The 102,773-nt window shown below is 45.9% G+C and overlaps 6 protein-coding genes and 1 long non-coding RNA gene across 7 annotated transcripts; 5 read left to right on the forward strand and 2 right to left on the reverse strand.

Annotated features, from left to right (window-relative positions):
• Window positions 1–8,399: 8,399 nt before the first annotated feature.
• On the forward strand, window positions 8,400–9,412 carry ZNF140 (zinc finger protein 140). The gene has a single exon (XM_036276495.1). It carries the CDS (start codon window positions 8,593–8,595, stop codon window positions 9,364–9,366), a length of 774 nt encoding a protein of 257 aa, XP_036132388.1. The 5' UTR covers window positions 8,400–8,592; the 3' UTR covers window positions 9,367–9,412.
• A 1,072-nt stretch (window positions 9,413–10,484) lies between these two features.
• On the forward strand, window positions 10,485–34,569 carry ZNF10 (zinc finger protein 10). Its single transcript, XM_036276496.1, has 10 exons — window positions 10,485–11,122; window positions 11,301–11,355; window positions 11,472–11,560; window positions 24,263–24,312; window positions 24,623–24,779; window positions 27,499–27,588; window positions 29,729–29,855; window positions 30,703–30,798; window positions 32,206–32,389; window positions 32,792–34,569. Exons 6-10 carry the CDS (start codon window positions 27,547–27,549, stop codon window positions 33,663–33,665), a joined length of 1,323 nt encoding a protein of 440 aa, XP_036132389.1. The 5' UTR covers window positions 10,485–11,122; window positions 11,301–11,355; window positions 11,472–11,560; window positions 24,263–24,312; window positions 24,623–24,779; window positions 27,499–27,546; the 3' UTR covers window positions 33,666–34,569.
• Window positions 13,658–14,266, reverse strand: ZNF891 (zinc finger protein 891). The gene has a single exon (XM_036277311.1). It carries the CDS (start codon window positions 14,264–14,266, stop codon window positions 13,658–13,660), a length of 609 nt encoding a protein of 202 aa, XP_036133204.1.
• On the reverse strand, window positions 23,017–26,146 carry DEFB116 (defensin beta 116). The gene is given in 4 exon segments (XM_036277313.1): window positions 23,017–23,071; window positions 23,073–23,168; window positions 23,170–23,209; window positions 26,101–26,146. Coding segments are annotated over 4 exon segments (237 nt in total).
• A 6,665-nt stretch (window positions 34,570–41,234) lies between the features above and the next one.
• Window positions 41,235–51,601, forward strand: LOC118639881 (zinc finger protein 268-like). Its single transcript, XM_036276485.1, has 4 exons — window positions 41,235–41,452; window positions 43,273–43,399; window positions 43,668–43,760; window positions 48,854–51,601. Exons 3-4 carry the CDS (start codon window positions 43,724–43,726, stop codon window positions 51,304–51,306), a joined length of 2,490 nt encoding a protein of 829 aa, XP_036132378.1. The 5' UTR covers window positions 41,235–41,452; window positions 43,273–43,399; window positions 43,668–43,723; the 3' UTR covers window positions 51,307–51,601.
• A 2,682-nt stretch (window positions 51,602–54,283) lies between these two features.
• Window positions 54,284–57,141, forward strand: LOC118640424. The gene is made up of 3 exons (XR_004961353.1): window positions 54,284–54,374; window positions 55,672–55,791; window positions 56,945–57,141. It is a non-coding gene; the product is annotated as an uncharacterized LOC118640424 (long non-coding RNA).
• A 6,938-nt stretch (window positions 57,142–64,079) lies between these two features.
• On the forward strand, window positions 64,080–81,208 carry ANHX (anomalous homeobox). The gene is made up of 9 exons (XM_036277237.1): window positions 64,080–64,343; window positions 67,240–67,367; window positions 69,262–69,385; window positions 70,425–70,608; window positions 71,020–71,137; window positions 75,288–75,584; window positions 78,861–78,989; window positions 80,811–80,895; window positions 81,122–81,208. The coding sequence occupies exons 1-9, from the start codon at window positions 64,095–64,097 to the stop codon at window positions 81,206–81,208; spliced, it is 1,401 nt and encodes a 466-aa protein (XP_036133130.1). The 5' UTR covers window positions 64,080–64,094.
• The last annotated feature ends 21,565 nt before the right edge of the window (window positions 81,209–102,773 follow it).

Here is a 102,773-nt window from a genome sequence, read left to right on the forward strand (position 1 = left end):
CATTTACTATCACAATTGGGCAAGGCAGTCCCAAGAAGCACCTGAGCCAACGCCTGACTCCAACCACACTCCCCCCGCCCTGCTGCCTGACCGCAGCCCAGCCCCCTCGCATGGCAAACACCCCTTCACAGACAGGGGCTCCTCTCTTGACCTGCTGGTCTCTGGACACTAGGAGCACAGTTCCCACCTCAGATCTGCACCTTATAGTTACGTAGCAAACTTGCTCTGTCCTCTGCCAGTGCCTCCCCCTTGGGGATCAAAAGCACAGAGTTGCTGGAGGGTCATTGCCAATGGCGGTAGGTCATCCCCGATTTCACACAGTGGCACGCGGAACCACGTATTCCACTTTGGGGGACAGAGCACCACAGCTCCGCTGAGGGGCGCCCGTCGCATCCGGTCATGGTGGCTTCGGCCGCCCTACAGGCCGCGAGGGTCTCTGGGAATCGCAGTCCTTCGCGGCGAGAAATTCTGGGTTATTACAGTTGTCGAAAGCGGAGGTTTTTGACGGAAGTGTCGGGGCCGCAGAGCGTTCTGGGAGTTGTAGTTGCTTGAGGACAATGGTCTTTGGGGTCGCCAGAAACTCCGCCGCGGGGCTTTCTGGGAGTTTTTGTTTGTGACGAGAAGCCTGTTTTCCACACGCGCGCTGAGGCAGCTGTGTGTCCCGGGAAATGTCGTCTGAGGCCCGAGGTCTCTGTCTCTGGTGCTGTGGGCGTGGGGGGCTCTGTTTTTTTGTGTGTGTGACTGGGAGCTTTTTTCCTCGGTCGCCTACTGAGGTCCCGGTGGATGGAAAGGCACAGTCGTCCGCGGACCGCCGTTCCTGTCTCTCTGGCAGTGGGGGTTCCGGGGGTGTGTGTGAGGGGGAGCCTTCCTCCCACCGCCCTCTGCGGCCGCGGTGGGTCCTGGAAGTGCAGTAGGCTGAGGCCCACCGTCTGGAACTCTGGCGCCCGGCGTGAGGACTCCTGGGAGTCGTAGTGTGTGAGGGGAGCCTTCCTCCCACGCGCGCCCGGCCGCGGTGGATCCTGGGAAGTGCAGTTGTCTGGGGCCGCGGCCTCACAGGGGTCCGGTCCCTGGAGCTCCGGAAGGCAGTCTTCGCGCCCGTACCCGAGCCGAGGGCCTGCGCTCCTTGGGCCGGAAGTAGGTAAAGGGGCCCACCCCACCCCCCGCGCCGGATGCCGCCGGCTGGCCCGCCGAGGACCGTCCGGAGCTCGGCGCCCTTCGTCCACCCTGTCAGAATAGCAGAGGAAGTGCGCAGTCCTGTGACCCCGTTAAAGGAGGAGGTCCTGGGGGTGCGGGTCAGGCTGGGCTCGTGGCATGAAGGGAGCTTCCGAGGCGCCCCCGGCCTGCTGTGCTGCCAGACCCCGTGTGGCGAGGGCGGGTGGACGGGGAGCCCCGGGAGCCCCGGAGGAGGGGCCGGCTTCGTGGGGCGGCCCGCCGGCCCGCGCGCTCAGGCTGCTCTCTCCCCGGCAGCTCCTGCAGCGCGCACCGCCCTCCTCGGCCCGCGGCGAGCCATGTCTCAGGTAAGCCGGCCTTCCCCCTCGCAGCGAGGACGCTGCGCCCTCCAGCCCTCGGGGACGTCCTGCCCGCGGCACCTCCGGACCCGGCCTCGCTCTGTCCTGCCCGCTCCCCGGGCACTGGACTTGGGAGGACGTGAGAGGTGTGACCGGAAGCCATTCGCGTGTGGGCGGGGTTTCTGACCGGCAGGTAGGGTTAGGGTTAGAAGGTGGCGAGCCGCTAGGGCTGTTGTCCCCTGTCCCCCGGCGATCGAGTGAGAAGTGCTTTGCGCTGGCTCTTGCTCCAGCTCCCTTCATTCATGTGTTCATCACAGCTATACTGACCATCTGTTCCCGGAACCTGGGTCTGGTCCCAAAGGGTGAGCTGTGGACCAGCGGTGTCAGCGTCCCCTGAGTACTCATTAGAAATGAATGTTCATGCCCTGGCCGGTGTGGCTCAGCGGTTAGAGCGTCGGCCTGCGGTCTGGAGAGACCCGGGTTCGGTTCCGCTAAGGGCACGTACTTCGGTTGCAGTTTGTCCCCGGCCCTGGTTGGTCGTGCGGGTGGCAGCCACTCGATGTGTCCCTTTCACGTCGATGTTTCTCTGTCTCTCTCCCTCCCACTCTATCTGTACAAAAAATGGAAAAATGCCCTCGGGTGAGGATAAAAAAAAAAAAAAAAGAAAGAAATGTATGTTCATGAGCCCCCGCTAGACCTCCTCATCCAGAAACTGGGTGTCTGGTTCAGCAGCCTGTTTTAACCACCCCTCCGAGCGATTCTAATGCTGACCCATTCCAGGTCTTGGGGATGCAGCTGTGAGCAAAACAAAATCCCTAACTCACAGAGCTGATTTTTCAAACGTGACATTAAGTCTATTTAGCAAGGAACGCTGATTATTTTTTATTGGGTTGTGGCTAAGTGCCTGGCTGCCAGTCGTGCTTCTGAGAGGTGGGTAGAAGGCCAGCCCTCCCAAATGAGTCCCTCTGATTTTGGTTCCCCTTCTCTATCCTACACTCTCACACTCGTCTCCAAATCCACAGCCCTCTGACTTTTGCTGGGGAATCCAAGTTACACCTGTGTTGCAAACCCCACTGTTTACTCTAGGAAACAACTTTTTTTCTCTATTACTCAATAATTGTGTGTTTTTTTTAACCCTCACCCAAGGATATTTCTCCATTTACCTTCAGATAGAGTGGGAGGGAGGGAGAGAGCAAGAAAGAGAAACATCGATTCGAGAGAGACATCGATTAGCTGCCTCCTAACTGCAACCGAGGCACATGCCCTTGACCAGAATCGAACCCGAGACTCTGATCTGCAGACCGACACTTACCACTGAGCCAAACCAGCCAGGGCAAATAATCTTTTTTTATTTAAATCCTCACCCGGGGACATTTTTGCATTTATCTTCAGATAGAGCGGGAGGGAGAGGGGTGAAGGGAGAGAGAAACATTGATGTGAGAGAGAGACATCAACTGGTTGCCACCCACATGACCCCAACCGGGGCCAGGGATAAACTGCAACCGAGGTAACATGCCCTTAGTGGGAACCGAACCCACAACTTTCTGGTCCGCAGGCTGATGCTGTAACCGCTGAGCCAAACCGGCCAGGGCCAGGGCAATAATCTTGATCACTTAAAACATTTTTTTAACTGTAAAGTGTAACATTGCCATATATGTAGGGCTGTGACTAGTTTGGGACCTTTTAAAATTCCTTTTGGTGCCTAACAGTTACGTGGATCACTCGTGCAAAGCTAGGGGCTTATTATTCCCTCTAACCCTGAGGGAAGAAGCGTTAAGTTCCATGGTGGGAGGTATTACATTTTCTCTTCAGGAGGTCCTTATACTTTAATGGTTTCTAAGTTGCACAGCTATTTCTTTATAAATGTGACGAGTGTGATAAACTTGATAGTGCATGCTTCATTTCAAGGGTGCTGCTGCTGTCTGTTACAACTAGTTGTTATCAAAAAGAACTTATTGCCAAAGCATGTTAAAATAGGCTGGTATTAAGGACAATATTCACTGCCTATTAAACATAAAAGAACTGACTTCACTATTCATGAAGTGCTGTAAGACTTTAAGAACTTGTAGAGCCAAAGCCAGAAATCCATGTTGTTCACATATATAATCCTTTACCTTTCACAAAATCGTAAATTATTGCAGGACAAATCACATATGTTTTTTCTCCATTCTACAGAAAAACAAAATGGCTCTACTCTTAGTTACGCTCTCAATAATCACTCAGAATTCTGAAAACTCCTATTGCCACTACTTATATACATTGCCCACGCTCCTCAGTGGGAGTCATGTCACTCCTCGGTCAGGGCTTTGGGGAGCATTGGTGCTCACTGTGCAGATCCCTGCGTGTCATTTCAGGGTTCAGTGACATTCAGAGATGTGGCCATAGACTTCTCCCAGGAGGAGTGGGAGTGGCTGCAGCCTGCTCAGAGAGACTTGTACAGACATGTCATGCTGGAGAACTACGACCACCTGGTCTCACTGGGTACGTGTTCCTCCTCCTCTCCCTTCAGTTAGAATTTGACCTTTGTGGCTCTTGTGAATATTGATTAGCTGTCTGAATATTCCCAAGGGAGGTAGTTTCTTTTTTTCTTTATGAGGGTATTTTTAAAAACTTTACTTTTATTGCTAACAGTATTATAAATGTCCCCAATTTACCACCCTCTGCTCACCTCTCCCCAACCCCCACTTCCCCTTCCCTCTGGTCATGAGAAACACTGTTGTCTGTGTCTGTGGGTTTTTATTTGTTTTTAAGATGGGGATTGTAAACTCCATCTAATTTTTAAACACCTTTCATACTTACATCTGGCATTTCTTTGAATGGTCCCTTTCTTCTGAGGATTGAAGGACTGATTTTGAATTTACTTCCTTTTCTGCAAGCAGGTCTTAACATTTCTAAGCCAGATGTGGTTTCCTTATTGGAGCAAGGGAAAGAGCCCTGGCTGGGGAAAGATGTCAGAACAGATTTCTTTTCAGGTGAGTGAGTGATTGTCCCCTCTGCTGTGCACTTCCTGCTGTGTCTGTCTGTGCAGCCAAGCAGCAAAGAGATAGAGAAGAAAAAACTGGGTATTACTTTTTTTTTTTTTTAAATCCTCACCTGAGGATATTTTTGCATTTATCTTCAGATAAAGATGGGGGAAGAGAGAGAGAAACATCGATGTGAGAGAGACACATCCACTGGTTGCCTCCCGCATGACCCCACTCCCGGGGGCTGGGAACAAACTGCAACCAAGGTATGCGCCCTTAGCGGGAACCGAACCTGGGCCTCTCTGGTCCACGGGCCGACGCTCCAACCGCTGAGCCCAACTGGCCAGGGCAAAAAATGGGTATTACCTTTAAATGGGTATTACATTTAGGTCTGTGATCCATTTTAAGTTAAATTTTATGAAGAGTGTATAAGGTTTGTGTTTAGAATCATTTTTGTGCATGTGGATGTATAGTTGTTTCAGCATTATTGATCGAAGGAATTATCTTTGCTCTTTTGAGTTGTCTTTGCGCCTTTGTAAAAGAACAGCTGAATATAATTATGCAGGTCTATTTCTGAGTTTTCTTCTTTGTTCCATGGATCTATTTGTCTATTCTTTCATCAGTACTACACTGTGTTGATTGTTGTAGCTTTATAATAAGTCTTTTTTTTTTTAACTGCTGAGCCACACCAGCTGGGCTATATAATAAGTCTTGAAGTCAGGTAGTGTCAGTCCTCTGATTTTGTTCTTCTTCATCAATATAGTCATTTGCTTCTCCATATAAACTTAGAATCAGTTTGTGGAGATAAATAAAATAATTTTTATTTTGATTTCATTAAATGTATAGATCAAGTTGGGAAGAACTGACATCTGGCAATACTGAATCTTCCTATTTATAAACATAGACTGTCTCTCCATTTGGTTCTTCCTTGAGACCTTTCATCAGAGTTGTAGTTTTCTTATGTAAGTTTTTTTTTAAAATATGTTTTTATTGATATTTTAGAGAGAGAGGAAGGAAGAGATAGAGACATCAATGTGAGAAACATCAATTGGCTGCCTCCTGCACGCCCCCTACTGGCGATTGAGTGCACAACCCAGGCAAGTGCCCTGACGACGACGAATCGAACTGGGACCTCTCAGTCCATGGGATGACGATCCACTGAGCCACACCAGCCAGGCTCCTCATATAAATCTTGTACATGTGTTTGTAGGTTTACATCTAAGTATTTCATTTTGGGGAGGTGCTAATTATAAATGGTAATGTCTTTTTTATTTCAATTTCCATTTATTTGTTTTTTGCTACTATATAGAAAAGTACTGACTTTTGTACACTAACTTTGTATTGTGCAATCTTGCTATAATCACCAATTAGTGATTTTGGAGAGAGAGAGAAACATTGATAAGAGAGAAATCAATTGACCACCTCCTGCATGCCCCCCATTGTGGATTAGGCCCACAACCTGGGTATGTGCCCTGACCGGGAATGGAACTGGCTACCTCTTGGTGCGTGGGTTCTCTGAGCTTTCTGGATCTGTGGTTTGGTGTCTAACATTAATTTGGGGAGAGTCTCAGTCATTGTTCCAGATACTGCTTCTGTTTCTTTCTCTCCTCTCTTGATATTCCCATTTCATGTATGTTACACCCTTTGCAGTTATCCCACAGTTCTTGGTTTTCTGTTTTTTGTTTGTTTGTTTTCAATATAGTTTTAGAAGTTTTCATTGAAATATTATCTTCTAGCACAGAGATTCTTTTCTCAGCCAAATTCAGACTAATAGGTCCATCAAAGGCATTTTTAATTTCTCTTACAGTTTTTGTTCTCTAGCGTTTTTTTATTATTTTGTTTTTATTAAGACATTATTTTTTAGAGCAGTTTTAGGTTCACAGCAATTTTGAACCGTAGAGATTTCCTGTATACTGTCATCCCCACACGTGTAGATTTCCTGTATACTGTCATCCCCACACATGTAGATTTCCTGTATACTGTCATCCCCACACATGTAGATTTCCTGTATACTGTCATCCCCACACATGTAGATTTCCTGTATACTGTCATCCCCACACGTGTAGATTTCCTGTATACTGTCATCCCCACACGTGTAGATTTCCTGTATACTGTCATCCCCACACGTGTAGATTTCCTGTATACTGTCATCCCCACACGTGTAGATTTCCTGTATACTGTCATCCCCACACGTGTAGATTTCCTGTATACTGTCATCCCCACACGTGTAGATTTCCTGTATACTGTTATCCCCATTGTCGACATTTCCCCACCATAGAGTTACATTTGTTATATTTGATGAACTACATTGACATAGTTATCCAAAGTCTACAGTTCACATTAGCATTTCTTTTTCACTCTTATAATTTTTATCTCTCTGCTTGCTTTTGTCATCTATTTTTGCACATTGTCAACTTTTTCCACTAAAGCCCTTAGCATATTAAATATAGCTATTTAAAATTTTGATCTGATAATTCTAACATGCCTGGTATACTATATATAAGTCTGGTTCTGATGCTTGGTCAGTCTCTTTACTGTATTTTTTTTCCTTTAGTACGTCTTGTAAAATTTTTTTTTTTTTTTAGAAAGGTGGACAGGATGTACTGGGGAAAAGGAACTGTGGTATATAGGCCTTAAAAATGTAGTGGGCCCTGGCTGGTCTGGCTCACGGTTAGAGCGTTGGACCAGAGAGTCCCGGGTTCGGTTCCCGCTAAGGGCACATACCTTGGTTGCAGTTTGTTCCTGGCCCCAGTTGGGGTCATGTGGGTGGCAACCACTTGATGTGTCTCTCTAGCATCGATGTTTCTCTCTCTCTTCCCCCCTTTTTCCCTCTCGCTCTATCTGAAGATAAATGCAAAAATGTCCTCAGGTGAGAATTTTAAAAAAAAGAAAAATGTAGTGGTAAAGTACAGTGTGAGGGGACATTCCTGTAGTTCTGTGATTAGCTCTGTGTTTTGGTGAGCCCGTGCCCTGAACTGTGAACCTCACCAGTGTGTCTCAGTTTCCCCCCGACTTAGGTGGGACAGGATGGCTTGAGTGGGCTGGGGTTGAGGTATGTTAGCGTCTGGTAGAATAGTTTCTCGAGTTCAGGGCCTTTCAGTGAGAATAGAATACTCTGGCGTGTTTCTAAGGGTTTCTTTTCTCCTCTCCCTGCTGGAAGCATGAGACAGTATCTCTGATATTCACTACAAAGACTTGCTAGAACCACTAGATGTAAAAGTCAGGAAAGTGTGGGGGCCTCACTATGGCTGGTTCCCCCTGGGAGTTTTTGACTTAAGATTTATCAGTACTGAGCCTCCAGCTATTCATTTTGGTTTTCCTACCCCAGCACTCTGGGTCTCAAAGAGTTTCTGCTCCGGTGAATTGTGATTCTTTGTATCCTCCTGCTTCTCCAATTTTGGGACAGTGGTTTACCCTGTGACCACCCTTCTGTGAGGGGTCTAAGAAGAGCTGTTGATGTTTCAGTTCAGCTTTTCAGTTGTCAGCACAGTGTGGCAGCTTCTGAGCTCCTTGTGTGCAGTACCAGGAAACAGAAATATGCCTATGATGATTTAAAGGTCTTGCTTTTCAAAATCTTTTTTTCTTGTATTTATACTATAATGAGCACATACTGGTGATAGACAATATTTGTTTTTTTCCTCCCCATTTTAATTCTCTCAATAAAAAAGGAAGAATTGCTTATTTTTTACTTACTATAGAAAATAAGAAACATGGGTTTGTTTTTTTCAGTTTCAGAGTCAAATGGTGAGATCAGAGAGTTTTCTCCCCAAAATGTCATATATGAAGATGACTCATCCCAGTATTTGATAAAGGAAAGGAATCTGATCCAAGGCTCTGAACATGCTGATTTTAAAGGAGACTGGAATTGCAAGGACGTTACTTCGATGCTACAAAGAAATCAGGGATGTATCAGGCAAGTGACGGTTCCTCACCAAGAAGCCCTGTCTCAACATAGTGTCAGTACCGTGGAGAGGCCCTATGGGTGCCATGAATGTGGAAAAACTTTCAGTCGGCGCTTTTCCCTTGTGTTACATCAGAGGACTCACACAGGAGAGAAACCATATGTATGTAAGGAATGTGGCAAAACCTTTAGTCAGATCTCAAACCTTGTGAAACATCAGATGATACACACTGGAAAGAAACCCCATGAGTGTAAGGACTGTAGTAAAACATTCAGTTACCTTTCCTTCCTCATTGAACACCAGAGAACACATACCGGGGAGAAGCCCTACGCATGTCCTGAATGTGGAAAGGCCTTTAGCCGTGCCTCAAACCTCACTCGACATCAGAGAATTCACATAGGAAAGAAACAATACATATGTAGGAAATGTGGGAAAGCCTTTAGCAGTGGCTCCGAACTCATTCGTCATCAGATCACTCACACGGGAGAGAAGCCTTACGAATGCCCTGAGTGTGGGAAGGCTTTCCGCCGCTCCTCACACCTCACTCGGCATCAGAGCATCCACACGGCCAGAACCCCTTATGAGTGTAGCGAGTGTAGGAGAGTCTTCCGCTGCCACTCATTCCTTATTAAACACCAGAGAATTCATGCTGGAGAAAAGCTCTATGAATGTGAGGAATGTGGTAAAGTTTTCACATGGCACGCATCCCTCCTCCAACATATGAAAATCCATACTGGAGAAAAACCCTACGCCTGTGCTGAATGTGACAAAACCTTTAGTCGGAGCTTCTCCCTCATTCTACATCAGATAACTCATACTGGGGAGAAGCCCTATGTGTGTCAGGTATGCAATAAATCCTTCAGCTGGAGCTCAAACCTTGCTAAACATCAGAGGACACATACTCTAGAGAACCCCTATGACTACCACAATTCATTGAATTACCACTCATTCCTTACTGATCACCCGGGAATTCACACTGTTGAGAAAACCTAAGAATGTATGCATTTAAACATATATAGCAGCTAATGCCTTACTTTGACTTCAGAGCCTTGTGTGAGTGTGTTGAAATGTGGAGAGACGTGGTCCATACCTGGAGACAGCCCCAGGAATACGTGGGAAAGCCATTAAAGTTGCTCTTTTGTAATGTCCCTCAGTGTGGAGAGGACTCTATCCGGTAGGATTCCCTTCCTCTACCTTTATAAATTCCTACCAGGAAAGGGATAAAAACCCAATGCCAGTGAAAAAGCTTTTAATTAGAGATTAGCGCTCATCCTGCTGTCAGCTCAAGCATAGCAGAATGCTTAGGTCAGGGTGCACTTTTTCCTGGACATCAGAAAATTCAGAATGAAACAAAGTCATACATAAAAACAGTGACTCGGGAATACCTTCCTGTATCATGCAATCTTTTTTTTTCTTTTTTTTTATCCTCACCCAAGGACATTTTTTCCATTTTTTGTTCAGATAGAGTGGGAGGGAGAGCGAGGATGAGAGAGAGAGAGACATCGATGTGAAAGGGACACATCGAGTGGTTGCCACCTGCACCACCCAACCAGGGCCGGGGACAAACTGCAGCTGAGGTACAGTTTGTGGAAAAACCTTTAGTCAGATCTCAAACCTTGTGAAACATCAGATGATACACACTGGAAAGAAACCCCATGAGTGTAAGGACTGTAGCGGGAACCGAACCCGGGTCTCCCTGCACCGCAGGCCAATGCTCTAACCGCTGAGCCAAACTGGCCAGGGCTGTACCATACAATTGTTACCAAATTTTAAAATACCCTTTTAAGAAGAAAAAGCAACCCTAAATGAACTAAATATAGGTTGACTTTCTGCAGTATTTTAACCCTGTAGAATTACACTGGAGAAAAAGTACCACTGTAATGGCGGAAAGTCCTAAGAGCTCTCGTAAGTCACACTGGAGGGAATCCGTGTGGGAAACTTTTTTTTTTTTTTTTTTAAAGCAAATTCAGAAAAGAGCTATAAGTAAATCTTTTGATTTTTATTTAATCTGGTACTCGCTGAGTGTTTTTCCAACAGCATATGAGATTCTGAAAATGCAACTATCACAACATTGACAGCAAGAGTAGTGTGCTTTTGTGAAAACATTATACAAATATAATTATAGAAACATTTTTAGTTGTCTTATGGTTTTAACTGAGATAGTAGTTGGATTTAAGCTTACGCTAATTCATGTTTATCCTTGAATCTGACTATACATGTCTTAGTCAAAAATAAATGTAAATAAGGTATATTACAAGAAAATGCCAAGGTAGTTTTCCTCTTCTGTTGCATTTACAGTGAGAACATTTATTTTGTAAGCTCATACTTGTCAAAATAAATCATATTATGTTCACTTTCCATGTACACCTTGCCCATTTTTTAATGTCCCAGGTAAAGTTTTCTCTTATCTTTGAAGCAACTGACTGCCTCTTCTGACAACTCTCCTCAATGCAGTGTGTGCCGTATGGAGTTTACTACTTGAAGAAGTGCCTCATTTATTTTTTTCATCTGTATGTAAATCTTTCACAAAATGAGAGCCTAGCGGTTTCTTTCCCATTCAGAGTGATAGCAGACCACAGAGCTGCTGCCAGGCCGTTACTTTTCTAGAACATTAGCCAACGCCTCAAACTCCCCCAGAACAATTCCGTTGTGCGGATCCTTTTCCCCACAGGGTGGCAAGGCTCGTTACTTCCCCAGGAGCACGTGTGTGGGTTCTCTGGTGGCCAAGAATCTATTTGTCATTTCAGAGGTTTGTAACATTCCGGGATATGGCTGCAGACTTTTTTTCAGGAGTGGGGCTGACTAGACCCCATCCAAAAGAATTTTATGGGAATGTAGTGTTGGAGAACCATGGGAACCTTGTCTGAGGAGGTTACGATTCCTCCAAATTCAGAGTCTGAATTTAGATATCTTTGCTATTTCTATAGGGAATATTAGGGTGTGGACTAAATTGCCAGACTGATGAGTAGGAGTGTGAAGTGGGTACGTTTTCCTCTTGCTCTTTTTCTTGTAATAGCTGTCCCTTTACTAAGAGATTGGGTCTGTAGCTGAGAAAAACTATAATATTTTGAAGTATCTATTTTCTCTCTTGTAAGCAGGAGTTTCTATTTCTAAACCAAATGTGACCTCCTTATTGGAGCAAGGGAAAGAGTGATGGAGAAAAAAATGACAAGAGGCCTATGATCAGGTAAGTGAAGGGCAATCAGGCAAGAAGTACCTTTACAAGTAGTTCAGCTCACAGATATATTATGTGAATCATTTTGTCAAAAAAAACACAACTTTTTCCTCCCTTCACACCACAGCATTCTCAACTCATTCAAAAAGTCCTCTAATTTGTGGCACGATATTTCAGAAAGTAAGAACTATTATTTTTACTTAAACTAAAATACAGATAATTCTTAGATTATACAGTAAAAGAGATGTCAAAACCACCTTGCCACTGAAAAAATAAAATGGATAGATTGTGGATGATTTTGCTTATACAGCACACTTTATTTGTCATTGCAAGAAGGTGCTGGCCAGGATCATAGTTGCTTTCTTTTATTCGATTGTAGTACATACATCATCTTTCCATCATTTAACACATCGTTTGTTATAAGCTGTGATGCTTTTCAGAGGCAGAAAACAATAAAATTTGCCTGTTTTTTCAAGATGAAATTGTGTAATAGCCAGAAACATTAAGATATAAAAACAAACAACAGGAAAAGGGTGTATGATCTTTCACTTTAAATTACTTGTATAATATTTCAGTTCGAATTTATATTGTACTGTTGGGACAGAGAAACAATGGTGCTCTATAGTGTGACCATGTCAATACATGTGAATGGGTAAACATCTAGTTTGAACATTTTGATCTATGTAGTGGAAGAAGTTTGTATTTCAGACATACAATTTTCTTAGGTTTGCATATTAAGATGTGTGAAATTTATGTGAAAAATAATCAGGAATACAACCATTATGGCTCTGATTTACAGTATTTTCTTACTGTGTTGTCATGGTTATTCAATTTTCCACACATTATAAAACTATCACACTCCTAATGAAAATGTCTATCCTTTTTTTTTTAATTCCTCACCCAAGGATATTTTTGTATTTATCTTCAGATAGAGTGGGAAGGAGGGAGGGAGGGAGGGAAAGAGAGAGGGAGAGACAGAGACATAGAGACATCGACATGAGAGGGACACATCGACTCGTTGCCTCCTGCACGACTGACCAGGGCCAGGGACAAACTATAACTGAGGTACATGCCCTTGACCGGAATGGAACCTGCGACTCTTTGGTCTGCGGGCTGACGCTCTAACTGTTGAGCCAAATCTGCCAGGGCGAAAATGTCTATCCTTTTTTAAAAAATACTTTCCCTCCTTTTTTGACGAGAGAGAGAGAGAGAGGAAGGGAGAGGGAGAAATAGAAACATTGAAGAGAGTCTGGCCGGTGTGGCTCAGTGGTTGAGCATTGACCCAGGTTGTGGGCCAGGTTGTAGGAGGTGGCCAATCGATATTCTCTCTCATTGATGTTTCTATCTCTCTCTCCCTTTCACTTCCTCTCTAAAATCAATAATGGAAAAAGAATTTTAAAAAACCACAACCAAGTACACCCTTGGCCAGAATTGAACTGATGACTCTGATCCAAAGGCTGATGCTCTAACTGCTGAGCCAAACTGGCCAGGGCTGGGGAACCAGGATCTTTATTCATCTGTAGGCCAAGGTTTTTATTCTCATAGTTACAAGATGTCTCCTTCAGGTCTAGGAATGGAAAATTCTAAGGGAAAAGAATGGGAAAGGCAGAAAGGTAAAGAATAAAAGGTCTGTTGGTAGTGAAATAGTCTATTATTGATTAATCAGGAATGAGGGATATGGCTGCACTTGGCTGCAAGGAGACAGGAAAATTTTGTAGCTGGATGTATTGGTATTATCAGCCAGAGGAGGGTCATCAGGAGGGTAGGATGAGCTTGTTTAATTGGCTACAGCAATATCTGCCACAGCAACTCTCAATAAAGTACTATAGTCCAGATACTCTAAACATAATGCAGTTCACTTAGAAATCAATTATAACAGAAAATGACCTCACGCATTACAGATACATAATTCTAAATAGCTGTGGGTCAAAAAGTCATGTACAGCATTTAGATGTAAAACAACAAACACAGACCACTATGTGTTACATAGCTAAAGGAGTGGTTAGAGGACTATATGTAGCCTTAAATGCTTATTTTAGAGAAGACTGATATAATGAACTTGCAGTCCACCTTAAGACAATGAAAAAGGCAACCTCACATTCAAAACACTTACAAGGATTCTCTCTCAGTATGGATTCTCTTGTGTATAACAAGTGAAGAACTCTGACTGAAGGCTTTTCCACATTGAATACATTCGTAGGGTTTCTCTCCAGTGTGAGTTCTCACATGTCTCCTAAGGGAAGAGGAAACACTGAAGGATTTCCTACATTCCTTACATTCATAGGGTTTCTCTCCAGTGTGAGTTCTCACATGCATTCTAAGGGACGAAAGACCACTAAAACCTTTCCCACAATCAGTGCATTCGTAAAGATTTTCTCCAGTGTGTATTTTCTTGTGAACTTTGAGGTGAGAGCTTGTGTTGAAGGCTTTCCCACAGTCGCTGCAGTCATAGAGTTTCTCCCCAGTGTGTATTCTCTTGTGCACTATAAGGTAAGAACTTGTTCCAAAAGACTTTCCACAATGATTACACTCATAAGGTTTCTCTCCAGTGTGAGTTCTCACGTGGGCCTTAAGAGATGTTTTCTGACTGAAAGCTTTCCCACATTCATGACATTCATAGGGTTTCTCACCTGTATGAGTTCTTACATGTCTCCTTAGGGTTGAGGAATCATTGAAGACTTTCCCGCATTCTTTACATTCATATTGCTTCTCGCCCATGTGACTTCTCTTGTGCAAAATAAGATTAGAAATCCTTCTGAAGGCTTTCCCACACTGATTACATTCATAATGTTTCTCTCCAGTAGGAGACTGCTCCTGTTGCTTAAGGGATGAATGATGACAAAAAGTTTTATTACATTCATAGGAATTTCCCACTAAATGGAAATCGTTAGGTAAAGGAAACATGCTATGTTTGAAATGTTTACCATGTTTGGAGCGTGTGTGCTCTTTTTGTGCTGTTTTAATTATTTCAAGATGCCACAGAGCTCTGTCACAGTGATGACTTTCACAGAGTCTCTCACTTACAGAGTTTTTCTCATAATTGCCTAGAATTGAATTATGCTTCAAACAACACTCAATATTTAAGTAACAGTTATGGCAATGTTTGGTTTTGGGAACTGTCTTTGACAAAATAAGTTCTGATTTAAGGTTAGAGTTTTCCTCCAATTCATGATAGTCACAGGAGCTCTCCTGATGTGCTGTTTTCTTTTGGGTAAATATCATTTGCTTCAAATTACCCTCTTGGATATTGTGCTGTTTTGTGATCTTCTGGAATTCCCAGTCTTCTCTTAATGTCGAAGACCAACCATTCATTGTGGGTCTTACCATTGTACCATTGGATATGTTTTCCCAAAAAAGATTCTGCTTAGGAGCTGCTTCTGTGTTTTTAATTTGAATCTTCCAATCTAGATAGGTGCCTTTAGGAATTCTCGTTTTCATTGTTCTTCTCTCTTCTGGACCCAATTGGCAGATCACTGAAGGCCTGCATAATTGACATGCCACTGAGGTGAGATTTATGTAGTTTTCCAGCATCACATCTCTGTACATACTTCTCTGAGCAGAGTCCAGCAGCATCCACTCCTCTTGTGTGAACTCCACAGCCACATCTTCCAAGGTCACTAGTCCCTGTAACCAGGTGGCTGGAAATCCAGCTACCATCCTTTCCTCCCCGGTATTTCTCACACAGACACAGGCAGAGTCCTGTGCAGTCAGAGCCCATATGGGGGACAGGTCAACAGCTGCCATCTTTAGAATCTGAAAGCAACACCTGCCTGCACAATAGGGTAGAGAGATCAGCGTATTTCTTTTCTTGTTTCTCTGATTCAATCAGAGCAGGCATGTATTTCACAGCATGTTCCCTGTTGGGGAAGAGGCAGGTTCAGTTAAAAGAAGGTGGAGCCCTGGCCGGTTTGGCTCAGCAGTTAGAGCATCGGCCTGCGGTCCAGAGAGACCCAGGTTCGGTTCCTGCTAAGGGCACGGACCTCGGTTGCAGTTTGTCCCCGGCCCTGGTTGGGTCGTGTGGGTGGCGACCACTCGATGTGTCCCTTTCACGTCGATGTTTCTCTCTCTCTCCCTCCCACTCTATCTGAACAAAATATCGAAAAATGTCCTTGGGTGAGGATAATAAAAAATAAAAGAAGGTGGAAACAGGGCCCCGTTGGAGGCAAGGTTAAAAAAAAAAAAGTGGACCCTTCTCCCTACTTCCCAGCAAGGTCTGACCAGCTTCAATCTTCACTGCAACATAGTCATCCTTGGCCACCTTCCAGAACTGTCATCTTGGTTCTTTATACTGGCGTCTCCTGCAGACTACTCCTCAGCCCTGGGTGGAAGGAGCATGCATTATTAAAAAGAAAGTAAAGCTAAAGAGAACCAGTCAAAAAAGGCTTCACTGTTTAATTAAATTTCATGCATATTTTGGTACTTTTTTTTTTCCCCAATGGCAACATAATTTTCCTGCTTAAAACAACTGTTTTAGGTAAATTTATTTATTCTACATATAACTTGGTATTTACCAAAGTAACCTCACACATGCTTAATAGGACTGACGATAGGGCTGCTACCTTACTTAGTAATTAATGGAGTTACTAAAGATAGATAATGTGACTTTGAAACAAACATTCATTTGATTACCTCCATTTACTCTCTCTCCACCCAAAGTCCATATTTCCTTATATTAGTCTATGTAAAGCTTGAGAGGGATCCACAAAGAAGCATGGACTATGTTCCAAGCTTTGGGAGTGAGGCCTTAACAGTATTAGATGGTATAGAACTTTCCTGAATAATTTTTATAATAGCTTTAATATTAAAAAAACAAACAACATAGTGTGAATACAAAAGATAGTTGGAGACTTTGAGGATCATAGTATTCATGTGATTATTATGCTAATATTTCTACAGATCTCGCTTTTTGAAGATTAGATGGTAACCTTCAAATGCAAGCTTTCTATCAGTGTTAGACTTAAACAGAGGTCAGTTTTAGATTACAGAACTGTCATTTTAATTTAGATAGGTAGGTTCTATGTCCCTAAACTAGAAACATACAGCTCTGTTACTTTTGGGTATATTATGTAGAAATAGATTTGTCTGAAAGTAACAGGATCATAATCCTGGAAAAAAGATGTTTCCAGAAAACAGGAGATCTAACAGAGAGATGAGATGATGGAGTGGTTGAGGGTAAAGGGAAGTCCCAGTAGGCCAGTAGGCTGCATGCCTAAAGAAGAACTAACCGACCAGCCCTGGCCTGTGTGGCTCAGTTGGTTGAGCATCTTCTCATGCACCAAAAGGTCTCCAATTTTATTCTCAGTCAAGGCACATGCAAGGGTTGCAGGTTCAGACTGTGGTCAGGTGCATATGGGTGGCAACGGATCAATGTTTTTCACATAGATGTTTCTCTCTAAAGTCAAGAAATACACACACACACACACACACGTATATCTAGAATAACTGATCAGCCTTGGCCCAGTGGCTCAGTTGATTGGAGGATCATCCCATACAACAAAAAGGTTGTGGGTTCAATTCCCAGTCAGGACACATACCTAGGTTATGGGTTTAATCCCTAGTCTGTGTTTCTCTCTCACAGCCATGTCTGTCTGTCTCTCCCTCTCTCTCCCCCTTTCCATTCCTCTCTCTCTAAAATCAAGAAAAACATATCCGCAGGTGAGGAATAAAAACAACTGATTAGTGAATTTCAACTAGTGTGCCACAAGAATTTTTTTTGTTTGTTTGTTTGTTTTTATCCTCACCCGAGGACATTTTTTCATTTTTTGTTCAGGCAGAGTGGGAGGGAGAGAGAGGAAGGGAGAGAGAGAGAGAAACATCGATGGGAAAGGAACACATCGAGTAGCTGCCACCCGCACAACCGACCAGGGCCAGGGACAAACTGCAACCGAGGTACGCGCCCTTAGCGGGAACCGAACCCGGGTCTCTCAGGACCGCAGGCCGACGCTCTAACCACTGAGCCAAACCGGCCAGGGCCCACAAGAATTTTTAAAACATGCAATACCTGACTATTAATCAGGGCACTGACCTTTTTTAGTTTAGACTGTCAATAAAAAACAAAAAAGCCAACACAATAGCCATCTGATATGAATGAATCAAATTTATACCTATCACTTTGTCAGATTGGTAACTGTTTTGTGTGTGCTGCAGAATTTTAGTAATTAGTTTGTGTGAGATGAAAAAGGTGGACCATCACTGGTCTAGATAGTAGGAAGAAGGAAGGTTTCTGGGGATGTGTGTTCAGAAAGAGAGAAAAATAATAAGATTGTATGACAGGTTTTTACCTTTAAAGGAATTTCAAAGGCATTTTAAATAAGCTGCTGCCACTTAGAAGAAACAGGCCCCCCCTGTTTTTATAATGAGCCTTTTAACATATGAGACTTAATGTAAATACAAATTTTCTCTAAAGCAAATTACTGAGAAAATAATTAAGCAATCAAGTCAAGAATTACAAAAATAGCAACAAAGTAAAATTTTAGAAATGACAGCAAAAATTAGAGAACAGAAAAAATACAAAGATGTAAGACAAACCAAAAGAGAAATCAAAAAAAAATAATCCAAATCTGCTTCTTTGAAAAGATGAATCAAGAAAAAATGACTCAAGTAAATATTAGACTAAAAATACAAAGCTACAATCACAGCAGTGGTTTTTATTTTTTTATTTTTAGGTTTTGTTTGTGTTAATCCTCATACAAGGATTTTTCTTCTATTGATTTTTTTTTGTTTTTTAGAGAGAGTGGGGGGGGGGGAATCTCCACGTGAGAGAGACACATTGATTGGTTGCACCCTGGTGGGGCAGGGATTGAATTTGCAACCTAGGTATGTGCCATACCTTGACCAGGAATCAAACTGAGACCTTTGAAGTGCCTGGGCCAACGCTGTAACTACTGAGAAACACTGTCCAGGGCACAGCAGTGATTTTAAAATATCATTAAAAAGCAGTGTTGTTAAAAGTCACTATAAAAATAACATGAACGTTATGCAAACTTAAAAATTCAGATCAGATGAATAATTTTTTGTAAAAACTTGTGTCCAAAAGTGGCTAAGAACAACAGAACCTAAATCAATCAACTACCATAAATTATTGTGTCATAAGTAAAGCATCTACCCCTAAAGATTTTCAGCCCAAACTTTTAAGGGAAAAACTATTTTAAAGAATAATTTTTAGCTCTGGTCGGTTTGGCTCAGTGGTTAGAGTGTCCGCCTGCGGTCCAGAGAGACCCGGGTTCGTTTCCCACTGAGGGCACGTACCTCAGTGGCAGTTTGTCCCTGGCCCTGGTTGGGTCCTGCGGGTGGCAACCACTTGATGTGTCCCTTTCACGTCGATGTTTCTCTCTCTCCCTCCCACTCTATCTGAACAAAATATGGAAAAATGTCCTCGGGTGAGGATTAAAAAAAATTTTTTTTAAAAAAAAGCTATGCTTCCCAAATTATTGAAACTTATAAAATATTTTCAGGCCAATACAAAGGCTAGAATGTGGAAAGATTAAAGTGGAGTCATAATTCTGAACACTGAAAAAGTCCTAAGTAAAATATTAATACATTAAATATGGCAGTGTGTTAAAGTAGTAATGCTGTATCACACTCAAGCAGGAATACAAGAATAGCTGAACAGAAAAACTGTAACTACAATGTAACAATATAATAAGCACTCATCACTCTATTTTGAAAAATCTGGAAATGACATATTTGTAATTATTTCAGAATTTATCTCTGAACAAAAACCTTTCAAAAATCATAACCAGGATATTATCGAACCTACTAAATTGGCAATAATTCTTTAATATCAAATATTGCGCACACAACTTTAAGTCCCTTTTAAGGTTTTCTTTGGATAAAGTGTATTACTGTGGTGCAACCCATAAATAGATAAAGGGATTAAGACCTTCGGGAAAGCCCCAGGAGAAACAAAGAAGCGTTGCCTGCTCCTTTCAGTTCGAATCAAGTCCGACCCTTAACCCGCCCCAGCCGCCCCTGCAGACGCAGCAGCTTCCCCGGCGGGACCGCCCCCGGCTCACCTGCGCCGCGCCCGGCCCCGCCCCCGGGAAGGTCTTCGCCTAAGAGGCGGTCCTGCACCGCGTCGCCCCCCGCCAGCCCCCGCGCTAAGCATCACGCCCTCTTCAGTCCCCGTGTCCCGGCTGCTTTCTGGGCAGGGCCTTTCCTGCTCACACCAGAACGTGGGTGACTGCTCCCCATCTCCCCTCCCACTCGCCGCGTTTCCTCAAGGTGTGCGAACTCCATCGCGCTCACCTGCTGTCTGGGTGCCTGCCTCTCTGCGTCGGAACTACCGGGCCCCCGCGAGAAGGGCGCCTCGAGGCCGCCCGGAGGACGGCGGGGCTCGCAGCGCTCTCGAGGGTCGGGACTACATTTCCCAGGAGCCCCCGCGCCGCCCTGCGGAGGGATTCTGGGCTTCGCGTCACGGCGCCGTGCTCGGCCTAGGGGTCGCTCCGCGGGACGCTGTGTGCGCCAGGGTCTCGGAGGTGCGCAGGCGGCCGTCGGCCCGGCGTGGGCGGGAGGGGTCCGGGCGCGCGCGCGCGGGAGACCGCCGGGTGGGCCTCAGGCCAGCTGTGCCGCGACGCCCCTGAGGCCGGAGCCGCGGCTGCCGCCGTCGTGACGGGACCGCTGCCCTCTGGTCTCCAGGGCTTCTCGCAGGTACGCGCGCCAGTGCCGGGGGCGTGTCTGCCGGAGTCGGACGCGTGTGGGCCTTGCAGTGAGAGCGCGGCTTCTGCGCCTCTTCGCGTGGCGGACGGCGGTCTCGTCCGCGGAGGGTTCTGCTCGCGGGTTTGCCCCGAGGGTGTGGCTGCCCCTGGACGGCGCTGCGTGCCTGCGGCCGCGGGAGCCGCGCGTCCCTGTGCCCCGGGCCGGGAGGTGCCGGGTGGGCACGGGGAGCCCTGGGTCCTCGCTGGCGCAGGTTTCTTCTCGCCCGCTTCCTCCCCACCCGCGACCGGGACCCGAGGGTGGACATTTCGCGTTCGGCGGTTCTAGAGTCTGCTGAAAGTGTCCTTCCGTCAGGGCCGGACCTGTCTTAGTGGTCACGCTGCGTCTCCCGGAGACACCCCGCGTCGTCGCGGTGGTCTGGAGACGCGTGCCGGGTTCCACTCGAGGACCTGTGGGGGTTGCGCGGACCGCTGATGGCGTGGGTCTGCGTGTAGCGCGTCTGGCGGCGGAGAGGGCTGGACCGACGTTTCTCGGTTCGGTCCAGCAGTATTCACAGCAACGTCGCTCGTCGGTGTTCAGTGCGCGAGGTCACCCGGGCTTGTGCCTTCGCAGCGACGCGTCTCCGGCTCCGCTTCCTGCTCTGCGTGTTCGCACCTGGAGCGGGTTCACCGGTGTGCGGGTTTCCCCCGCGGTTGCTCGCAGACAGCTCCTACGTCACCGCGACTTCATTTCCCCTCTGCGCTCAGTTACCAAGTAGAGATGATGTCGGAGGTCCGGTGGGCCGGAGGCCAGGGCTCGCCCAGAGTAGTGCTCACGCCCTGCACCTTCGCGGCCGCTCTGTTGAAAAGTCGGAAGTCGCCCGCAGTGCTGCCCACGGCCACTCGTTACCCCCTGGGAAGTCGGGGCTTCGTTCCAGGCCGCCCCAGCACTGCACGGACTTTTCTCTAGGGCCTAAGTGTGACCTAATCGACTCGTCTTCTGTTTTACTGAAAGTGTCCTTCTTGAAAAGCCTCCTGAAGGGTGAATTGCACTAATTTTTTTTGCCTTTTCTTGAAAGGTGTTCATTTGTTCTTTCGTTCCTTCTCTCAATACCTGTCGCTCCGGTTCTTGGCATGTGCCAGTCACAGGGCAAGGGTTGGAGATACATAGCCTACGTTAAATGAGAAAATGTATCGGTATTTTACATAAAAATTGTCCCAAAATTCTGATTAGGACAGTACAGTATTTGCAATGAATCAAAGACCAGCTGGAAGAAAGATTACAAAATTATCCTTGTTGAGGAATTACTGTATCCCCAACATGTACGAGAGAACCAGTTAACATCAAGGAATTTTTAGTAAAGTGACTAGAAGGAAATCTTTATGTTAACAGAATCCTTACTGTCCTCAATAACAAGTCCTCATACACCTTTGTAAAGGAAAGTCTATTCAAGATGAGAAGAAATTACCTAGTACTATTTTTGAGAGAAGTGTGGCTGAACTATGAAAAAACTTTAAAACCTTACTAGGAGATATAAAGTAAAAATAAAGGATGGATAGAAATGAGAACAGTTGTGTTTATAGATTAAATTCAGTTGTCAAGAAAATATAACTTGGATTTTTATAAAAGACTCTCATGCACTTTGTTCTTTCCTTTGTATCTTCATCTTCTTTTAAAAGTTTTGAGCCCTGGCTGGTTTGGCTAGGCGGTTAGAGCGTCAGCCCCAGGACTGAAGGGTTGTGGGTTTGATTCCCAGCCCTGGTCCTGTAGCATGGCAGTCAGACACAGAGGGAGGAAGCCCAAGGATTTGGCCCCCATATTTTTTTAAAAATTTTTTTTCATAATTTGTCTATTGATTTTCAATTTTCCTGGCAGTTCTCGGAGACCAACAGAATTTGAATCAAGGAATGAAACGTGTTTTGTAGAAATGACGCTAATGTAGACCCTTGAGTGGCAGAGACAGAAGGCAGAGAAGCCAGGTGGATGTCTAAGTCAAGAATTATAAGGGCACCCTGGCCGTTTTGGCTCAGCGTTTAGAGCATCGGCCTGCGGTCCAGAGAGTCCCGGGTTCGGTTCCCGCTAAGGGCATGTACCTTGATTGCAGTTTGTCCCCTGCCCTGGTTGGGTCGTGAGGATGGCAACCACTCGATGTGTCCCTTTCACGTCGATGTTTCTCTCTCTCCCTCCCTCCCACTCTATCTGAACAAAATATCAAAAAATGTCCTCGGGTGAGGATAAAGGGAAAAAAAAAAGAATTATGAGGGCTGTGGGGAGGGGGTGGGTGGAGGTGGAAGAGGGCATAGAGGAAACATAAAATTAACAAAAAAGGACCTGGCCGGTTTGGCTCAGTGGTTACAGCGTCGGCCTTCAGTCCAGAGAGACCCAGGTTTGGTTCCTGTTAAGGGCGCGTACTCGGTTGCAGTTTGTCCCTGGCCCTGGTTGGGTTGTGCAGGTGGCAGCCACTCGATGTGCACCTTTCACATCGATGTTTCTCTTTCTCTCCCTCCCTCTCGCTCTATCTGAACAAAAAAATGAAAAAATGTCCTCAGGTGAGGATTAAAAAAAAAACTAGAAAAAAAAAGTATGAGGGCTTGAACTAAGGCCACGACAGTAGGGATCTAGAGGAAGAGATATTTAGGAGAGGGAATTTACAGATTGTAATAACCAATTGGATGTTAAAAGGACAAAGTTTAGAGAGACACTAGCATTGCTGGGTCACCAGATGTCCATTTTTATGTTTTGTTTTGTTTTGTTTTAGAAGGAATGCATTTTATAGGGAGGGAGTTCCAGAATGAGGAAGGAATTTCTCCTGGAGTGGGTAAGGTTAGTGATGCTCAGAGTTCAGAGTGACTTGAAGTGTTTGTAACTGACAGGTTGGAATCAGTTGTTTTTCTCCTTCACATTGTCAGAACTGGTTATTTTCACAGAAAGTTTCAGGCAGCACTTTTGGTCATTTGGGCAGTTTAAGTATTGAATTTCCTGCTCTGCAGGCCTTCCTGCACATGCCACGGTAAAGCTGGCTCTTCGCTATAGTGGGATCTGAGCAGAACACCTTTCCTTTGACAGCTTATAGTTCTCAGCTTCATATTCTCTGCTTGGTTTCGCTAATTTCTTGTATGGCATCATTTATTAATTTAAGGGATTAGAATCCTTCAAAACTGTTGAAATAAGAAACAGCAAAATCATTGTTTCCTCCATTTATGTGGGAAATAATGAAATGCCAGTAATCTCTCTCTAGATCACTGGTTTATTGTACAAGGTATAACTCAGGAACAGCTAGATGGAAATGGTGCATAAGGCAAAGTGTGTGGGAGGAGGTGTGCACCCCTCTTCTCCACATGTTCGCCAACCGGAAGCTCCCAGTTGTCTTCTTAGTTAACGAAAAAATAATCCTTGTGTCTGGCAGTGTTCTGTGTGTTTTACAAATATTGACACATTTAATTATCATAATAATCTGTGAGGTAGGCACTGTTTTATCCCCACCGTACAGATGAAGAGACTGGGATGCTGAAAGATTAAGAAACTACCTAGTAAGTAATGGAGCAGGTTTTGGTTGTTTTTTGTTTTTTTAAATTTTCACCTCAGGATATTTTTTCCATTTATCTTTAGATAGAGTGGGCGGAGGGGGTTGGGGGTGGGGGGGTGGGACATCAACTGGCTGCCTCCATCACCACCCTGACCAGGCCTGAGGACAAACCGCATCTGAGGTACTTGCCCTTGATGGGAATGGGACCCACAACTCATTGGTCCGCAGGCCGCCGACTAACCGTTGAGCCAAACTGGCCAGGGCTGGAGCAAGTTTTTTAACCCAGGCAGTCTGGCCACAGAATCCATGCTGTTAGCCACAGTTGGAACTATATGCTTGGGGTTAGGGAACGAGGTTGGGATAGAAGACATAGTGGTCTATTCATTCTAGACAAAACACTTGTTCCTGTTGTGTGCTGAGCAATAGGATAGACACTGGGGACAAAGCAAGTAGATGTGCTGTGTCCAGAGAGTGCCCTGGGCTCATTGAAAGTAGACACCAGAAAAGACTGAGGATACAATGTTTAAGCTAATCATGATTTTTTAAATCATTAGGGAAGACTAAGAAGTACCAAAGAGCAAAACTAGGTGAGGAAGAAAGCAAAGTAAGTAGTTTCAAGAACAATTGAGAGATGCCCTCTGTAATAGGTGTCGTTGGAGACGCATTCAGTGGGGGTGGGGGGTGGGGGCAGGGGCAGAAGCCATTGTGCTTTCATTTATATAAATGTGCATAAAATGGAAGTAGAAATCATTAACATCTCCAGAAGACAAAGCGGGCAAATCATATTAAAGAAAACAAAACATAAAAAAACTATAAAAGTAGACATATCAAAAATATTCAAACATAGTAATCAAAATAAAGAAATTTAAAATGTAGTCTAAATTTAAAACAAGTTAAAAATGCAATGTTTATAGACTTCTGCTTCTGGCCAAGATGGAGTAGAGGGAGTGGATTTACCTTCTTCCACAAACAACCCAACAACAAAAAGACAGTACATGAAACAATTGTTTGAAGACGCTGGATGTCAGACAATGCAGGACAGTCATCCCTGTGAGATGGAAAACCAACGAGGTAAGCCCTCTTATCGCCCCAGTTTATTGCCTTGAGAGGGTTTGCAGGTTATAGCAGAGGAAGGGGAACCTGGAGTGGAGGCCAGCAGACTCCCTGAGTCCAGGCATGTAGCTGAGAATCTGGGGAGAGCAGAACAGGTGGGGATCACAGGACAGAACACCAGAGGAGAGATCTGCGTAGGATCTCCCTTGAGTTGTCAGAGCACAGGGCAGCAAACGTGTGAGGAAACTGCCTGAGGCCAGGGGAAGAACGCTCTGAAGGAGCAGGGTATAGTACCTGACATTCACATGGGGAGGATTGCCTGTTACTACTAGTCAGCCTGGAAAATTCTAATTCCCAGAGTACTGGGAGTGAACTGTCTGTATCTGTCACGCATTGAAAGGGAAGGAAACTGTCTAGTTCAGACTCTATAGTCCCCAAAAATATATTTCAACAACAAAGGTAAGAGATTGTATGGAATGGGAGAAAATGTTTAGAGATCATATATATCTGATAAGGGTTTCATATCCAGAATATAGAAAGAACTACAACTTAACAAAAATCAAACGATCCAGTTTTAAAATAGGCAAAGAACTTGAATGGACATTTCTCCAAAGAAGATCATACAAATAGTCAATAGGCCCCGGGTTCAGTTCCCACCAAGGGCACGTACCAAATGGTCAATAGCACATGAAAATAATGCAAATTAACAGCACAAGGAGTGAGCACTTAACTATTAGGATTGCTATAATATTTTTTTTATTTTTTATTTTTTTATCCTCACCCGAGGACATTTTTCCAGTTTTTGTTCAGTTAGAGCCGGAGGGAGAGAGAGGAGGAGAGAGAGAGAGAAACATCGATGTGAAGGGACACATCGAGTGGTTGCCACCCTCACGACCAACCAGGGCCAGGGACAAACTGCAACCGAGGTACGTGCCCTTAGCGGGAACTGAACCTGGGTCTCTCTGTACCGCAGGCCGACGCTCCAACCGCTGAGCCAAACCGGCCAGGGCTGCTATAATATTTTTTAAAAATAGTATGACATGTCAAGTCTGGGGGAAAATTGTTACCCTTGTATATTGCTGGTTAACCCTTCTATATTGCGGGTGTGAATGTTAAATCATGCAGCTGCAGTGGAGAAGTTTGATGGGTCCTCAAATAGCTAAATCAGAAAATTACTACATAACATAGCAATTCCACTCCTAGGTCTGTGCCCAGAGGAGCTGAAAGCAGAGACTCCAGCAGATCCTTGTATGCTATGTTCATTGCAGCAGCATTCCTAACTGCCAGTAGGTGGAAACAACCCAGATAAATGGATAAGTAGAGGGTGGGTGATCCATACACTGGATATTACTATTCAGCCAAGAAGGAATGAAGTTGTCATACATGCTACATCATGGATGAACCTTGAAAGCATGCTAAGTAAAATAAGCTAGGCACAAAAACACAGATATTGTATGTTTTACTTGTTATTTCTAGAATAGGCAAATTCATAGAAACAAAGTATATTAGAGGTTTTTGGGTTTTGAAGGGAGGGAGGAACATTGCTTAATGTTTATGCCTTTGTTTGGGGTGAGGAACAAGTTTTGGCATTAGCAGTGATGGCTGCACAGCACTATGACTGATGCCACTGAACTGGTGACTTAGCAGTGATTAAAATGCAAACTTTTTTGTACATGTTTTACCATCATTTTAAAGATTAGTGATGTAATATACCAAAACCACTGAATTAGTATTCTTTGAGTGGATGAATTGTGTGATATGTGAGTTATATCTCAAAGCTGTTTTTAAAAGGTACAAAGCAAAATAAAGACATTTATTTTGTCTGACTTACATAAGCTGAAACAGTTTATTACCAGCAGACACACATTATAAAAAATATTAAAAGATGTGCTTCATGGAGAAGGGAAATGAAACCAAATGGAAATTAGTATCTACCAGAAAGAATGACAGGCACTGCCAAGTACATAAGTAGATGTATATTTCTTAATATTTAAATACCCTTAACAGATCATTGGCCGGGCATTTGTTTTCTTTTGCTGTGTAACAGATTTCCACAAATTTAGCAGCTTCAAACTGCACCTACTTTCCAGCTCAACAGTTCTCTAGGTAGAAGTCGGATACAGTGTGGCTGGGTTTTCTGCTCAGATAGCCAACCAGTGATATCAGGTGTTGGCTGCTCTGAGTTCTCAGCTGGGGGGTGTAGGGGGAAATCTACTTGTAAGCTCACTCTAATTTATGGCAGGTTCTGTTCCACGTGGCTACAGGACTGAGCTCCCTATTTCCTTGGTGGCTATCAGCTGGGAGCTGCATTTAGCTCCCACAGACTGCCCACACTTCTTGCCACATGATACCTTCTATCTTCAGGCCAGTAATGCTCACATGTTTCTTGTGCTTCAAATCTTTGACTTCCCTTCTGAAGTCAACTGGAGAAAACACTTATCTGTAAAGTAAGGATGTTAGATCAGGTCAGGTTTTGTTTCTATTTTACATTCTCAAAAAAGAGAATTTTTGGTAGAAGAGTTTGATTCCAAATGAAATCTGGCATTAAACTCTGGAGATTAAGGGGGAAGGCAGTCTACATAGCTCTTCTCTTCCTGCTCCTGTGATTTCTGGGCTAGCTCTGATAGTCCTTTGCGCATTGATGGCTGTGTGACAGCCTGTGCTGAGGGGTTCTAGGCCAAGGAATTAGGCATCCCAGCCGCAGCAAACTTTCTTCATGTTTCTTTCTTTTCCCCAGCTTTGCCTTCTTGGATCTCTCATTACTCAAGAAAACATCAACAAGCACATGGAGGGCATGGAAGCCAAGTCACCAACTGACCAGTTCCCCGTAAGCTGAGCTGCCTTCTTTGTCTTCCAACTGAGAAACCCTTTTTGCTTAAGTCCTGAAGTTCCTTTCCTAGCAATTCAGAAATTGTATCTCAGACACTCCAGGAGACTAGCACCATTTGTTAGTAGAAATAGCTTTATTTCCTTTTTTATCAAAGAAACCACAAGTTTATCAGTAATGTGGGCAGGAATCAGGTAGGGTAATATTGAAGAAGAAAACACTTTTTGACCACACTAAGGAACTGAACTCACAGCAAGCTACCTCCTCCAAGGAAGATTAAAGAACTGAGAATATTCTTTTCTGTTAGGGTTTCTCTAGTCCCTGGTTGTCCTGGTTGTGGTTCTGGCTGTGTTCCTTCCTCCTCAGGGGTGGTTGTGTGGAGGGACTCAGACAACATGATTATCAAGCGTGATTGCACCAAGGCAGGAAGTGTTGAGGGAGATGGAATCTCGGAGCAGTCTGCCCCCAGAGATTGGAGGGGGACGTGGCTCCCTGCACCTCATTGAGCTTTTCCCTCACAGGGTTCCTCACATGTTGCCTCACACACATGGGAAATGCCCCCAGAAAATGCTGCAGTTTTTGCTCTCAACTATCCTACATAGTTTGAAGGATTAAAGATAACATAACTGGTTATTATATTTACTGTTTTTGTTGCTCATTCTTTATTCATGATTTTTCAGGTTTCTCTCAGGGATTGTTTTCCTTATGCCTGAAGAACTACCTTTTTTTCCTTTTGCATGTCTTGTAGTCAGTCTGCTGGTAACCAGTGCTGTTTGTTTTAGTTCATGGGAGAATGTATTTTGCATCATTTTTGATATTTTCATTCAACATAGAAATTCTACTTGATAGTTGTTTTTTTCAGCATTAAAAAATGATTCCACTGCCTTTTAGACCTTCATAGCCTTTGAGAGAAATCCTCAATTATTAAAGTAGGTTTTTTTTTTTTTATGTTTTTATTGATTTGCGAGAGAGAGAGAGAAACATTGATTGGTTGCTTCCAGTATACTCTAGGACTGGGGACCAAACCCACAACTTGGGCACGTTCCCTGACTGGGAATCAAACCAGCAACCTTTTGGTGCATGGGACAGCACTCAACCAAACAAGCCACAGGGCATAATCACCACTTTATTTATTGTTGTTAATCCTCACCCAAGGATATTTTTCCATTGATTTTTAGAGAGAGTGGAAGATGGAGGTGTATGGAGGGAAGGAGAGAGAGAGGGTGAGGGGGAGAGAGAAAGAGAAAAACACATTGATGAGAGAGAGACATCAGTTGGCTGCCTCCCATACACACTGTGACCAGGAACCAAATCCAAGACCCTTCAGTGCGTGGTTCAACGCTCCGAGCACTGAGCCACACCAGCCAGGGTTTTATTTTGTTTTTTTTAATTTTTATTTATTGATTTTAGAGAGAAAGAGAGAAACACTGATTTGTTGTTCCACTTATTCGTGCATTCATTGGTTGATTCTTGTATGTGCCCTGACCAGGGATCGAACCTGCAGACTTGGCATTTAGGGTCGAGTATATAACCAACTGAGCTGACAGGCCAGCGCCTAATCACCACTTCTTTTTGATGTGGCTAATAAAGGCTTTGCTTCTGTGTCTGTTTTCTTGTCAAATTGGTTTGCTACTAGAAAAATATAATCTCATCACCATTTTATTGTTTTTTTGCCTATAAATGTTTAGAGAAAATGTTGTAGGTATTTATTTTAGGTCATAACAAATGGCTAGGTTGGTCCGTTAAGACTTAAGTTGTCCTGACTTGATTGTTTTTCCCTCTTTTCTGGCCTTGAATTTATGCTCTTTGTTTCACATAATGTAAACACAGATTAACTTTTGGTTTCTGGTTCTCCATGCTATAACTATTTATAGCAGACTTTATTTAAATAAAAGTGCTTCTGACAATTTCTAAACCAAAATGTAACAGAACTGGTTTTGGGACAGTAGGCACCTAATACCTGTTCCAGAATTAAGGAGTTGACCAGAATCCAACATAAATGCTAATGACTCCTGGAATAAATTCTGGTCTATTCTCTTTCCCTACCCCAGTGCTGTCTACCAAAACTATCTGTCAGTATTCAGGAAAGGAAGGGCTGAGTTACACATCTGGCTGAATACCAACTTGTTTCATGTTGTAGACACTGGTAACCTTCAAGGATATACTTGTGAACTTCACCAGGGAGGAATGGAAGCTCCTGGACGCTGCTCAGCAGGTCATGTACAAAGATGTGATGCTGGAAAACTACAAGAATCTAGTTTCCTTGGGTAAGACTAGCCTCTGTTTTTGGAGATGCACTTCTTGTGATGATTCAGGTTCTTCATTGACCAGAAAGTATGGAGACCCTGAGTCATTTATCGGAGTGTGAGCTTGGGTTCAGGGACCTCATTTCTGTGGGCATTTAGAACAGGGTTTTTGTACTCCTGCTTTTTTGGAAAAAAAATTGTTTGAATTTGTTGAATTTTTAAAAGTGCACATTTTGGCCCTGGCCGGTTTGGCTTAGCGTTTAGAGCATCAACCCTCAGACTGAAGGGTCATGGGTTCGATTCCTTGTCAAGGGCACATACCTGGGTTGCAGGTTCCATCCCCAGCCCCGGTTGGGGTTGTGCGGGAGTCAACCGATTGATGTGTTTGTCACATCAGTCCCCCTCGGCCCCCCGCTTGCACTCTCTCTAGAAATCAATGGAAAAAGTATCCTTGAGTAAGGATTAACAACAACAAAGTAATAATAATAAAACAATAAAAATGCACATTCTGCTGCCTCTATAGCCTCAATTTGTCTGCTCTTCAGAGTTTCCTGGGACTGTGAAGGGGTTGAACCTGCGATGTTTCTCAGAGCTCCCAACCCTTACCAATTCTTTTTTTTTAAATATGTTTTTATTGATTTTTGAGAGAGGGGGGAAGGGAGAGAGAGAGAGAGAAACATAACTGTGAGAGAAATACATCAGTCGGCTGTTTCCTGCACACCACCTTTTGGGGATCGAGTTCATAACCCAGGCATGTGCTCTGACTGGGAATCGTCTGGGACCTCTCAGTCCATGGGATGACGCTCAATCCCCTGAGCCACACTGGCTGGGCTAACCCTTGTCCAATTCTCTCTTTCACTGTGAACAGGACATCAACTTCCCAAGCCAGATGTTATCCTCCATTTGGAAAAAGGGGAAGAGCCATGGCTGGTGGAGAGAGGGATTCATCAAGATACCCATCCAGGTGAGGATCAGACAAGCCTCGTTTCAGGCAGTAGCCTGGATGACCCATTGGGCTAGCATTCCAGGAGATAGTAGTCACTAGTTCTCTTTTCTGAGAAGAAGTCTCCATTTATTTACCCTCTACTTCCCCATTCTGGTCTTTCTACAGTCTTGGCATTAGCATCCAGAGATAAAGGTGTCTTAACTTCTTTATTAAAATAACCTTTTTCTTGATGTGCTTGGCTTGAGCCCTGCTTATTGCCACCAACTCTAGCATCCCCAGTCTCTCATTTTTACAGAGTCTGTTTTCTGTGTTTTCTTGTTTTTTTCCTTTCATGCAGCTCCTCCCCACAGCCTCTGTGTGCAGGCTCTGCAGCGGGGCCCCAGCACTGCCACTGCCCTGTGCTGTGTCTGCCAGTCAGGGAGCCCGGCAGAGCTCGCCAGGCCCCGCTGCTCCTTCTCCTCCAGGGGGCGCAGCTCTCACATACCTGTGCTCGCACCCCTCTCTGGTCTGTGTTTAATGTTTTCTCCACTTATACCTATTTTATTTTAATCTTAATATTTAAATGTAATCTTAATATGTAATATGTAAAATGCTGGTTTTTATGTGGATTTTTAACGTTACTTTTTTCCCTACTTCCCTGTATATAGAAAGTCAGCCTTCTAGGTTAAGAAATAGAAAGTAGTTTTTTGTTTCCGTCCTCCTTTGTTCTCTGTTAGTGATCTTTTCCTTGATCTTCTTTTCTGAGCTCAATACTCAGAAATTTTTCTCTTCAGCCGTCTTGGGCGTTGCTTATCGGAGTCATGCTGCAAATAGCCGGCTTTGCATGGCAGAACAGCCCGGACACTTGCTTGTGACCCTGTGTAGATTTGTACAGACAGACAGCTTTCCAAGCGCAGTGCAGCCTGCAGTCATTTCAGTCTGATACCTAATGTCCACACCTGTCAGGTGTTTCCCTGCATCTCAGGTTGTAGTGCTTTGGTCATGTAGATAAGAGGCGTTGCCTGACATAACTGCATTCATGGTTCAGGAACATTAAATTAGCTATGGTATGAAGAATGCATGTCAAGGAGAGGGCCTGGCCACAAGTAGACACATTAGGTTCTTCTGTCTTTAATAGTCGGATTAGATAAAGGGAGTGCATCCCTTTCTGTGGGATTCCCTTTATTGCCCCCCCACCCCCTAATGTCCTGATCCCATGTGGCATACCCAGTCCTATGGCTTCTCACTACTCTCTGTGCTGCTTTTATGTAGTGTTGCCAGCGCATTTCCTGTGTGCGGCTGTGCTCTTCCCATTCGTTTCCTGTCGAGGTTACAGACCACGTCTGAAAGCAGCTCTCAGTGGCTCACCTGTTCTGTCTCACTGAACGCACCGCCATTCCAATGCTAATACTTTTTAATTTTGCAAAACTTTTTTATTTCTTTCAGATTGGGAAACTGAAGTTGAAATTAAATCAGTGTCTAACAAGAGCATTTCTAAAAATAAACCATCCTGTGACATTAAAATGGAAGGAATGGCAAGGAGTGATCTCTGGTATCTGTCATTAGAAGAAGTCTGGAAATGTGGAGACAAATTGGACAAGTATCAGAAAAACCAGGAGAGACATTTGAGGCAAGTGGCATTCACCCAGAAGAAAGTACTTCCTCCAGAGAAAGTCAGTGAAAATGATAAATTTGGGGGAAACTGTCTTCTTCCTGCCCAGCTGGTACTGAGAGAGTATTTCCATAAACATGACTCACGTACTAAAAGTTTAAAAAATGATTTGGTTTTTAGTGGTCATCAGGAAAGCTGTGCAAGTAACAGTAGTGAATGTGGCCAAACCTTCTGTCAGAACATTCACCTTATTCAATTTGCAAGAACTCACACAGGAGATAAATCCTATAAATGCCCCAATAATGATAACACGCGTAGTCATGGCACATCCCATGGTGTATCAAAGGGTATACGTAGGGAAAAACCCTACGAATGTAAGGAATGTGGGAAATTCTTTAGCTGGCGTTCTAATCTTACCAGGCACCGGCTTATTCATACCGGAGAAAAACCCTATGAATGTAAAGAATGTGGGAAATCTTTCAGCCGGAGTTCTCACCTCATTGGGCATCAAAAGACTCACACTGGCGAGGAACCCTATGAGTGTAAAGACTGTGGGAAGTCCTTCAGCTGGTTCTCTCACCTTGTCACTCACCAAAGGACTCACACAGGGGACAAACTGTACACCTGTGGTCAGTGTGGGAAAGCTTTTGTTCACAGCTCCCGGCTTATCAGGCACCAGAGAACTCATACTGGAGAGAAGCCTTATGAATGTTCTGAGTGTGGGAAATCTTTCAGACAGAGCACACATCTCATTCTGCATCAGAGAACTCATGTTCGAGTGAGGCCCTATGAATGTAATGAATGTGGGAAGTCTTATAGCCAGAGATCTCACCTTGTTGTGCATCACAGAACTCACACTGGACTGAAACCCTTCGAGTGTAAAGATTGTGGAAAATGCTTCAGTCGAAGCTCCCACCTTTTCTCACACCAGAGAACCCACACTGGAGAGAAACCATATGAATGCCATGATTGTGGGAAATCCTTCAGTCAGAGTTCTGCCCTCATTGTGCACCAGAGAATTCACACTGGAGAGAAGCCGTATGAATGTTGTCAGTGTGGGAAAGCCTTTATTCGGAAAAATGACCTTATTAAGCATCAGAGGATTCATATTGGAGAAGAGATTTATAAATGTAACCAGTGTGGAATTATCTTCAGCCAGAACTCTCCCTTTATAGTACATCAAATTTCTCACACTGGAGAGCAGTTCCTAACATGTAATCAGTGTGGGACAGCGCTTGTTAGTAGCCCTAACCTTATTAGATACCAGACAAACCTTATTAGAGAAAATACATAGTAATATAGTGAATATGGAAAACTTTTCACAAAGAACAGTAACCTTATTTAGCTTTGGAGAAGTGGAGAGGAGCTGTACAGAGGTGATCCATGTGGAAAGGTTCTCAGTCTTGTTGCTACCCTTTTTTTTTTTCTCTAGAGAATGGTCTCGGTGAGGAGGGATGCATAGATTTCACTTTAGTATACAAATAAATTAAATTTTCTTATTTCCACAAAGTTCTACATAAGTAAGTGGCCTGGGAGCATTCTTGACCAAGTCTTAAGTGCTAAAATCTGAGAAAGAACCATTAAGTAGTTGAGTTGTTGAGAGATGGTCCAGCTTTCTTACCTGCTTAAAAGATAATAATGATAATGCTGCTTCAAGAAGATAAATCAGAGTTGTTGCTGAGAAGAATGCAAAATTAATACAGTCATTGTAACAAAAGATGGAAAGTAATATATTAATGAAATAACATGTCATTTTTACTTCATTGTCCCTCTCTTCTTGGGTACTTAATATTGTTCAGTCTGTTTCATGAGTCGGATATAATCACATTTTGGTTAGCCAGGAAAATACTTATAAGAAAAACAGAAATAATAACACATTAACTATTAGTAGTGCCCACTTAAAGATACATTTCCATGTGGGCAAGAATCAAAAAGTGTGGATAAATGGATAGAATTGATTTGTTAGATAATGGGATAATGAGTGAATTTATTCAGTGTCAATGTAATAATTTTTTAAGACATTTTTAAATATTAAAAAAGGCTATCTGGTTTCTCTATTTCACCTTCAAGGAAGCTTGAGAAGCATCTAGTAGCAACCTTTCCCATTAAATCAAAGTTATTTTGTGTCATAGAGTTGCACTATTTGAGACAGGGTCCTAAAGTCTCCTTGGTATTTAAAAACAGTTATTCTGCCCTGGCTGGTTTGGCTCAGCGGTTAGAGCATCCGCCTGCGGTCCGGAGAGACCCGGGTTCGGTTCCCGCTAAGGGCATGTACCTCGGTTGCAGTTTGTCCCCGGCCCTGGTTGGTCGTGCGGGTGGTGGCCACTCGATGTGTCCCTTTCACATTGATGTTTCCCTCTCTCTCTCTTTTCCTCTCTCTCCCTCCCACTCTGTCTGTACAAAAAATAAAAAAATAAAAATAAAAACAGTTATTCTTTGGACATTGGGACCCAGAGGAGCTTTGGGTATTTGAACACACCAGGGAGGGTCTCCATTTGAGTAGGAGCAGGTACCAGGGCAATTCTTGGAGCACGTATGCTCGGGAAATAAACAACAGCACTACCCAAAGGTACCGTCCTTCCAAAGTAGTCTTTCATCTTTATAAAGACGACTTGGTGGTTCAAAACATAAGCTTAAACTAGGCTTAAGTTCAAATTCCACCTCTTCCCTAAACTTGCTCGGTGACCTTGGGCATGCTTTCTGGGTCCTCAGTGCCTAACTTATGGATGTCCTGCTCTGTAAATTAGGGAAAACATTTCTTACCTTGTATGATCTTGGTGAGAGTTAAATGAGTGAACATAGAGACAGTTTGGAACAGTGCCTGGCATATTAAGTGCTTTACAGTTGTTGACTGTGGTTATCAGTATGGTTATTGCCCCACCTGGTGTCTGACATTCAACTTAGAACTTCCTGAGTCTTAATAAGAACTATCTTGAGTTCTCAGTTCTCTTCTAGTTATACACATTTTTCCCTTTTAGAACTTATCAACCTGAGGATATCACAGACCCATAGTGAGTGAATGAATTCATTTCCAAGGATCAAAGAACATATTTTAATATTTTATGCAAAATTATTTTCATACAAAGGTTTTCTCTTCTTGGAACAGGATCCTAATCTTTAGATTTTCTGATAAGTGCATGACCCTGAAAAGATTTAGTAAGAGACTGTATCTCAATTCTGTTTTATAGTACAAATGGTTTTCCTGTGTGTAGGGACTGACCATAATTTGCCATTTTCTAGCAAAGAATATACATGTTAAATGCTGGATGATTGACTTTTGAATGATAAATATTGTTGAAACCAACAGGACAAAATCTTTATATCTTTCACTTGAAAAAAAATCTAGAAAAGATTGTTAGAATCATGAGACTTTAGAACTACAAGGAAAGTGAAACTAACTCTTGCTCTTCATTGAGACACTGTGAGTTTTCTCAGGCTCACATATTTTAAAAATATGTTTTCATAGTTTTTTTTAGAGAGAGAGGAAGGGAGAAGGGGAGAGAAATATCCTTGTGAGAGAGAAACATTGATTGCCTCCCTTATGCATCTCAACTGGGGATCGAACCCACAACCCCGGTATGTGTCCTGACTGGGAATCCGTCTGGCAACCTTTCTGTGCACAAGATGACACTCAACCAACTGGGCCACACTGGCCAGGGCAGGGGTCACATTTTGAGTGAAGTCAGACCCAGACCTAGGTCACAGGTCCCTCAGTTACTGCTGCTCAAATTTTCTCAACTGTATAATGGAGGTACTATTAGTATCTACCTCAGAGTTGTGTGGATTAGTGTGATAATATGTATAATGTACTTAAAACAATGCCTGGCACATAGGGAATACTATATGTGTTGGTGAGTAACAATATTACTATTTTTAATCTAAGGAATGTTGGAAGATATGTGTGTGTCCATGGATGATAACTGAAACACTACTATGACAGTGCAAAAATTACAGTATAAAAATGTAATATGGTTATAATGTATCCATGTAATATGTAGACATTAAGATTATACAAACAAAGATGGGCAACAGGAAAAATGTTGATCTGTCATGTGCTATGAAAAAGCATGATAAATGTAAATATGCAATAAACTCATGTAAAAAATAAATGGACTGTAAAAAATGAAAAGAATCTTGCTCGAAACTAACTTGTCAGAATATTAATAGTAGTTAACCTACATCTTGGGGGACTTAGCATTTACTGTTCCTTTTCCTTTTTCCCCCCTTTACTTTTCTTTCCAAACTCTTCAAAGAATACATACTACTTTTAGGATCAGGAAAACAGTGTCATCAGTGATGGGATGTTTTGTCTTCAAAGTTCTTATCTACAAGTAACTTGAAGGGAGTTGGTCAAGATAACAGGATACAAGATATGCAGTAAGTGACTTCATTTCTATGTACTGGCACTGAACAATTTAGAAATGAAGTAAATACAATATCGTTCACAATGATATAAAAATGTGGAAATATAAATGTAATGAAATGAGCAAGGTCTGTACAGTACAAAGTGTAAAACTGCTGAAATTCAAGATCACATAATAGAGGACATATGTGATAAATGGACTAATACACCGTGGTCAAGGACGGGAAAACTCAATATTGTTAAGATGCCAATTCTCCCCAAATTAAATTTTTTTTTTGATGCTCACCCAAGGACATTTTTCCATTTTTTGTTCAGATAGAGTGGGAAGGAGAGAGAGAAACATTGATGTGAAAGGAACACCTCCCGTACAACCCAACCAGGGTCGGGGATAAACTGCAGCTGAGGTGTGTTCTCTTAGGAACCGAACCTGGGTCTTTCTGGACCACCGGCTGATGCTCTAACCACTGAGCTAAACTGGCCAGGGCTCCCCAAATTAATTTTTAAGTTCAGAGGCAGTTGTGTGTAATTTGACAAGCTAATAAAAAAATGTATACGGAAATTTAAAGACCTAGGATAACAAAAGCTTTTTTTTTTTTTAAGAAAACATTTTCTCTTTATTGATTTTTTTTTTCTTTAAGAGACAGAGAGAGAGAAACATCGATGTGAGAGAACATAGATTGGCCGCCTCCTGCGTGCCCCCCACTGGGGATGAGGTGCACATCCTGGGCATGTGCCCTGACCAGGAATCAGACTCATGACCTCTGGGTGCATGGGTGGATGCTCAGCCACTGAGCCACACCAGCTGGGCCCATGTATACATTTAGAAAGCAGTCTATAATGACAACATCAGTGGCTGCCGGTGGCTGAGGGTGGCAGAGTAATTGCAGACAGGAGCATAAACACCCTCCATACGACCCAGTTTGGTGTATGTAAATTATACTTCAATAAATTTGATTTTAAAATACTCAGAAAACCAGGAACTTTGGGGGAAGAAAAGGTGCAGCTGCAAGTGAACGCTAATAGTAGTAGTAATTTCTGATTTTAATCTATATATGGACAGCTTAATATGAGGTAGCCAATCAGCTAAACCCTTTAATGCGGTCGATTGTTTCTGTAACTCAGGAAAATAATGTTATACCCCCTATAATTAAGGCAACTTGAGTTTGCAATTTTAATTTTCCCAGAATCGCATAGGTAGTAAATGTGGGAGCTTCATTTGAGAAGTAACTACCAAGTGTGTGGCATGTGGTAGAGGGTCATACAAAATGAACTACTGTAATATGAAAAATAAACATTACCTTGTAAAAGGTTGGCACGTGTAAAATGTTGACATATTTAAACCCCCCCTTTGGGAAAACAAATTTTATAAAAATGTTATGCTGTTATACATTTTTGAATTAAAGTGTACATTAGGGCTTTTACCAAAAAGGGACCTTAGTACACTTAATTAACACCACTGCTGTGTTTGTTGTCACTGTCCACTTAATTCTTTACGTTATTTAAAACCTACAGCGCCCGCTCCCCAGAGCACAGCCCCGCCCCGGCCCTCGCTCTCAGCCCCACCCCGTGCGCCAGGCGCTCCCGCAGAGGCTTCTGGGAGTTGTAGTTCGTTCTGTCCTCGGTCTCAATGACGCACTTCCTGTGCGTCCCCATCGGTGGCCATTGGTTCCGCCAGGCCCTCAGAGCATCGTTCCGCGGCTGGTGTCCCGCAGCCGTTGCCCCTCGAGGTGACCGAAACGGAGTGGACCACCCACGTTTTCCCTCAGGGCCGTCGTCTCCCCCAACCCCCCTCGCCCCATTCAGGGTTTGGAGGAGCCGACGTGTCGAACCCCTCACTGCCAGGCGGCGGAGGGTACCGACTAGTCAGGCCTCCCCCGGGCCCGCGCGGGTGGGGATGGAGCGGAGGTGGGCAGGTGTCGGTGCTCCTGGCCCCTGTCTCGGGCGGGAGGGCCCCCGGCGTCGGGTGGGGCCGCGCTGAGACCTTCCCTCACGTCCCCTCTTCGCGCAGCCTCGCCCGCCACCTCCGCGGGCACGCCGACGGCGTGGGCATGGCCACCAGGGTCCGCACAGCCGCCATCTGGGTGAGTCGGTTTCCTCTCCTTTGTGGACAGCTGCCCCGGGGCTGACGTGCGCACATTCCAGCTCCTCCAGGGCTTGGAAATGTCCAGATGACAGGATTGTTGCGAAACTTACCGAGATAATAGCCACTGAAGTAAAACATTACTCGTGTCATAGACCCTTATTGAGGTGTAATTGAAATGCCATAAAAGCGCATCCGGCTAAAGTATGTCATTCAGTTGTTGTTAGTACAGTAGCCCCCCTTAATTCGCGGGGAGGGGGACAACATTCCAAGATCCCCCAGTGGATGCCTGAAACCGGGGCAGTACGAACCCTGAGTATGCTGAGTTTTAACCAATACATACAACCTTTTCCACTTCAAGGAAACACTTCATGACCACTCTGTGGCATATTCGAATCGCTGGCATCACCACACTTACGTGTTGGAGCCGTCATTAAGTAAAATAAAGGTTAATTGGACACAATCGCAGCACTGCGGCCCAGCAGATGACGAAGAGGAGTAGCAGGTGGGAGGTACACAGCCATGTATATGCTGGACACGGGTTGATTCCCGTCCTGCGTGGGAAAGAGTTGGAATAGCGCAACATTGCAATTTAAAATAGCGCAATAGTGCAGTTTAAAACCTGAGAATTGTTTATTTTGTGGAATTTTTTATTTAATGGTTTTGGACCGTAGTGGACCATGGAAAGTGAAACATCAGCTGAGGGCTGAATTCTGTCTTCACATAGTAGTGCAAATATCACCACTACCTAATTTCAGAACATCATCATCACTCCAGAAAGAAACCCTGGCCCCATCCCCAGTTACAAGGGTCATACCCTACAGTATACATACAATGGTTTTAAAATAACAGTTTATTACTAACAGGGATACTACATAGAGTTCATTGGTTTTTATAGCTTATTTTATCGAAAGAGTATACAAATGCCACGTGTTAAAGTCTGAAAAATTGTTTTTTGTTGCTTTACTTCCAATTTGATAACCAAATGCATTTGTTGACATTAATTTTTAACATTATGATTGCCCTCTCGTTGATCATGTAAAATATTTATATGATTCAAAATGTAAAACTGCAGAAGGGTGGCCTAGCCAGTATGGCTCAGTGGATGAGCGTTATCCCAAGGACTGAGGTCCCAGTTTGATTCCAGTCAGGGCACAGGCCTGGGTTACAGGGTCGATCCCCAGTAGGAGGCAGCCAAACAGTGTTTCCTTTCTTACATCAATGTTTCTATCTTTCTCTCCCTCATTCTCTCTCTCTCTAAAAAATCAATAAAAAACATTTTAAAACAACACCAAAAACTGCAGAATGATATATTCAGACAAGCCTTGCTTTCATTCCTTCCGCCCTTTTTCTCTCCCCCAGAGGCAACCCTTTTTACAGTTTCTAGTTCATCTTTTCAGTGATTCTTTTGGAAGTATCAGACACACATATACAGACATGCCTGACCTGACTCATTGCTGAGCTTTGTCAAGAAGCATTTTTTTTCTGCCTCAAGCCATTGCCTAGAGTTCAACATGCCTTTTCTCACATGTACATAATTGTATTTTGTTTTTAAGAAAATTTCTGGAATAAGTTTCCTCTGGATATTTCCCTCTTTATCTCCTCCCATCACTCTCTCCCACTGACTATCTCTTAGATCCTGTTCTCACATGCCCACAGCACTGTCAGGTCACTTAGTTCCCTACCGCTCTGAGCCTGAGGATCATTGTTCAGATCCCACTCACGGGAGGTGCCCTCTGGTTGGGGATGAACATTTACTGGTGACTTGAGACCTGCAGCGTGTGGCCCCTGAAGAATCTTCCTCGTTTCCCCTGTGCTGTTGGGTCACATCTGCCCATATCCTGAGGTTTGTGAGACCTGTCACTTAGGTGCTGTTTGTTGTAGGTATCTGGGCTTTTCCCTTTACTATTCTGGTAGATCTCTTGTGGCTTTTTTTGAGTTTTTTGGAGATTAAAAAATTACAGTGCTACCCTGATCTCACTCTACTCTCAATGTTTTAACTACAAAAAGGAGCCATCAGTGGGAGAGGTTAAGTGAGTTTGTTCATGGACATCTAAAGAGAAGGAACTCTAACTGAAATAGACTATGTTATTCAAAATCTATATCACTGGTGTACACCCCACCTAAAACAGAGTTTAATTTTGAGCATCTAGTATCAGGTTCTTATTTAAGTGGCTGCCCAAAGTTGTTTAAATCTCAGGGTGGTCATTGTGCTTGTGAGGTTCATGAAGCCTTTGGAGAGTCTGGGGTGGGGGCTGTCATTGGTGTATTTGGTTTCCCATTTCCATTTGTCTTCCTTCTGCCCCACAGTGGCCATGACCACATTCTGCAGAACACCCAGCCTGTTCCCCTGCAAACATGTTCTTTAGCAAAAGAGATCAGGGTTGGGGCCCAGAGGATATATGCTCACTGAAGTGGTTTGCTCTTGAGTCTACAGGTCCCACCCCTCCTGGAACGAGATAGTTCAGACAAGAGGATCAGAAAGCTCCAAAGTCAGGAACCCACAGTGGGTCAAGGGACCCCTGACCAAAGGCCTCTCCCTAGAGAACCCCAGCAGAGGCTTAAGAGCCACAAGACAGAGCAGATCCTAGAGTGGCTATTTATTTCTCAGGAGCAGCTGAAAACTGCTGAGTTTGAGGTGAGTTGCTTGTTTCTTGATTATCACTTCTTTATTACTGTTATTCACTTATTTACTCTTTTGGTAGAGAAGGGGATGTGATTCGTAGTTTGCACGGTTGTTAACACTCCTTAGTTTGTGGCCTGCTTATTGTTATGGTTCCTAAAAGGTTCCTTTCTATCTGTATTTACACGTTTCCTGATTTCCCCACACTCCATTTCCATCTCCTTTTTGTCCCCCTGCTAAAATTATTTAGTTTTTACGGGTATTCTTTGGTCAGTGTGTTTGTAACGTGTGTCGTCAGTGCTGTGTGTGCTCATGCATCTTGCTGTATTGCTCGTACTTTTCACTGAGCACCTGCTTCAGGGGCACCCATGCTCCTGCGTGTTTTACACTGTGAAGCTGGGCTGAGGTGTCCACAACGGTGACTGTTGTTCGTTTGTTTGTTTTTGTTTTTTATTCCTCATCCGTGGATATTTTTCTACTTATTATCAGATAGAGTGGGAGGGAGGGAGAGAGAGAGAGACAGAGAGAAACATTGATATGATAGAGTCGCATTGACTGGCTGCCTTCCGCACGACCCGACCAGAGCTGGGGATGAACTGCAACCAAGGTACGTGCCCTTGATCCGAATGGAACCCGCAACTCATGGGTCCGCGGACCAACGCACTAACCACTGAGCCAGACCGGCCAGGGTTGTCATTCATTTTTTTAATTTGAGCCATTCTGGTTGTTGTAAGGCAGTATTTTTTTTTTTAAATGTTTTTGTCTTTATTGATTTTAGAGAGACAGGAAGGGAGAGGGAGAGAGAGAGAAACGTCAATGAGAGAGAGAACATCGATTGGTCACTTCCTGCACTCCCCCCCCCAGGGGGGGTCGGCCCACAACCTGGGCGTGTGCCCTGACTGGGAATCGAACCAGCAACCTCTGGGTGCATGGTCGACACTTAACCACTGAGCCACACCGGCTGGGGCAGATATTGCAGACCCTCTGCCAGCAAAAAGATTATGACTTGCTAAAAGCTCAGATGTTATCATTTTTTACCAATAAAGTATATACATCTTTTTTTGTTTTTGTTTGAAATAATGCTGTTGCACACTTAATAGACTTTAGTGTGGTGTAAATATAACTTTTATATGCTCTGGGAAACAACACGTATGTGACTATTGTGATATCCGCTGTATTGTGGTGGTCTGGAATCGACCTGTGGCATCTCTGTGTTCTACTCATGCGTATTCACCGAGCGGCATCGCTGGCTTTCTCCTTTGTTCCCATGTTGTGCTCTGTGCTTCTGTTTTAGCTCCTTTGACTCCCAGTCACATCTGCACATGCTTCGCTGGGCTTCCCTGTGCTTTGCTGAACACTTTGGGCAGGAATTTGTTTCACCTGCTGTTCTGTCATCTGCAGCTAACTGAAGACTGGAACCTGATATTCTCACATGTTGAGTGAAGGGCTGACTCATACAGTACTTATTGACGGGGAGGGTTTCAGTCATTTCTTGCCTTTTGTTGTTGTTGTTCAGATAGAGTGGGAGAGAGAGAGAGAGAGAGTGAGTGAGAGAGAGAGGGAGGGAGGGAGAGAGAAAGAAACATCGACGTGAAAGGGACACATCGAGTGGTTGCCACCTGCACGACCCAACCAGGGCCGGGGACAAACTGCAACTGAGGTACATGTCTTTAGCGGGAACTGAACCCAAGTAACCACTGAGCCAATCTGGCCAGGGCTCATTTCTTGCTTTTATCACAAAGAATGTAATTAATGAAAACCCTAGTTAAGTAGTCTGTTGTTTCCCATAAACACAGTAAGATAATCCAAGACTGACTGGGATTGTGCTCTTTCAGGGGCCGTTGTCATTCACTGATGTGTTTGTGCACTTTACTGGGGAAGAGTGGCAACTGCTGGACCCCGCTCAGAAGCACCTGTACCGGAGTGTGACGTTGGAGAATTATAGCAACCTGGTGTCCCTGGGTAAGTGCTCTTCAGGCTGCTGCTCAGCTGCTTAGCGCTGGGAGGGGTGGGCTTTTATGAAATGCTTAGTGAGCTTAGACTTCTGTTAAAGGCCCGTTTTTCTTAGTCTTCCTTTGTCATCAGAATATACAAATGTAACGATGTTTGATTAGCCAGAGTACAAAAGGGTAGCTTCATCATCCTGCGTCTTAACCAGATCTTCCCCATCCTTCGTTATCCCTGAATTTTAGGCAGTTTTGGTCTCTTATCTGTGACTTTCCATTCTCAGGGTATCAGCACACCAAACCTGATGTCATCTTCCAGTTGGAACAAGAAGAGCTGTGGATGATGCAGGGCCAGAATCCAAGTCAAGGCCATCCAGGTGATTGATCACGCCACATACATTTTTTATTTTTATTTAGAACTGGTGTGAGTTCTAGAGTGATGTGCACCTCAAGTTTGTACTGTCTCATCCGTAACCATTCTCTCATCGTTACTCTCCTCTGGCTGCTCAGCCCTCTCCTTTCCCTCGTAGCAGACTCACTTCATCATGCTGAGCAGGCTTCTCCCTGACAGCACCTGATGTGCCTTCCACATCCCTTCTATTTCCTTTCTGTTTTTTATTTTATTTATTTAATTATTTATTTATTTATTTATTTTCCTCACCTGAGGACATTTTTGCACTTATCTTCAGATAGAGTGGGAGGGAGAGAGGGAGGAAGAGAGAGAGAGAAACATTGATGTGAGAGAGACATCGACTGGTTGCCACCCACACGACCCCAACCAGGGTCGGGGACAAACTGGAACCTAGGTTTGTGTCCTTAGTGGATACCAAACCAGGGACTCTCTGGTCCGTGGGCTGACGCTCTAACCATCCAGGGCTAAATATATTTTTAAATCCCTTAGACTGTATCCCACAACAACAGTCTCAACTTCCTTCCTTCTCACTGAGCCCACTGCTCCATGTGTCTGCGTGCTGATCGCTGCCACGTTGTCCCTGTCCTTGCTGAGTGCCTCCCGCAGCATCGCACTGTGTGGTTTCCCTGCCCCGAGCCTTCCCCGAGCCTGCCTCAAGCAGCAGCCCTGCCCCCACTGTCCTGCTGCACAGAGACCTGCTCACTCTCCTCGTCCTTCACAGGCTGCTCTTGCTGTTCCCTCTGAGTCCATGGGAGTCTTTGTTTTTAGATGCCTCACTTTCCTCGTATGTCGTAACCATTTTTCTTAGTTAATCCTCACCCCAGGATATCTTTTTTCCATGGATTTTTAGAGAGACTGGAAGGGAGGGAGGGAGGGAGAGACACACGCACACACACCGATTGGTTGCTTCCTGCACGCGCCCGTCTGGAGCCGCACGTCGAACCTGCAACCCTTCAGTGCTTGGTTGATGCTCTGACCACTGAGCTACCAGCCAGGACTGGTATATTGTAACTTTTAAAAGACTTCTGTTCTGAATATTTAAGCTCTTTCTTTTCTATTGATAATTGACAGTCTGTGCCTCTTTCATCTGCTCTTCGGTGCTGGGTGTGATTGGTCCCCTGGCACCTGCTGCCTGTGCCCTCCCTCGTCTTGTTCTCAGAAACCGGGTTCGCCTCCCCCATTGCCCACAGCCAGTACTCTTCTCGACTGCTGCTGGCTGTTCTGCTCGTTCCTGGTGCGGGGACTCGGCATCAGTCTCCACGCGCCATTCTTTTCCCTGGGTTTTCATAGTCGGATAGTATCTTGGTCCTTTCAGAAGGAAGTCCCATCTGTGTTACCTTCAACAATAAAGATAAAAAGTTAATAAAATAAAATAAAGCCCTCTGACTTTTATAAAAAATAGAAGTCCCCCATCTTCTCAATTTTCACTCACAAGACCAACATTATTTCATTTCTTGCTCTACTGATCCGTCACGTTTATAGGACTGCGTTTCTGTCAGTTCCCGACCTCGCTGTAGCCGTCCCCTGGAGCCCGTCCTCCTTTCATAGGCCTGGAGGGTGTCTCAGCATCAGCCTTCCTGATCCTCATCGTTTCAGCGCAGTTGTGTTAAACCTTAAGTCACCCATTTGAGCAGAGGTGACTCCTGCTCACAGGTCACAGGTGTCCAGACGTGGGGCAGCTCTAGGACGGCTGAGGGAGTGTCTCGGTGAACCAGCAAAAGCCCACCTGTCCCCTGCTGTTCCAGGCGTGGCAGCCCTTTTCTCCATGCTGCCCATGGCTGCTGGGTCCTTGCACACGTGCAGCTGTGCCAGGGCCAGTGGGGTAGGACAGGAAAACCTGTCTCAGGAAGCGCCAGCAGACTTCCTGTGTTCAGTAGGCTAGATGTTTATCACATACCCCTAAGAAGACTGGCTGGGCGAAGGGACACCCCTGTTGGCTCTGATAACTCAAGCTTCAGGGGGTTGGAGAGGGGTCACCATTACCCTCACTGACGCTAGGCTTGAAGCACAGGAAACAAATAAGTTTCTGCCAGCCAGGGAGCGGGAAGGAGACTGCCGGGCAGGCAGCACTGTGCATCCTGCGCAGCAAGCATCATCATCCACTTCTCCCCTCCATCTTCACACACATTCTGCCACCCTGCTTTCATTTTTGTGCTATATTAGCGAGAGTCTTTGCTCCCATTCAGACCTGGTGGTAGTTCTTTATGGTCTAGTGACCTATAATTAAAGTAAGTTACCCACATACAACCAGCCAGACAAATACCAACGGTGAGAGAGAAGTGCAGGGAGGAACAGCAGGGGCCTCTCCGTCTGGGGAGAGCAGCAGCAGTGGAGACCACGTCGCAGTCACCACGTAGGTTCCTCATGCCGTGAACCCCTGGTCAGACGAGCTGTGCCCAACTCCCTCTGTCCTGGTCAGCTCTCATTTCCGCATCCGAACTCCAGATGACCATGGGGCAGAATGCTTTTCTGTAGCTTCAGAATCTCAATTGTTAGGGTGCAAGTTAGTTTTGAGGGTTTACCTTCATACCATAGCCAATAATCATGTTTAATATAGTCTTTAATTATATTTGAATAATATTTAAATATATGAATTCCTGTCTTTTATTCACTGGCTCTTGTATCCTTTTCCGATTTCTTGAATTTTTTTAACTTTCCCTTGAAATTCCAACCATAATCTTATCTTTCTGCCACTATTGTTGCAAAGAGAATGCACCAAAGAAAATTCATTAGATTTTCTGGGAAGTAAGGAAAAGGAAGGATGGAATGGCACCAGCAACAGAAGGGTTGGAAGGAGAAAGTGTGGGAGCGGATGGTCAGCAAGGTTGAGTGTCCGTGAGCTCTGAAAACTTGCAGCAATAGCCCCCACATCCAGACCTGAGCAGTGCAGACTCCAGGGCAAAGGTTGTGCCTCACTGGTCTGTTTTCTTCTCGATGGAAACGTGTCATGTTAGGACCCTATTGTAACCAGTAACAGTCCCTTGCATACCATTGTGATACTCAAAAGTGCCCATATTCACTTATCCATGCAACCAGGGGCAGGCACTGCCCCATTTGGGAATTGATGTGGGAAGGTTGTGTGCAAAAGGAATAAGAGGGAACAGACCTAGGAGGCAGGGAAACTTGGAATGGGTTGTTAAGATCCTCTTGTATGCTGTCTGCAAACCTGACTTGCTGCTTTGTTCTCGTAATACCCTTTTCCATTTGTCTTGGTCAGCATATTTGGGACTCTAGATCAGCTCTACCCTTTCTCTTCTATCAGCCTCCAAACCTTTGTCATTGTGCCAGAGGCCTTAGTCCTGGGTCTTGTTCCCTATCTATTGTGTATCTTTGGCTTTTGGGATTTAAAAAAAATTTAATAGCATTCTTTCTTCCCACCCCCCTCTTTATTTGCTATTCCAAGAATATCACTTTTACCCTTTTTAGGTCTTCCTTATTGTATTTACCTCCATATATCTAAGTGACCAGGTTATTCTACTGCACCTTGATGATCAGTCAGTAAGGAAGGGTGGAGATTTAATTCTTCTACCCTGTGCCCATCATACGTTCTGTCTTCCTGTACCCCGTACCATCTTAACTTAATACTTTTGATTAGATCAGTCTTCAGTTTTCACATCTTTACAGCTGTCACTTCTGTTCACAGATAAATCATGGAAGTATACAGTAGTTAATTTTTGCTTATAAAATTTTTTTTCTCTTCAGTTGTTTTCTCAGCCCAATTGTCTCTGATCTTATAATTAATATAGTTATAAGTAATTCAAACTCAGACTCTTCTTCATGTGTCTAAATATTCTTTTGGTATATTCACCAAAACTAGTAATTCTGTCAATTTCATCTTCCCTAGAATAAACTAGTTTAACTCAAGACATGCCTGTACACTTTCTTTTTTTTAATCCTCACTCAATGATACTCTTCTGTTTATCTTCAGGTAGAGTGGGAGGGAGAGAGAGAAACATTGATGTGAGAGGGACAGATCAACTGGTTGTCTCCTACACGACCCTGACCAGGGTCGGGGACAAACCGCAACCAAGGTATGTGCCCTTTCTATATTCTATTCAATGTTTTTTCTTGGTTTGTTTTGTTGGAGCAACAGCCTCTTCCAGCAGCTTTCTGTGAAAGGTGCATTTGATATAAATTGCGAGACCTGTGCCTCTGAAATGTTTGTACTTCTGAATGTTCTCTTCTCTCGTGATGCTAAGGAGGCCGATGCCATAGTAAATTTTGATCCATTAAATGCATCTTGTGGGGTTTTATTTTGTTTTTTTCTAAATCTTCACTTGAGGACATGTTTTTATTGATTATAGAGAGAGGGGAGGGGAAAAGAGAGAGAGAGAGAGACATCCAGTGTGAGAGTGAAACATCTGTCAGGTGCCTCCTATGCCCACTGGGAATCAAACCAGCAACCTGAGTAAACACCCTGACCAGGAATCAAACCTGCGACCTTTCAGTGTATGAGACAACTCTCCAGCAAACTGAACCACAGCATCCAGGGCTTATTTTGTTTTTTACTTTTTTGTTTCCCTGGAAGCTTTTACTAGGATAGCTTTTTTCCTATCCTCAGCCATGGAACATCATGATGATGTTTCTTGTTTGTTTATTTTCATTTTTCTCTGGGTATTTATTGGAACTTTATTTCTGAGAGGACGGAAAGCTAATTTGCAATGTGTTTTGCTTTTTCTCCTGAGCTTTCTACTGTTTGGAACACACTGAGTATTCAACAGTTACTTATTAAATGATTCTAATGATTCAAGATTTCATCCATTCTCTTTATAGACTGCTTATTTTTTCTTTTGCCTTATTTGCCTTTTTTACCCATGATGCAAACCTTGTGAACTCAAAACAGTGTTTAATTATTGTCAGTTGCCTATCTATGCCTGTCTTTATGTTTAGTTTTGCTTTGTTTTCCCCAGTGCCCAGGAGTTTGTGGACATTTCCACTTCAGATTTTACTTATTTTCAGATGTGTTATCTAAAACAAAAACCTCATGACATGGCATTTTTAAGGCAATTTTATGATATACCAGGATCTTATTATTTATGACATATTTTTTATTTCTAGACAACGTCTGGGAAATTGATAATCACATGGAATGGTATCAGGAAAATCGAGGCAAGCCTGGAAGTGTGGCAAATTACTATGATTGTATTGGATTTGGAAACCTGTGTGTTCTTACTACAAATTATGTGTCTTCAAGACAGAAGCTTTATAAATTTGGCACACATGGGAAGAGTTTGAAATTTAATACAAACTTCGGTAGTAATTTTGGTGGAAAGAATCCCAGTGGGTTTTATGCACGAAGGGAATCATTCCTCCATGAACATGAACAAACTCTTTTTGGAATAAAATATTGTGAAAGTAATAAATCAGGAAATATTGTCCACAAGAAGTCACAACTCATGTGCCAACAAAGTTATGTGAGAGGAAAACCATTTCAGTGCAGTTACTGTGGGAAGGTCTTCAGCAGTAAATCACACCTTGTAGTGCATCAGCGAACTCATGCAGAGGAAAAGGTCTGCAAATGTGACGGACACCCCATTGAGCATCAGAGAAGTCATGCAGGAGAGAAATTACTTGAATGCAGTGAATGTGGGAAAACTTTCCTTGTCAGTTCACAGCTCCATATACATCAGAGCATTCACACAGGTGGGAATCCTTATGAATGCTGTGAATGTGGAAAAGTCTTCAGTAGGAAAGACCAGCTTGTTTCACACCAGAGAACTCATTCAGGACAGAAACCTTATGGTTGTAATGATTGTGGGAAAACTTTTGGGTTAAACTCACAGCTCATTGTACATCAAAGAATTCATACAGGAGAGAAACCCTATGAATGCAGTGACTGTCAGAAAGCCTTCAATACAAAGTCAAACCTTCTGGTACATCAGAGAACCCATACAGGGGAGAAACCCTATGGTTGTAGTGAGTGTGGGAAAGCCTTTACTTTCAAGTCTCAGCTCATTGTACATCAGGGGCTTCACACAGGAGTAAAGCCCTATGGGTGCATCCAGTGTGGGAAAGCTTTCAGTTTGAAGTCGCAGCTCATTGTGCACCAGAGAAGTCACATGGGAATGAAACCCTATGGATGCAATGAATGTGGAAAAGCTTTTAGGAGCAAGTCCTACCTCATTATACATATGAGGACTCATACAGGAGAGAAAGTTCATGAATGCAGTGAATGTGGGAAATCCTTCAGTTTTCATTCACAACTCATTATACATCAGAGGATTCACACAGGAGAGAGCCCGTATGAATGCCGGGAATGTGGGAAAGCCTTCAGTCGTAAGTATCAGCTCATTTCACACCAGAGAACTCATGCAGGGGAGAAGCCCTATGAATGCAATGACTGTGGAAAAACTTTTGGTTTGAAGTCACAGCTCATTATACATCAAAGAATTCATACAGGAGAGAAACCCTATGAATGCAGTGAATGTCAGAAAGCCTTTAATACAAAGTCAAACCTTCTGGTACATCAGAGAACCCATACAGGGGAGAAACCCTATGGTTGCAGGGAATGTGGGAAAGCCTTTACTTTCAAGTCACAGCTCATTGTACACCAGGGAACACACACTGGGGTAAAACCCTATGGATGTAACCAGTGTGGGAAAGCTTTCAGTTTGAAGTCGCAGCTCATTGTGCACCAGAGAAGTCACACAGGTGTGAAACCCTATGGATGCAGTGAATGTGGGAAAGCTTTCAGGAGCAAGTCCTACCTCATTATACACATGAGGACTCATACAGGAGAGAAACCACATGAATGTAATGAATGTGGGAAATCCTTCAGTTTCAATTCACAACTCATTGTACACCAGAGAATTCACACAGGAGAAAATCCCTATGAATGCAGTGCATGTGGGAAAGCTTTTAATAGGAAAGATCAGCTCATTTCACATCAGAGAACTCATGCGGGGGAAAAACCTTATCGGTGCAGTGAATGTGGGAAAGCCTTTAGTAGCAAGTCATACCTCATTATACACATGAGAACTCATTCAGGAGAAAAACCATATGAATGTAATAAATGTGGGAAAGCCTTCATTTGGAAGTCACTACTCATTGTACATGAACGAACTCATGCAGGGGAAAACCCTTATAAATGCAGTCAATGTGAGAAATCCTTCAGTGGAAAATTACGGCTTATTGTACATCAGAGAATGCACACAAAAGAGAAACCCTATGAATGCAGTGAATGTGAAAAAGCCTTCATTAGGAAATCTCAGCTCATTGTACATCAGAGGACTCATTCAGGGGAGAAACCCTATGGATGTGATGAATGTGGAAAAGCCTTCTCTCAGAAATCAATTCTCAGTGCACATCAGAGGACTCATACTGGGGAGAAACCCTGTAAATGCACTGAATGTGGGAAAGCTTTCTGTTGGAAGTCACAGCTCATTATGCATCAGAGAATTCATGCAGATGAGAGACATATTGATGAACTAAAAGTAAGAAACTTTTGCTCTAAAGTTAGTTCACAAAAAATACATGTAGAAGCAAATTCGTGTAGAAGAGAAACACTATAAATGAAATCATCCCATACACCAGAAAACTCATTGAATGGAAACCTTAAGAAAGGCACAGCATGTGGAAGGGTATCCGTAGAAAGCAGTTTTTATACATGAAATACATAATGCTTGCCCAAAGGAACTCTACGAATGTGGTGAACCCTATGAAACGTCAGCTGTAAGTCATACCTTTAAACAAATTTATGCAGGTGAAGAACCATATGAATGGAATGAATGTTGGAAATCTTTTAAATGTTATAAAATTCTCAAAGAGAAAATCTACAAGTTAATATAGAGTACACCTCTTTGAAACTCATAGTTTATTAAACACTAGGGTAGTTTTTTAATGGTTTACTGCTTTTTGTTAGATTGAGGAATAGGGATCGAGCCTAAAACCCAGGCATGTGCTGACCAGGAATCTAGCCTGCAAGCTCTTGGTGCATTGAGCGACAGTTATCCACTGAGCCACAGCAGCTGGCCTGAACACTAGGATTTTAATGACAGCAAAGTTCTATACATTGCAATATTCTTAATGAATGCAACTTTTTTAGTACAATAAAGTGACTTATTAAAAATACATTTTAACAATAGAAACCATTTATATTTATTCCCTTTATTTATTTTTTTATTCCTCACCCGAGGATACTTTTCCGCCTATTGTCAGAGTGGGAAGGAGGGAGAGAGAGAGAGAAAGAGAGAGACAGAAACCGATGTGACAGAGCCTGGTTGCCTCCTGCATAAACCGACCAGAGCTGGGGACAAACACAACTGAGGTAGTTGCCCCTGACCATAATCGAACCCACTAATTCATCCACGGGCTGACACTCCAACCACTGAGCTAAACTGGCCAGGGCTTTTGTTCCCTTTATAAGTGGGCCTGGCAGCTACCTCTTTAGCTGTATACTTCAATGTGATGTAAATTTTCAACTAGTTAGAATATCCTATGTCTTTAAGATTCATAATTCCTCACAGTGTATGGTTATCATTCAAGGTTCCCTACCAAGGAGTTGGCCTTATCACCAAAGTAGGCTGAAGGACTTCAGACTTTAATTTTTTTATCCTCACCCGAGGACCTTTTTCCTTTTTTTTTTTTTTTTTGTTGTTGTTGTTCAGACAGAGTGGGAGGGAGAGAGAGAGAAACATCAATGCGAAAGGGACACATCGAGTGGCTGCCACCCGCACGACCAACCAGGGCCAGGGTACGTGCAACCGAGGTACGTGCCCCTAGCGGGAACCAAACCTGGGTCTCTCTGGACTGTAATTTGATGCTATAATTGCTGAGCCAAACTGGCCAGGGCAGACTTTAAATTTTTAATGGACTCCTTAACTGCAGAAAAGCAAACAGGCTTTGTTCTCGGGTAACATCTTGCAATAATTTCCCTCTATATCCATTACATAGTACCTTCGTCCCTTGCCACTTTCACATAGTTCTTCGACGTTCGTGGCTTCCCTATATTGTGGTTTTTTAAAATACTGTATTAGAGCCCCAATCTAGTGAAGCTGTGAATGTCGAAGCGTGAAGTGGCGAGGGACAACTGTGTATAAAGAATCCGTACTTTGTGGCAGAGTCTGGAACTGCTTAACCACGATAAACGAGAGCCGACTGTAGCTTTTGCTATCATTTTTAGCTCTAGTTTACTCATCTTTAGCTATATGGTCTTTAAATGATGCTGAAACGTACATACAGTTTTAGAGCCAGGGTGTTGGGAATTATTCTATCAGTAGCTTTAGCAAGTCTGTTTCCTTCACAACTTCACCAGTTTCTCTCTCTTTTTTTTTTTTTATCCTCACCCGAGGACATTTTTCCATTTTTTGTACAGATAGAGTGGGAGGGAGAGAGAGGGAAACATCGATGTGAAAGGGACACATCGAGTGGCCGCCACCCGCACGACCCAACCAGGGCCGGGGACAAACTGCAACCGAGGTACGTGCCCTTAGCGGGAACCGAACCCGGGTCTCTCCGGACCGCAGGCGGACGCTCCAACCGCTGAGCCAAACCGGCCAGGGCTTCACCAGTTTCTTTATGTGAACAAGCAGCAATATGAAAGAACTGGGTCCTTGGCAATTAGATTAGGACTCGAATAGTATATTTCTGAAAAAACCACAATAGAGTGAAGCAGCAAAAGTCAAAGCGGGAAGTGGTGAGGGATGACTGAATATGTATTTTATCATTGATGTTCCAATAAAGATACTCGCACAGTGAGAATAAGCACAATACGGGAAAGTCTACCACTGCCCGTATTGTGTGGTGCAAATCCACATGCAACCCTGAAGATAGTAGTCAAATACTGTGGGAGAGGATAGTGATGGGTTTGTTTTCATCTTAAAAGCAATGGAAAACATCAGATAAAGGAAACTTAAGAGAAATTAATAGGTGTACCAGTGAACAAAGTTGAATTTCAATGAAAAATTGAATCTGGTGTGAGACTACCTGGTCCTTCAAACCTTGCCCCATCCCCAGAAGAGAAACAGGTTTCAGAGACTTCAGTAACAGTTGATAATTTTCAGAAAACTTCCAGGAAAGATAATACCAACATTTTACAGTATTTTCCATTAAATAGGGCGGGGTGGGGTGGAGGGGAATGCATTGTATTTATAAACATAGATTTAAAAGTCCCAAATGGAACTAGAGCAAAATGCATGTAATCATGCATATATTTAAAAAACCATGACATTAAGTGTAGCAGACTAGTAGTAGTAAGTCCAGTGTCCCTTATAAGTGTAGCAGACTAGTAGTAGTAAGTCCATTGTCCCTTAGTTACCAACAAAATCACTGGGTTTTTCCTAATGGCAGTTGTGGGCTGCTAAAAAGCTACATCTCAATTCTTTGCAGTTAAGCATAATCATACTGCTAAACTGTGAGTAATGATACAGAAATATAAGTTGCTAAGAGGGTGTAACGACAGGTTCTTCCAAAGGAAAACAAACACCTGGGAAAAGCCCTCTAGTGACCTTTCATCTTTCCTCTTCAATATGCAACACATAGTTGGGGTGTCAGCAGCCATCCTGGAACCTGAATTCATCTCGCCTGAATTCATGTGATAAAGGTGGAGCTACTATGGCCATTCTAGACTGCCAACATCTGGGTATGTTTTGCAAGGAAAAGAAATGAACTACGCTTTTTCAGGTACCTTTTGAAGGAGTGGGGTTGTAGAAGAGCTGATTCTGTTACATGCAGTTGAATCTGATTGTAACTGAAACACATTAAGATGTTTGTAAGACAGTCATTTCATAAAAATAACCACACTACCAGATAAAAGCCTATGATTACCTCAATATGTGTAGGTAAGTCATTTGATGGAATTTAAGGCCCCTAGATATTTTTAAATATTAAAAAATTTTCTTTATTGATTTGAGAGAGGAAGGGAGTGGGAGAGAGAGAACACTGATAGACTGCCTCCACATGCAGGAGGCAGCCAATTGATGACCTCGTGGTGACCAGCCAGGCAATATTTTTAAATATTAAATTGGGACTAGAAAGAAATCCTTTAACCCCTTCAAGAAGTGTGTTCCCAAAAATGACTACTGACAGAATTAATAGTTAAACAACAGACATGTACCTTTAAGAAAATTACAAGGACGTTCATCACTTTTATGGAATAGTGCAGTGTACATTCTAGCCAAGGTGTGAAAGCAAAGTCATAAGGAATTGTGGAGTAGAGCAGAAGGAAAATTTGTAATTTTCACCAATTAGTTGTTTTCTGGTTAAACAAATTGGATAAGCTACAAATTTAGGAAAGGACACAAAGAAACCCAAATGAACAAAACACTAGAAATTAAGGAATATTTTATATAAGAAAAGAGTTGCTGCTCTTGGCACAACTGCAGAAAGAGGAGAGAGGTCCTGCAGTCGGGAGTCTTCACAGACCACAGCTGCCTCTGGACTGGCCTGACGGCTTAGAGAACCGCACTGCAGAGCAGTTTCCAGCCAGCTCTCCCATGCACCGCATGGAACTCTTACAGATCGTATGACAGGTGTGATGTTGGCAGAAAAAGCTAAAAATAAAAGATTTTCTGAGATGCCCAGCTCCTCTGATAAGTGCAAGGCAGACACTACACAAATTAGAAGAAATCAGGACTGTGGATAATGCAACAATTGAATCCAATAGATGCAGTCTGTACCTTTAGGCTGAGGGATGTGTAAAGAGCTTAGAGAACACACCATCTCTTTCCTGCCAACCCCCACATAGATGAAAACCACCTCGAGGTACTTTGGGCTTCGTTCTACAAAACGTGGGAAAGGTTCAGGAGAGCTGAGACAGACACCTCCAATGCATTGTAGGCTGGGAGCTCAGAAGTCAGAAGTGGGAAGCGAAGGAACCTTAGCATCTCAGAAAGCTGGCTGCTGGGTTGTGAGCTCAAGGAGATCTCTAATATTTCCAGGTTCAGATCCCAGGGCCTGCTGAGGGAAACATCCTGATCCTGCCCTGACAATCGTTGAAAGAAGTTGTGCACTGACCCTAACCTAAAACTGCAACGAAGTCCATGCCAACTCAAATGCAGGTCAGGCTGACTCAGTCTCACCCAACCTCCCAATTTAACAGCTGACATTTGAAAATATGTACTGCCCTGGCCAGTTTGGCTCAGTGGTTGGAGCGTTGTAATGCGGTCCAGAGAAAATATGTACCCTTTCCTGGAAATATATACCCAGGTCAAAGGAAATGATCATGAATAGAGATGGAATATAATTATAAGAGAATTATTTCACCAAAAATACACTCCTAAGTATATATGCTCTTAACAATGAATTTTCAAAATAATGTAAATTAATGCAAAGTAGATCTGAAAGAAATAATCTATCACTTATTTGTAAATAACTTGGAGAGCAAATTAGAAGAAATCAATAATGCCATCCACAAAGTGCAGCTAAGACATTTCTAGAACATCCAACCACAGCATACACAGTCTTTTTCATTGCACACGAAGCATTCACTAATACATATGTGCTATATCCTGGGTCATAAACCTTTTTAAAAAAAATAAACAAAAACGTGTTGAGTCTATAATGCAAATTAACAAGAAACTAATAGCAAAAACAACAGATTTCAATACTTGGAAGTTAACACAATTCCAAGTAATACATGGGCCAGAAATTTAAAGAAAATATTTTTAACTGAACAAAAAAATACAACATAACATTTTTGAGATGCAGAAAATGCCATGCTCAGAGTGAAAGTTGTAGCATTAGGTATTTAAAAAGAATAAAGGTCTCACATCACTAATCTAAACTTCTAGCGTAGAAACTAGAAAAAAGAGTAAGATAAACCCAGAGTAAACAAACATAAAGATAAGACCAGAAGCCAATGAAGTAAACAACAACAATAAGAAAAAAACCCCAGAAGGGAATATTATAAAAACACTAAACACATATATTTGACAAAGTTGATGAGATGGACTAAATTCTTTAAAAATAAACTTACCAGAGTTCACTCAAGGGGAGAATACCATCAGAAGAATGTCAAGAAGAAGTGGTTAGCCTGATTAGCTCTACACCTATTAAATTCATAGTATTCAAAGCCTTCCAACAATAAAAAAAAATACAGGCTCAGGTCACTTCACTGTGAATTCTACCAAACATTTAAGAAAAAATACCAATTCTGTACAAAGTCTTCCAGAACATAGATGGTGAGGAATATGCCTTAACTTTTTTTTTTAGGTCAGCCTTGCACAAATAATGCCAAAGGTGTAAAAAAACAACATCCGGTCAAGATGGTGAGTAGGTAAACGTGGTGTCACGTCCTCCCACAACCACATCAAAGTTACAACTAAACTGCACAATCATCATTCAGGACCGCCTGAAATCGCGCTGAATGGAAGTCCTACAACTACGGAATTAAAGAAGCAGCCGCATCGAGACTGGTAAGAGGGTGGAGGGGACGGGCTGGTCCCACACCCATGTGTGGTGAATAAAAATCAGGAGGAAGGTCCTCTCTGAGGACTGAGGGGTCCCCGTCCCACACCAGGCACCCCGCTCAGGGTTCCAGTGCCAGAAACAGAAGCCCCATAACTTCTGGCTGGAAAAACCAGCAGGAACTGAGGCTCAGGAAGGCTAAGGCTGGAGCCCCAGGCAGCTCCTTAAATGGCCCGCTCACGGACTTATCGGATTCACTCCCTCTTATTTTGGAGGGGAGGCAGCTCGAGGGGCGCCAGAGACATATAGGGAAGAACTGAGCTGTTTGGCATTGGAGCAAGGGCTGAAGAGGGAGCTTTCTCCGGGACAAACGTGCTGTCAAGCCTTTGTTCCTTTGGTGAGCCCTTCCCTGGGGTGGCAGACAGCTGCCATATCTGGGACTTCAGCAACCTGGCTCCCACTGTGGGCTCCCGCCCTGGTGATTCCCTGAAGCCCCGCCCCACCCAGCTTTCAGGCCCACCCAAGCTGTTGCCAGTTGCTTAACCATAGGATTGGCCTGTCTTGGATCCTGCTTCAGGTTTTCCTAAATTCTTTCAAACAAGCAGCATCTGGCCCTGGCCTGTTTGGCTCAGCGGTTAGAGCGTCGACCTGCGGTCCAGAGAGACCTGGGTTTGGTTCCCGCTAAGGGCACGTGCCTCGGTAGTGGTTTATCCCCGGCCCTGGTTGGTTGTACGGGTGGCAGCCACTCGATGTGTCCCTTTCATGTCGATGTTTTTCTCTCTCTCTCTTTCTCTCTCTCTCTCCCTCCCACTCTATCTGAGCAAAAAATGGAAGAATGTCCTCAGGTGAGGCGAAAAAAAACCCAAAAAACAAGCAGCATCTGGTCTCAGCTAGCTCCATACCACTCGTTAAGTAATACATAGAAACAAACACAGGGAGGCGGCCAAAATGAGGAGACAAAGAAACAGGTCCCAAATGAAAGAACAGAAAAAATCTCCAGGAAAAGAACTAAGCGAAATGGAGATATGGAGATAAGCAACCTAACAGATGCTGAGTTCAAAATACTGCTTATAAAGATGCTCAGTGAACTTAATGAGAACCTCAGCGAGCTTAGTGACGGCCTCAAGAGCATAAAAAAGGACCAGTCAGAAATGAAGAAGGCACTCACTGAAATAAAGAATACTTTACACAGATTCAATAGTAGAGTACGTAAATCCAAGAAGCAAACCATCGATTTGGATTCTAAGGAAGCAAAAAACACCCAGTCACACAGATTCAATAGTAGAGTACGTAAATCCAAGAAGCAAACCATCGATTTGGAATCTAAGGAAGCAAAAAAACACCCAGTCACACAGATTCAATAGTAGAGTACGTAAATCCAAGAAGCAAACCATTGATTTGGAATCTAAGGAAGCAAAAAAATACCCAGTCAAAACAGCAAAAAGAAAAAAGAATTTTAAAAACCAGTGAAACAGCAAAAAGAAAAAAGAATTTAAAAAAATGAGGATAGTGTAAGGAGCCTCTGGGACAACTTCAAGCGTGCCAACATTCGCATCTTGGGGGGTCCCAGAAGGAGAAGAGAGAGAACAAGAAATCAAAAACCTATTTGAAACAATAATGGCAGAAAACTTCCCTAACTTGGTGAAGGAAACAGACATACAAGTCCAGGAAGCACAGAGACTCCCAAACAAGATGAACCCCAAGAGGCCCACACCAAGACACATCATCAGCAAAATGCAAAAGGTTCAAGACAAAGAGAGAATCTTAAAAGCAGCAAGAGAAAAGTAGATAATTACCTACAAGGGAGTTCCCATAAGACTGTCAGCTGATTTCTCAAAAGAAACTTTGCAGGCCAGAAGGGAGTGGCAAGAAATATTCAGAGTGATGAAAAGCAAGAACCTACAACCAAGATTACTCTATCCTGCAAAGCTGTCATTTGGAATAGATGGCCATGTAAAGACTTTCCCAGATAAGAAAAAGTTAAAGGAGTTCATCACCACCAAACCGTTATTATATGAAATGTTGAAGGGTCTTTTTGAAGAAAAAGATAAAATATCTGAGCAAACAAAATGACAATGAATACATATCTATCGACAATTGAATCTACAAACAAAATGAAGAGGCAGAACAGAAACACTTTCATAGATACAGAGAACATTGTGTTGGTTGCCAGATGGGAGGGGGGTTGGGGGAATGGATGAAAAAGGTGAAGGGATTAAGAAGTACAAATTGGTTGCTAGACTGACAAACCTCAAAGGGAAAGGGGTTGGGGGGGTGGGAAGAAATAAACCAAAAAACTTATATGTAACCAATGGACACAGACAGCAGTGTGGGAAAAGACGGGAGGGGGGCGGGAGTGTGGAGGAGAGGGGGTCAATGGGGGAACAATGAGGAACATCTGTAATACATTCAACAATAAAGATAAAAAACAAAAAACAAAAACAAAAACAACCAAACAAATAAAACAACAACAAAACAAATGTTGGTCATTAACATGGAAGAAAAAAAATCCTTCACAAAATACTAGTTACTTTAATCAGCAATTTATAAAAAGGGCAATACATTAAGGCAAATGGGAGTTCACCTTGGGACACAAAGCCGAGGCTGATTCAATATTCAAAATCCATTCACCATAATTCATACAGACCAACTTAAAAATAAAGCTATATGATGATCACAGTAGGTGTAAAAGCATTTGTTTACATTCTACAGCATTCATGATAACCTCAGCAAACTAGGAATAGGAGGTTGCTTCCTCAAACTAGTAAAGCACGCCCAAAAATGTCTTCAGTTAACATCATGAATATGAATAAGCAGTGTTATAATCCACCCTTACCACTTGAATTCTGGAAGACCTAGCTGGTTCCATAAAGCACAAAAAAGGAAAAGGCTACAGATGGGAAAGGAAGAAAGATTATTTTTGTCTATTCAGAGATATGATTGCCTTCATTTTCAAAATCCTTTTAAAAACTTTTCCAAAAACCCCTCACCTGAACAAGTCAGATTTCAAGGCAGAAAAATGTAAAATCAGTATTCCAAAAGCAGTTGTATTTGTTTGTCCTTGCAATGTACAACTGCAAATTTGGATTCAAATGCATTATTATTATGACAGCACCCAAAAAACATAAATTACTTAGGTATAAATTGAAATACATGCAAGAACCATAAAACAGTAACAAAGGTAATAATAACCTAAAGACCTGGAATATATGCCATATTAATGGATCAGATGATTCAATGTTGTGAAAGTGTCAGTGTTTTCCTACTTGATTTAAATATTCAGTGTCATTCCAATTACAATCCCAGAAAGATTTTATGTAAAAACTGACAAGCTGAACCTGAAACTTAAGTGGATGGCAAACCTGTTGAAATCATCATAATTTTAAGACAGAAAAACAAAGTTGCAAGACATATCCTATTTTATTTGAAGACCTAGCATTACAGTAGCCAAGACAGTGTGAAATTTGTGAAAGGTCAGAGGTATAGTGTAGTGAGTCTTGAGGAAAAGTAAACACTAGAGTCCATTGATTTTTGGCAAGTAGCCAACATGATTCTCTGGAGGTAGGAAAAGTCTTTCCAAAACACTGGCCCTAGAACACTTGCACATCTGCATGAAAAATATATGAGTCTTGCTCTGGCTGGTTTGGCTCAGCAGTTAGAGTGTCGGCCGGAGGTCCAGAGAGACCCGGGTTCGGTTCCCACCAGGGGCACGTACCTTGGTTGCAGTTTGTCCCTGGCCCCAGTTGGGGTCATGAGGGTGGCAACCAGTTAATGTGTCTCTCTCACATCCATGTTTCTCTGTCTTCCTCCCTCTCTCCCTCCTGTTCTATGTGAGGATAAATGCAAAAATGTCCTCAGGTGAGGTTAAAATATATATATATATGAGTCTTGCTCTATACTTACACCACATAAAAAAATTAACTTTCTGAGGAATATATCAGAGGTTGAGCTCCATGCAGATAATGAGATGATGGTGTGTATTTAATATAATTTCATATCTAAGGCTAAAGGGTTGAGCAAGGGTGTAGGAATACTATATAAATATATTTTTGATAAAGTAGGAAGAATGTGAATGAGCATGGGAAGAGGAGAGAAACTTGGGAAAGCAATGTTATTGATATTAGGAGGAAACCAAAGGGTACCACTTCCACTGATAGGCTGCTATTAAAATTGGAGAAAAATGGGATTCAGAGCATGAAAGGATGCTCCAACCAACTGAGCCACCTGGCCAGGGCCTAATAACCTTTCTTCTGTTTTTTTTTTTAAAGTTTTATTGATTTTTTAGTGAGAGAGGAAGGGAAAGGGAGAGAAAGAAAGAGATAAATATCCATTGGCTACCTCCTGCACGCACCATACTGGGGATCAAGCCTGGTACAGGATGGTCATGTGCCCTTGACCGGATGGAATCCCGACCTGTTGATGGGGCTGGACAACGTACAACCGAGTCACAACCAACTGAGCCAATAACCTTTTCATTTTCTTCTTCTTTTAATCCTCACCCAAGGATTTTAAATAGATTTTTGGAGGGAGGGAGAAACATTCATGATCACCAGGGTCGCGGATGACAGGTAGGTGCCCTTGACGGGGAATTGAACTCCAACTCTGGTCGGTGTGCCGACACTCTAGCCGTTGAGCCAAACGGCCATGGCCTGATAACCTTTGTTAAGTGTGATTATTTAGCAAAGCTTCCTCCACCTGCTTGGATTGTGTCCATATTTTTCACTTAAACAAACGCTGAAATGTTTCTCTTTGTGCATAAGCTTGGAAGTCAGAGAATTTTTTTTCTTTCTAGTAAGACCTTGACCGCCCTTGAGGAACCAACTTGCAGTCTTGGTCTCTTACTTCTAGAGCACCATCCCGCGTGCCGGGCGGCACGACAGCTCACAAAATGTGAACTGCACCGAGGACCGTCTGAGCAGGATGCTGGCACTCCTCGGTTCTCCCGTCTGGACCAGGGTCAGCGAGAGCCCGGGCACCCCAGGCCCTCCTCTCCGGTGAAGATGTCCTCAAAGCGCACTGCCGGACGTTTGGGGTCACACGGAGGTCGGCCAGGGTTTGGGAGTCGGGGTCCCTGGGGGCTCTCCAGCGTGTGCCCCTCAGCCCTGCGATTCCGAAGGGGCCTCTGCTCCCACCACGTGTTCTTGGGCTTTGGATTTGAAAGGTGTGGTCACCCCGCGGTGCCAGGGAGTGGGTGCGGGTCGCGGAAGGCACGTGAGCAGGGGGTTCATCCCAAGCTCGTCCCGGCTGGTCTTGGCTCCGTGGTCTACCAGGGCTGTTGGGCTGGGGTCAACCGAGGGTCACCGATTCCTCCTGCCCCGCCTCAGGGCAGTGGGAGTGGTGGCGCCCTGTCCCCCCTGCAGCCCACCGCCCCCGGACTCGCCTGCTCTGTCCAGGGACTAAGGACTCGCAGAGCCAGGCTTGATGGCACCTCCGAACCCCAGAACCTCTCTGCGCACCCCGGACTGTATGGACCCAGGGCACGGGGGCGCAGGGACACCGATCCGGGTACTGGGGTTGGACCGGGCCCTCGCCCGGATTGGCTGGGGCCTCGATACTTTGTAGCGACTGCACCTTCCGCGCTGCCGGGCCGCAGACTCCGCGGCGCCTCCTCCCAGGAGGTTCAGGCGGAGCACGTGCGCGCCGGCAGCGCGGAAGTGGGGGTGGGGGCGGGGGACCCCCGCAGCTCATAAGCGGATCCGGTGGGCAGGACTCGAGGCCTCAGCCGGGAGCAGCGCGCCCAAAGGTACTGGGCTTCGGTCAGGGCCTGGGGGTGGAGGGGTCAGGCCTCCCGACGAACAACCTGCCCCCCTGCCGTCCCCTCGGTCTCTGCCCAGGGCCAGGTTCCCTCAGTGTCGGGGGCTCCGTCCGCATGAGCCCAGCCCTTAGACTCCTGCCCACCTCTCCTGGGCAGGACGGGTCAGCGCTGGAAGAAACTCGGGTCCTGAGCTGAGCTCTCCCGCTTCCGCCCCCTTGGGGCTCAGGGCCTCCTGCCCAGCGCGAAGGGGAGAACTGCGGCCCGGAGCCCGCGTGCTGGGGTCCCCACTCTGCGACCTTTGCAGGTGACCTCAGGTCCCGCAGTCATGTCCTTCCTCGGGGACAGTACTGACATGCGGGAGCCAGAGGCACAGCATTGGTGGTCACAGGGAGGCCCAGCGGGGGAATCCGTTGTGTAGGGTTTTTTTTTTTTAATCGTGTGACTAGGGCAACTTTTAACATATTTTTTCTTTATTGGTTATTTTAGAGGGAGAGGGAGGGAGAGAGAGAGAGAAGCATCGATGAGAGAGAACATTGGTGGCCGCCTCCTGCACCCCCCCACTGGGGATCAGTCCCACCCACAGCTGGGCATGTGTCCTGACCGGAATTGAACCAGTGGCCTCTTGGTGCAGGGTCCACGTTCAACCACTGAGCCACACCAGCCGGGCAAAATCTTCATGGTTCTCAAATGATAAGTTTGCATTTTTTCTCCCAAAATCAAAATAGTTAAGACCAGAGGGTAGTAGTCCTGAGGCTGCAGACCCGGCTCCTCTTGCAGGATGTGAGTGGCATCTGCCCAGCCCCCGGCCCAGCGCTTGCTGGGGAGTCTGATGACCCGACACACGTGGTCCTGCCCCCACTGAGCCCAGAGGAGTGAAACAAAATGTAATTACCACGTGTGTAAGGACAGGTGGAAACAGTAGGGTTAGAGGGGGGCCTGTGGGGCACGGGGGAGTACGAGAATGGTTCAGAGGAGTGAAGGACATCACACAGCACAGTCTGGGTGCACAGCCCAGGGCTAAACGATTTGGACGGAACGCACATAGCATGGGTATCTGGTCCATTGCCTCTTCTCAGGTAACCTCTCAGTACTACCTTACGAGTGCCTGTGGCAGGAGGGGCCTCTCAGAGTTGGTCTGGGGATGGCACTGGTCATTGTCATGACTGTCACCTTGTGTGCAGAGGGGCACAACTCAACAGTATGCAGAGTTTCCTGAAGCTGCTGCGGGAGAGTGGAGGCACCAACCCACCCTTGGAGGAGCTGGTGACCCTCGCTGGGAGGCTGTGCCGGGACCTCCAGGATGACCTCACCCAGGTGCAGCCCTTGGTCACAGCTGTGCTGGAGAGCCAGCTGCGCCTGTACCTCCTGGACAACGAGGACGTGGCCCTGGTGTGTGCCCGTGTGCTGGCCCAGCAGGAGCAGCACCAGGCCGCCTGCCGACTCTTGGAGGTAGGACTGATGGGGCAGGGAGCAGAGAGGGAGGCGGCTGCCCCCAGCATCCTGAACAAGATGGAAAGCCCACAAGTCAGCAAGAGCCTGGGGAGCGGCGCTGTAACCGAGCCAAGATGGGTCCCTCTTACTTTGTTAAGTTCTAAATATCTTGGTAGTCAGAAAAAAGGATCCATTTATCAAATCTGTATTGAGTGGGGATCCTGGCTTGGAGGGTTGGCATACCAACCAATGAGTCCAACAGTCAAAGAGACCCAGGATCTCAGGCCCTTAGCCAAAGGTCCAGACTGCAGAACTCTGAAACCAGAAATTTCTTTGCCACTCATCTGGAGGTACTGAGAACCTCAACCCATTGGCATGAAAACCTGACCTGCGTGATGTAAAGGAATTTATGGTCTTTATTTATCCACTTACTGTGACAGTGGTATATTTTGTTGCCTAAATATTGACACTTTTGAACTCAGAATACTGCCTGCCACAGACTACATGGGGTGGTACACATGACATGCTCAATGCCTGTGTTACTTCCTAAAATCGGAGAAATTCTGAGTTCCAAAATACAAGGTGCTCAGAGGGTTTCAGTCAGGGGTTTGAGGGCCTGTCTTTCCCTGTCTTAGAACATATTACAGCCCATGCATAATTCATACTGATTTTGCCGTAAAGTTACCCAGCTCTTCCAAGTTCTTTGTATTTCCACTCCCACCCCTCCAAGCCATGAGGTGTCCTCCAGCCCCTCCGTCGGCCTTCACACAGTAGCTGGAGGAAGTTGCAGAACTGCAGATGTACCATGTGTGCACCAGGGCAGTGGCCCCCAAGCCCGGGATCTGAGCTCGCCTGCTCTCCAGGCTCATCTCCACACTCTCCCCACTTCTCCACAACGCCCATGCTGCTTCCTTCTGTTCCTAGAATTCCCCAGATGTGTCTTTGTCCCAGGACCTGTGCACATCCATTCCCTCTTCATGAGGCTGTTGCCTTCCCACCTTTCTGGTTTCTGCTCTAAATGTTGCCCCTTCTAAGTAGTGCCCTATTATCCTCAAGTTCAGCCCTGCATTCTACCCTCAAATCCCTTCTTCCAGTTGTGATTAGAATCCTACTATTGGTCAGTTTGAGCTTCCTCTGCCCCCCCTTGTTGCACCGTGAGCTCCATGAAGGAAGGGGTCACTCCTTTCTCACTGAAGGATCAATGACAGCTGCGACATAGGAGAGGCTCTGTGTTTAAAATCTGTCCAAACAAACAGGTGAAGTAAGGAAACAAGGGAACGCAGTTGAGGTGCAGTAACGCAGTTGAAGGCGTTAATGATGAAACGTGTGAATGACACCGTGAGGACAAACTCTCTGGACAGGAATTGTAAGTTCTGTGAGGAGGTGATGTGTAGCGGTGACCTGAATGGTAACGATGGAGCCACCGCAGTTTCCAGCCCAGAGCCATGTCCTGTAGGCGGGGGGTCCTGTGGGCTCACTGACTGTTGTGCCAGAGGCTGACGGCTGGTCCTGGCAGGAGACTGCAAGTCACAGTCCAGCCAACATGGGCTTTTTCTTTCTTTCTTTTTTTTTAATGATTTTTTTTTTTTAGAAAGAGGGGAAGGGAAAGAGAGAGTAACATTGATGAGAGAGAAAATTGATAGGCTGTCTCCTGCTCGCCCCCTACTGGGGATCCAGCCTGCAACCCTGGCATGTGCCCTGACGAGGAATTGAACAGGGACTCTCAGTTATGGGACGACGCTCAGTCTACTGAGCCACACTGGCCGGGCATCATGGGCTTTTTCTAATTCTCAGTACCTTCCTCACCAAGATGGTCCTGAGAACACTGGCATTAAAGGCAAGAAATACACACACTGACCGTGGTGTCTGGGGAAGGCCAGTACCAGTGTCCTTGGCCACCTTCAAAGTCCAGTTATTAAACAAGTCACACAGGGTGTAGACCAGGACCCTTCATCGCATGTGCCTCAGAACATGCTCGCTGAGGACCGAGGAGCCAGCCCTGCTGGGGGCAGAGAAAAAAGTCTTTTAGATAAGACATGAGTCAAGCCCTGGCCGGTTTGGCTCAGCGATTAGAGCGTCGGCCTGCGTTCCAGAGAGATCTGGGTTTGGTTCGGTACCTTGGTTCCAGTTTGTCCCCGGCCCTGGTTGGTCATGTGGGTGGCAGCCACTCGATGTGTCTCTTTCACATCGATGTTTTTCTCTCTCTCTCTCTCTTCTCTCTCCCTCCCAGTCTGTCTGAACAAAAAATGGAAAAATGTCCTCGGGTGAGGGAAAAAAAAAAAAAAAGATGTGGGTCAAGCTTTGGAACCTCCAAAGTGACAGTGTGGGCCCGGCCAGTTTGGCTCAGTGTTTAGAGCATTGGTCTGTGGACCAATGAGTTGCAGGTTCGATTCTGGTCAAGGGCACGGACCTCGGTTGTGGACCTTGGTCAGGTCATGCGGGAGGCAACCAGTCGGTGTGTCTCACATGGATGTCTGTCTCTCCCTCTCTCGTTCTCTCTCCTTCTCTCTCCCTCCCTCTCACTCTATCTGATGATAAATAGAAAAATATTCTCAGGTGAGGAATTTTTAAAAAATGACAATGTGTTTCCAGCATGGCTCTGCCTCTTGTGTAGCTGTCGGCCAGTCATCTATCTGCCCTTTGCCTCATGCCCCTCACCTGTAAGGATTGACTGAAGCTGTGATCACCTTGTGCGATTTGTGGGAGGGTTGAAGTGCTGACATGAATGGGTGGCCAGCTGGGCCAGCAGGGACAGAGCACTGGACCTGGTGGGGGTCAGCGCACTGGCCATCTGGTCACACCCTTGCTGCTGGGCACATCTGTGAGCAGCTCTTTCCAGGGGTCAGGTGGGTTCGGGTGGCCGTGCTCCGGGGTGGGGGAGGGTGGTAAGGTCTCAGCGGGCTCTTCTCAGCAGGGATGCCGGGTACCAGGAGGCAGTCTGGAGCTGGTGCAGCTCTGGAATGACATTCACTACCATGTGGTCATGAAGAGGCTGGGCGTGGCCACACTGACTCCTGTGCAAAAGTTCCGCTGCAGGAAGAGGTATGCACTGGGCTTTATTGTGCGTATTCCCTGGGCCTCCCGAAAGATGTGCCATCCAGAACCACAGAAGGGCTTATCACCAAGCAGGGTGATAAGGGCAGGGAAAGTCAGAAGAAGCACCTAGTCAGAAGGTAATAGGCTCCTTATCAGCCAGCGTGCCCGACGCTGAGCCCCACCCTCCACCTGGTCAGCTGGCCATGGGGCTGCTTTGCCGCAGAGGAGAGAGTGGTCCCAGAATGCAGGTAGAGCACTCTAGCTGCAGCAGGAGCCAGTGCCCTAGCAAGGGCCCGCAGGCAGGGAGTGTGACTTCACTACCCATCTGTCTTGTTGGAGCCTCAGGTCAGGTTCTGCAGGTGGTTCGGGTCCCAGCCGGGGCCCTCCGCTACACCTTTTAGAGAGTTACAGAGGAGAGTTCAAGTAGTGTTCAGGAGGTTGCCTGGCACACAATAGATACTAAGTAGACGTTTTGTATATATATACATATATATATAAAATAATCATCACCATGACCATTAGCTACACTAAGGAAACATTACTACTACTAGTTGTTATTGTTACTGGACGAGGAAACCAAGGCACAGAGAAGTTCGTGACTTGCCTCGGTCACACACGAGATAGGCAAAGCCAGGATTCCAGGACACACCCTGGGCCTGTAGAGCTTTTGTTCTCGCTCTTGGGTGTCTCCGCTGACCTGCAGGGCCCATGTCTCCCCTGCGCTCCTGACAGCCCAGGTGCCGGGACTCTGAGCCATGGGTTCTGGTTTGTGGCTTGGTTACTAGAAGAAGAGATGGACTCCTTTTGGGCCAGAGAGAATTTTATTAATGCCGCCTGCCAAATAGATTGAGATATGTCCTCAAACCCAATAGTTAATAAACCTGGGGGTCTTCAGGGATTCAGTTGTGTCCCTCCATACATGACCTTCAAGAGTGCAGTTCAGCACAGCAGATGGTCTGAGCCCAGCAGACAGTTTTTGTGACGAGTCCTCTACTTTCTGGGTGCCACTGGAGGTGCTGAGGGCAGAGACGGCTCATTTTCCCAGAGCTGACCTTGGACGATACTCATTAGTCAAGGAAACAAAGTACACCCCATAATTCAGCGAGCAATGCTGGACAGAGAAGTTGTTCATGAGGGGCTATGACGTATTATTCTTTGCTGGGGGGAGGGGCTGCGGTGGAGGCCGGTCCCCTCTGGAGGAGAGACCTGAGCAAGTGGAGGGCGGCCCCAGGGGCACGAGAGGGTGGCGTTGGATTTACAGCAGGTGATCAGCGAAGTAGCAGAAGTAGGAGGCTCTTGGAGTCTCTGATAGTGGCCAAAGAAAGGGCTGTGTCAAGATAGAATTTGGAGGATTTGCTGATGGCTTGGGTGCGTTGGAGGAAGAAAAGAAAGAACAAAGCTGGATTCCGGAACTCTTGGCTCAGTGACAGGCGTATGGTTGTCTCTCGCCGAGATGCAGGGGACAGGAGCTGGGGCAAGATTTGGGGAGCTGGGGATCCAGCTTCTCTTGGGATTTGGGATGAGTGGGATGCCTTTTTGACACCCGTGGGGACTTGTTCAATTGGTGTTTGGATATCAAGTCTTGTATAGACAGATGCTACTTGAGTCCGTTACTATTTCCTTTTGAAACAATTCAAATTTACATAAGAGTAAAGTATAACCAACCTCAGTACCCTCATCATCCAGTTTCAGCAGTTATTGGCCATCTGTCACTTTGTCATCTCCCTGAGTGGTAGGGGAAGCCCTGGCAAGACCTCGAGAACGCGGGGGGCAGGGCGGGCCATGGTCTTGCGGGGGGGCAGTGAGATGAGAGGCATTTCGGGGATGCCCACTGTTCCGACGCACCTGGGGCGTATCCAGAAGGGACATTTGTAACCACCTCCTCACTGTCCTCACCCAGGAACCCGCCGCCCCCCTCCCTGTGCCCAGACGGCCTGAAGAGCCGGAACTTCCCCAGAGACATTCGCCAGAAGTTGCAGGACTTCGCAGCGGGTGTGAGCAGCAACCCCAGCAAGGCTCAGCGGGTAAGAGCCCGTGAGGCCCAGGCCAGGCCATCCTCCTGTTCGCTGGTCTCCACCCTTCGATGGAATCTGCCCCGCCTCCCCAGTGGCATGTTTGCCAGGGTGCCGGTGGTCTTCTGCTCTACTTGCACCCTCTGGGGACAGGACCTCACTGTCTGGCAGCCCCTACAGTCGCGTGTGGCTTCACAGATGCTCAGTGAACACCCGCTGTGGCCAGGCACGGGTACCAGGGTGAGGAGTGTGGAGTCTCTGCCTTGGTGGAGCTTGGGGCGCTGGGGAGGCAGATGCGGGTGGAGCCCAAGGCCTGCAGAGGCAGGATGTGAGCCCCCAGGGAACTGGGCGGGGGTGGGGGTGGGGTTGAGGGGGTGGCCGGTGGTTTCCTGCTGCTCAGGAATCTGGTCATCCACCCTCCCCGCGACTCCTCTCTGTCCGATCGTCAAGGCTCTGTTTTGTTTGGTCAATCTGATTTCCTCCGTCCGATCGTCCAAGTTTTCTAAGTTTTTGCTCTGTCCACTTCTGGTGCTTGTCCAATCTAGGGGCTTCTCCTAGCTTGGCTCTGCCCACCTTGGTCCATGTTCAATTAGCAGGGTTTTACCCGTGAGCTCCCAGCTCCGGGTCCAGTGGCAGGGCTGTCCCGGGATCGCCCGCTCACTTCTGCCCCCCGCACCCCCAGTCCAGTCGCAGGCTCTCCCGGGATCGCCCACCTGGACGGCCGAGTTCTGTGCCAGGTGCACAGGAAGAAAAGGGCGCGGGTCAGAGGTCGGCTGCTCTCCAGCGGGCAGTGGCTGGTTCTGGACGCGGAGGCCCCGGCTCTGCCTGTCCTGGCCGAGTCCTCCCGGCTCTGGGTGGCCGTCGACGTGCCCGTGGCGTGAGGGAGGAAGGAGCCTGGGTCGCTCCGTAGGAGGCCTGTCCACGGCTCCGTGGGCGCCCGGCCTGCTCGTTGCCCCGGGCCTGCCGTGCGGTTTGTCCACCCGGGTAGCGCGGTCGCCCCTGTGCGCCGTGCGCGGATGGAAGCAGGGCTCGAGGCCGATGTTTCCGGCAGGAGATCCTGGCCGCCGAGACCAGCCTGACGGCAGAGCAGGTCTACAACTGGTTCGCCAATTACCGTCGGCGCCAGAGGGCCGGTCTCCGGCGCATGGAGCTGGCGGACTCTGCCGAGGGCCCGCCGCAGCCCTCAGGCCCCCACCACCCTGGCTTCGGCTGTGTGCGCCCGCCTCAGTGGTCAGGTGAGTGGCCCGAGGGTCCCGGTGGGGGAGGGGCTGACCCCAGACGGCCTGGTTGCTGCAGCTGTGTCCAGGGCCAGGCCTAGATAGGGTCGCTCCGGTTACAGGGACGCTCCGCCTCCGATCTGCATCTTCAGGACCAGACTCTTCAGGAGCCAGAAGGTTGAGGCTGAGGGTCAGGCGGGCTGCAGCTGTGGTTTAGCAGCCGCTGTGTGGCCAAAGGTAGAAGTCAGTGGATTTGGGAAGTGAGCCAAGCACCAGGATGCTGGGTGTCTAATTATGGATTGTCCTTCAGATCAAAGATGGATTGGGGACAGAGAATTTGGGATGACTCGGTGGTTACTGTTCACCTGCTGGGAAGGAGGCTGGAACTTAACTTCATCCAGCCTCTCCTCCCACCTGACGTTTCAACAGGAGGTGAGGACAGTGGGCCTGCAAGTTCCCTTGTGACCACCCAAGGGCTGTGGGAGCCTCTCGCCCTGGCCTCGGACTTTTCCGGAGAGGAGACAATCCCCAAATCACTGGCTCCCAGGTACTGTCCTCCCCACAGGCTGGGGACCTTCTCCCTGTTCAGCGCCCCTATCCTGGTTAGGAGACCATGCCAGGAGTGGGCGTGGGAATGTTGGGCCAGCCCTGGACCAGGTCCCTGATGGCTGAGAGCAGAGACAGCTGTGACCCCAGAGGTCAGGGAGCCACTGCAAGGAGCCCAGGCCCAGGACCCTGCACTTGTTCAAAGGAAACTCACAGCCTGACTTCATGTGTGTGAAGAAAGAAAAATACACAAACCCCTTTTCTAAAGGCAGACCCAGCTGTCCTGTTTGTTTGTTTTTGGTATTTTGTATGGTTTGTGTTTCATTGAGTTGGTAAGAGCCAACAATGCTTGAGTACCTACTGTGTGCCAGTGATAATACCTGGGCCCTGACTCCAGACCAGCACCATCTGGCTCTCTGCCTTAGGCAGGTTCCTGTGACTGGGGTGGGGTTGTTGGCAAAGACCCGGAAACAACATCTGAGAGTGTGAGCATTTGTGGAATGTCGATTCCTTACATTATCATCACCTGCTGTGTAGTGTTCCTTTAAGGTCAGTCATCATCTAGCCAACCCACTGTTAGGGTCTTCCTAGTCATTTCTAGCTTTCAGTGTTGTGGAAGAAGGCTTCATTGAAGGCCCTTGAACTGCTAATGTATCTTACTTAGGTTTCTAGTAATCCCTCTTTTTTCTTTTTAACTTATTTTTATTGTTGAATGTATTACAGATGTTCCTTCTTTTCCCCCTATTGACCCCCTCATCCTCTCTCCCGCCCCCCCTCCTGCCTTTCCCCACACTGTTTTCTGTGTCCATTAGTTATGCATGTAAGATCTTTGGTTTATTTCTTCCCACCCCCCACTCCTCTTCCCTTTGAGGTTTGTCAGTCTTAACAACCAATTTGTACTTATTTTTTAAAATTAATTAATTTTTGTTACAGATGTTTTTCCTTTTCCCCCACATGTCCCCAGCTTTGTTGTCCATGTCCATTGTTCATGCACACATGCATATAAGTTCTGTGGTTTATCTCTCCCCTACCACCCCCTCTTCTGGGGATTGTCAGTCTGTACCCCCCTTCCACGTCTTTGGGACTACCCCATTTCTCAGACTGTTACGTTCATTATATTCCACAAATAAGTGAGATCACATGAAACTTGTCTTTCTCTGTTTGGCTTATTTTGCTTAGGATAATACTTTCCAGCCCTGGCTGGTTTGGCTCAGCGGTTAGAGCATCAGTCTGCGGTCCAGAGAGACCCAGGTTTGGTTCCTGCTAAGGGCATGTACTTAGGTTGCAGTTTGTCCCCAGCCCTAGTTGGGTCGTGCGGGTGGCAGCCACTCGATGTGTCCCTTTCACATCGATGTTTCTCTCTCTCTCTTCCTCTATCTCCCTCCCACTCTATCTGAATAAAAAATGGAAAAACGTCCTCGGGTGAGGATAAAAAAAAATACTTTTCAGGTCCCTCCATATCATCTCAAAGGATAAGAGATCTTTCTTTCTTACAGCTGCATAGTACTCCATTGTGTATATGTACCACAGCTTTTTTATCCATTCGTCTACTGATGGACATTTGGGCTGTTTCCAGATCTTAGCGATTGTAAATAGTGCTGCTATGAACATGGGGGTACATATATTCTTTCTGATTGGTGTTTCAGGCTTCTTAGGGTATATTCCTAGAAGTGGTATCACTGGGTCAAATGGCAGTTCAATTTTTAATTTTTTGAGGTAACACCATATTGTTTTCCATAGTGGCTGCACCAGTCTGCATTCCCACCAGCAATGTACTAGAGTCCCCTTTTCTCCACACCTTCGCCAACTCTTGTTGTCTGATGATTTGTTGATGGCGGCCATTCTGACAGGTGTGAGGTGATACCTCATTGTTGTTTTCATTTGCATTTCTCTGATGATGAGTGATGTTGAGCATTTCTTCATCTGTCTCTTGGCCATTTGTATGTCCTGTTTGGAGAGGTATCTGTTTAGTTCCTCTGCCCATTTTTCAGTTGGGTTCTTTGTCTTCCTTTTGTTGAGCTGTATGAGCACTCTATATATACTGGAAATTAACCCTTTATCTGATATATCATTGGCAGTTATGCTCTCCCATACAGTGGGTTGTCTTTCCATTTTGATGATTGTATATTTTGCTGTGAAGAAGCTTTTGAGTTTGATGTAGTCCCATGTGTTCATTTTCTCCTTTGTTTCTGTTGCCTTAGGAGATGTATCAGTGAAAATTCTGCTGCTCTGTATGATGTCTGAAATTTTGTTGCCTACATTTTCTTCTAGGATTTTTATTGATTTATGAGTCACATTTAAGTCTTTTATCTGTTTTGAGTTTATTCTTGTATATGGTGTAAGTTGATGATTTAGTTTCATTTTTTTGCATGTAGCTGTCCAATTTTCCCAACACCATTTATTAAAGAGGCTGTCTTTACTCCACTGTATGCTCTTGCCACCTTTGTCAAATATTAATTGAGCATATTGCTTTGGATCTATTTCTGGGTTCTCTGTTCTGTTCCACTGGTCTATATGCCTGTTCTTGTGCCAGTACCAGGCTGTTTTGATTACAGTGGCTTTGTTGTATAACCTGAAATCTGGTAATGTGACCCCTCCTACTTTGTTCTTCTTTTTCAAGATTGCTGTGGCTATTCAAGGTCTCTTTTGGTTTCATATGAACTTTTGAAGTGTGTATTCTAGTTCTGTGAAGTATGTTGTTGGTATTTTGATGGGGATTGCATTGAATCTATAGATTGCTTTGGGCAGTATGGACATTTTAATGAGGTTAATTCTTCCAATCCATGAACAAGGTATGTGCTTCCACTTTTTTGTATCTTCCTGTATTTCTTTTTTCAATGACCTATAGTTTTCTGCGAATAGGTCCTTTATTTCTTTGGTTAAGTTTATTCCTAGGTATCTTAATTTTTTTGCCACGATGATAAATGGGATTGTTTTTTTTAGTTTCTCTTTCTGTTAGTTCATCATTGGTGTATAAGAATGCCGTCGCTTTCTTGATGTTAATTTTGTATCCTGCTACTATGCCAAATTCATTTATTAAGTCTAGTAGATTTTTGATGGAGTCTTTGGGGTTTTCTATGTATAGTATCATGTCATCTGCAAATAATGACAGTTTCATTCCTCCTTTCCAATTTGGATCCCTTTTATTTTTTCTTCCTGTCTGATTGCCGTGGCTAAGACTTCCAGTACTATGTTAAATAAGAGTGGCAAAAGTGGGCCTCCTTGTCTTGTTCCTGTTCTTAAGGGAAATGCTTTTAATTTTTGCCCATTGAGTATGATGTTGGCTGTAGGTCTTTCATATATGGCCTTTATTCTGTCGAGATATGTACTTTTTTATTTTTAATCCTCACCTGAGGACATTTTTTTGCATTTATCTTCAGATAGAGCGAGAAGAAGAAAGGGAGGGAGGGAGAGAGAAAGAGAAACATGGATGTGAGAGAGACACATTAACTGGTTGCCACCTACATGATCCCAACCGGGGCCATGGACAAACTGCAACCAAGGTACGTGCCCTTAGCGGGAACCGAACCCGGGACTCTCTGGTCCTTGGGCCGACGCTCTAGCCCAGGGCCAATTTGTACTTCTTAATCCCTTCACCTTTTACACCCATTCCCCTGGGGCTCCAGCATCCTCAACCTCCCTCAGCCTCAGTTCCTGCTGGTTTTACAGCCAGGAGTGATGGGGATTCTCTTCCTGGCACTGGAACCCTAAGCTGGGCAGGTGGTGTGGGACGGGGACCCCTCAGTCTTCAGGGAGGACCTTCCCAGCCGAGGTGCCGTCCTGATTTTATCTGCCACACATGGGTGTGGGCCCAGCCCGTCTGCCTCCGCTCCTCCTGCCAGTCCGGATGTGGCTTCTTTAATTCTGTAGTTGTAGGACTTCCATTCAGTCTGATTTCAGGAGGTTTTGAATGATGGTTGTTCTGTAGTTTAGTTGCAATTTTGATGTGGTTGTGGGAAGACGCAGTACCGCTTACCTACCTGCCATCCTGACCGGAAGTCCAGTGATCACGCTTTCTGAGTGTCTCTAGAATGTCTGCAGCCACAGGGTGGACATGAAGGGGCCGAGCTGGGGCGTGGTGGGTCAAGCAGTCAGTGGGCACCTTGGCCTGCCTCTCTCCACCAGGGGGCAGTGTTCGTGCTGCTTCCCAGGTCTGCGCAGGGTGGTGGGATGTATCCAGAGGGGCCTGGCCACGGTCCTGCCACTCTCCCTCCCATGTGCCCTGACCCTGGTCTTGTCGCACTGGCTGCCCACAGCAACATGCTGGACCCCTCTTCAGCTGCCCCCAAGTCATGGCTGACGTCCCTTACACTGGCGTCCTCCAGGGATGTTTCCTTTCGGACTGGACAGCTGGTTCACAGTCACGAGGTGGACTTCACGATGCCTCCTGCAGACACCTCCATGGCCGTGTCTGTCGCCACGCTCGCTGAGCCCAGCCCCACAGGTGAGTGCCCTCCACGTGGCCCGTGGGTCTCTGCGCCAGCTGTAACTACTGCACAGGTCTTGTCGGGTAGAGAGCTGTGGGAAGGGCTGGGACTTCCTGCTTAAATCCTGCATTAGATTAGACCCAGAACCCCTGTACCTAAAACATGCTCTCCCACAGACATCACAGGTTACATTTCTCATGTGTTTTATTTGTCAAAGTAAAACATGCGCACGAACTAAAATAAGACAGCAAGGAAAGAGCAGGAGCGAAACGAGGCAGATCCAGCCCTGCCCCCTCCACTCCAGGCCCCTGACTGCGGCCAGGAGCTGCCGCTGCAGAGGGTGAGCCTCTGAGACCCCCCCCCCCCGACCACTGTCGCCCCACTGTGGAGGCACCATCGTCCCTGTTCCTTTCTTGGTTATCACTGTCGTTGTCTAGCTCCGGAGCATGTGTGCTTCGACATGTGCATGTATTCTGTGCCCCGTACGACGGCCTCTGCTGACGTCCCACCTTGCAAGGGAGATATTGACACTGAACTGAGTCCATCACCCAAATTTCCGAGTCTTCTGCGGCTGTGTACATGTTCTCATGGAGTTTCTACTGGCCTTTCTTTCAGTCTTACGTTGCCTGCTGTTTGTTCACATCCTCGAAGTGTCCCCTCTGAAGTCTTGCTGCGGGAGCACTCTCTCTTCCTGTCCCCGACCCTGATGTCCCCCTGGGCCTGGGCTGCGGCCACCATCCCGAGAGCCCCTGCAGTCGCTTCCCTGGGTTTGCTCCAGGGTGTCCTGAGTGACAGGTCATTCTGTTTCCTGACATCTGTCTTATGCTGGAGCATGTTTTCATAGGATGAATGCAGAATAAATGTTCAGATAGAAGTTCTCCAGTTGCGTTTAATCTGCCCTCACATTAGACTAGTCAATGTTGTCAGGGGCAGAATTCCGAATTCGGAGTGGGCAACCGAAGGCCTGGTATCACTGCGGCAGGAAGTGTCGCTGATAAGTCACAGGTCACTCTGACGTGTGCTGCTTTGCAGGTCACCTGTGATTCCTTTATCATGACAGTTCTATGTTATGTAAAAAAAAATTTTTCCCCTTTATTGATTTTAGAGAGAGAGAGGAAGGGAGAGGGAGAGACAGAGAGCAACATTGATGAGAGAGAACATTGGCCGCCTCCTGCATGCCCCCCACTGGGGACTGGGCCCACAACCTGGATGTGTGTCCTGACCGGGAATTGAACCGGCGACCTCTTGGTGCAGGGTCGATGTTCAACCACTGAGCCACATCGGCTGGGCTTTATCGGAACAGTTTTAAAGATTACAGTTATAGAGATAACAGTGTCTAACAACATTATGTAATTTGCAGGAACACTTCATCATAGTTGGTATCTGTATACTAGTCGTGTGCTTGACCTGATGTTACATATATTCTGATCCCTTGATGCAGTTCTTCCTCCCCCACCTCCTCCCCCTGGTAACTACCCTTCTGTGGTCTGTATCTGTGAGTTTGGTTTTCTTTGTTAGTTCTTTTGTTACTGTTTTGTTCTCTCGTCCGTCCACCACAAATGGTGAAGCTGAGGAGGGCTTTTTGTTTGTTTGCGTGAAGTCTGGGTGTTAGGAAGTTGCACAGTGATGGTCCCAGGGCGGAGTCGTTTCAGTGCGTCTTGCTATTAAGCCTTTGAATGTAAAACAAGAGAACACGGTCCCCTTGACGCTCTGGGCATTTTCTGGTTATGTTTACTTGATAGTTTCTTCAATAATTGCGTCCTTCCGTGGTCTCAGTTTTCCCTTCTGAGCAGAGGTGTAATGTGGCTGTCGGAAGCCCGGGCCCAGGCTTTGAGAATGCTTCCCTTGTTTCTCTCGTGTTCTCTCCGTTACTGTGCGCACTTCTGAGGGTGTTTCGTAGGCTCTGTCTTCCAATACTTTGTTTTGACAGTTAAATATTTTAAGAGAAATCCAAGCTCTGTTGCTTTTATAGATGCAGTATTTTCTGTTTCTCCGATTGTCCTAATTAGAAGTCCTAGAAACTATGCTTTGTTATCTGGAGGCAGAATGTTGGGACCGTGGATTCGGGCTCTTCCTTGGGTGCAGAAGGCTGAGAACAGAGAGGAGGCCTGTAGACTGGTTCTTCTGGAGAAAGTGGTTGAGTTTGGTTATGTTGGCCTTTCATTTCTTGCTGTCCATTTGTTTTTAGCACTAGCGAGTCAAGTTTGCCTGTGGTATTTACTAAGCAGGTGGGGTGGGGACAGTCCCTGACCCACTTCCCACTGGATCAGGGGAGCTGGTCTCCATGCGGCGTCCAGCGCCTGTGAACTCGCTTCCCTTCTGACCCCCGAGCCCCAGGATGTCACCCTGCTCTTCTCGGTTCCCTCCCTCCCTTTACCCTCAGGGTACTTGGCCCCTGACCTACGCACCCGCTTCCTTTCAAATGAAGTGCCTCCGGGGCCGTTGCTGTGCCCCAAGCCCGCAGAGCTGGACATCACCCAGCTGCCACTGCCCCTCCACCACCCTCTCTTTGTTCTGGGATTGTGGCTTTTACTTCTCTTTCTCTCGGAGGACAAGATAAACCATAGAACCAACCATGTTCAAAGTGGCACTTAACGTATTTCATGTACCTCAGAGCCTCTTTCAGGGTCTGCAGGAAACAGCAGAGAGCGGAGGTGTGTCTCACACCAGATGGTCAGGAGTCTTCCTCTGGCCATAGCAGGTCTGTGCAGCCGGTGGGCAGGGCAGGTGGTCTCTCGGGAGGGCAGTGTAAGGCCAGGCTGCTGGCCTGTTGTGGGTCTGAGACCAGGGCCGTGTAGGCCGACCCAGAGCAGAGATGGACCTTCCTTCTCGGCTCCCTGTGATCCTCGATGTCTGTTGACCCAGAACTGATCAAGTGCACAGGGACTTGCCTTGAAGAGTGAAAGGTGAGGTGCGGTGTTGTGGGAAACAGTCTCAGCAGAGAGAAGGGCAGGCAAGGTCACGGCACCCTGCTCCTCAGTGCAATTCTGGTGAAAGCGTAGGTGAGAGGTGAGATGGCCGAAGTGTTGTATGGGAGGTGGGCAGATTCAGATGCCGCGTCCTCCCGGTGGGGACCGCGTGAGGTCTAGAGCGACAAGGTAGGTTGTGTCTTTGTATTGTCCTCTGGAAGCCTGAAGGGGCCACGGAGACGGGCAGTTGTGGCTGGTCCTGTTCAGGGAGGGGGGCTGCGACTGGCCAGGCTGGACACTCCTGTGCTACGGGTCATGAGCCGAGCCTCTTCCTCCCCGAATTGGGCTGTGGACTTGCCTTCTGTGCAGGATTTGCTGACCCCTCCAGCAGTGACCCCCGGAGCACATACCTCGAGGAGGGTCTGGGCACCAGCCTGAGCCAGGGAGAAGGACAGGCGGGCAGCTTCCTGGTGCCACAGCCCCCACTGCAGGCTCCGGAATTCATCCTCCCGCAGAGGTAAGCCTGCAGAGCCTGTGGCTCAGGGGAGACTTTCCACAGGCTCCGTGGGGAGCTGGGTGTGCAGACGCCTGCTGAGCGGAGCCCATGAAGTCCTTTGCTTGCAGGTTTCTGGAAACTACAACTGTCCCCTAGCCTGCATCTCCCAAAGACAAGAGGGTGGTTTTCCCCTCAGACGAAAGAACACCTGGACACATGAGAGGGGACAGGACACCTGTTCTGTGGACAGTGCTCAGGCCTCTTCCCTCAGTTGTCCTGGGCCCCAGCAGCCTCTTTCTGCCATTTTGTTTTCCCCAGATAAAGGCGATCAGAGTTCCTGAAAAGCATAAAGATCCTTGCTTTATATCCAGACTGTAGACTCTAAGGGTTTTGGGAGGACCGTGGGCAGCCTGGTGCTGTAGCCTGGTCGTGAGGCCGGGACAGTGGGCCAGGAGCCTACAGACAGGTGGACAGAGGGGTGTGTTGGGGGTGTCCTCTGCTGGAGAGGGAATGCTACAGGCTGACCTCCAGGACCAGGGTTTGGGTCTCCCTAATCTGCCACTGAAGGCCAGGTGCCCAGTGAGGGCGGAATTACAGGGGGACACAAGAGAGGGGCACTGACCCCAAGTCTCAGGCTCTGCTCCTTAGGACACAGCTCGAGGGTGGGAAAATCCCAACAATGCAGCTGGACTGTCCTTCCATCATGACCAAGAGTTGTGAGGGGCAGCCCTGGCCAGTTTGGCTCAGCGGTTAGAGCATCACCTCGCAGACCACAGAGTCGTGGGTTCGAACCTCAGCTGCAGTTCAGTTCCTGACTCCGGGGGTCGTGTGGGAGGCAACCAATCGATGTGTCTCTCTCACGTCAATGTCTCTCTCTTTCTCTCCTTCCCACTCTATCTCCGAAGAGAATTGAGAAAATGTCCTTGGGTGAGGATTGAAAAAAAGAGTCGTGAGGGGCAGATGCTGCCACAGGGGCTCCCCTGGCCTGAGCCTTGGGCTCCAGCAGCAGCCCCTCTGTGCCCTGATCTGACAGCTCGATTCCTCTTTGGAAACAGTGTCACGGGGGGTGGTTGGCAGTCAGTGAGCCGACGTGTAGACGAGGCAGAGGGCAGTGTCCACCACGTGCCGAGGCTGCGCTGCGCAGGGCGACCCCTGCCTCCGCAGGACCACAGCCCTGCTTTCTGCAGCTGCATTTCGTAGAGTTTCACATGCATGAAATCATACAACATGCATGTATCGTTGGTCTGGCTTATTCTGCTCGGCCCGAGTGCTGGCTCGGCTCGGCTGCTGCCCGTATCGGCAGTCCTGTTGCCGAGCCCCATCCTGCTGTGTTGGGTCGTGTGTGCTGACCCATCGCCTGGGAGCATTTTGGAGTCCCGGTTTGGGGCAACAGGGACCATGGCCGGACACGTGTCATTCGCACGCCTGCTCATTTTGTGCCTGTGCACACCTGGGAGTGGGGTGTCTGTGCTCTTAGGGGACAGCCAGGCAGTTGTCCCTGGTAGCTGCACCTGTCACTGTCCCTGCTGTCTCTGTTGCTCCTCCGGTTTGGTTCTAAGATCCTCGTGTCTCCTTCACACCGTGGGCCTGTCCCTTCTGCGTGACCTTCTCTTCACGGTTCTCTTGAGCTGCTCTGATGCACTGAACTACCCAAGCGGCATGCTTGACGCATCACAGGCCCCTCTAGTGCCCTGCATCCCTGAGGCCCCGAGGGAGGAGACTCTGAGCAGCGCACCTGGAAGGGCTCCTGACATGCAGAGATTCTCAGGGCGCATCCCTCCCCGGTGGGTGGTGTGAGCTGGTGCTTGAGGCACGGCCTGTCCTGACTCGTCCCTTTTGCAGCCTCCCAGAGCTGGCACCTGCCCCCTCCGCCTTTCCCAGCCCTGCGCCTGCCGTGCAGCTGAGCGAGCCCCTGCCGTCTTGCCAGGTGAGGTTTTCCTCGGAGGTGACGGCAGGTTCCGTCCGAACTCCTGGATTGGCTCACGCCTTTGGAGGGACTCAGCCGGCCGAAGATGAGCACGAGGGGTGGATGCCTAGAGTCTGGACATCGGTGCAACAGGAGCTGGGGGTGCTGTGGGGCAGGGATGTCCAGGGGGGCGGTGGGGAGCCAGGAACGGGGTGCCTGCGTGTGTAACGCTGTGTTGGCTTTCCAGGTGCCGTGGCCCGACAGCCAGGCCTCCAGCGACGCCTTCTGGGGGGCAAGGATGCTCCTTGAGCTTTCTGGGGGCAGCCTGGGCTGAGCTGCCCTTGGAGCCAGGCCCGCGTCCTGGGAAGCAGGCGAGACATTCGGCCGTTCACCACAAGTTACAGAGCTTCATCCAGAATGAAGAAGGAGGTTCCCAAAGTTCCTGTGGAGTTCTGCTAAGAAATGTTTTGGGCTCCTTGGCCCACGCCGTGTCGGGATAGTTTGGTTGGCAGCTCCCAGTGTTTGAGGAAGCATTTTAAACACGTTCAGAAGTCAGAGATTGTTCTGCTCAGGCAGCAGCTGACGGCAGGGTCCAGCTGCTGGGCCGGTTGTGGGTGTGGAAGGCCTTTCTAGGGACAGGAGGCTTCCACTGCAGCCACCCTCCTGTCCGTTCTGTGGCCAGACTCCCACCCGTTAACGTGGTGAGTGAGGTTGAGAGCGTCCTGACACTTGTGTGTCTGTGGGGCTTCTACCCAGAGGCTGTGGGGTGACTCATTAAGTTTGCAAAACAAATGTTGTATTCAATTAAATTAAAGTTTAGTGTTCTGACTGCCTCGTTTTTATTCACTTTGCTGTATCCCAAGCACCCGTCCCTGTCCCTCCCTGGCCGTCTGCCAGCGACCAGCATGTCACAATGTGAGTGATTAACCAGGCGTCACACAGACATTCCAGTGGTTTTTCACGTCTCCGTTTCATACGCATGGTCACCTAATTAACACGCTGCGGGAACAGGGAGCTGCCCGGCAGCGGAAGCAGCCGTGCACAAGCACAGGGTGCCATGGGCCAAGTGGGGTGCGTCTCCTGGCGCATGAGACCCCTATTGCACAGGTGAGTTGACACTCAGGAATAGGCCCGAGATTCTCATCCCGTTGTGTTGGTCGACGTGTGTGCTGAACAGCTTGTGTGATACAGCAGGGAGCAAAGTCAAGTTGGTGTTCACGGTGCTCATGGGATAGTGGGGGAGACAGGAACCGCGGGGAGTTGTGGGGAGTTGCCAACAGGATGGTGTGAATGGGGGGCAGCTGAGAGCCTGGACATGTGGAAGCCAGTGCTTGAGAGAGAAGACCCTGGTCTTTTGTCCTGAGGCGGGTCTCTTGTAAACAACATATATGTGAGTCGTGAGTCATGCTTTCTTATCCAATCAGCTACTCTGTGTGTTGATCAGAGCGTTCAAGCCATTTACATTTAAGGCTATTATTGATATGTACTTATTTATTGCCACTTTTGTTTAGTGTGGTTATATTTTTCTTCCTATTTCTTCTACTAATTATAGCAGTCCTTTTAACATTTCTTGCAGTGCTGGTTTGGTGCTAAAATATATTGTCCCTTAGCCTTTTTTAAAATTTTCTAATTTTTTGTTCAGATAGAGCAGGAGGGAGAGAGAGGAAGAGAGAGAGAGAAACATCGACATGAAAGGGACACATGGAGTGGCTGCCACCCGCTCGACCCAACAAGGGCCGGCGACAAACTGCAACCGAGGTACGTGTCCTTAGCGGGAACCGAACCCAGGTCTCTCTGGACCGCATGCAGGCCGACGCTCCAACTGCGGAGCCAAACTGGCCAGGGCTCCCTTAGCCTTTTTTTGTCTGGGATCCTTTTGTTTTTTTATCCCCACCTGATGATACTTTTGCACTTATCTTTAGATAGAGTGGGAGGGAGAGAGGGATGAAGAGAGACAGAGAAACATCAATCAACTGATTGCCACCCACACGACCCCGGGGACAAACTGCAACCAAGGTACCTGCCCTTAGTGGGAACTGAACCTGGGGTCTCTCCATTCCGTGGTCTGACGCTCCGGCCACTGAGCCAAACCAGCCAGGGTTTCCGGGAAGCTTTTTATTTTACTTTCTATTTTGAATCTTAGCCTTGCTGGATAGAGTAGTCTTGGATTCAGATTCTTGTTTTTCATGACCTTCATTACTTTATGCCATTCCCTTCTGGCCTGTATTGTTTCTGTTTAGAAGTCAGCTGATAGCCTTATGGGGGGGTTCCCTTTGTAGGTAGAAGTCAGCTGATAGCCTTATGGGGGGGTTCCCTTTGTAGGTAACCTGTTGTTTATCTCTTGCTGCATTTAGGATTCTCTCTTTGTCTTTAATTTTTGGCATTTTAATTATTATGTGTCTTGGTGTATGCCTATTTGGGTTTTTCTTGCTTGGGGCTCTCTGTGCTTCTTGAACTTGAATGCCTTCTTCCTTCAACAAGTTAGGGAAGTTTTATCTGTGACTATTTCTTCAAATATATTCTCTAACCCTTGCTCATTTTCTTCTTCTGGAACTCCTATGATGCGAATGTTGTTACATTTCCACTTGTTCCACAATTGGTTCTCTTAAGGTGCCTTCCTGTTTTTAAATTGTTTTTTTCTTTTTGCTTTTCTGATTGGGTGATTCTTTTCTACCCTGTCTTTTTTTTTTTTTTTTTTATCCTCACCCGAGGACATTTTTCCATTTTTTGTTCAGATAGAGTGGGAGGGAAAGAGAGGAAGAGAGAGAGAGAGAGAGGGAGAGAGAAACATCGACGTGAAAGGGACACATCGAGTGGCTGCCACCTGCACGACCAACCAGGGCCAGGGACAAACTGCAACCGAGGTACATGCCCTTAGCGGGAATCAAACCCGGGTCTCTCCGGACCGCAGGCCGATGCTCTAACCGCTGAGCCAAACTGGCCAGGGCTCTACCCTGTCTTCTAACTCACCGATCTGGTCCTCAGCTTCCTCTACTCTGCTGATTATTCCTTCCAATGTGTTCTTTATTTTGGCTATGTCATTCTTCATTTCCAGTTGGTTGGTTTCTATATCTTTACTCATGGTACTGAGCTCTGTATGCATGCTGTTGAGCTTCTTCATTATCACTAGTCTGAACTCTACCTCTGATAACTAGCTTAACCTCATGTTATTTACCTCATCTTCAGTAGAGTTGTCTTGTTCTTTCATTTGGGATGTTTCTTTTACACCATTTTGGCTGTCTCAGTGTGTTTTGGAGCCTGTCAAAATTTCCCTGTGGGTGTTGGTGTTCTGCTGGTTGTGGCTCCCTCTACTGCTTTGGATGAGTGTGGGAGAACCCATGTTAAACACCATTGTCAAGTCTTACTTTCCTGGGTAGATTTAATAGTCCAAGAAAGGTCCAGTTATCCTCTCACTTTTTGCCTGGAGGCTATTGGTCTCAGTTACTTGATAAGCCTTGGGTTGTGGCCCTCAGCTGAATGAAAAAATCCCTCAGGTTTTTAGAGTAAGAGGATTTCCAGAGTGTGGGGCAGATGCTGGCTGTTAATGAGCCTGAATTTGTGTTTTCCTGGCCCAGCGGGGTGGAGTAAAATTTCTGAGGAAGGGGCTGTTGCTTCTCCCTGGGGCTCCGGGAAGGAGCTTTGCAAGGACGATGGCGACTGTCCTGCGCGGTAGTGATTCAGCACGGAACTCCCGGTGCCCTCCCGGCTCTCCAAGCTCCTGAGTGTCCACACAGTTCCAGTGCAGTTCGCCCTCGCTTTGCTGGAGCCCAAGGTGAGTGGCTGTAGCAAATGTAGTGTCACTGTGACTCTTATTTCTCCTTGAGCCAAAGCCGCTCTCCTAGGCTTTCTTCTGCTGCTAAGCCCATGTTTGTCTCACTGTCCTCAGCTTAAAAAATTTCTTTGTTCTTTATTGGTTTTAGAGAGAGAGGGTGGGAAAGGGAGAGAGACAGAAGCATTGATGAGAGAGAACATCGATTGGTTACCTCCTGCATGCCCCCCACTGGGGATTGGGCCCCCAACCTGGGCATGTGCCCTGACCAGTAATTGCACTGGCCACCTCTTGGTGCAGGGGTCAGTGCTCAACCACTGAGCCACACCAGCCGGGCTGACTGTCCCCATCTTTGATGAACTTAATCTCAAAATAAGAAAAGATCATTTTTACTGTATAAAACCAAGTATAGAGCCTGGATGTGTGTCTTGGCTTTTTGGAGCATCATCCAGTACACAAAAAAGGTTGCGGCTTCCATCCCGGGTCGGGGAACATACAGGGAGGCAACCAATGGGCATTTCCTGGGCATATAGATGTTTCTGTCTCCCCTCTTCCTCTTTTAAATTGGTGAACATTAAAAAGAAAAAAACACACCTGTAGATAGTTTAAGCTTTGGAGAAACATTGAAAAGTAATGTGAAGAAGTAGAAAATTTCTTTTTGTAGTTTTATTAGTGATTAAATGAAATAGCAGTTTTAGCATTTATAATGAGTTCAGGGAATGGACACATGGTGTTCTAGAAATCAGGTGTTATGTCAATGAAATTATGTCTCCTGTAGAAAGTCTGAGAAATTCACAAAATGGCAAATGTTAGTTTCAAAGAGGGAAACTTTAGATGGTGAATTCTGGCAACTGAAAGACCAAGATGATTGATTTGTACTTACGTTATAGAACAGTTTCCAAAGAGTGATTTATGAGCCATGAACAGAAGAGGAATATTATTCAGATGCCTGCAGTGGTTCATCATGTGTTTCAGTGTCCTAGGGTGTCAGATAGTCTTTGCAGGGGCCCCTGAGTTTCCTCTCTGACCACGCGGCTTTTGAGCCTGCAGCCTGTGGTGTTGACAGCTGAGCCTTGTCAGGAGGCCAGCCAGAGACAGTCTCACTGCTTCAGGTGGCATCATCTCGCTGAGGGGGCTCGGTTTCCGTCAGCAGACACCCAGGCGGCATCTCCAGGGGATCGGGAGGGGTCTCCAGAGACCATGAGAAAAAGATGAGGCAGACAGAGGGGCAGGAGAGGATGGCTTGGTGTGGAAAATTGTGTTTTTGTTTTTAAGTTGTGTGATGTAATATGGTGAGAGTTTTGGTGAGAATTAGTGTTATTGAATGTAGGTTTGCTGTGGTTTATATTTTAGACTAGGAACTGAAGACATTTGGGACGATTAGCAAACATGTCCTGTGTAATACTAATAAATATTTGTACTATGAGAAAGTATATTTCTAGAAAGGAATTGGTTAATAAATTTACCAAGCTAAAGAATCTGGATGTCACCATGGCCAGTTTGGCTCAGCGGTTGGAGCCTTGGCCTAGGGACCAAAGGGTCGCAGGTTTGATTCCAGTCAAGGGCATGTACCTGGGTTGCAGAGTTGATCCCTGACTCTGATCGGGGTCCTGCAGGAGGCTACCAATAGATGTTTCTCTCTCACATCAATGTATTTCTGTCTCCCTCCTTCCCTTCCACTCTCTCTAAAAATCGCTGGAAAAATATCCTTGGTTGATGATTTACAACTAAAAATCGATGGAAAAATATCCTTGATTGATGATTTACAACAAGAAAAAAGAATACTGGAGTTACAGATAACTCACAATTTTTTATAAAGTGATCAAAATTCTGACACCCCGATGCTCCTTTTTGGAACATTGATTTTAAACTGTTTACCAGGGAACAAGACCCAGAACCTTGGATCCACTCCCTTACCTGCCCAATGAAATGCTCTTCTCTGCTGCCATCTAGTGTACATTGTAGTGATGGCACCTATATACTAAGCGTCTGCTCATATCATCTTGCAAGGATTCCTTAAAGGCCCTAAGGTACTCGACATTCTCCCTAGTTCAGAATGTCTTGCACACACATGTTGTGTTTCTATCTGGGAACCTCTCCTGCATGTGAGGGTCTCTGAAAGTCTCATATATGTGAGGGTCTCATACATATGTATGTCTAACATTTGGTTATTTTCTCTAGCTAATCTGTGTCAGACCTCTGATGATTTAACCAGAAAAGAACCTGGACAGTGTGGCTCAGTGGTTGAGCATCGACCCATGCACCGAGAGGTGAGCGGTTTGATTCTTGGTCAGGGCACATGCTGAGGTTGTCGGCCAGATCCCCAGTGGGGGGCATGCCGGAGGCAGCCAGCTGATGTTCTCTCTCATCGATGTTTCCATTTCTGTCTTCCTCTCTCTCTAAAATCATTAAATTAAAAAAAGAGACAGAAAAGAACCTTGAATTTAGGGAAGTTTGTTTTTTCTCCAAAAAAGCAAGTAATTAGATTTTTAAAAAAATCCTTACCTGAAGATACTTTTTCAAATGCCTTCAGATAAAGTAGGAGGGGGAGAGAGAGAGAGAGAAACATCAGTATGAGAGAGACACATTGACTAGTCGCCTACCGTACAATCCTGACCAGGGCTGGGGATGAACTGCAGCCGAGGCTTGGTCCAGGGGCTGACGCTCTAACCACTGAGCAAACCCAGTCAGGGCGGCAAGTAATTAGATACTTTATAGAATGTAAATTTTGGAAGTACATTTACTTCACCCTGTCTTTTTTCCCCCCATTAATTTATCTTTGTTACAGATGTTTCTCCTTTTTTCCTCATTGACACCCTCCTCCATATCCCCCCCAAACCCCATCCCCAGCTTCGTTGTCCATGTCCATCGGTTATGTGTATATGCATATAAGCTCTGTGGTTTATCTCTTCACTTCCCCCCACCCCCTCCTCTGAGGATTGTCCGTCTGTATACTCCACCCTGTCTTGAAATAAGGTTTAACAATTCATCTAAAGTAACATTCTCTGTACTGAACAATTTCGTCAATTCAATATGGAACAATGTACTAATGTAGCTTCTGGATGTAAAACTTTCTGTTTACTGTTCCGAAGGTGGGATTAAAGAGGGCCAGAGTTTTGCATTTTGCATGTTGATTTTAAACTGGTAGTTAACAAAAAAGAAGCTGAGCAAGAATCTATAATTCTCCCCCATTTCTTCCTAACAGATTTCAGTGCAAAAACCTTGTTTTAGGAAGGGAACATTAAAATAATTGCATTAGTTTTAGAGATTAAGACTCAAAGCAGGAGTCCGACATGTACTATTGTTTTGTGGGGTTGCTGTACACAAAATAACCTCCCAGAGTGCTGCACTTTTCCTGAGTATTACCCTGCTCCAGCATTTTACACAGCATTTTATATAGCAAATATTGATCCTCATTGTTCTGGATTAATTCGTATGTGGATTAAGGGAACAGAATAGAAGGTTTAATGAATGACCCAAATCCATCAGTACTTTTGCATGATCAATATGTCTCCTTAGATCAGTTGCAAAAACATGCCTTATAAAATAAATGATGCTGGGACATGAGGTAAGCAGCCGGTCCCAGAGAAAGGACTACCAGCAGGACTTTTTCCTGAACTGAGAGGTGAGCGCTTCCCGTGGGACCACTTTCCATGATCACAACCTCCAGGCTCAATCCCAGAATTCCAGAGTCACTACTGCCCGCCTCAGTTCACCTGAGCACTGAGAGTCCACCCTCACCGTCTCTGGAGGCAGGGTTCAGACTTGGCCTAGGTCTTTCAGAAATGAATGTTCTAAGCTATAAAAATAAGAAATTTTACAAGTGACCAAATGAAGACCCAAAGATGTTTGTTCCATGTTCAAACGAACAGACCTTGTAAATGTTAGACTCAGGCTCAGATAAATTCCAGAGACCCAAAGCTTAGGAGTTCCCTTCATGACAGCTCCAGCAACTTCACATGAAGAAGTGTAAATGAGAGAAGTAGGCACTTTGAGCTAAACAATTAGAAAGAGTTTTTATTCTCTTTACACCGAGAAGAGATCAGGCTGAGTGAGCAAAGAAAGGCTTTGGATGTTGTCACAACCGTCTAAATTATTATTTTAAAATTATCTCATGTTTTCCTCTAGTACATTGTTCCCAAGATGAAAATGGCTGTGTTTTTTTGAAGCTCTCTTAGTACAGAAAAACCAAATTTATTAAAAAATCTACCCTAAGAAGTGAAAAAACTGCCATGATTTTAAGAATATACCCTTCCAGACATCTCTACATGCACATTTCCTTTTTTCTACCTTTTTTCAGATTTAATGTACTATTTTTCGTTCTTAATATTGATGCAAAACTTGTGAATTTTCACCTTTTATGATATTTGCATTTCAGGGTGCACATTTTTAATAAGTTTACATATGTACTATTCTTGTTATCCTTTAGTTCAAATTATTTTGTAGTTCCAATAGTGATTTATTTTTGATGTTATTTAGAAGTGTAATTCTTAACTTTTAAATATAAGGCATTTCTAGTTAGTTTATATTCATGGTCTAGGCTAACTACAATGACAGCAAGAGACATACTGTATATAATTTCAACCCTTTGAATTTCATTGAAATTTGCTTCAGAATGCAATGTGGTCACTCTTAAAAATGTTCCCAGTGTGTTCTCTGCTGCCATCTCGTGTTCATGATTGGAATGACACCTTACTGCATGGCAGTGTATAGTGGGTTAGGTATTTATTTAAAATATATTTTGATGGGTTTTTTTTTTTTTTTTTGGAGAGAGAAGAAGGGAGAGAGAGATAGAAACATTGATGTAAGAAAGAAACACCAATTGGCATCCTCCTGCATGCCCCCCACTGGGGATCGAGCCCAGAACCTGGGCACAGCCCCGACTGTGTGTTGAACCGGAACCTCTTAGTCTATAGAATGACACTCCATCAACCGATAACACTCAGTCCACTAAGCCACACTGGCTGTGCCGGAATAACATATTTAGAAATTTAATATTGATGTAAAACTTGTGAAATAAAAAATATATGTATTTTAATCCTCGCCCAAGGATATTTTTCCATGTTTGTTCAGATAGAGTGAGAGGAAGAGAGAGGAAGAGGGAGAGAGAGAGAAACATGGATGTGAGAGAGACAAATTGACTGGTTGCCACCTGCATGACCCCAGCCAGGCTGGAGATGAAGATGGGAAGTCAGACCCTGACCTGTTCGGGAAAGGACTCCTGGAGAAAACTGGGGCATCTCTGAGGCTGTTGTAGACGCGGGCTTGCGGGAGGCTCTGGATGCTGGTCAGGGCTGGGTTAGAGCCCTGGGTGCTGCTGGCCAATTTCATCGAAGCCACAGAGCAGGTGTCAGACCGAGGAATAGACAGGAGAGCAGAGAGGGTGGAATCACAGCCTTAGGAAAGGCCGCTGGGGCTGGGCGGGGGGCAGCCAGTGAGCGACTCAGGCTGCCGGGAGCAGGCTCCTCCCCACGCGGCCCCCTGTGCAGGGGGAGGTCTGGTGGCCTGTGCAGGACTCCTTCTAGCTGCCTTAGGAGCAGCAGCGTGTGGAGTAGCAGGATGAGCCCTGGAGCCCTTCCTGGAGGAGGAGGACAGTGAGCAGACAGAAGAGTTGGTGCTGACAATGTAGAGAAGGTGCAGAGAGCTTGGGATCACTGGAGTTTCCAGGGCTTCCCTGGGCCAGTGGGCATTTGCTGAGATTCTGCACAGCCCTCTCTGGTTTGGGAAATAAATGTTACAGTGTGAGAGCGCCCTACTGTGGGTTGTGGTTTTTGGAGTACTTAGGTACTGGAGGGGAAAAGAGATGCTGATGCTGAGTTTAATGTATTGAAACACTCGATCCCCTAGTTCCTTGCCCTGTGAGAGAATCCCTCATGTCCTCTTGTGCAGGGCCTGCATTAAACAGAGTTGTAGTTGCCAGGTTTTACTTCTCTTGGGTGTGCTGTGTAGTTTTGTTCTTTACAATGCTGTGATCCACTTTACTTTCACAGAAAGGAAACATCCATCCCGTACAGCATGTTGGAAACAGTGAAGTGGCCAGGGGAGTGCTGGGTGGGTTGGACGGAAGGACTGTGCATGGACACAGGGACCAGAGTGAGGAGCCAGGTGACGATGGGAGAAGAGGAGCCAGGCTGTCGCTGCCGAGTCACCAGCAGCAGGGAGCTTCCCTTCCCTGTCAGAGCTCAGGGTGATGTGCTTAGAGAGCCTTCTGCAATGAGCTCCCACTCTGGGCTGTGCTGTCAAGACGCAGTTTTCGGTTGCTTAGGCCTGTGATGTTGCAGACACTGATCCTGTCCTTCACCCCACAGCGCCCCTGGCCGTCGCAGCCTCCAGGACTTGGCTGCATCGCCATCCGGGGCCCCACGAAGAAGGCCATTCACCAGGAAGCAGGGAGCAGAAATGGGACGGACTGAAGACCACTCCCAGGTTCAAGCGAAGGAGAGTTCGCCCCGTCGAATGGAAACCATCGTCTGGTTGGACAAAGAGGTTTTGCCAGTCGGATTTCCAACCTGTCAGAGGGCAACAGCTGTGAAGGCTTAGAAGAGAAGCAGCAGGAAGAGGAGGGGCAGAGCCCGGCTGAGACGAAGCCAGAGCCCCCCGTGAACTTCCTGAGGGAGAAGGACCTGCGTCTGCCCCTGCCTGACCCCTGAGGTACCACCTGCTCTACTGCAGGGACTCGTGAGGGCGGGCGGCGCAGCCTGCGGCCAGCAGAGGGCGCCCGCCCGCACGTTTCTTCTTCCAGTTTGATCTCGATGATCTGGTAGAATTTTCATTAAATGGTAGATTTCTTTAAATATAATCTGACAAATGTAAGTTCAAGGGAGAATGTTTTCTTGAGAGTGAGTGTCCCAGAGAAGAGTTTACTGCCAGTTCCTGTGACACAGGTAGAGGCGTCTGCCTAGCAGTGAAACTGGTCCAGGTGGTAGAATGTGAGCGGGAAGCACAAGTTCATGAACCTGCGAGTTTTTTCTGGGTGTGACACCCCCATGTCCAAGTTTGAATGTTATGTTATTAACCTCTTAATTCCTGGCCCTGACTTTCACTAAAGCTTGTAGTTTTAAAGAGGGGACTTTTTTTGAAAAGCCTCCCTCATTGTAAGTAACAGAAGTCACTCTTATGGGAGTTGTCAGTGTAGGTTTTTTAAAAAAAAGTCGTTGCTCTGGCTAGTTTGGCTCAGCGGTTAGAGCATTGACCTGCGGTCTGGAGAGACCCAGGTTCAGTTCCCGCTGAGGGCATGTACCTCGGTTGCAGTTTGTCCCCAGCCCTGGATGGGTCATGTGGGTGGCAGCCACTCGATGTGTCCCTTTCTTTTTTTTTTTTTTTTTTCATTTTTTGTTCAGGTAGAGTGGGAGGGAGAGAGAGGAACAGAGAGAGAGAGAAACATCGATGTGAAAGGAACACATTGAGTGGCTGCCACCCGCACAACCAACCAGGGCCGGGGACAAACTGCAACCGAGGTACGTGCCCTTAGCGGGAACCGAACCCGGGTCTCTCAGGACCGCAGGCCGACGCTCTAACCGCTGAGCCAAACCGGCCAGGGCTCGATGTGTCCCTTTCATGTCGATGTTTCTCTCTCTCTCCCTCCCACTTTATCTGAACAAAATAAAAAAAATAAAAAAAGTCGTGTTGGGGAAGGAGGAACAAAAGTGTAAAACTGTGAGATATCTTTTAGGAGTTCCAAAAGAATTCCAAGGGATTTTTTCCCTGATACCTTTGATTACATTTAAAAGAAGTAATGTCACCCTGTATGGGTAGCACTGTTGGCTAGAATGTCAGCCCAAGACTCCAAGGTTTTGGGTTCAATCTCTGGTGAAGGCACATACGAGAATCAACCAATGAATGTATAAATAAGTGGAACAACAAATCAATCAGTCAATCAATAAAAAATAAAAGAAGCAATGTCTAGTAATGCTTGGAAGATTATCCTGAAGAAGGAAACAAGTGTTGTGTGCAGGTAATACACCACATAAGTTCTATGTGGGGATCATTGTGGTTTTTCAGTGGAACTGTGGGTGTCCGAGGACTGACCTGTTGGTCCTCAGCAGGTGGGGGGAGGGACTCAGTCTGGGTTGAACTCAGGGCTCTTGGAGGTGGCCTGTGCTTTTCATCTTAACTTCAGCTGGTATTTTCTATAATCACATTAGAGCACTGATTCATAGATTTTATCTTTTGTAATTCTGCAGAAAAAGATTCGTTAGTTTTGTACATTTTCTCAAGAACAAATGCATGTGTTTTGCTGGCTGCACTGTGACAGCGGTTTCAGCCTCAGGGAGCCGTCTGGGCTCCTGTCCCATTGGGGTCTGGTCCAGAAGGGAAGGGGCTTGGTGGTGGCAGACATGTTTTGAAGTTACACCTGTTATTCTGAAACATTTTTTTTCCCTCAAATTTATTTTTTACCCAAAGAAAAGACTAGTATTAAATGTTAACAGTAAGCCCAAACTCAGAGTGCTGGTGTCGAATTACTCAGATGTTAGGATTAGTTTTATCCCTTAGCCTCTTGGGTTCTGTTGAGGTTCAGTGTCTCTGTGGTTTTAACCAGTTAATTGATGACAGCCGGTTATTTTGTTACCTTGTTGCTGTTTGTAGTCACTGAATCATCTTTGTCACCGGATGCTGTGTGCATGTATAACAGGGAAAATGTATCTTGTCCTCTATTTGTACCTTCAAGCTGTTGTAAAGAGGGTCGTCCTGGTTGTGGGTACTTCCTCTAACGATGCAGGCGGCATCCTGCAGAGAGAGGAGCGTGGTGTGTGCTACACTGCACGTTGGGCGTTATTCTAATCGATCTGTAGCGGCCTCTGCGATCTGTGGACATCTCCACACATACTATTGAACAAAGGACACCTGTCAATCTGTTGTATTATGTTGCCTGACTAAATTTGTTCCCCTATGATTGTCAATGGATTTCATTTATTTTAAACCGTGTTTGCCGTATAAAAAGGAAATGCGTAAGACATGATTTTCCCATATATACGTAAACATTGCCTAACAGTTTGACTTTACATGTTCTTAGTTGTCATTTTTAAACCAGAATTTGGTTAAAAATAGGAAGATGTAACACATGTGAACTAGCTCAGTGTCTCTGTCAGCGGGAAGGAGCTCTGTGAGGAGGTGTCCTGGCCCCGCGTCACAGGGTCATTGTGACTGCGGTGTTTCCAAACAGGTGCGTCCAACACGGTCTGTGTTGGAGCCACAGTCTGGACGGCCATGGCTTCTATGTTCAGTCATCTGTATTTTTACATGTGACTTGTGTCCTGAAAGTAGTAAAGCCATAGAGATGAACAAAACAGAGATCAAATGTATATTAAGTGTGTAATGTAAAAATCAACTGTGTGTGTGAAAATGTTTTTGCTGGTCTGGAACTTCCAGGAGATTCATGCAAGAAATTTGAAACAGATTTAAATGAGCTGATATGCCCGAATAACTACAAGATATCAATAAAGGTAGTTAAGACGTTTTAGCCTTCTTAGCATTGTTTCTGTTTGATCTGCAGGATAGAAAGTCTTAACTACCGCCCCCCCCAAAAAAAACCCTAAACAATAAACTTTCTTTTCTTTCTTAGAAGGTGTTTTCATTCACACTTCGTTTTATTGTTTAAATTTAGTATATGAGAGTGTCTGTGGTTAGATTTTGGGCACAATTTTTCCATGCTGTGAAATGTTGAAAGATAATTGGGTACTGGCGACACATCTTACCAGCAGCAAAGGGGGTGAGGGTTGAAGGTTTGGGGTTGGTTTGGGGTCAGGGCCAAGTGCCAGGGCTTAGGACTGGGGTTTAGGGTCAGGGTCAGAGCAGGGTTAGATGTTAGGGTCTATGGTCATCTGGGTCTGAGGTCAGGATCAGGACTTCAAATTTTGAGTTCCTGACTCTACCTTCATGACCTGAGGCCCCATCTCCTTTAAGATCCTGATGTGAGATTTTGTGGGGAACAGAGTGTAAGAACGAGGTGGTGCAGGTGTTGTAGACCAACGAGACAGACCAGAGTCAGACTCCAAACTGGGTTCAAGTTAAGAGAGCTTTATTAGCCCCGTGGCGACTGTCCCATCCTACTCAGAGGAGAGAGCAGCCCCAGCTCAGGGGGAGGGTTGCTTATATAGTTGTCTTAACCCCTGATGAGGAATTTGGATTAAGGGTATGCGAGCAAGCAAGCACTACAGAAGCAGATATTTGCAGTTAGCTGTTATGCCTGAGGGAACAATCAGTTTCTGTGTACACAAAGCAACGGTTATCTATACAAAGCAGTGGTTATCTATACAAAGCAATGGTTATCTATACAAAGCAGTGGTTATCTATACAATGCAGTGGTTATCTATACAATGCAGTAGTTATCTATACAAAGCAGTGGTTATCTATACAATGCAGTGGTTATCTATACAAAGCAGTGTTTTCTATCAGCAGACAGTTCTTGCCGTTCCCTTAAAAGTCCAGGGAGCAAGGTTGTGTGTTTGTCCTCTACACAGGGTGTCCAGGAGTGCAGGGTTATTGGGAACGAGTCTGCCGGACTACCTCTGAGGAGAGAGCAGTAGCCTGTAAAGACTAGGAATTTTCAAATTTAGGGCTGGGGGGGGGGTCGTTTAGCGGAGGTGATGTGGTCCTCTTTGATTGGTCGGGCCGGGGTCTCCTGAAACTTGTTTTTCTTGTCGAGTGACCGGTTGCAGTTTTGGGTGGGTTAGGGTGGTTCCATTATTCCGTTCTGCCTGACTGGAGTGATGGGTTTGGGTTTTCTGGAATGAGAGGCTTAGGGCAGCAATATGGAAGTTAAGAGCTAACACAGAGAAGTGCAGAAAGGGTTAGCCTGGGGTGGATTCCAGTCCCGCAGTCCCCTGAGGCGTGGCTGCAGCGGCCCGCAGACCTGGGGGCTCATCCACAGGAATTTCCATCACAAGCTCAGGCTGCAAGGCCAAGACCACGGCACCAGCAGACTCTGTGTCTGAGTCTGTTCCCAGCTCGACCTTTTCTCCTCTAGCCTCACGTGACAGAAAGGCAATGGAGTTTTCTTTTCTTAACAAAAGTCTGTATTTTTATACAGGGGGGATGGACAGTCCTTCTCAGGGGCAGCTTGGAAAAAGTAAAAGTTTGGAAAAATGCAGGTGTGGTTGCTGTGTGTGTGGTGAAGGTGGAAAGGATGAGGGGTGAGGCCCCTTCACACCCTCCCTGTGGCCTGTCTTTCCTGCCCCTCGGGACTGTCGAGGGCCACACAGTGACGGAACGACAGGCGTGTTGGTGGAGAAGTGATCATCCCGACCCGTCTGCTGGGCTCCCGTGCTGTCTGCTCCAGGTAGGTGCCCTCCATGAGGGAGTTTTCCCGGGTATCTCTGGGCACTGATTTTGTTCCTTCACGAGGCCTCCACCTTCGCGGATGAATGTCCTCCCAACAGCCCTGCTCCCTAATGCACCACACGGGCACAGGTTCCAGCCTGTGAACTTGCAGGGACAGAGCTGCTCCACACACAGCAGTAGGGTCTGCTCCCAGGCTCGTTCCTGTGGCTGGTGTCAGGGGATATTCGTTTGAGGACCTCAGCTTCTCCGTGGCTGTTGGCTGGAGGCCTCCCGCGTTCGCTCTCCATAGGGCAGCTCACGGCAGGAGCAGCGCCTGTCGGGAGAGGGCTGGTGAGGGACCTGGTCCCACTGTGAGTGTCAGGACCTGCATCCGCCTCATCCAAGCCCCCTCTTAGACTGCTTGTGTGCACTTATTTCTGTGATTAAAAAATTATTAACGTACTTTGTTTCAGTAAGTGTGTTCAGTCTCTTGCAATCCAATGGTCTTGGGTGACACATTAGATTCAGTCGTAGTCTGAGACTCCCTTCCCACAGTGTCCTCACCTGAGGAGCACAACAGGGGTGGGGCGTTGGGGGGGATGCAGGCATTTACTGGGGACAGATCTTAGGGGAGCTGCGAACAGCTCTGTCCCTATTTCCTTCCTCTCCCAGGAGAGGGAAAACCCAGAACAATGAGAGGACAGTCAGGAGGGGGAGGAGATGCCTGGAGGGGTAGTTCATCTGTTTGTAGTTTCCTCATTTCAGGGTCCATTTTATTCATGTGAAGTTTTACTAGGGAATCACCCATTTTCTCTAGTTATCCTATATTGATGCTGTTAGAAATTTAGCAGCTGCCGCGAAGAGAAAACGAACCAGAGGGGCCAACAAATTAGATAAAAACATGTTCAGGTTTATTGGGTACACTCCGGGAGGGTTCACCGACTCGGGGGACAGGAGTCCGAGAAGCCGCACTCAGTGTAGGGGCTTGTGTCTTTTATATCTGCCTGTTGCAGCTGGAATTTGTCCGTTAGGGTTTGGCCCTGCGGGGGCTATGCTGGGAGCCTCTGGAATGAGAGCAGGATGGGAGTTAATCTACAAGCCCGGGGCAGGCCGTCCCGGAACAGGGTGGGAGGCAAGGCCGAGCAAGCGAGACAATGGTCGAGCACTTTGCCTGGCGCCAGTCCCCAGGCTATCGGACAGATGCAATAGGTTTATTTTATTTGAATCTTAGTTTCTCCTCTCTTTCTATTTATTTTACAGAATTGTTACAATTAATAAATATGGATACATTGTAAGTGATGAAAGTCTGTATTTTATTACATTTCCCTCATTCAGAGCTAAGTCTCATTAGAAGCCCCTAACAATCTTCCAACCAGGGAGGTTAATGATGACATCTGGGCTCCTGTGGGCCGACTGGGTGGTGTGATGTGAGATGCAACCAGGAGAAGAAACAGGCCTGATAAGTAGAGTGTCCACACTGTGCCCAGGAGACTTTGCTCCCCAGTCTTGGGGTAGCTGTTGATAGATTTTATCTATGATGTTCCTTTTGAAACATCAAGCTGGTCACAGTGCCTAAGTTAGATAGGACGAGAGGGGGCAGGAAGCAGAGAGCAGGGAGCACACGGTGGAGGTGGTGCTGGCCTGAGCTGGCAGGTCCGTGAGCTGGCAGAGGAGCAGGGGTGTGAGGACCAGAGAGAGGCCATGGTTAGTGCCGCCCCGAGGATGGAGCTGGCACAGGTGTAAGAGTGAGTTCCTGCGGGGACTTTGGCTCTGGACACCAACAGAAGAACTCATTCTGGTAAGGATGCTGTTTGCTAAACTCTCCATGTATCCGGACGTGGAAGTCAGGAGAGAACTAAGAAGGGAAGAGGAAGGGAGAGTGTGTTGATCACATGCTGGGCAGGAGCTACATGTACCACCTCACAGAATCCTCACAGCCACCCCGAGAGGGAGCGGTCACCACCCTCTGACAGAGCAGGAAACTGAGTTTCCGTTTCTTTGCCTGAAGTCACACAACTAGTAGGTCAGCTCTGCACCTGTGTGTGGCTCCAGCACTGCCCTGTAGGGAAACTGCCTCCCTGGACTCCATTCCGAGGGGACGCAGACCTGTGCTCTGGAGAGAAGAACACATTTTAAACGGCTGAAGGAGAAACGGTGGAGAAGTGGAGAAGTCACTGTTATAAGGATCCGGTGTTGGCCGTGCTCTTGTGAAGGGTCAGTCCACCTCCTCCCTCCCCACCGGTTCCCTTCCAAAGCTTCCTGCTCAAGTCCAACCCAAAAGCCCAGGTGGAGCCAGTGCAGGGCAAGCTGGACTCTTAGGTGAGGTGCAGATTTTCTTCAAATAGAATGAGCAACAGGTGACTGGTCGGCGAGAATATAAGATTTTAGAAGGAGCAAAGATTCTCAATACAATACTAAGTCAAAATCCCGTATCTTCAGAGCGAACATAACATAGCATAGCATTTTATAGTCAGAGTGGCACAGAGTGACTTGGGGCAACTTATTCTGTACCCCTCCAATAGCATATTGTAGCATAACCTTGAATTAATGATCAAGATGTGGTTATTTTGTGCCAGAGAACAACTCAAGAATCACACAGTAGAAGTTGCACACTAGGTACAATGGCCCCGCCCAAAGTTCTCATTACTGCCCCCTCCCCTATTTGCTTGTTCACCTATTGCAGACCCTCAGGGCTCAGAGGTGACTCCAGGCACTGGGGAGTGTAGAGTGACGCTGAATATCACCATAATTTTACCTGGAGAACACCTGTATTAACTAACCCACAGAAGTGAACACTATACAAGAGCCCATTTCTGTTTTGTTTGAAAGGGCTCACCAAAGGAGCGGCAGTCTCCGCCAACAAGTCTATCCATGAGAAAACCGCCTCTCCAGCCTTCGCCCCGAGGCCAAACAGCTCAGTTCTCTGTGTGTCTCTGGCAGTCCTCAAACTGCCTCCACTTTGAGCTCAGAGGGAGCAAGTCCTGGTAAGTGTGTGAGCCGGCCTTTTAAGAGGAGCTGCCTGGGGCTCCGGCAGCCTCAGCCTCCCCCATGCTCAGTTCCCACTGGTTTTAGAGGCAGAAGTGATGGGGATTCTTTTCCTGGTACTGGAACCCTGAGCTGGGCGCCTGGTGTGGGATAGGGACCCCTCACTCCTCAGGGAGGACCTTCACAGCCAGATGTCCCTCTTGATGTTTATCCACCACAAGTGGACGTGGGCCCAGCCTGTCCACCTCCGCCCCTCCTCTGCCCCTCCTACCAGTCACCACCAGGCTGCTTCTTTAACCTGGTAGTTGTAGGACTTCCATTCGGCTCGATTTCAGGTGGTTGTGTTGTAGTTTAGTTGTTATTTTGATGTGGTTGTGGGAGGAGAGGATACCGCGATTACCTACCCGCCACCCTGACTGGAAGTCTAAGGTACGTTTAAATAAGCTGTTCACGCATAAGGCTAGAAACCGTCTCTATTTGGGGTTGACTTCTGCACAGCTGAAACTCAGTTCTCTTTCCAAGGAAGAAGGGGGTAAAGATCATGCCTTCTGGTAGCAAAACAGCTCCAGTGTTTACAAGCCTCACAACTCCAGACCTCTGTCGGGGCTTCATAGGTGTGTTCTTGTAGATGCACAGACATAGTGGACAGAGCCTGCTGAAGGCAAAGATAAGTCTTTTACTAGAGAAGTTATGCCCGGCCGGTGTGGTTCAGTGGTTGAGCCTTGACCCATGCAGCAGGAGGTCACTGGTTCAATTCCCAGTCAGGGCATGTTCCCAGGTTGTGGGCCCGGTCCCTGGTGGGGGGTGTTGATGTTCTCTCTCTCTCTCTCTGGGAATCAAGAAAGATAAAAAAAAAAAAGAAGTTATGTGCCTGGGGTTCCACTATCTACTTTCTACTTTGACCTATCAGGAGTTTATGATCTGATGACCTAGAGATTATTTTCCATAGAACCCCATTTTTGTCTACACTGTATATCTTTGGCCAGGGTTTGAGATCTTTACCCATTTGAAATTGAGCTGTTTGTAGTACAATCCTTTTTGTATTTCGAGCAGAAATTTCTTATCAGATATTTGTATTGCAAAAGTTTTTCCCCAGAGTGTGTTTTTATGTTTTTAAACAAGTGTTTTTTAAGTTTATAAAGTCATGGTTGTGAGACTGGGGTGAAGCCAAATGTGAGGTGAGCAAAGGGGGGGTCCAGAGTAAAGGAGATGAGCCAGGGTGGGGGCTGAGCTGAGCAGGGACGGGAGCAGGTGCAGCCAGTCTGTGCGGAGCAGAAAAGGTTCCCAGACTGTTTCTGCGGCACAGTCTCAGGTGTCAATGTGAGTGAGCAGTTGCCGTGGGAACACCTTTTGGGAGTATGTCCTCGAGACTGGACACTGGATTTAGGGGTGCGCAACCTCTGTTGTCAGTTCACTTGAGCATTACAGGCTCTCAGGAGCAGAGCCGGTTCTTGCACCTAAGTCTTCCAGCATCGAATGTAGTAAGTAAAAAAAGGAGAAATTTCTTACTACTAAAAGACCCTAAGAGGTTTCTTCCTTTTCCAAAAGGACATTGGTTGCAAATGACAGGCCCAGGCTCAGATCTGTTTTGGAGACTAAAAGCATAGGAGTTTCCTCCATCAGAACTGCTGCCGTTGTCCACGAAGGAGTGAAAATTAGAAAAGGAGCAATAATAGGCGAAACAATTCGTAATATCCACACTCCCCCCCCCCACTGTTAAGAGACCAAAGTGGGTGAGCAAAAAAAAAAAAAAGGCGTCTAGTTGTTGTCACCATAATAATCTAGGTGTTTATGGTTTTTAACTAGCCCATGTTTTCCTCTATTATTTTTTTAAAAATGAAAATGGTTGTTTGTTACAACTTACTTAAACAATAAAAAAAATTACACTTTGCTAATATGTCCTACCCCAAGAGGAAAAAACTGCTTTATATTAAGTACATACCCTTCCAGAAAGCTCTTTACGCATGCACATGTACTTTCTTCTCCTTTCTGTGGATTTAATGTTCTCTAGGTTCTTACGATGGTGTAAAACTTGCGAAATTTGAGCTCTTCTCTTTTCTTAGTATTTGCACTTAGAATGCACACTTTTCTGTAAGTTATGGTTTGTAGACTTTTTATTGTTATTAGGTTCTAATTATTTTCTAACTCTGTGATTTATTTTGGGGGTTATTAGTTTCTTTCATAATTTCTAAATATAAAAACTTTCCAGTTAAGTTTTGTTACTAATTTCTAGACTAAACGCAACAGGAGCAAAAACCCTGCTTTATGTAATTTTATAATTTTAATGTTTTGAGGTTTGTTGAAAAGTGGTTTTCCTAGCGCAGTAGGGTCGCTTAAAAAAGTTCAAATGTGAACCTCTGCTGCCATCTAGTGTGCAAGCTAGGAGAAACACCTTACTGCGTGTCAGCATGAAAAATGGGTGAATACAGTGAATGTAATGAAAGTTCAATTTGATTTGCTGCTGAAGTTAAGTTTCTGATATTATTACTGATTTTGGTTGGTATCTGTTAGTTCTAAAAGTGGTATGCTCTGTCCTTGAATGAGAGCTGTGTTAAATGTATTATGATGATAGATTCGCCTATTTTTTTTCTTGTAGTTCTGATATTTATACTGTGAGTATTTGTTATAAAGTGCTTGTGAATTTGGAACTTCCTTGGAAATTGAAGTTATTGACCTGAGGTGCTCTTCCTTGTTTCTAGTAATGCTTCTTGCCCTCAAGTCTATGTATGCTGTTATACAATGTTTATTTAGTTTATGTTTTCATCACATATCTTTTTACATGCTTTCACTTTCAGTCTCTTTAAACCCTTATGTGTTTAGAGAGCCCCCATGTTCTGTGTTAATAGTGAGTGCCCATTAAAATCCCTAAGCAAGTGCTTCTGATGGAGGGTATGACCTAGGGGTCCAATATTTTTTCCATTCCGTTGTCTCTCACCATTTCTCATATAATTGATATGTTTCCAACGGTCTCAGGAGACATCTTTATCATAAAAAATTGACACGTGGATTTGAGTCTGTTACTGGGACTTTCTGCCGCATCCGTTTATGTACAGGGCCTTATGCCACAGCTAAGATGACCGCATCTTCACACTGTGATATATCGTTGCATCCAGTGGGGCTGCGTGTATTCGACACTGTGCGTGCTTAGAATTTTCTTTCAGTTCTTCCTTTTTTAGTCAAGTGAAATAAAATTGAGTTTGTTTTCTTTTAAAAATCTTTCTCATATTTTAATGTAGATAATATTAAATATATAGACAAAGTAGGAAAATTGACATCATTTTGTATGTAACCGCACGAGGTTACTTTGCATTAATTCAAGTTTTTTATGACGGTAGCATTTTAGAATTTTGATAGAGATTGTGCACATCCTAGGAAAGCTTATACCCAACATTTTGTTGTTATTGTGGGTTAGGGTACGGGTACGGGTACGGGTACGGGTACGGGTTAGGGTTAGGGTACGGGTTAGGGTACGGGTTAGGGTTAGGGTTAGGGTACGGGTACGGGTTAGGGTTAGGGTTAGGGTACGGGTACGGGTTAGGGTACGGGTACGGGTTAGGGTACGGGTTAGGGTACGGGTTAGGGTTAGGGTACGGGTTAGGGTACGGGTTAGGGTTAGGGTACGGGTTAGGGTTAGGGTACGGGTTAGGGTACGGGTTAGGGTTAGGGTACGGGTTAGGGTACGGGTTAGGGTACGGGTTAGGGTACGGGTTAGGGTACGGGTTAGGGTACGGGTACGGGTTAGGGTACGGGTTAGGGTACGGGTTAGGGTACGGGTTAGGGTACGGGTTAGGGTACGGGTTAGGGTACGGGTTAGGGTTAGGGTACGGGTTAGGGTACGGGTTAGGGTTAGGGTTAGGGTTAGGGTTAGGGTTAGGGTTAGGGTTAG

Source organism: Molossus molossus, unplaced genomic scaffold (assembly GCF_014108415.1).
Source record: "Molossus molossus isolate mMolMol1 unplaced genomic scaffold, mMolMol1.p scaffold_m16_p_22, whole genome shotgun sequence".
NCBI lineage: Eukaryota > Metazoa > Chordata > Mammalia > Chiroptera > Molossidae > Molossus > Molossus molossus.

What these genes read in the sequence shown, in the direction of transcription:
- ZNF140 (XM_036276495.1), top strand. Translation starts at nt 8,593, where the DNA reads ATGATACACACTGGAAAGAAACCCCATGAGTGTAAGGACTGTAGTAAA.
- ZNF891 (XM_036277311.1), bottom strand. Translation starts at nt 14,266, where the DNA reads ATGGGCGAGAAGCAATATGAATGTAAAGAATGCGGGAAAGTCTTCAAT.
- ZNF10 (XM_036276496.1), top strand. Translation starts at nt 27,547, where the DNA reads ATGGAGGGCATGGAAGCCAAGTCACCAACTGACCAGTTCCCC. An exon ending in CACCAACTGACCAGTTCCCC is followed by an intron (nt 27,589 to 29,728) that starts GTAAGCTGAGCT and finishes TTCATGTTGTAG; the next exon opens with ACACTGGTAACCTTCAAGGA. An exon ending in CAAGAATCTAGTTTCCTTGG is followed by an intron (nt 29,856 to 30,702) that starts GTAAGACTAGCC and finishes CACTGTGAACAG; the next exon opens with GACATCAACTTCCCAAGCCA.
- LOC118639881 (XM_036276485.1), top strand. Translation starts at nt 43,724, where the DNA reads ATGATGCAGGGCCAGAATCCAAGTCAAGGCCATCCAG. An exon ending in TCCAAGTCAAGGCCATCCAG is followed by an intron (nt 43,761 to 48,853) that starts GTGATTGATCAC and finishes TTTTATTTCTAG; the next exon opens with ACAACGTCTGGGAAATTGAT.
- ANHX (XM_036277237.1), top strand. Translation starts at nt 64,095, where the DNA reads ATGCAGAGTTTCCTGAAGCTGCTGCGGGAGAGTGGAGGCACCAACCCA. An exon ending in ACCCCAGCAAGGCTCAGCGG is followed by an intron (nt 69,386 to 70,424) that starts GTAAGAGCCCGT and finishes TGTTTCCGGCAG; the next exon opens with GAGATCCTGGCCGCCGAGAC. An exon ending in GAGCCCAGCCCCACAGGTGA is followed by an intron (nt 75,585 to 78,860) that starts GTGCCCTCCACG and finishes TGACCCCTCCAG; the next exon opens with CAGTGACCCCCGGAGCACAT.